Below are 143,859 nucleotides of genomic sequence, written 5' to 3'. Positions count from 1 at the left end.
AAAGGGTCTGTTCTGCCTCCCCTGGACTCAGAATTAGCCTTACGAGCTGCTTCAACCAATACCGTGTGGCAGAAGTTACCCTGTGCCAGTTCCAGATCTAGATTTTAAAGGGTTGGGCTCCTGGTTGGCTCAGTTGGTTGGGCATCTCTCTTCAGTTTGGGTTGTGATCCTGGGGTGCTGGGACCGAATTCTGCTTTGGGCTCCCTGCTCTAAAGGGAGCCTGTTTCTCCCTCTGCCTTTGCCTACCCCGGCTCATGAATAAATCAATATAATCTTTTAAAAAAAAAAAGGGTCTTGAAGTTTCTGCTTTTGCTCTTATTGCTCAGATGCCTTGCCCTAAGCCAGATTCCTGCAGGATGAGAAGCTACACAGAGAAGACCCACAGGATGAATGGCCACATGGACATCTCAGCGCAGTCAAGCTCCCAAGTGAATGTAGCCACACGCATGATCCCAGCTGACATCACTTGGAACTGCAGAGTGGAGCCCTGTCCAATCTCCTAAATGGTGGAATCCTAAGAAGGAATACATTATTACTGTTTCCAGTCATGGAATTTTGGAGTGATATGTTATTGCAGAAGTACCCAACTGCATTATTGCTCTGTTGGAGCAGATGAGAGGACCCACTGCAGGACTCTGCAGAATCAATGGATCTAGAGGAACTCCATTCTAAAGCCCTTCCGCCAGGCCTGGTCCATCCTGACATATGGGCAAAGAAGAACAGTGTAGTCAGAGGAACCCTGGTTCCTGTTGGAAAAGCCCCTCCCAGGAGAAGACCATGAGTTAAATAGTGCCCCAGGCTCTGTTCAAGCCTTCCTAAGGGTCATCACCCCCATACTTCCATGGGCTAGTCAAGTCATATAGGTGCGGTGTTTGCAAATTGATCACGTAGGAATGAGTATTCTTCAATTCCAAAAGGACCAATGTATTCTCCCATTTTTCTTGAGACAAGCAGCCTTTCCTGAGTGCTTCATGGTGACTTGTGCTGCTAGAGACAAAGGTGAAGGGAAACAATCTCAACCATGAGACAGACAACAGCAGGGGTTTAACTATGCATAACAAGGAGCATTTGGTCCAGGATCTGGAAGGAACAGAGGTGGTGGAATGGGAGATGCTGTGGTGTGCTGCCCAGATCCCCCTGCAAGGCTGACACACACTGCTCTTTGGTGTGGCTCTCAGCTGGTGGGTCTTGGCAGGGTCACTCTCTGGGGACTTCCCTCAACAAAAAGTAACTATCTTGCCTAAGGTCATGCCCCTTCCAGCCCACATCCAGTAATGTTTGATGGGGGATATAAATGTCTGGCTTCCTTCCTTAAGCAGAACAACACAGACAGATCCTCCTACCTTCTGTGGGATGGGCTGAACACTTGGTTGTGACTGATCTACCCCATTGCTATACGGCTTCTCCATCCAATCCTTCCCCCCCTCCTCCCCACTACCTCTCCATTCTCCAAAAAAAACTCCTGACTGCAAATCCCCATCTCAGAGTCAGCTCCGGGGGAACTCCATTCAAACCAGATGACAATTAAAATGACTAGCCATGGGCAATTACTGCTCAGCCTTTGTCACTTGTCATGACTGTGCTAGATCTTGCCATGTTTCAAGAGAAGTCATAAATCTAAAATTTTATGGGAAACCCTGTAATATTTAAATGTTGACTTGCTTTTTTTGCTGTCCTATTTGCCACCTCTGGATTCTGCCCACTTCACCAAAGACCCTGAGGCTTCCCCATGAAATCTATACAACTTCTTGAACTCAGTAAAGCCAAATATATACTCCTGCCTTCCACATTATCCTCTCAAATTCTCAGATGATCGATCAAATATGAAAAGAGACAGTAACAGGTTGACCTCAGTGCAGGCTAGCTATCTAGCCATGCAAGATAGCATGTCCACTGCTGAAATGAACTGAATGTTCATAATCCCTCAGAGTTCATATGTTAAAGTCCTAACCCCCAACGTGATGGTATTTGGAGATGAGGTCTTCAGGAGGAAATTAGGGTCAGATGAAGTCATGAGAAGGAGGCCCTCATGATAGTATTAGCACCTTTACAAGAAGAGGAAAAGACACCAGAGAGCTTGCTTCCAAAACACAGGTGATGCCCCTAATCCAAAGGAATTGGAGATTAAGGAAGTGGTCCTAGGGATATGACATCAAATCTGGGACCTGAAGAATGAGTAGCAGTGGCAGTGATAGTGGTAGTGGTTAAAGAAAGCTCCAACAGAGCGAGCGGGAGGTGCAAAGACCCTGGGGCAGAAAAAGGCCTGCCCCTCCCCACCTCAACAGGAATGAAGGGAGTTTTATGTGGCTGGAGCACCATGAGTGGAGGAGAGAGAAAACAGACATGAAGCTGAGGACATGAGTTGGGAACAACTTCAGTACCCCGTCACTTAATTTAAGGACAACCACAATGTGACATCAGAAATACTTACAGACAAAGTAGAATTATTTGATAAAGTCAGGGGCCTACATTTAAATCCCCAGTATTCAAATAATTATATGAGGGTATCCAAAACTGCGTGCATTGATGCCCATTCATTCATTCCACAGATATTTATTTGACGGCCTCCTACATTCCAAGGCCATCCCAGCTCATTCTGATGAAAGAACAGCTGGCCTGGCCCTGTGTGTTCTCTGTAACCTGTTGGGGGGGTGCTGCTGTCTTCTCAACCACTCTAATCACCCTGTGATCAGAAGGAGGTGTTAAACTCATGCCAGCAGGGTGGTGACAAATGCTAGATGGGCAGAGTCACAGGTGCCATCAAGCTACTCAGGCATCACCGCCTTGGCTGTAACAGGCAAACCAGCCCACGGTCTTCTTGTTGTGGAAGCCCCAAAGCATCAGCGTTTCTTCACACTGAAGGGGAACAATCAGCAAGCCTTTGGATCGACAGCTTGAAAGAGGCAGATCTATGTGAGAATTAAAGGCCTCGTGTTGACCGTAGACCTTTAGCTAGACACCCCGCCCCCCACCCCAGCATGTCTCCCAGTTTCTCCTTGACTCTGCTACTGGGAGCATGTGTAAGTCACTGCAGGCAGGACACTGCAGAGGATGGCTGAATTCTGCTTTGCCAAGATGTGTGCAGTGGTCCCAGACTATCGCTTTCAGGAACAAGTTCAGATAAAAGGCAAAAGCTCCAGAGTTTCCTTGCTCAAGCTGGGCAGGGCTAGCAACTTTGCTCTCAAACAACGAAGTACAAGGCTGGCAGGCCGGCTATTGAGAGGCTGGGAAGCCGAGCTGTCTTTGCCTCACAGGAGCTGTGCCCTGTGACCCACCGCCGGTTCTGATGTGGTCATTTCCAGTGTGTGCAAAGTGGGGCCTGATCCATGCCCTGAATGATGCGGTGTAATGATTCAGAATAATACCGGGCAGTCCTTAGCTCGGCCCGCTGTAACGCACTATCACGGACTGAGTGACTTAACCAGTGGAAATGCATTTCTCACAGTTCTGGAGGCCGGGAAGTAATGCAGACGACCTAGGCCTCTTCCCTTGACTTGTAGGTGCCTACCATCTTGCTCTCTGCCTACGTGAGCTCTTCTTTGTGCACTCAAGGAAGAAGAGAGAGCAGGCTGTCCGGGCTGGGTTTGCCTAGCCCACAGCAGGCCATGACTGTCCAGCAGCCACAGCCAGGGTCAGGTGCAGCCATGCATAGGGCCTGGCTCAGCCAACCCCAATTTCCTGGGAGAGCAAATCTGATTGGCCCTCCTGGGTCACGTGCTCCCACGCGCAGGAGGCTCCCAGCCTCCACCCGTCCGAATCAGCTCCCGGGACTGCGCAGCCTGGGGAAGAGGTGGGCGGTTGGAAGTGAGGCCGATAGCTCCAGTGTCTGCTGTAGGCAGGTGAGACCCCTTTAGGAGGGAGTGGGAAGAAGCCATTTCAGGGGGAGCAGCATGAATGGGTAATGGGACCGAAGTACAAACCGCCTGTGAGTGGGAACAATGAGGCGGTGACAAGGGGATTGATGTGGTGGAAGTGAAACCACAGTCAGGCTGGAGGCAGGTCATGGGACTTCAGGGGCAGTATTTGCATATCCTCTTAAGTGTACAGGGGCCAGAAAAGGGTTTGAAGCAAGGGTGGCCAGGATTAGAGCTTGTATCAGGAGGACTGGCTTAGAGGCCCGTGCAGGTTCGGGAACTCCAGGAGCAAAGGCAGTTAGCATTTACTGAGCACCTACTGGGGCCCAGGCCTCCAGCTCGATGCTTAAATACAGAGTCCCTGGGTAGGATCCTTATAGCAACTTGTTATTAGCCTAGTTCCCCGGTCGGTAAACTGAGACTTGGACTGGGGAACCACTGGCCCCAGAGGAACCTTACCCCTTGTCTGGTCCTCAGGTGATCCTTCCATGTTAGTGCGTGGCAGAAACTAGGAAGGCTCAAGACCGTCTAGGTGAGCTGGGACAGGACGAAAACACGTGGTAGGAGAAGGAGGGGTCAGATGGCGTTTGGGTCCAAGATGGCAGCCAGGGAGTCCAAGGGACGCGAGAGCCTGATTCCATGGGGTGGCTGACTTCCCGGGGCCCAGGAGCTTCCCAGGCACAGATAGGACCTCCAGCCTTTTGCCTGTATCTGAGGGGTGGCTGGGCCTTCCTGTGCTGCCCCCAGCCTGCCCCCCTCTGGCCAGACCCCCACCCCCTCAAAGGGGTTCTCTAGAGTCAGCCAGAGGGTGTGGGGGTGGGTATCTCATGAGTTTTCATCTCCTCATCAGAACCACATCCTTTCAAGGCCCCGGCAGCTGCCCAACGACTGGAAATTAGGAAGACCGGAGTGAGAAAGTAGGAAGCTGGGTGTCCCAATCCACAATCCTACAGGCTTGAACTAGGGCAAGGAGGATGGGGGAGAGGAAGGGTCAGATGCAGAAGTCATTTTAGTGGAAGAAGTCTGCACACCTGTGACCCACAGAGTCAAGGGCCTTTCACATCCAAGGTCCCACACTGTAGGCACCGTTGCGGCCGTGACGTGAGGAGAGGGAAGGAAGGCGACCTTGGGAGCACGAGTGCTGGCTGAGAGTGTGACCCAGAAGCCAGAACCCCTGGGCTCTGCTGTTGACTCAGCAGTGTGACGTCAGGCAAGCTCCCCAACTACTCTAGGCCTCGGCTTCTCTTCTCTAGAATGGGACCACCAGTAGCACTTAAGTCCTGGCATTATTGTGAGGATTAGGCAAATTGAAGGTAGAAATCATGACCTCAGAGTGTGCTTGGTGAGTGTTCATCATTACCCTCTGATTTAGCTCCTTCCTCATCCTATCTAGTGATACCCTTTCCTTCCCAGCTCTCATCACTGTCTGACCTTATTACATCTGTGGTTGGTTGGCTCATTTGCTGTCTGCCCTTTTTCGTCCCTGTTGCTGGAAGCTCAGTGTGGGCAAGGAACTTGTTCCATCTTCACCGAATCTCCGGGGCCTAGAAGAGTGCCCGCCTGGCACAGGTCAAGCCCTTGCTTAGCAACAAATGCAGAGGCTGCTAATATGAGAGACCTGAGAGAGCGCCTTGAACAATGTTAACACAAAACACAACACAGGAGGACTTGCAGGACCGGTTCGCAAAGCTACCGGGCTTCAAAGGAAAGAGAAATGAAATCAATGGAGAGTTCCAGGAAAGGTTTTGGAGTAGAAACACCTTGGGAGAGGGGTCTCAATGAGGAGGAGTGTCCCAAGGGATGGAGATGGGGGTGGAAGGTGTGGCTGGGTGGGGCGGAATTAGTAAGAGCAAGAGTTTAGCAGGTGTCTACTAGCATCCTTGGGCTGCTCCGTAGGGATTGGCCAAGGCTGAGATTACACAGGCTGGTGGCGACAAGCTTTCGGTGTGTGCTTCAAAGGGTAAAATGTTCTCTGGGTCCCAGGAGGATTGGCAGCAGGTCCCTCCTGCTCGGTGACATCTGGACCTGACCCTTCCCTGGAGCGTGCTTGAGCTGGGAATGATCCATGGGGCCACGCTCGTGGTTGAAAAGATCCCAGTAGCTTTACGTGTGTGTGTGTGTGTGTGTGTGTGTGTGTGTGCATGTGTTTTAAGAACATAGAAGCCAGGTTTTCACTTCTGAATTATTAGAGAATACATTCCACCTTTAGGGCAATGGGGCTCCCCAAATGTTATTCAGCATTGGGAAAGACAAGCATGATCCCAGAACACCCATGAGCATAGTGTACCCATGTCTGGATAAAACAAAACAAAACAAAACACACACACACAACCACAAAAAGTCACAAATCTGTCTCTTCTGCACATAGTCACCAAAAAAGGACTCAATGTTTTCTGTATAGTAGGCAGAACCAGTTTTTCTAGCCCAGGAGCTGCTGTCTTGTCATTCATAGGGTAGAAAGGATGCCCTTTTCATCAGTGTGTTTAGTACCAAACAAGCAGTGAAAGTTAAAATAACTACCTAGAAACAATTGTCTATGTTTCTGTCATCTAATTAGGTAATCTGCCCAGGTGTTTAGCACCAAGGCCTCTGTGCTTTAATTGGAAAAAGTCAAGGACAGAAACTAATTAGCTGCATTAATCCAAACCAGAAGTCTAATGATATTAACCACAAATCACCACTGCAATCAGGAACCTTTCTTCTAAAACATTTTCAAAGTGGGGGAGGAGGAGGCGAAAACAGACTAGTTTTGAGCTTTAGAATACTGACTTCTAACCACCAATTCCCAGCAACCTTGATCCGCTCTCTCAAACGGAAAGAGTCGTGATTGACGACAAGGCAGTGGAGAATTATAAGTGCATGAAGACCTCATCCACACCCTTATTTCAGGCAAGAAAGAAAGAAATACCATTGTAGATTCGATACGTTCAACTTCTGTTCCTACGTTGACCCCCACCTCCCTTCTGGAATCCCCCCCAAGTTAGAGAGAAGGATCCACATGCTCCTGATACTTTCGGGGGGCAGATTGATTTTTATGTTCTTGAAACTCTACTAATAGTTCCCTTTCCTTCATTACTGTTTTCATTTCAGTGTGAGAAAAATAACCAAATTCCACAAGAAAAATCCCTAATTCCAAGATGGCGAGTGGACTACTGAGTCTCTACAAAGAACCACAAGGGTTGTTTTTAGTATGGGCTTTTCCTACTTGCATCTCGGTCTCTTTTCCAGAATTTTTCACTTTCTGCGGCATTTTTTAAGGAGAATTGCTGGTTTGAAAATGCAGGGAAAAACAGAGCACACAGTCCTGATCTGTTGTGTTTTTATCAGCTAACGTAAAATGATCTTGGAATAATTTTAGATTCCTAGCACTATGACATTTTAAGTGATTAATTAGATCAAAACCCCAAATTGGATGAAAACCCCAATTTGGGAGCAGGCTGAAGACCAAAAACCCTCCTCCAAGGACTTGGAAATTCAAACACAATCTTTATTTGTCTTAACAGAGGGTGTTTTTCTGTCCCCTCTTCCCTCCGTTGATGGCTTGAGTTTTGTCAGAATTGCGAGCCAGATCCCTGAAGGTTAGTACCAGCGAATTCAAACTTGGGCACCACCAGGAGAAATAACTTCAGTTGCCGTGCTGAGGTCCATTTCTCCCCCGTCACTCTGCTTCTCATTCCCCACCTTCATTTCCACTACACCTCCTCAAAGCAACCCGCTATAGACAAAAATTCCTTCATGAAAAACTAACTTTTCCAAGAGTAAAATCTAGGAGTTTGCATAATTCAATGTCTGCCTTTTAGAAATTAAAAAGAAAGAAAGAAAGGTTTCCACCGTCTTTCCCTACAGAATGTAAACGGACTCTGTTTCGTGAAAACATCCCTGCGTCCCAAGCATTGGCCCTCTAGAGGTTGCGGCTTAGAAACCGGGGTGTAAATAAAACCTGTGTATAAGGTAATGCTCCCAGCAGCTGCTTTGGGAGATGCTCCCGGCTTGTTTATTTATTTTTTTTTTTTCAGCCTCTCTTTGTTTGACACGTGCTAGGTTTCTCCTGAGCTGTGCTCGCAAACACAGCTCACGTCGAAGGGTTAAAATAATGTGGTCATTATGGGACTATTCCCGAGGACCAGGCAGAGGACATCCACAGCCGACTCGTGGCAGCTGTTAGAGGCCCAATTGCCATCCACCAGGGAATTTGCTTATTTCTATATCACAGTCTCCCACCTTGATAAAAAAGAAAACACACACACACACACACACACACACACACACACACACACACCCATTTCATTTGGACTGTGTACTAAGAATAATTGCCACCAATATTGATTGGTCCTCGGGGACCCGGCTGAATTTAAAAACGGCAGGCTGAAATCCCAGCTGATGTGGCCTCGCGGAGATTGCTGCTTATTTGTGACATGTTCCTATGTTTAAACTTATCTGTGAAAACTGTGAAATTAACATCCTCATGTCGCCAGCAATATGGTGCCACGCCCGGCTGAAACACACACCTATTTGGGTTCTGTTGTTAACACTGGCTTCTGTGCACGGGCACCCCACTGCAGAGTTTTCTAATGATGCAGCCCAAATCCGTTTATTGCCTATGTATTTTCAGAATTTGGGCAAATGTGTGAGGTTTTTCATTTTCTTCTGCCACACAGTTTTTTTTCCCTCCAGTCTTTTAACCTAGAAAGTCTCTCGTGGTGGCCTCTGGCGTGGGTGTACATGCTCGGCTCTTGCGTTAGCTTTTCCTTCATCATGCACACCTTTAACGCAGGACGGTGGAAACGAGACGTTTCCTGACAAGTGCCTTCGTCTGGGAAAAATAGAGAAGAAAATGTGCTAGGCTCTTAACCACTAAACCCATGTGATTACCGTTGCAAGGTGCAGAACAGGATAAGCATGGAACTTTCACCTGTTTCTGCAATTAATCACAGCTAAGAAAGAACTCCTACTCATTCTTTCTTAAATCATGCAGAGATGTGCTCTTAACCCACACAAAACATATAAGTGGCTGTAAGGATGGAAATTTCAGGACACATAAAAACTGCAGAGAACAATGGCACTCTGCTGTTTGCCCAGCGGTTTTCTGTTTCCTATGTTATTATCAGTTGTTGCAAAATCTCACCTTCCTTCCTCTCTCTTTGGTGTCCGCCCTTTGCCGTATCATACACAAATTAAATAATCTGAGCAATACCACTTTTTAAAAACACATGCATACAGAGAAAAACTGGAAAGATGTACAGCGGAATTCCCAGAGGGCCTCTCTGCCTTCTAGGATTACCTGTGATTTTAATTGTTTTCTTTTTGCTTGTCTCTGTGTCCTCAATTTCCTACAATGTATATGTATCATGATTGCAATAAAGAAACAATTATTTTAAAAAAATGCAACTGGGACAAGTAGCATGACTTCTGTAGTTCATGTGCAAATTCCATGTAATTTCACTTTACCTTATTTAATGTGACAAGTATATTTATAAGCAAAATACTTAATATTGTCATCAATCTTCCTACTGACATTGTATGTTTTAAAATTTGTTTTTGTGTTACATTTTTTCAGATTCACCCTGATATAGCCCAATGAGTAATTAAAATGGAACTGTCCTTTCTTCTTTTTATGTACTTATTGGTTGGCTGCTCTATTGGTTGGTTTCATTTGATCTTTGGTGGTAGGTTTTCCTGTTTTTCACTTTTATTGAGCATTTCCCTTTATTGTGATCTTGAAATTTCTAACAAAGGGTCCCAATTGCACAAATCCAAGTCATAACTAATGAGTTGGAAAGCCTGTAGAATGTGAAAAATACAAATGCAACACACACACACACACACACACACACACACACACACACGGTAGGCATGATTTATTTCATGAGCCCAAATTTTGAAAATGCTTTTTTAAAATTACAAACTGAGCCAGCTCCTAGTGCACTAGAGAACAGCAGAGAAGTCTCGGTTCACTTATTCTCCCCTAGAGCCATGAATTAATGTGAACAGCAACTAAATTTCTTTTCACACAGGCCGTCTCACTTTTTTACCGAAAATAGAGCATAAGAAACCAAGATAAAGTGTATTCCTTTATTTTTAAGATTTATTTATTTATTTTAGAGAAAGTGTGTGGTGAGAGGAGCAGAGGGAGAAAGAGAGAAACCCCTTTTGTTTTATTAAGAAGATTTTATTTATTTATTTATTTATTTGAGAGAAAGAGAGAGAGAGAGCACGAGTCAGGGGGATGGGTGGAGGGAGAGAATCTTCAGCAGATTGCCTGGTGAGCACGGAGCCCGATGCAAGGCTCGATCCTAGGACCCTGAGATCATGACCTGAGCTGAAATCGAGTTAGACACTTAACCGACTGTGCCACCCAGATGCCCCAAAAGAGTGTATTCCTAATCACTTGGGGGAAAACCCGGCTAGCTTCAGGGGTACTTTAGAATCAACTCATTTAAAACCGTTTTGAAGTGGAGTTCGCGGTATTGCTGTTACTTGTACAAAATATTTCTGCAGAGCTTGACCTCGGGCAGTTTGGCCCATTCCAGACCCATCCAAGAAACTGTCCCATTTGCAGTTCCGCACCCACAGACTCACTGCGACAGGCTGGCTTGCGTCCCTGCTGCCTGCCACCCGCTGCCACCCTGGGAGGTCCCAAGCCAGGAGGCAACGAGGAAGCTCTGTTCCTAAACTCAGCTGCAACGGCGCCTCTCTCGCTGGTGGGGCGTGCTTTCCTGAAATGCAGCGGAAACTTGGCTTTGTTGGGTGTTATCGATTATTTTAACTCTTAACGGCAGGTGTCCGGAAGTACCGGAGGGAAGACGGCAAAGTGGCCCCTCAGGTTGTCTCAGCTCGGTCAGGTGGTCTCTTTACCGTCATCATACCCTAATTAGAAAACACAAAACCTTCAAGTTCTAGAACCTTCCCTCCCAGCCTGGGCTTTGCAAGAGGTCAATTACCAAAAAGTGATGTAACCCGGGCGTTAAGTCAGCAGCCCCATCCTTGCCAGCTGGTGTGGTTTTGTAAAAATAAATAAAGCAGAGGAGGATGAAGACAAGAAGGATTTCCCCTTATTTAAATTTGGAAGGTTAATGGCTTGACTCCGAGCACAGACCCACAGATGTTACGCCAGAGACTCTTCTGGGAAGAGGCGGGAGGAGCTGCTCATCCCACATCAAAAACAGCACTTGGAAAACTGCAAACACTGCCTTGGGTTGACGTTGCCTGAGAAATAAATGATGGGCTTCTCCCAGACAGATTAGACCGACTGAGAGACAACCCCCAGGGGTAGATGTGTGATACATTCACAGTGCAATGTACACCTAGAGATGTGAGGTTGTTTACTTGAAAATGATTTTTAAGGAGTATTTAGCTCAGGAAATTCTAACCTGACAACTTCATCCTGGCGTCATAACGCAAGGAGGCCACAGACAGCCATTGTGTCCCGGTGCCCCTGCCCAGGACCCAGGGGGCAAGGCGAAGGTCGACGGAGAAGGGAAGTGGTGATCCGGCGGAGAAAGCCACCTCCTCCAGCCACAACCTGTCTGGGGCCACTGGTCACGCAGAGACTCCCCAGACAGAATACAGAACACCCAGTTAAATTTGAACTTCAGATAAATGGTGTAACTTTTTAGTTGTAAAAATGTCCCGAATATTAAAAAAATTACACTCTACATTAGTACGTGCCATGTGTTCTAGCCTGTCTTCTAAATCAGACATATTCCAATAAGACACATAAGTCTATTCTACCAAAATCTTATTTATTATTGATCTGAAAAGCAACATCAAATTCAAATGCAAAAATAGAGGGTGTCCTGTATTTTTATTTGCTAAATCTGGAAACCGTGGCACATGGCAGTTTTGGGGGGGTTGCTTCAAGCCCTCTCTGTGGCCCCTCCCTGCTCAGAGCCCCCGACCACCATCGGAGAGGCCTTCCTAACCATCTGCAGACCACTGCCTCCTTTCCCACGCTCTGCCCCCTCACCCTGCTGCATCCCTCCTGCAGCTTATCACTAGAAGACATACCACATATTCTAGACAAGGTTTATTTTCTGCCTACCCCATAAGCTCCAAAAGGCCAAGACTTTCATCTTTACTCTCAAACCTTAGACAAGTGTCAGCCACACCACAGCCTCAGTAAACATCTGCGGCTCTGCATGACTAATGATGACCACGTGGGAAAAACAGAACTCTGACATGAGAAGAGAGGCTGAACTAGGCACCTGGGTGGCTCAGTCGGTTAAGCGTCTACCTTCTAGCTCAGGTCACGGTCCTAGGGTCCTGGGATCAAGTCCCACTTCGGGCTCTCTGCTCAACAGAGAACCTGCTTCTCCCTCTGCTGCTGCCCCTGCTCATGCTCGCTCTCAAATAAATAGATAAAATCTTCAAAAAATAAAATGTGTTAGGTGAACAGGAACTTCAACAGAAAGTGAGCACAAGCTCTTTTTTTTTTCCCCTTAGTAATTGTTTATTTTTCTTTTGGGTTTCTGGCTCAGCGGGAGGTCCAAGCAAACGTGTCCCTCTACCTCTGCCTCTCCCTCCCACTCACACTCTCTCTTGCTTTATTTCTTTCAAATAAAATCTGAAAACAAACAAAACCCCACAATTTAACTCTGGCCTGTGGTTAGGAGTAACAGGCATTCAAAATTCAATGACAGTTTAATTCTCTGGAAATATCACCAATTAAGTACCCATGATTGATTTGATTTGGTTCTAGGGGCACCTGGGTGGCTCAGTGGGTTAAAGCCTCTGCCTTCGGCTCAGGTCATGATCTCAGGGTCCTGGGATCGAGCCCCGCATCGGGCTTTCTGCTCAGTGGAGAGCCTGCTTCCTCCTCTCTCTCTCTCTCTCTCTCTGCCTGCCTCTCTGCCTACATGTGATCTCTGTCTGTCGAATAAATAAATAAAATCTTAAAAAATAAAAATAAAAAATAAATAAAAAATTAAAAATCTCTAGTTCTCCATCTCTTTGCCTAGAAAGTGAGAGAACTAAATCAAATTACTTTGAAGATTTTCTCCAAGGTTGCCACCAGTCACACTCCCTTTAAAATGGGGTGTCGGCCACCGACCCAGAGCCCTTCTTCGTTGAGAAACAGCGCCACCTTCAGGTCACAGTGACCATAACAGGGAGGTTGTGTCCTTGTTGTTCCAGCAGCCTGAGGAGGTATTCACAGAAACCGTCCCCCTGGGGTCCTCTGGGACGTGGTCACACATTTGTGAGTCTGCCAGCTGGGTTAAGATCAATGTGTATGGACACGGAGCCAAGCTGAGCTAACTGGCCCGCCGGGGACAGAAGCACGACCTTAGTCTAATTACCAGAGCCCCCCGCCAATAGGGCTCACCCACAGAACAAGTCCTAGTGGAAGGAAAGGCACCAAGGAACATAGTGGATTAACTGAAGCCTATGGAACAATGATAACCATCTAGGCAATTCCACTTGAGACAGTTTCCACCTGTTCTTATCTTAGGACGATGTCATTTAGAGAGATCTCTTACTTACCTTTATTAAGAAAAATGACATAACAGACTCTTTAAGTAAATACCTTTTTTTTTTTTTTTTTTTGCACAGCAAATATTTATTGAGCAATGGCTCAATGCCAACGCAGTGCTGAGGGCTCTTACGAAATTATTTTTATCAAATTCCCACAACAGCCCTTGCAAGATAGGCATTAAGGTCCATGTGTTTTGACACAAAGAATATGAGAGTCAGAGAGGCCCAGAGTGACAGTTCCGGCCTCCAATCAGAACACACAGACGCACGCAGACACATGCCTTCCCACGGTCCTCTGAGCGAGGACGGACCCCAGGCAACCAAGAACATGAGAGCAGCTGCCCCTTTCCAAGAGCTTATCTCTGGCACAGTGTTATTCCGCCAACTGTGGTCAGCAGTTTGGAAGCCAAGGCAGTTTAAGGACATGGTTTATTCCTTTGAAGAGTATCTGTATGCAGAATAGAGCGTCGTCTTTGCCAGCCGTGCTCAGCTGCAATGACCCAAGCCACTGATGGATGGGGCCCAGTAGAGGGCGTGTGATGGTGAATTGTTACTAAGTATCACCATGTCTAAATGAGGACACTTCCCAGAAACAGAATAGAGAAAGTTTAAGATTGTTCCTTTGATAATATCTCATCAGTCCCTAAATTCCAGAGGTTTTCTTGGTTGGGCAAAGGACAGAGAACGTGCCGCCCCAGAGAATGCATCATATACGAAAATCCATGCCTTGGGCAGCACTGAGGGAGAGAGGCAGGGAGCCACTGCACTTTGGGCTGTGTATCTCACACTTTCCTACATATTCCTATATTTCTTATGTTCCTATGATTTTAGTTGACAATATTGGTTTTCAGTCTTTGTATCCCCTGCTACACTTGTAGCACAGAATAGTACAGAATACTAGGCACAGAAATATTTGCTGATGCATTAAGGAAAGAATGTATGTTCTCCATGCAGAAGATAGAAGTACACTCTCGGGGTGACCAGATCTATCTGAGATGTCAGCTGAGTTATTTGAGGACAGAGCCCAAGGAAGGAACCCGGCTGCCAGGGGGACGGGAAGAAGTGCCTATGAACTTTGGATTCTGGGAGGAAGTCAGAGGAAATAGAAGGGAGCCAGCCTGGCCCGGGGCCGAGAGTCCCATCACAGAGGCAACCAGCGGGCATGAACCTGAGCAGAAAAGCAGAAATATCTACACAGCATGTGTCCCTGAAAGAATGGGGTGCACCAAGCCCAACAACAGTAGCAGTGGCTCAGCTGATCCTATTGGAACCTGGTTGGACCCTTCTCCAGACCCACTCGTGACAGTAGCTTCGCAATCCGTTGTCACTCGTCAGTGCCATCCATGCTTCTCATCCCACTAGCCCTCTGTTTGCCTTCTTTCCTCCCCACCCTCAGTCACCCCTGCCTCCTTTTTAAAAAATTTCTGCTCTGGGGCGCCTGGGTGGCTCAGTGGGTTAAGCCTCTGCCTTCGGCTCAGGTCATGATCTCAGGGTCCTGGGATCGAGTCCCGCATTGGGCTCTCTGCTCATCAGGGAGTCTGCTTCCCCCTCTCTCTCTCTGCCTGTCTCTCTGCCTACTTGTGATCTCTCTCTGTCAAATAAACAAATAAAATCTTTAAAAAAAAAAAATTTCTGCTCTGCAGGAGGCAAGGACAAAAGTGAAATCAGTGCATAGCTCCCTGAGGGGCAAAGTGAACCAATGGAAACTGGTGTAATCCAAGTGGAGAGACCAGTACGCGTAAATAAAGAGGTAAAGATGAGGACCGTTATCTATGAGGAGCAGCGAGTGACTGGTTAGCTCTTGGTGATTGGGGGTGCTTCCCGTCCCCTGAATGAGCCAGGCTCCGGGACCTATCCGCCCACACAGCAACGTTGGGAAGTTTGGGAAAGACATACTCTCTGGACCGCTGCAGCCCAGGCGTGGGCTTGGCAGGCAGATGATGCCTTCATGGGAATTGGGTCAAACAGCACTGCAGCTGAATTTGAGCCCCCATGCACCATCACCCTCCCCCCCGCCTTGCAATGCTCTCATGGCGCATGCTGCCTTGGGCATCTACTCCGGTTGTTCTGTCTTCAAGTCTTACCTTAGAAGTGACTTGTCAGGTTAGCCTTCCCAGCCCCTCACAGCTGACCTTGCTCATTGTCCACTCTCATGTCACCCTGTCCTCCTCCATAATTAGCCTCAACTTGATCACAGTAACTGTGGCATTGTCTGTCTCTGATGAGCGTGGAAGCTCCCAGAAAGGAGGGTCTGTGTCCCTTGTGCTCTCTGCTAGAAGCCCTGAACGGGTAGGCACATGGGATGCACTCAGCAAATGCTTCCAGAAGACGTGAATGATGGAACAAATGGGATGTTCGACTCAGGAGTCATCAGAAGCTACTTGATCCTTCTAAGGGGAATAGTTGGTCCACGCTCTGCCCTCCGTGCAGCCTGGACATGCCAGGACAGTCCCTATGTCAAATGCTGTGTTCTCTGATAGGACTGGGTCATGGAAGCTGAGGCTGAATGGGCCAGCCTCCTCTGCACATATACCCCTATCTTTCTCATTCACATCCAGAAGACATGCACTGGGTGCACATTACAAAAACGTGCTTCCCCGGACTTACAACAGAAGCAAATTCCTCACAACATCCAGGTAACCTAAAAGTCGAGAGACCCCCAAGTTTGGAACACATAGGCTGCCAGTGTTTTCATGATGCCCAATCAGCGTTTACTCCTTTGAAAAGTGTTTATTGGGTACCTACTAAGTGCACCAAGCACAATTCTAGGGGCTGATTTTTCTAATCTGTTGGGAGACAGCTGTTGGGAGCACAAGCGGCGCGGGTTGCCCTCTGTTTCATCGTGCTGACATGGGCGGAAAGTGGTGGAAAGCTTGCCATTCTGAGTGCAACTCAGCAGACTTGGTCCAGACTGGCTCTCCCGTTCACAGCTTGACCGAGGCAAGGAGAGTGCAGCTGATAGCATTAATCTGATTTACAAGAGAAGAGCCACAAACCACAGCAGGACCGTGACTTCCTGCTTTGAAAAGGGTACTCGCCTGTGGACTCTCCAGGAGCTCTAGACCAGGTTAAAGATCTGCAGCTTTATAAGGTGGCATTAGGAAGCTATTTGTATAGATTTATAAACTGACCTTCTGCCTGACGCCCAGCACACAGCTTCACCTTCCATAGAGGTCAGTGTCTCTACCCCTGCCCCCCCCACCAACCCTCCCCACACTGCCCTGGCCATGTAGCCCTTCCTCCCCCTCAAGCCCTCCTCACAGCCCCGCACCACCCCTCCCCACCTGTCCCTACCCTCTTGGCACAATAGGGAGCCACCCCAGTTGCTGGTATTTTTAATATCAACCCTGATTCCAGGTGAAGAATTCTATAAAGATCCTATAGTCTATTCCATAAAGATTCTAGAAAGGATTCTGTCAGGGAGCATCTAAGTACTTTGTATTTAATTATGTAGGCGGGGAGCAGGAAGTCGTTGTTTTCAGAGCATCTGGCCTGTAACACGAAGGCCAGCAGAGGGAACCATTTCCCAGCATAAAAGTGGCTATGAAACCCAAGATGGCCGCTGTGTTAGGGCCAGTAACCAAGTGCCACAGACACAAACAAGGGCTCAAACAATGGAAATGTGTTGTCTCGCGCTTCTGGAGGCCAGAAGTCTGAAATCAAGGGGTTAGCAGGGTTGATTCCTTTTGGGCCTGTCTCGTAGATGGCAGATTTCTCTCTTTCTGGTCCACCCTTGGTGTACCTCCTGTCCCCATCTCTTCTTCTAAGAACACTTAATTACCTCTTTTTTTTTTTTTTTTAAGACTTTATCTATTTGATGCCAGCGCAAGCAGGGGAACAGCAGGCAGAGGAAGAAGCAGGCTCCCCGCTGAAAAGGGAACCTGATGTGGGACTTAGTGCCAGGATCCTGGGCTCATGACCTGAGCCAAAGGCAGACACTTAACCAACTGAGCCACCCGACAACACTGCCCTTAATTACCTCCTTAAGGCCCTATTTCAATTACGGTCACTTTCTAAGATACTGAGGGTTAGGACTTCAACATATGGAGTTAGGGTGGATGCAATTCAGCCCATAACAGTCACCATGTTTTCTATTTTGTTAACTTTTTTAAAGATGTGTATACACACACACACACACACACACACACACACACACACACATATTTACATATATATATTTTTAACGATTTTATTCATTTATTTGACAGAGAGACACACAGAAAGGGAACATAAGCAGAGGGGTGGGAGAGGGAGAAGTAGGCTTCCCGCTGAGCAGGCAGCCTGATGTGAAGCTCCATCCCAGGACCTTGGGATCATGACCTGAGCCAAAGGCAGACGCTTAATGACTGAGCCATCCAGGTATATTTTTTAAATGTTTTCTCCACTGTGTGCTCACCTTGGAGTGATGTGGTTTGGGAATATAGGTGAGGTTTGGTGGGGTGAGGTCCGGAGCCGACAACCAAGAAAGAATTCTTGAGACATCTTTGGTGCAAAATGGTAGTTTATTGAAGCATGGGGATAGGACCCATGGGCAGAAAGAGTTGCAGCCCTGGGGTTGTGAAAGATGGCTGATTATATACTATGGGGTTGGGGGAGGTTGGGGTTGGGGGAGGTAAGGAAAAAGAGAGGTTCCGAGAAAGAAGTTTCGTATATTAAAGAAGGCTCACATGATACCAGAGGACTTGATATAGTCAGGTTGAGGTTGTTTACCCCTCTAGTAAGGCCTTAACAGTAGGATAGTTGAGAGGTTCCTGGAGGAATGTTACAGTTGTTATAGTCCTCCTATCACACGTCCTTATCAATGGCCTGCAGGTTTAAAAGAAATTCAATTTTATCTACATTTCCTTCTGCCTCAGCCTCCCTCAATTTCATGGAGGAAAGGGTGATGTTAGGGCTTCAGGAAACTGAGTGATGGGTCTCTGGAAATTAGGCTGTTGATAAGAAAGCTTCTTCCTTATAAATCACTAGGACATTTGTAAATGGAGGGAGGCTCAGGTCTTGGAGGATTGTGATCTCCACAAATTAACTATTTGTTTTTCCTTTAGGGCAGCCAGGAATGCCTGAGGAATGTCACATATAGCCCACTGGGGGGTGGACTGTGGTGTGTCAGCTTCAGCTTTGTCCTCAGCTTGCCTTCTGTCCCCTCATCAGGGGCACCTGGGTGGCTCAGTCAGTTAAGCGTCTGCCTTCCGCTCAGGTCATGATCCCAGGGTCCTGGAATGCAGCCCCCCATCAGGATCCCTGCTCAGAGGGGAGTCTACTTCCTCTTCTCTGCCCCTTTCCCCACTTGTGCACACGTGCTCTCTCTCTTTCTCAAAAATAAATAAAAGATCTTTTTTAAAAATTTGCTAACCTATGCTGTTTTTACTCCCATGGTGATAAACACATAGTTCAAAGGTCTTGTCCCACTGCCATACTGGCACACACGGATGGTTCGCTCAGATTGACAGAGAGCACAGACGCAGGCACCCCTTGGGGGAGTCATGCGAGTTCACATAACTAAAGACACAGAAGGACATGAGTGAGGTCAAGACATAAGCAGAGTGGCTGGCAGCCACCTATAGAGGCCAAGTCGGGTTCCTGAAGTGTGGAGTGGGGAGTCGCAGATGATGCCATGATAGTAAGTGTTGCCCCAGACCTCCTCATGCCCAGTCTCAAAAACTCTCTTCTCTCTCCTGGTTTCCCCTTCTCTTACTGCAGCTTTGTACCCTCAATGCTGGGGTAGCTCTGCTGCTCGGCTAGCCCAGAGTCATGCAGGGAAACCTCCCAGGTCTGGTGAGCCTCATCAATCTTTCAGCTAGACACTAGCAATCTGACTACAGGGGAACACGCTCTGCTCCCCGGGCAAATGGAGCCTTGTCTGATATACCCGACTCAGAGCCTCGGAGCTGAGACAAAGGTAGTGAGAGGTTCTTGTGGGGCCGGCTTACTGGCCCTTGACTCACCATGTATCTCACCCAGCGTTCCTAAAATGTGGTCTGCCCAGTCTAAAGAGTTGTCTTAAGGATGAATGAATGCATCTAAACAGAAACCAGTTGTCTTACCCTATAATTAATTCATTGCAAGTAAATATCATTAGAAAATTATCATACGTACTTCCTTATGCGTTCATGCATTGGAGATTTTATGCAAAATACCCCGTTACCACCAACAGTACAGTAGATGTGCTGAGGGAAGGACAAGTATTGGTTTAAAGTGGGCTTCTTTGCTTAAGGTGCACTTGTACTTACTGAGCAGGTCAGGACATTTAAGGTAAAGTTTAATTTTTTAAAGAGATTAAAAGCCAGAGACTGGATCCAGAGGCTAGCAAGCCTTTCCATACCCCTCAGGTCTCCCCCTGGGGGACAGGCGGCAGTTCTAATAAAATAAGAGTTCTGAGTCAACACTGATTCACTCAGCCATTCAATCTAGATCCCAGAAGTCAGCTGGGGCCCCTTTCTCTTTGGAGATCAAAGTGTGATTGGCTCAGGTCCATCATTATCATGACCCAGGACGTGAGCTTGCTGGACCTGTGTTCTTAGAAGCTCCCTCACTTCACCCCAGTATGATCTCAGGACTTCTTTAAGCTCTGCCAAAGGAATGCACTCACAGTCACACAAAACATTTTCCTCTGGAAAATGTACTATGCTCGGGGATTGCGTCACATAACCCACAGCAAACCACCTCACAATATGCTTTTTATTAAATAAAATAAAATTTCAAAAAAGACAATAAAATAAAATAAAATTTCATTAAAATATTTTAGTATTAATAAAATATTAAGAGTATAAATTACTATTATCAATTAAAAATTAATCTTAATAAAATATAGATCAAATATTATTAATAAAATAGGATACTATTTTATTAAAAATGAAACATATTAATGCTTAATATTCTGCAATATTCTGGCTCTTCCTGTGCCCTGAAAGGGCCGGGGGTGGGGGTGGTGTGGGGGGGAGTAGCTCTCTCATAACTGAGTGCTCTGTTTCTTCTCCCACATCATGCCCACCTCACCGGAGCGCCTCCTCAATCCTGGACCTCCCGGCTCCCAGGGCCACCTCCAGTTCACAGAGCACCATGGTGGACATATACAGAAAAATCCAGCTCTCTCCAGCCCCCATGCCACGGGTTACCTCCAACCCCGTCTAGGGGCTCCCCTTAACCTTCTTTTTAACAAGATCTGCCCTCTTTAAAGATCAGCTAAGGTTCCACAGAAGTTTTAAGTTTTCTCGTTCTCTTAACAACCCACGTGACCTGTTCTCATTGAATGCCTTCTGCATTGTGGTCACAACTAGGGCTCTGGACCCAGACTCCAAGGTTAGGGTCCTAGGTTCACCACTTCCTGTGTGACTTTGGGCAAGTTAGTTGTCCTCTCTGGGCCTCTGTTGTCTCGCCTGCAGGAGAGACAACAGACAACTTCCTCCGTGCAGGGAAGGTGTTAGTGGCTCCTGGCTCCAAGGGTTGGCATGAGCACATTACCTGGTATGTTAGAAGCTCGCAACAGCATCAGCACAGAGTAAGAGCTTTGGTGGTGTTGCGTGGTAGATGCGGGACGAGTCAGGGAAACACAGCCCAGGGGCATGTAGCCCCCCACCGAGGTGATGTCACCGTGCTGTGATGGGGGAAGTGCAGGGTACTGGGGGTTTGATGGGAGGGTCATCCTGCCCATATCTGGGGACAGGGACAGCTAAGCTGAGTCCAGGAAAGGAAGGAGGGACCAGAAGAGAGGAGGCTGAGGGTCTTCTGGAGATAAGGAAGAGCATTTGCATGCCCAGCCCATAGGGACAAGGGAAACCAGGTCAAGGTCAGACATGAATTTAGCCCCACAGGGCAGACTATGGGTTGGGTATGGCCCAAAGACTGGAGCAGGAAGTAGAGACAGGAAGAGGTGGCCTTTGGCCCAGTGGAGGAGTCCACATTTCATTTTAAGGATGATGGGAGCCCCAGAAGTCCTATGCAAAGGACCAAGGGATGGAATTTGCATTTTAGCAAGAGGGTGCTGGCTGCTGGATGGAAAGAGAGTGAAGCCTGGGAACATGAGGTTTTGTATTTTTCATGTTTGCCCGAGACCCGTAGGAAGTGAAGCTTGCTGCCCCACAACCAGAAAGAGGCCCAGGGTTTGAGGGGAATGAAGCATATTCATCTTGAAGAAAAACAGTATGAGGGGTGCCTGGATGGCTCAATTAAGTGTCTTATTTTTGACTCAAATCATGATGTCAGTGTCCTGGAATGGAGCTCCACACTGGGTTCTGTGCTCAGCGGGGAGTCTGTTTCTCCCTCTGCCCCTTGCCACATACACACACACACACACACACACACACACATACACACACCCCACATAACACACATACCACTCTCTGCACATACCACACATACACCATATGCAATACACACACTTGAAACAGTTCGACATTTAGCATTATTATGTGCAATGCGCTGTGCTATGTTCTAGTCTACTTTTTTTCTTCTTCCCATTGTATTCCTTTCCTTTCCCCCTCCCAATGATGTCTAAGCCTCACTAAATTGGTTTCATGAATTACTCATAGATCCCAAGCTTCGGTTTGGGAAACACTGACTTAGAGGGAGGCATGGGAAGCCCACAGGCCGCTGTGGATGGGGCTTCGAAGTAGAGTGGGCCATAGGCTGTGCTCTAGGCATGGTCAGGGCCCTGGCCTGGGCCCCAGCTCTGACACACAGCCACCTGCTGTAGTGGGGTATGAATAGGGGGACACAGGGCCTCATAGCCTGCTGGGGGTACTGACAGGAAAGGGCTCTTTCTGCATTTGTGTGGCTAATATGACCCCAAGGTTTGCCTTAAAAAAAAAATATATATATATATATATATATATATTCTTTATCTGGACTCTTTCCGTATCTTGACTACTGTAGACATTGCTGCTGTAAACATTGGGGTGCATGAGCCCCTTCAAATCACTATGTATCCTTCAGATAAATACCCAGTAGTGCAATTGCTGGGTCATAGGGTAGCACTATTTTTAACTTTTTGAGAAACCTCCATGCTGTTTTCCACAGTGGCTACACCAGTTTGCATTCCCATCAGCAGTGTAAGAGGGTTCCCCTTTCACCGCAGCTTCACCAACATCTGTTGCTTCCTGAGTTGTTAATTTTAGTCATTCTGACTGGTATAAGGTGGTATCTCATTCTAGTTTTCATTTGTATTTTCCTGATGCTGAGTGATGTTGAGTATTTTTTCATGTCTCTTGGCCATTTGTATGTCTTCTTTGGAGAAATGTCTGTTCATGTCTTCTGCCCATTTTTTGACTGGATTATTTGGGGGTTTTTGGTGTTGAGTTTGAAGAGAACACAGGCAGCAACTTCTTCGACCTTAGTCAAGCAACTCCTGTTAGACATGTCTTCAAAGGCAAGGGAAACAAACACAAAAATGAACTATTGGGATTTCATCAAGATAAAAAGCTTTTTCACAGCAAAGGAAACAGTCGACAGGGGCACCTGGGTGACTCAGTCAGTTAAGGGGCTGCCTTCAGCTCAGGTCATGAACCCAGGGTCCTGGGATCAAGGTCCCTGCTCACCAGAGAGCCTGCTTCTCCCTCTCCCTCTGCCTGCTGCTCTGCCTACTTTGGCTCTCTATCTCCCTGTCAAATAAACAAATAAAATATTTTTTTAAAAAGTCGACAAAACCAAAAGACAATGGGAGAAGATATTTGCAAATGTCTTACCAAATAAAGGGCTAGTATCCAAAATCTATAAAGAACTTAAGGTTTGACTTTTAATTGCACTTTGCTTACAATGGCTTATGGGTTTCCTGTGCCTCCTTCCAAATCAGTGTTTTCCAAACTGCACTTTGGAGCCTATTAATGGGTCATGAAATCACTTCAGCAAGTCTCAGACCACACTGAATAAAAAGAAGGAATGGAATGGAATGCAGTGGAGTAGAGTGGAGTGGAATGGAATGGAATGGAATGGAATGGAATGGAGTGGAGTGGAGTGGAGTGGAGTGGAGTGGAATGGAATGGAGTGGAGTGGAGTGGAGTGGAGTGGAGTGGAGTGGAGTGGAGTGGAATGGAGTGGAGTGGAGTGGAGTGGAATGGAGTGGAGTGGAATGGAGTGGAGTGGAGTGAAATGGCATAGAGTGGAATGGAGGGGAATAGAATACAATGGAATGGAGTGGAGTGTAATAGAACAAAAAGGAATAGAATGGAATGCAGTGGAGTGCAACAGAATGGAACAGTGTGGAGTGGAATGGGATAGAATTAAATTAGAATAGAATAGAATAAAATAGGGCACCTGGGTAGCTCAGTGGGTTAAGCCTCTGCCTTCGGCTCAGGTCATGATCTCAGGGTCCTGGGATCAAGTCCCACATCGGGCTCTCTGCTTGGCAGGGAGCCTGCTTCCTCCTCTCTCTCTCTCTCTCTGCCTACTTGTGATCTCTCTCTGTCAAATAAATAAATAAAATCTTAAAAAAAAAAAAAGAATAGAATAGAATAGGTGTATTTCGTGGCACATGGTATGGATAAGTACTGGCTTGTTTGGGATGTGTATCTGTGTCTGTGAGTGTGTGCATGTGTGTGTATGTAACTTTTACTTCAAACCAGCCATTAATAAGTAAAACTGTAAATACAGAGAAGAGAAAATTAATCATGTCCAGTGATTCAGACACAGAATTTACAGAATGGAGCAACACAGGAAACTACAGACTGAAAAATAAAGAAAACATCCAGCGCCCACAGCCCATGACTGAATCTGCCAGACGACGCCCCAGTGAGAGAGGAGTCGTTTCTCCACCAGGCCAACTTTCTTTCCTCATTGATGTTCAATCTGGCTGTTCTTTCCTACTGCTTCCAGTGGGCCTGAGTAGGACGGGGCCTGTAGTAATGGAGTGACTCACTGTCCTGAGAGTCCCTTAAGAAGGCCCCAGGCCAAGATCATTCTTTGCTTTCCTTCATAGATGCCTCAGCCAGCAATGGGCAAAACATGTGGGAACCTCAAAACATGTGGGGACCTGCTTTGGAGATTTCTCACAAAGTTGCAACTCAGTCCTTTCTGAGAAATGGCAACATTACTGGACTATTACTCACAATCGTTGGGTTTGTCTCTCAGAAACAAAATTAAAAAGTTAACAGTTTGTCAACTAAAAACCAGAGACTTCATTTGATCAATTCCCTGATTTGAGTTATATGAAGATTACAAAATGAAATTCTACTTAAGTATATTTTTGATTAATTGCCTTTGTGAGAAATAAATATTTTAAGTGGTGCTATCCTAGAAAAATCCAGAATGTGGAGCTATGATATCCGGACATATGTATGTGCACACACATCAGAATACAGGCAGAGCCCCCACCCCCACCCCGCCCGGTGCTGTTTTCATCCCCCTTTCTCCCCCTCTCTCCCCACTCCAGCTTGCACCCCTCCCCCACACTCCACTTACCCAGCATTGGAGATCCTCGTTGTTGAACTTGATCGGGCTCTAAAATGCAGAGGACGCACTTTAGTTCTCTGCTTGATCTCTCCCCAGCATTCAACACAATTCACTTCCCTCTCCTTCTCAAAACACTCCCTTCTCTGGGCTTCCGCCTGACACCACACACTCCTGGCATTTCTTCTGCCCCTCGGGCCACTTCTCAGCTTCCATTGCCAGCTCCTCCCACTCTACAAAATGTCAGTGTGCACATTCTGTCCTGGGTCCTTTTCTCCTTTCATATATTTTCTCTCTAGGCTATAAGCTGTCATGACGAGGCACGTAGGAAAGGCGGGACAGCAGATTGGGGCTGTCACAGGGATAGAGTGGAGGCTGCATTCCCAGCATTTGGTGGGTGGGGCCCAGAAAGTCTGTTTCTGTTCTGTCCCAGAAACGGAGGACAGTGCCACCAAAGAATTATCCCTCCCCAAGGCCACTACTCAGCCCCCATTGAGAAACACAGTAGCCACATCCATGCCCATGGGTTCCATTACCATCTGCAGCCCAACGACTCCCCAGCCAGACCTCGTCCCCAAGCTCTGGTGTTTCTTATGGCATGTGTGTGTTCATGTGTGTACGCATGTGGTGAATGGTGTGGGATGTGTGCATGTACAGTGAGTGGTATATGTGTGGAGGTATGTGTGTGCAGTGAGTGGTGGGGCGTGTGAGCATGTGTATGTGTAGTGAGTTGTGTGGGGGTGTGTGATAAGTGATACATGGGTAGGTATGTAGAGAGTGGTGTGGGGTGTGTGGGTATGTAGTGAGTGGTATGTGTAAGTATATGTGTGCTGTGTGCTGTGTATGTGCAATGAATGGTGTGTGTATGGTGAGTGGTGTGTGTGTGTGTGTGAATGTGAATATGTGTAGCAAGTGGTGTGTGTGAGTGTGTATATGTGCAATGAGTGTTGTGTGTGTGTGGTGAGTGGGGTGTGTGTGTGGTGAGTAGCGTGTGTGAGTATATGTGTAATGAGTGGTATGTGTGCAATGAGTGGTGTGTGTGGTGTGTGCATGAGTGTGAATATGCGTAGTGAGTGGTGCGTGTGTGTGTGTAAGTGTAGTGAGTTGTGCAGGGGTGTGGTAAGTGGTATGTGGGTGGGTATGTAGAGAATGGTGTGGTGAGTGGTGTGTGTGTGTGTGTGTGTGAGTGTGTGAATGTGCAGTGACCTGTGTGTGTGTGTGTGTGGTGAATAGTGTATGTGGTATGAAGCAAGCGTGTGTCTAACAGGCATGTCAAAGACAATATGACCAAAGTCAACTCCATTTTCCCCGCAAAGCTGCTTCTCCAGAATGTGCTTCCTCGCCCCTTGGCATCACCCCTTGGCCCCTGCCCCCAGTGCAATCACCATACCCTACTTCGCCCGGCTCCTAAACACCTGCCAGTCCCATCTGCGTCCCCAATCCATTGCAGGGCCAGTGGTGAGCCCAGCCCTTGTCGTCTCTGCCAGGACCACTGCAGTAGCCTCCTCATATATCTCCCTGCTCCCAAGTCCCTGTTCTCACAGCAACCAGACCCGCCTTCTAGAACAGCAGCTCTAGTCCATGCACTCTCCTGCTCTGACTCACTGATGGCTTCCCATTGCTCTCAGCATCCAGCCCCAGCTCCTTCCCACAGCCTGTAAGGAAAACCCTGCCGGCTTCTCCAGCATTGCTCACCTCTGTTGAGTCACTGGAGCCCCCAGCCACCTCCTGCCAGCTCCTCGAGCGCACTATACATGCTAGCTACTGTGATCACTCTTTTTTATCACTTAAAATAACAATTTGGGTGACAAGAAATATGCTGGAGACTTAACAGCTAAAAAATATTTACTGCCTCTGATCCTTAAATAAATAAATAAATAAACTATCATCACTTTTTTTTTAACAAAGAGCATTTTATTATGTCAGCCAAAACTTTTCTCCAGAATAACACAAGCCCAAAACAAATCACAAATACCCCCACCTTAGTGAATGCCCTTTCTCTTATCCTCTCCCCAGTAGCTAATGCTAACATTTCTCTGGTGTCCCAGGATTGGTTCAATTGTCACATCTTCCCTAACTCCCCAGGATAAGTGCCTGCCCCCATACATTCTCATGGCTCTTGGTCTGTCTCCTTTCCAGAACAAATCTTAAGTGTCGTGATTTATCTAGTGGCGTCACACTCTAGTGAATGTCTTTCTTTGTGGCTCTGGAAACAGCTGCGTGGGATGAGGAATGAGCCAGCCTCCCTCCCTGAGGGTCCTGTGGCTCCTGGAGCAATGCCTAGCAGAGTGGACACTCGGGAAATAGCTAATAAGTGGGTTCCAGTTCCAGTTCCAGTTTCAGACACTGACTCAGCAAGAGTTCTGCTTCACCCAAGATAAAGCCAGGGGAAACTTTAGGGAGAAAACTGATAAAAATATGAGAAACTCCTGGAGAATGTGGTTGTGAAAGCATGGGGGGCTTTGGCCAGAAGGCAGAAGGCATTGGTAGGCTGGCTCTGATAAGGCTCACACAGAAAAGAAACCATGGGTCTGTGCTTGTTCCTCCACAGCCAGTGTCAAGGGGCAAACAGTGACTTCCTTACACCCATCCCGACCCAGAGCTGTGGTCCAGTTATCTCCAGGAGAAAAATCGGGGCATCTCAGTAGTCCCGTGTTTATAAGGAGTTAAGAAAAACAGGTGGGGAAACACACACAGTTGATTCCCTTCTCTGACAGCTCCCTTTTTAAACCTCCATGCCAAAGAAATCACAATCCAAAACTCTTCCTAAATTGTTTCTGCCTGGGACAAAGGATGGAGAGCTAACCTGAGGAGTTCGTTTCATTGAGTGTGGAGTGTAGGGATGGATCCATTCCCACCTATCTCCCTGGGGCCCATGTACACTGGAAGCCAATCCTCACAGGTATTGCCAGAGAGAGACACCAATCCCCCACAGGCCCCCCATGGAAAATGAGCTCACAGGTCAAAATAGCACAAAACATTTGAGAAGCATAACCCTTTTCAAAACAAACAAGCAAGCAAATAACAACAAATACTAGATTACAGATTCCATCAGAAGTGGAAATGTTGTTTAAGGTAAGACGTTAAAATTAGCCTTATAAATTATTAAGAAATAAGGAGAAGTGGGGTGCCTGGGGGCTCAGTGGATTAAGCAAGTTTCCGCCTTCTGCTCAGGTCATGATCTCGGAGTCCAGGAATCAAGAAGCCTGCTCCTCCCTCTCCCTCCGCTGCTCTCCCTGCTTGTGCTCTCATGCTTGCTCTCTCTCTGTCTCAAATAAATAGAATTTAAAACAAAAGAAAGAAGTGAAACAATAATAAAGCAACATAAAAAGGGAACTGAGCATAAGAAAAAATATAAATAGTCGAAGTACAGAGCACATGGATGGAAATAAAGAGCAGACTGGATGCAAGTCAAGAGCAAGTTGGTAAGTTGGAAATCCCTACTGAGGAACTCTCTTAGAAGAAGGACAAGAAAAGATAGAAAATACTAGAGAAAAGTAAAAAATATGGGTGATGCATGTGTAAGCACTAATATCCCAATAATGAGACCTAGAAAGACAGAGGAATGAGATGAAAAGAAGGAAATGGTTGAAGGAATCATGGAGCTAGATTTCCTAATTTTTTTTTAAAAAATTGAAATATCTCAGAATTAAAGGGCCTCTTCAATGAGAAAGAGGAAAAATAGGGGGTAGCAGGAATCACACCTAGACACCTTAAATAAAACAGGGAACTATTGTTAAAAGCCATATATGAAAAACCCACACCTAACATCATCCTTAATGGGGAAGAACTGAGAGCTTTTCCTCTAAGATCATGAACAAAACAGGGATGTCCACTCTCATCATTTCTATTCAACATAGTACTAAAAGTCCTTACCACAGCACTGAGGCAAGAAAAAAAAAAAAAGACATCCTAAAGCACAAGAAAGAAGTTAAACTTTCACTAATTCCATAGAAAGCCCTAAAGATGCTGCCAAAAAACTACTAGAATTGATAAATGAATTCAGTAAAATCATGGGATACAAAATTAATATACATAAATCTGTTGCACTTATTTAAACTAATAATAGAAGTAGCAAAAAAGACAATTAAGAAAATAATCCTATTTACAGTTGCACCAAAAAGAATAAAATATCTAGGAATAAACATAATCAAGGAGGAGAAAGACCTGTACTCTGAAAACTATAAAACACCGATGAAAGAAATTGAAGATGACACAAATAAATGGAAAAATATTCCATGTTCATGGATTGGGAGAACCAACAATGTCCATGTGATCCAAAGCAATCTACAGATTTAATGAAATCCTTATCAAAATACCAACTTTTTTCATAGAACTAGAACACCCATTCTAAAATTTGTATGGAACCATAAAAGACCCCAAATAGCCAAAGCAATCTTGAGGAAGAAGAACAAACCTGGAAGTTTTCAAGATTTCAAGATTTCAGATTTCAAGATATACTACAAAGCTATAGTAATCAAAACAGTATGTCATTGGCAAACGTAGATGTTTAGATAAATGGAATAGAATAGAGACTCCAATGGATGGAACTAGAGGGTATTATGCTTAGCAAAATAAGTCAATCAGAGAAAGACAACTATCATATGATCTCCCTGATATGAGGAAGTGGAGATGCAACGTGGGGGGTTGGGGGGTAGGAAAAGAATAAATGAAACAAGATGGGATCAGGAGGGAGACAAACCATAAGAGACTCTTAATCTCACAAAACAAACTGAGGGTTGCCGGTGTGGGGGGGTGCGGTAGGGAGAGGGTGGTGAGGTTATGGACATTGGGGAGGGTATGTGCTATGGTGTGTAAACCTAGTGATTCACAGACCTGTACCCCTGGGGCTAATAATACATTATATGTTTATTAAAAAAGTTAAAAAAAATAAAATAGGCGGCGCCTGGGTGGCTCAGTGGATTAAACCCTCTCCCTTCAGCTCAGGTCACGATCCCAGGATCCTGGGATCAAGCCCCATATTGGGCTCTCTGCTCAGAGGGAAGCCTGCTTCCTCCTCTCTGTCTGCCTGCCTCTCTACCTACTTGTGATCTTTGTCAAATAAATAAAATCTAAAAAAATAAAATAATAAAATAAAATAAAAAGTGAAAATGAAACAAGATTGGATCAGGAGGGAGACAAACCATAAGAGACTCTAAATCTCACAAAACAAACAGGGTTGCTGAGAGGATGGGGGGTAGGGTTAGGGTGGTGGGGTTATGGACATTGGGGAAGGTATGTGCTATGGTGCTGTGAAGTGTGTAAACTTGGTGATTCACAGACCTATACCCCTGGGGCTAATAATACATTATATGTTAATAAAAAATTAAAAAAAAAAAGAATAAAGAGTCTAGGGGCACCTGGGTGGCTCAGTGGGTTAAGCCTCTGCCTTTGGCTCAGGTCATGATCTCAAGGTCCTGGGACCAAGCCCCATATCAAGCTCTCTGCTCAGCAGGGAGCCTGCTTCCCCCTCTCTCCCTACCTCCCTGTTTACTTGTGATCTCTGTCTGTCAATAAGTAAATAAAATCTTAAAAAAAAAAGAGTACAGAGTCTACAAATAAACCCCATATTTACATGGTCAATGAATCTACAACAAAGGAGACAAGAATATCCAATGGGAACAAGACAGTTTCTTCAACAAATGGTATTGGGAAAACTGGATAGTTATAAGCAAAAGAATGAAATAGACCACTTTCTTACACCATACACAAAAATAAACTCAAAATGGATTAAAGACCTAAATTTGAGACCTGAAACCATAACACTCCTAGAAGAAAACATCAGCAGTAATTTCTTTGATATTAGCCATAGAAATGTTTTTCTAGATAGGTATCCTGAGGCAAGAGAAATAAAGACAAAATTAAACTATTGGAACTACACCAAAATAAAAAGCTTTTCCACAGTGAAGAAAACCATCAACAAAACAACAAGACACCCTACTAAATAGGAGAATATATTTGCAAATGAAATACTAAAGAGGTTACTACCCAATGTATATAAAGAACTTCCACAACTCAACACCAAAATAATAAATAATTCAATTAAAAAATGGGCAGAGGACCTGAATAGGCATTTTTCCAAAGAAGACAAACAAATGGCCAACAGATACATGAAAAGATGCTCAACATCCCTCACCACCAGGGAGAAGCAAATCAAAACCACAATGAGATACCATCTCACACCTGTCCGAACAGCTAAAATAAAAAATACAAGAAACAACAAGTGTTGGTGAGGATGTGGAGAAAAAGGAACCTTTGTGCACTGTTGGTGGGATTGCAAACTGGTGCAGCTACTGTGGAAAACAGTATGGAGGTTCCTCAAAGATTTGAAAATAGAACTACCCTATGATCCAGTAATTTCACTACTGGGTATTTGCCCAAAGAAAACAAAAATGCTAATTCAAAAACTATATGCAGCCCGATGATTATTGCAGCATCATTTACCATAGCCAACACCTGAAAGTAACCCAAGTGTCCGCTGATAGATGAATGTATAAAGAAGATGCGCACGTGTGTGTGTACGCATGGTACTGTATACCTGATACTATAGGTACACACACACACACACACACACACACACACACACACACAGAGGACTATTACTCAACCAAAAAAAAGAACAATGTCTTGCCATTTGTGACAACACGGGTGGACCTAGGGGATATAATACTAAGTGAAATAAGCCTGACAGGGAAAGACAAACACCATGGGATTCCACTCCTATGTGGAATTTAAGAAACAAAATCAACAAACAAGAAAACAAGAGAGAAATGAAAAAACAAACTTAATACAAAACAAAACTTAAATACAGAGGAAAAAACTGGTGGTTGCCAGAGCAGAAGTGAGTGGGGGGGAATAGGTGATATAAATCAAAGGGATTAAGAACACTTTCATCATGATGAGCCCTGGATAACATAGAATTGTTGTTAAAAAGTATGCAAGAGTTGAGATTTAATTAAAATAATTTTTCAAAATATGGAACTATCAAAGATAAAATTCCAAAGCCTTCTAGAGGAAAATATATTTTACCCGAAGGAAAAAAATCTGACTCTTTGTTTCAGCTCAGGTCATGATCTCATGGTCATGTGATCAAGCCCTGTGTCGGGCTCTGTGCTCAGCAGGGAGTCTGCTTCAGATTCCCTGCCTCAGCCCCTCTCCCTGCTCTCTCCCTGTTCTCTCTCTCTCTCTAAAAATAAATAATTTTTAAAAAAAAGTTACAGCAGGAAAAGAGAAACAAATCAGGACTGTCTTAAGCAAATCATGGTCAACCATGCAGTATAAAATAAACCAGAAAGTATTATTCAGGATGAGGAATTTTTCTCAAAATCATGAACATTTTAATTCCCCAATAACATATGAAGCAAAACAATTGATAAACAGAAGAAAAAGAGACAAACAAAAAAACTCTTAAGCGCAGAGAACAAACAGGTGGTCACCAGAGGAGAGGTCGGTGGGGGGATGGGTGAAACAGATAAAGAGGATTAAGAGGTACAATCTTCCACAGACAAAACAAATAAGCCACAGAGATGAAAAGTACAGCATAGGGAATATAGTCAATAATACTGTAATAATATATAGTGACAGGTGCTGACTACACTTTCTGTGGTGAGCACTGAGTCATGCACAGAATGGTTGAATCATTATATTGTACACCCGAAACTAACTTAACACTGTATGTTAATTGTACTTCAATAAAAAAAATATTTTTGATAGAAATACAAGGAGAAATTGATCAAATCCACCTTCACAATAGGAGATTTTAACACACCATTCTCAGGGAATGGCAAGTCAAGGATAAGAACAAAAAAATAAGTAAAAATATAAAAGATTTGAATATCACCTAAAAAATATAGAAGGTTACGCATCCAAAATTTTAAAAACACAGTTTTTCCAGCAGACAAGAGACATCTACAAAACCTGCTCATACACGAGGGCCATAAAGGAGCCCCAAACAAATTTCAACGTATAGATACCGCACCAACCAGACCTTCTTGACCGAACACAACTGAGCTCAAAGCTAATATAAACAGAAATGGTTAGTAAACTCATGTCTGTGGAATGTTTGGCATGTCCTTCTAAAGTGAGGTATTAATATACCTTACAGTTCAACACTTTCACTCTCAGAAACATCCCCGAAACTCATGCCCCTGTCAAGCAGGCAAAATACACAAGGAGGTTTGGAGCAGGACTGCTCTCAACATGAAAACCGTGGCAGTGCCTGGCGGGCTCAGTCGATAGAGCACCTGACTCTGGATCTGGGGGCTGTGAGTTCGAGCCTTATGTCGGGTAGGGAGATTACCTAAATCTTGAAAAAAAAAAAAAAAAGAGAAAAGAAAAACCTGTGAACAACCCAGATACTTATCAAGGGAAAGTAGCAGATTAGATTATCATCATGTTTGTTTTGTCCTGCTGCAGAACAAATTAGCACAGATTGAGTGGCTTAAAACGACACTGATTTATTACCTCCAAGTTCTACAGGTCAAGAGTCTGGACAAGTTGGAGCTGAGTTCTCTGCTTCCTAGTCAGGCTTTAGCCCCAGATTTAAAGGGCTCGTAGGATTAGGTCAAGTCCCTTTCTTAAGATCCACTGATTTGGGACCTGAGTTATATACGCGGAATCCCACCACAGCGGCATTCATTAGTATTTGAATTAATGAAGTGTGTGGACACGGGGGCCTAGGTGGCCATGTTAGAATCCTGCCTTCCACCGTGGGCTCTCCCCACGATGAACCTTATGCTGCAGCCAAATGGAATGAATGACAGTCACCTGCCACTGTTGAGATGACCCTTAGCAATTTAATAGTACGTGGAAAAGTACAGTCCCAAAGACCCTAAATTAGAAACAACTAAAAATTGTTAAGTTCTTTTAAGGGATACATAGTCACATAACAGAGCACTGTAAGATAGAGAAAGCAGGGAGATGATAGGCCTGGGTTTGGGGGAATTAGGAGGGTTAGATGTAGGTTACTGTTGGGGGCATAGATGAGAGCAGGTAAGTGGGTTCATGGATGATATTGTATTATTTGAAATAACTAAAGCAGGACAGATACAGTTCAATGATGGGAACATGTCGTGAAAATGTCATGAAGCCTTACAGTGATTCTGATTCTGCATACCTGAGGTGTGATTAAAATTGAAGGAAAAAAAAAAGAATTGTTAAAAGAAAGGATACATTATGGAATTAAAAAGTGTGTTCCCTCGGTGGCAGGGGAAGCAGCTGGGTTCCAGAAAGCACCAAAAAGGCAGTGACTTATTTCCAGCCTGGGAAACTTCCAGCATGCAAGCAGAAATTACCATTTGTTAGAAATGCCTCGTCTGAAAATATCTGTGATGATCAGGTACTACTCTGACTTGCGCAGACCTTGAACTGTCTCAGCCCTGTTTTCTGTTTCCTCTCCTCCTGAATGCCGAACGCCGCGGTTCCTGGGCACCAGCATTTAAACAATCCCAAGGGGAAGCCTGGGTGGTTCAGTCGGTTAAGGGTCCAACTTTTGATTTCCGCTCAGGGCTCAGGTCATGATCTCAGGGTCATGAGATCGAGACCCAAGTCAGCTCTGAGCTCAGCGCCAAGTCTGCCTGAGACTCTCTCACTCTCCCTCTGCCCTTCCCCTGCTCGTGCTTTCTTTCTTTCTCTCCCTCTCTCTCTAATCTTAATTCTTAAGTTTCTTAAGAACTCGTATTTCTTAAATAAATCTTTAAAAAAAGATTTTCTCTCCCTCTCTCTCTGTCCCTTCCCCCACTCGTGCTCTCACTCTCTTTCTCCCTCAAAAAAAAAAAATTAAAAAATTAAAAATTAAACACATCCAAGGGTCTCCCCTGTGGGGGGGGCAATGAAGCAGGACCCCCCCCCCCCAAGAAGCAACACCATCTCCTCCCACACTTTCCTGGCATAAATCTGTTACAAACAAGTCTTCTGCCTTTCAGTCCTCAGGCTACCCACCGCCACCTGGCTTTCCCCCTCCCCACCGCATAAAACCTGCACACCACCAAGTCACCCACGACGGCTAGGCATTTAATTTTCCTGACATTTTTGGCACCTTTAGACTCTGTCAACCACTTCCTCCACGAACCCTTTTCCCTTGGCAGCTGTGGTTTTCCTGTCACCTCCCTGACTGGTCCTTTCCTATCTCGTCGGCCGGTTTTTTTTTTTTTTTCCTCCACTGTTCCCCAAAGGTTGAGGTTGCTGGTAGCTCTGTCCCCACATCCCCAGGTCCTGCTCTCCAGGCTCTCTGGAGTAGCTTGTCAGCACTCAATGTGGCAGTCACTGTTTGTACACTGCTGATCTCCAAGCCCTTCCCTGTGCTCGCTTTCCCTTGCTCTGGCTGCCTAGAACCAACTACCCTCTGGAAACGTCTTCAGAGCCCTTGTACCTTGAGTCCTCTATGCCTCAAACTGAGCTCACCATTTCCTCCTCCTCCCCGCACCCAGCATCTGCTCCTTCCTTGTTGTATACTATATTAGTCAGGGCTGTCCAGAGAAACAGAACCAATGGGATATGAAGAGACAGAGAGAGAGAGATTTGTTTTCAGGAACTAGTTCACATGCTTGTGGAGACCAGCAAGCCAGAGACGTAGGGAAGAGTTGACGTTACAGCTTGAGTCCAAAGTAGTCTGGAGACAGAACTCCTTCTTCCTCAAGGGACCTCAAGTCTCTTTTCTTACCACCTTCAAGTGATGGGGTGAGGCCCCACCTACGGTATGGAGGGAGATCAGCTTTACAGCAATATCTAGACTGGCATTTAGCCCAAATCCAGGTACCATGGTCTAGCCAAGTTGCCAGAGGAAATTACTCTTCCCACATAACACTTTGGAAAATGGAACCACTATCTGACTGATACCTAACCCAGGATCCTGGGAATTTGCTCTGACTGCTTCTGTAACCATAAGTCCTCGCCAAGTCCCACTTACTCATCTTCTGACATATTTCTAACCCATCCCTGCCACAGACGTCCTGGCCCAGGGCCCCAACACATCTGAGCTCCTACCAGAGCCTCGGGCCTGCGCTCTGCCCTTCCGGCCTCGCCTTCCTCCAGCCCTCGCTAGACATAGTGAGGAGTGAATTTGCTCATCTCTACATTGGGCTGTGCTGATTTCCGGTTCCAGACTTACCGGCTGCCCCAAAGGCTGATACAAACATGATCCTGTGTTGACTCAGATACCATGAGTGGTGTTATTGGCGTGTGCTTTTCCAGAATGCAGAACGGGTAGTAAAGTGCTGCACAAAACAGAGTACCATCTTTCCTCGATTTATACAATTATATTTCTAGAAAATTCAAGTATTTGAAAACCATACTATCTAAGTCTGCTTGGGCTGCTACAACAAAATACCCTAAACTGGGTGGCTTACACAATGGGTGTTTATTTTTCATGGGCGTGGAGGCCAGAAGTCCAAGATCAATGTGCCAGCCAGTCAGTTTCTGGAGAGAATCTCTTTTTCTTCTGTGAGGGCACGAATCCCATCATGAGGGCTCCATAATTCCTCACAGTGTTCATTCTGGGGGACACTGACTAAATCCTCCCCAGTGAGATCAGGAACCTTGGAGAGCTGCCATACCCAAAGACAGAGCCCAGCCAAGGTGCCCGAGGAAACTACCCATCACACACAACACCTTGGAAAATGGTACCACTACCTACTGCTCCCCAGCACTCACCAGGACCGAGGGTGAAGTCCAGGCAGTTCGATAGGCTCTTGCCAGCCTCCTATGAGCTGGCCACTCCCCTAGAAGATCAGGGTTTCCTGGGAACACCCTCAGGTCCCCATGCGCATGGTCCTCCCATGGAATGGCTGTGTGACATTGGGAGAGTCAAGGTATGTGAGAAAACAGCGAAGTTGAGGGATTTAAAAAAAAATGAATCTGCATTTGCATAGTAGCTCACTAGATGAGATCCAATAACATACATGCAAAATGACTCCTTGCCATAGTATGATCTCAACAGCCTTTAGGAAACAGGAAACGCTCTGGATAAGAAAGCTGCCTCAAATCCCCTCACTTCCTTTTGTCTTTCCTTTCAAGCCCTGGTGACACCCATTTCTCAAGCAAGCTTGGGGGATGGTCTGGGCTCCACAGGACTGCAGTTGCCCCAGGACCCTGGTACCTCACTCATAAAGAGCCTGGTAGCATGAAGAAAGGACAGAGCCAAGCCCTAGAGAATGATGCTAGCCCAAGAAGAGAGTAAAAGAGGAAGGAAATGACTCATTCTGAGAACCGGAGGTGGGGAATGAAAAGTCATGTGCATATGGCTTAGTCTCTGAGCTGAGGTTGGGTGTGAAGGAGGCAGGGCCTCTTTGTCACAGAGGGCCAGAAAATGCCAAAATGCTAAGGCTGCAACACCCTGAACCATTAGCTGAGATATTTTGCACCTGAGCCAGAAGCAGCAGTCCCTTCGTGCCCTGTTTCTTTCCACCTGCCTGGGCCGCAGGAGACAGCTGTATGCATAGAGAGAGAAACGAAGTGTGGTCAAACCATGGTTTAGGGTTTCAGTCAGAGTTTCGGGGGTGATGGGGTGGGGTGGGTTGGCCCTCACTGTCCTCACACATGCAAGTCCTCACACATGCAAGTCTGAGCAAGGGCTCGTGGCTTATAATGGGCACAGCCATCACCAACCTCAGCCTGGACCTGTCAAGAGGAAGCTAGCTAGAGCTGAACACTTGGCCTCAGAAATAACCTTGGCTAATGACACATTCCTGCCTGAGTTGAGACCAGATCCTGCTCTCTGGGCTCCCAATTTGGTCTTCTTCCCAGTGACCACCAGAAGAGTAGAAAGGTATAGGAGTATGGACCTTACGAAGGGAGGGATCGAACTCAGTAGGACTCTCTCCAGTCGAGAGAAGTGGCTTCACTGGGTCACCTCTCATCATGGAACCTTTGTTCTACGAGGGTGTTTCACCTCTAGAATGTTCTTTCTACATAAAACTCCTCCATGAACCTTTCTGCTCATCCCATTAGCGAAGTTGTCACATACTTCCTACAAAAAGCCACATACTTCCTGTCAGATAAACTCCTACCTTCTGCCTTCAAATCTGCCCACTCTTTCTGCCTTTCTTTCTCCTGTTACAAAGGGGAAAAGGTCCCTGCTCCTACCTAACAACAACCCCCTCGATGTTCTGCACTTGCCTCCCCTCTCAACAACTTCACTCTTGCCTTTATCTCCTCTTTTCCTCGTTATCAATCTATCACTCTAAAGGATCTTCTTCAATAGACTATGAACATGGCTAATAATCTCCCATCTTAAAAATACCCACCCTGGGGCACCCAGGTGGCTCAGTGGTTTAAGCATCCCACTCAGGGGTCATGATCTCATGGGTGGTGGGATGAAGCCCCCATCGGGCTCTGTGCTCAGTGGGGAATTTGCTTGAGATTCTCATCCTCTGCCTCTCCCCCCACTTGTACGCGCTCATGCACACACACTCTTTCTCCCTCTCAAATAAATAAATAAATCTTTTTTTAAAAAAATACCCACCCTGAGGGCACCTGGGTGGCTCAGTCAGTTAAGCATCTGCCTTCGGCTCTGGTCATGATCCCAGGGTTCTGGAATAGAGCCCAGGGTTGGGCTCCTTGCACAGCGGTTTATCTTTTTTCCCTCTCTCTCTTCTGCCCCACCTGCTTGTGCTCGCTCTCTCTCCTTAAATAAATAAATAAAATCTTCAAAAAATAAAAATAAATAAATAAATAAATACCCACCCTTTTACCAGAGGGAAGGTGGGTGGGGGGATGGGTGAAATAGGTGATGGGGATTAAGGAGGGCACTTATTATAATGAGGACCAGAAGTTGTATGGAAATGTTGAATCACTAAATTGTACACCTGAAACTAATATTACACTGTTTGTTAACTAACTGGAATTTAAATGAATACTTAAAAAAAAAAGTACCCACCCCCTAAAACACTGGCGAGATACACCTATCGGAATGACAAAAATTCCAAACACAGGTACCACCAAATGCTGGCAAGGATATGGAACATTCAGTCCCATGATGGGACTGCAAAATGGTATACACCCACCGTGGAAGACAGTTTGGAAGACAATATGCTTACAAAACTAAGCATATTCTTTTAAAATATGATCGAGAGATTGCACTCCTTGATATAAACCCAATTGGTTTGAAAACATGTTTATACAAAAACCTACACTCGAACGTTTATAGAGGAGTTACTCACAATTGCCAGAACTTGGAAGCAGCTAAGAAGTTCTTCAACAAGCAAATGGATGAAAAAACTGGAATGGGCAGACCATGGACTATTATTCAGCACTGAAAAGAAAGGAGCTCTTGAGTCATGAGAAGGCACGGAGAAAACTTAGAGAGAGCAATGCTAAGAGAAAGAATCCAATCTGAAAGGGCTATGGGCTGTATGATCCTAAGTATATGTCACGCTAGATAAAGCAAAACTATGGAGACAGTAAAAAGATAAATGGTTGTCAGGGGGTTGAGAGGAGAAAAAGAGGGATGAGCAAGAGGAGCACAGGGTATCATACTCTGTATGATGGTATAATGGTGAATCCCTGTCCTTATTCATTTGTCAGAACTCATGGCATTCACAACACCAAGAGTAAACCCTAGTGTGAAAGATGGACTTTAGTAAATAATCACGACTCAATATTGCTCAGTTGTAACAAATGCACCCACACTAATACAACATGTTAATATCAGAGACTTGAGGTAAGGGTAATATAGGAACACTCTACTTTCTACTCATTTTTTCTGTGAATCTAAAGCTGTTCTTTAAAAAAAATCTATTTACTTAAAAAAATAAATAAATAAAATAAAACTATTCACTTGTGTCCCAAGGCCCACCCTGGCTCCTACCTCATTTCTCTGCTCACTTTGACACCAAAACATTTTCAAAGCTGCTTTCTCTCTCCTTTCTCACCTGCTGGGATTGTTCACAACCTTGTCTCTCTTTCTCTGTATTCCTCTCTTGGTTTTCTCTTGCTACTAGAAGAAACGATCATGATCTTTGTGGCTAAAGACAATGTAAATGTATTACCCTACAGTTTTGGAGGTCAGGAGTCCTAACATCGGACAAGGTTGCATTCCTTCTGGAGACTGTAAGGGGGAATCCATTTCCTTGCTTTTTCTAACTTCTGAAGGCCCCCTGCATGCACTGGCTCATGGTTCCACACCTCCATCTTCAAAGTCAGCAGTGCAGCCTCTTCCAAAGTCTGGCCCCTCCCCTGTACTTAAATCTTCTTTCTCTGACTCTGACCCTTCTGCCTCTCTCTAATAGGGATTTTGTGATTACCTATGGCTCATGCAAATAATCCAGGACCATCTGCCCATCTCAGAACCTCAGTCACATCTGCAAAATCCTTTTTACCATCTAAGGTAATGTAGTCACAGATTCTGGAGATCAGGAAATGGATGGATTGGAGGATGGGCATTATTCAGCCTGCCACACTCTCTAACTGGACTCCACTGAGACTGCTGTTGTCAAGAGGTTCCTGACAGCCTCTGAGTTGCAAAGCCCAGTGGTCACTCCATTTGTTCCATCCATCAGCCACATTCAACAGAGTTGATTGAGAAATTCTTTTCTCTCTGCTGCCATGACATCCAATCTCTTGGTTTTCTCCCATCCAACTGACCACGCGTGACAGTTCCCTTGCCTCACTTCTCTCCTGGATGTCTAAACACTGGAGAGTCTCAGTCATCAGTCTCTTCTCCACCTATTCTCTAGGTGACCCAACACATCTGATGACTTAACATTCCAGCTCTATGCCAATGATGCGGTGTCATACTTCCAGCTCACACCTTTCCACCGAAGTCAAAAACTGTAAATCTCGCTACCTCCTGCTTTGTCTTCCATAATTTTTTAAACAATCATCAACTTACAGAAAAGTAAAGCTATGATACAAAGGACTTTTTGCTAAGCCATTTCCCGGTGTCCCATCACCCATAAATGCTTTCCTGTTTATTTCCTACGAGCAAGGAAACTTCCACAGAACTTACAATACAGACTTCACAATCAGGAAATTCACTTTGTTGAATTAATACCATCTAATCCCCCGCCCCCCTTCAAGGTCACCAGTCTTCACTGTGATCCAGTTCAGAGTCACAAGGTGTATTTAGTTGTCAAGTCTCTTTAATCTCCTGCAGCCTTTGAGCTTCATGACTTTGACCATCATGACTTTGGGAGACAACTGGCCAGTTATGTTCTAGAATATCATTGTATTTGGTTATGCTTCTTTGGCAGGAGTGTCACCAATGAGATACCACTATCTTCTTCCCATTACTCCCAGTTGAGTGGTGTGCCATTTTGCTTCATCCCAACATTGAGGATATTTGATTATATCATTTGATTAAGAAGACCTCTGCCAATATTTGCCGCTATGGAGTGACTCCCTGCACTTTTGCAATTAATAAGCATTTTTGTGGAGAGATGCTTTGAAACTTGGCAAACATCCTGCTCTTCATCAGACCTTCAGTCTTTTCGATATAAAACAAGGAAACTACCAGTGAGGGCTCGTGATTTCCCTTCTTATTCAGTGGGTCATAACCCATTACTAACATTATTTATTTCGATACTCTAATTGTCCTGATTGGACCAGTCCTTTTAAATTGCACTTATCATTCTTAGAGAACTGCCTTGCTTTCCTGAATAAGAATAAGACCTACCTTATGCTTTCCCCCTTACCACACCCTGGAATCAGTCATTTCTCCAAGGAACCCAGCTTCTTTTACAGATAATTATATTCAGAATCAAAGACTCGGGAACCAGGTCTGCCTATCACTCTTGGAATGTCACCAGGCCCCTCTGAAGGCAGACTAGGGAGGAAAATACACACCTACGTGCATGCATTTTTATCTTAGAGGGCAGAGTTAAAGGGAAAAAATATATAACTTTATTTTATAATTATACATATTTATATTATATATAAAATATATATTCACACATGTATTTATATTATATAAAAATATGTACATTCACATGTGTGCATTTATATCTATATATGCATTTTATATATTATAATATTTAATGTAGTTATACATCTAATTATTTTATATATTATATTACTATATCTCTTTATAGTCTACGTGTCTATCTATCTTTCTTTCTATGAGTCTATTTTTTTAGAGAAAACCATAAGTTTGCTTCAACACCTCCAATTCCAATCCAACACCACAAAGTTGGTTCTAGTTTCTCCCTCTCAATACTTATAACTTCTTGGGACATCTGGGTGGCTCAGTCAGTTAAGCATCTACCTTCAGCTCAGGTCATGATCCCAGGGTCCTGGGATCGAGTCCCATATCGGGCTCCCCCTGCTCTGTGGGGAGTCTGCTTCTCCCTCTCCTTCTGCCTGCAGCTCCCCCTGCTTGTACTCACTTTCTCTCTCTCTCTTTAAAATAAACTAAAAAAAGAAAAGAAAACTTGTAACTTCTTTCTCCAGCAATGAGAACCCTAGCTCCCATTAGCCTTAATAGATTTAGAGTGTGATTGGTCTCCCCCAATCTCCGATCTCCCCTGCCACCGCCTTCACACCATGGATGCCCTCCTCAACCCAACTGGGCCCCAAGACCCCACTCCAGCCTGTCCCCAGGAGAATTCCTTCTTTACCCCTTCGGTGCTTCCTACTGCCCCTGACCCCAGTGTGGATGTAACCCTCATTCTCTGGCATGCTCTGACACCTCATACAAGATTGCCCCCATATCTGTCCCCCTCACCCTGTTTAGAATCTGACACCCTTGATGGTTCTCCATGGCTCCCCTATCCCTCACCAGCATGGCCCCAGTCTTGCTTTGCCCCACCTAACACCTTTAGGACTCTATCTGCCTGAGTATCAGTAGGCCTCTCAAATGTAACACTACAAAACAGAATGTTGGGTTTCCATCCTCTACCCCTGACCATTTCTCTCTCTTCCAAATCGATTCATGATCCCACTAGCCAGCCCCTTGCCCCGGCCCTCAATGTCATCATCCATGACTCCATGCTAGACTGGCTCTTCCCTTTCCTTCTTTGGCTGATTCCTGCCCCATGGGCTTTTGGACTTAGCTCTTCATCCAGCCTGGCTCTCTAGGAACTCTTGGCCTCAGACTTCCCATTGTCTAGCTCTCAGCCATGTTCTGAGCTGAGGGAATCTCTCCCAGACCAGCTTGTGCCAGGTAGCTCTCCCAGGCACCCTCCAGCTTACCACCTGTTGCTTTCTCCTCATGTCCATCTGAAATGATCTCGTTTGCTAATGGTTCATGTCTGCACAACCGCCCCCCCCCCATCCACTAGTATAGAAGCCCCACTGGAGAGCAGAAACTTGGCCTGTGTCAGATACAGCGCTAGCTCCAAAACACACAACAGTACTTGGCATGGGTGGGTGCCCAATAAATCCTCTGAGTGAATAAACAAATGTGCATTTTTTAAAATGCAGTAGACTTTAATTACAGAAAAATAGAGCATATAGCACAGCGATGTCTATATAACCCTCTTCCTCCGCACGGTTTCCCTTATTGTTAACATCTTGCATTAACGTGATATACCTGTTACAATTGATGAACCCGTACAGATGCAGTATTATTAACTGAAGTCTGTGGTTTACATTAGGATTCCCTCTTTGGGTTCTGCAGTTCTGTGGGTTTTGACAAACGTATAAGGGTCACGTATCCACCATTACCGTATCATAGGATAGTTTGATCGCCATGAAAATCCTCTATAATCCACTTATTCATCCCAAGCCCCTTCATACACTGGAAACCACTTATCTTTTTACTCTGTCTACCCTTTTGTTTTTTCCAGAATGTCAGATCATTGGAATCACAGAGTATGTAGTCTTTTCAGGCTGACTTCTTTTTATTTTCAATTCCTCCGTGACTTTTTGTGTCTTGGTAGCGCGTTTCTTTTTATTACTGAATAATATCTCGCTGTATGGATGTGCCAGTCCGTGAATACATTCACCTGTTGAAGGAAGTCTTGGTTGCTTCCAGATTTGGGCAATTATGAATAAAGCTGCCCTAGGTTTTTGGGTGAATACAAGATTCAACTCATTGCAGCAAGTGCATGGTTGGTGGGTCCTATGGAAAGAGTTTTTCTAGCTTTGTAAGCAACAGTCAAACTGTCTTCCAAAGTGATTAGACTATTTTGCATTTCCATCAACAAGGAATGAGAGTACCACTGCTCCACATCTTCACCAGCATTTGGTGTTGTCGGTGTTTGGGATCTTAGCCATTCCAATAGGAACGCAGCAGTACTTCACTGTTTTAATTTACAACACATTGATAGCCTATGATTTTGAACATTTTTACATGCTTACTTGTCACCTGTATATCTTTTTTGGGTGAGGTGTCTGTTCAGATCTTTCATCCATTTTTTAATTCAATTGTCTTCTTATTATTGAGCTTTAAGAGTTCTTTGCTCATTCAGACACAAGTCCTTTAAGATACGTTTTGCAAATATTTTCTCCCAGTCTGTACCTGGTCTCTTCATTATCTTAATAGTGTCTTTCACAGTGCAGAAGTTTTTATTTGAATGAAGCCCAACTTAATCGATTTTTTCTTTCTCAGATTGTGTCTTTGGTCTAAAAGTCACTAAAAGTCTAAAAGTCACTAGAAGTCTAAAAGTCTAGACTAGTGCAAAGTCTAACTAGTCTAGTTTGCATTTCACATATATAGGTCTGTGATCTACTTTGAGTTAATTTTTGTGAAAGGTGCAAGGTCTGTATCTAGCTTCTATTTTCTTTTCTTTTCTTTCCTTTTCCTTTTCTTTTTTTGTTTTTTGTTTTGTTTGGTTTTGTGTACTCACTTGTGTCAACACTGTTTGTTGGAAAAACTATCCTTTCTCCACTGAACAGTCTCTGCTGCTTTGGCAAAGGTCATGAGACTATATTTGTGTGGGTCTATTTCTGGGCTCTTTATGCTGTTTCTTTGATGAACTTGTCTACTTTTTCACCAATACCACACTGTCCTGATTATAGTAATTTTATAGTAAGCCTTGAAGTCAGTTAGTTTTAGTCTTCTGACTTCGTTCTCCTTTTGTTGGCTAGCTGGGTCTTTTGCCTTTGCACATAAACTTGAAAATCACTTTATTGATATCCACAAAATAACCTGCTGAGATTTTGATTAGGATTGCTTTGAATATAAATCCAATAGGGAAGAATTAACATTTTAACAGTAATGCTTCTTCCTATCCACGAATATGGAAATCTATTTATTTATTTAGATTTTTAAAAATTACATCAAAATTTTGTGGTTTTCCTTATACAGATCCTCTACTTATTTTGTTAGATTTATACCTAAGTATTTAAGTTGGGGGTGCTAACATAAATAGTACTGTGCTTTTAATTTCAAATTCCAATTGTTCATTGTATATAGGAAAGCAATGGACTTTTGTATATTAACCCAATATCCTGTAACCTTGTTATAATCCCTTACTGCTCTCAGGAGGGTTTTTTTGTTTGTTTTGGTGGGTTTTGGGGTCAGTGCTTTGCGATTTCCTACATAATCATGCCATCTGCAAACGACATTTTATTTCTCCCTTCCCAATCTGTACATCTTCTACTCCCATATTCATAGGACTTCTAGTGCAATATTGAATAGGAGGGAGAAGAGGAGACATTCTTGTCTTGTTCCTGATCAGGGGAGAATGCATTCAGTTTTTATTATAATAGCTGTGAACTTTTTGGTAGATATTCTTTATTCTGAGTTCGATAAGAGTTTTTGTCAGGAATGAATTTTGGATTTTGTTAAATGTTTTTTCTGCATCTACTGATATACTCATGTGATTATTCTTTTTCAGCCTGTTGATCAATATTCATTGATTTTTGAAGGTTGAACAAGCTTTGCATAACTAGGATAAATCTCACGTGGTCATGGTCTATAATTCTTTTGATACACAGTGGGACTTGATTTGCTAATATTCTGTTGAGAATTTGTACTTTTATATTTATGAAAGTTATTGGTCTACAGTTTCCTTTTCTTGTATTGTTTTAATTTAGTTTTGGTATTAGGGTTGGTAATGCTGGCCTCACAGAATAAGTTAGGAAGTATTCCCTCTACTTCACTTATCTGGAAGAGATCGAAGGAAATTGTTGTCTTTTTTTCCTTAACTATTTCATAAAATGCACAGTGAAATCATGTGGGCCTGGTGCCTTCTTTCTGGAAGATTATCAAATTGTTAATTCAATTTCTTTAATAGCTATAGAATGATCTCAATTATCTATTTCTCCTTGTGTGACTTTTGGCAGCTTGTGTCTTTCAAAAAATTGGTCCATTTCATTGAAGTTACCAGATTTATGGGCACAGCAAATTATTCATAATATTCCTGTATTATCCTCTTAATATCCATTAGATTAGTAGTGATGGCGCCTCTCTCATTTCCAATAATAATAATTAGTGTCTCGTTTTTTTTTCTTGTTTAGTCCTGCTAGAAGTTTATCAGTTTCATTTATCTTTTCAAAGAGCCAGTTTTGGTTTTGTTGATTTTCTTTACTGATTTCCTATTTTCAGTTTCATTGATCTCCTCCCTGTATTTATTTATTCTTTCATTTCTACTTGCTTAAGTTTATATTGCTCCTCTTTCTCTGGCTTCCTAAGTAGAAGCTTAAATTATAGATTGGATATTATTCTTCAATACATATTTTTAATGTTATAAATTTTCCTCTAAATACCCACAAATTTTGGTAAGTTGCATTTTCACTTTCATTTAGCTAAAAATTTTTTAAATGTCTCCTAAGGCTTCTTCCTTGGCCCCTGTATTATTTAGAAGTGTGCTGTTTAATCTCCAAGTATTTGAAGGTTTCCTGCAATCTTTCTATTACTGATTTCTAGTTTAATTTCACTGTGACCTGACAGCATATTCTGTGTGATTTCCATTTTTTCAAGTTTGCTAAGGTGTGTTTTATGGCCCACAATGTGGTCTATTTTGGCAAACGTTCCATGTGAGATAAAGAAGAATGTATATTCTGCTGTTGTTGGATGAAATACTCTATCAACGGCAGTTAGATCCAGTTGATTTGTGGTGTTCCTCAGCTCAACTCTATCCCTACTGATTCTCTGAGTGCTGGGTCTGCCAATTACTGCTAAAGGGGTACTGAAGCCTCTATAATCATGAATTTTCTTGTTGCAATTCTATCAGATTTTGCCTCACATACTTTGACACTTTGTTGTTAGGCATTCACATCCTAAGGATTATTATATATTCTTAGAGAATTGATCCCTTTATCATCATGTAATGCTCTCTTTATTCCTGATAATTTTCTTTGTTCAGAAATCTACTGGTCTGAAATTGAGACAGCTACTCCTTTCAAAGGAAATCAAAGCTTTCCTTTGATTAATGTTAGCATGTCATATATTGTTATGTATGTCATATGTATGTCATATAATATGTATGTCATTTAATGTTAGCATATCATATATTCCCCCAATCCTTTATATTTAATCTAAATGTGTCTTGTATTTAAAGGAGACTTCTTGGGGCACATGGGTGGCTCAGTGGGTTAAAGCTTCTGCCTTCAGCTCAAGTCATGATCCCAGGGTCCTGGGATCGAGCCCCGCATCAGACTCTCTGCTCAGCAGGGAGCCTGCTTCCTCCTCTCTCTCTCTGCCTGCCTCTCTGCCTACTTGTGATCTCTGTCTGTCAAATAAATAAATAAATAAATAAATAAATAAATAAATAAAATCTTAAAAAAAAATAAAGGAGACTTTTTCTGGATAACATGTAGCTGGGTCTTACTTTTTAATCCACTCTGTCAGTCATAAAGATCTACCTTATTTGTAATGGCTTTCAATTCATTGCACTTGTTCTTTGTTTCTTTTTTTAATCTTCTACTCTTTTCTGGGTAGTCTTCTAGGTTTTTTGGTTTTGTTTTTGTTTTTTTTAAGATTTTATTTATTTATTTGACAGACAGAGATCACAAGTAGGCAGAGAGGCAGGCAGAGAGAGAGGGGGAAGCAGGCTCCCTGCTGAGCAAAGAACCAGATGCAGGGCTCCATCCCAGGACACTGGGATCATGACCTGAGCTGAAGACAGAGGCCCCAACCCACTGAGCCACCCAGGCGCCCCTAGTCTTCTAGCTTTAATTGAGTGTCTTATATAATTCCATTTTCTTTCCTTGGTGAGTATATCACTTACACTTCTTTTAAACATAGCTGGCGTGGTTGCCCTAGAGTTTTCAATATGCATTTACAACTAATCTAAATCCACTTTCAGATAACACTAGACCACTTCATGAGTAGTGTAGGTACCTTTTCACAATATTTCCCAATTCCTCCCTCCCACCCCTTACAACCTTACTATTATATATTTCATTTATCCATAAGCTATAATCATCTAGTACAATGCTGCTATTCTTATTTTGAACAGTAATCTATTAGATCAATTTAGAATAAGAAAAATAAATTATTTTATCTTACTTTTAGTGATTCCTTCTCTAACACTCTTCCAATTCTCATATAGGAAAAGTTTCCAAACTATATTAACTTTTTTTCTTTCTGAAGAACTTCTTTTAACATTCCTTGCAAGGCAGGTATACTGGTGACAAAATCCTTCCATTTTTGTTTGCCTGAGAAAGTCTTTATATCTTCTTTATTGTTGGAAGGATGATTTTGCTGGATATAGAATTTTAGCTTGCTGGGTTGTTGTTGTTGTTGTTGTTGTTGTTGTTGTTTTTAATTTTATATCACTGTCTTCTTGCTTGCAGTTTCTGAAGCAAAATAAGATGGAAATCTTATCCTTGCTCCTCTATAAGGTAAGATGTTTCATACTTCTGGATTCTTTCAAGGTTTTCTTTTTCTCTTTGACTTTCTCTGGTTTGAATATGAAATGCCAAGGTATAGATTTTTTGGTATTTATTTTTACTAATCTCTGAGCTTCCTGGATCTATGGTTTGGTGTCTCATTAATTTTTAAAAATTCTCAGCCATTATTATTTCAAATATTTCTTCTGCTCCTTTCTTTCTTCTCCTTCTGATAGTCCTACTATGTATATGCTATACCTTTTGTAATTGTCCCACAGTTCTTGGATACCCTGTTCCTATTTATTTATTTATGTTTACTTTATCATTTGGGAAGTTTCTAATGACATATCTTCACACTCACTGATTCTTTCCTTGGCTGTGTCCAGTCTACTGATGAGCCCATCAAAAGTATTCTTCATTTCTGTTAGTGTTTTGTTTTGTTTTAGTTAAATTTCTAGCATTTCCCTTCGATTCATTCTTAGGATTTTTGTCTCTCTCCTTACATCACTCATCTGTTCTTTCTTATTGTCCACATCTCTGTTAAAGCCTGAGGAGTTATGTCTCTTCCCAAACACCAACCCAGTCTAGCATCAGCTGGTGTCCTAGAAGTCAGTTCTATTCTGACACTGACTACGCAGAATCAGTACCAGACTTCCACAGGTTCAAAGCTCAGTCCTGCAAGACCACCCTCATTTCAGATACCAGCCACAAGAACGGGGGCCCCCAGTTTACCCACAATTCTCTCTGACTTGGCTACAGAGTCAGGGGTTTCCACGACCACCCCCTCAGGTTTGGTCATTTACTAAAATGACTCACAGAACACAACACAACACAAAGTGCTTTCCTTATTGTTACTGGTTTATTATAAAGGCCACACCTGAGGAACAGCCAAGGAGAAGAATGCATAGGGCAAGGTATGGGGGACGGGGTTGGGGGGCAGGGGGAGACACAGACCTTCCATGCCCTCAGCAAGTGGTTCACTCTTCCAATTCCTTGCCAACCCAGAAGCTCTCCAAAACCTGTCACTGATGGGCTTTTGTGGAGGTTTCATCATGTAAGAATGATGATTATTAACCCAATCTCCTGCCCTTCTCCCTTCCTCAGAGGTTGTGGGGGGTGAGTTGAAAGTTCCAGACTTCATTTGTGACAAGGCTTGGTCTTTCTGGTGACCCATCCTAAAACTACCTTGGGCCTCTTAGTGTCACTTCAGTGGAACAAACACATTCCTCTCACCCCTAACACTCAGGAAATTATAAGGGATTTAGGGTCTGGAATTAAAAATAAAGACCAAATATCTTTCTATGATAATAAAGAACCCTTACTATATTAATCACACGGCTTTTAAATTCCTAGTCTCATCATTCCCAATTCCCTGCCACATCTTAGCCTTGTTCTCAAACTTATTTTGCCTCTTCAGATTGTGTATTTTCCTGGCCTTTTAGCAAGCTTTGTACTTTTCACTGAAAGCCAGACAGGATGTATCAGATAACAGGAGCTGACCTAAATAACCCTTTAGTGTGAGATGCTATGTTTACCTGGCTAAGAGGCTGTGTTTGATGTTTTCTGTACTTGTCAGAGGTTTTGATTTAATCTAGTGTCTTCATTTTTGCCTCCCCTGTGGTTTTTGGGTTTCCCTAGAAACTCCCTCTTAAATAGAGTCATAATCTACTGTTACTATTCTAGAGTTGTGTGGATGTGGTGGTAACATACTGTGAAGGGGAAACATTCCATGATATTATGATTAAATCTCAGGGCTTGTTTTTCTTTCTGATGGGCCTGAAACTGGACTGTAACTTACAGAGGAGTTTCTTGGAATCCCCACCCCTTTATTTTCTCTCCTATGATGATAGACAGGAAGGCTCAAGGGGACTGAACTGTCTAATTCCCCTTGAGCAGGATCAGATTGGGTTCTGGTAGAATGACTAGTTCCCTTTGTAGGCAAGCTTTTTCATACAGAACATTCTGGGTGTATTCCAAAATGGTTACTCCCTCCCTCCCAAACAGGAGAGGAATTTCATGTTCACCAGGAGAAGCTGGCAGAGCACCTGGTGGAAAGATCAAGAAACCGGGAGGACCCCACTAAGACTAGGCTTCCAGGAGTTTTTAACTCTCGAATTAGTCCATGCTCAGTCTTCAGCAGTGAGTCGAAAGCAGTTTAAGTTTTCTTAAGGTTTCAGAGATTTCCACTCCCTGTACATTGATTGTCTACATCGGCCTCTCTCTCCAGTTTTCAGGCTACAATTTGCCCTGGGACCCCTATTCACTGATGGACCTAAGGAGAGATTTTCAGTTGGTTCGGAATTTCTCTTGTGGGACGTGGAGTAACAATTTCTAAGCTCCTGACATCGTGGAACATACTGTGTTTATTTTTTAAAATCTTTTCCCTCATCATGCAAGTAAAAATACTTAGAAATTTGGGGGCACCTGGGTGGCTCAGTGGGTTAAGCCTCTGCCTTTGCTCAGGTCATGATCTCAGGGTCCTGGGATCAAGCCCCACATTGGGCTCTCTGCTCAGTAGGAAGCCTGCTTCCCCCTCTTTCTCTCTGCCTGCCTCTATGCCTACTTGTGATCTCTGTCAAATAAATAAATTAAATCTTTAAAAATAAATAAATAAAATAAAATACTTAGAAATTTGGACAGTAGGGGCGCCTGGGTGGCTCAGTGGGTTAAGCCGCTGCCTTCGGCTCAGGTCATGATCTCAGGGTCCTGGGATCGAGTCCCGCATCAGGCTCTCTGCTCGGCGGGAGCCTGCTTCCCTCTCTCTCTCTCTCTGCCTTCCTCTCCGTCTACTTGTGATCTCTCTCTGTCAAATAAATTAAAAAAAAAAAAAAGTAAAGTCTTAAAACAAACAACAAAAAAAAAGCTTTAAAAAAAAAAGAAATTTGGACAGTAAAAAAGAAGAAAATAAAAATCACCTCTGATAACCCAATCTGCAATTAATCCTTGTTATCATTTTTATCTATTTCTATCTGTTGTATTTCCATTTGCATCCTTAGTTTTATTTATTTATATAAAAGGAGGCATACAACTACTGGGTATTTACCCTAAAGATACAAACGTAGTGATCCAAAGGGGCACGTGCACCCAAATGTTTATAGCAGCAATGTACACGATAGGCAAACTATGGAAAGAACCTAGATGTCCATCAACAGATGAATGAATAAAAAAGATGTGGTATATATATACAATGGAATACCATGCAGCCATCAAAAGAAACAAAATCCTGCCATTTGCGACGACGTGGACCATTTGCGACGACGTGGATGGAACTAGAGGGTATTATGCTTAGCGAAATAAGTCAATAGGAGAAAGACAACTATCATATGATCTCCCTGATATGAGGAAGTGGAGATGCAACGTAGGGGGTTTGGGGGGTAGTAAAAGAATAAATGAAGCAAGATGGGATCCGGAGGGAGACAAACCATAAGAGACTCCTAATGTCACAAAACAAACTGAGCGGTGCTGGGGGGAGGGGGGTTGGTTGAGAGGGTGGTGGGGTTATGGACATTGGGGAGGGCATGTGCTATGGTGAGTGCTATGAAGTGTGCAAACCTGGCAATTCACAGACCGGTACTCCTGGGGCTAATAATACATTATATGTTTATTTAAAATAATTAATTTTTTTTAAAAAGGACGCATACAGTGGAGTATTGGCTTTCTCCCACTGTCAAGGACTATTTCTGCAGCTTCTCCAAAACTGCTGCTGAAGATATTATCAGTGTTGAATGTCTTTTATGAGGACATGAACCCGGTGATGAATTCTCTTCAGGTCTTACAGGACTGCTGGAAATTCTGCTTCTCTGAAAGACAGGAAGCCAACAGACATCCTCTTATGATCATCTCTGTGCCTGTTGTAAAGAGGGGTCAGCAAATACTAGTTGACTGAATGTATGAAAATGTCCCCTTTTCTAGCTACAAAAAGTATGAAACATCCTCTCCCCCTCTTCCTCAGAGGCGGGAAAGCTGACGGGGAGATTGAATGCTCAATGAGAATAATTTAGGGGTTTAGTGTATTTCTTTTCCTTCTCTTTTGAAAGGATTTTTAACATTCCCATATGAGTAGCCTTAACGTTTAAAATACACATACATTTTGGAAATTGACAGGATATAAACAACAAATAAAATAATGAGGGACTATCTGTCCTCCCTCTTTACCTACCCTGAACACACGGAGGGAAAGACCCACAGATAAGGAGGGGCAAGTGAGTTGACAGCACTTGCAAAGGCCTGCAGGAACCTGGAACGGTACCAAGCCTTTACAACTCAGTGGTGGCTATATTTATCCCTGTTTTATTGATTGGAGAATTAGAATCAGAGCGTTTTATAGAACTCGTAAGTCGGGGAGCCAGGAGAGAACCCATTCGCTCAGTCATTCATTCATTCATTGTACTTTTACTGAGTGCATGAAAGGTACTCGGCGTGGTTCCAGACGCCACGCGTTGTTCCAGCCCCTGAGGACCCCGCAGTAAACAAAAAGCCCAAACCCCGGGTCCCTTCCCCTACGGAGCTCCCGAGGGGAGGGTGCGGGAGGAGTGGTAAAGAGGCGGCTCGGTCAACGTCAGTAGAGGAAGCAGTCGGGGCTCCGCCCCCGGCCCGCGCCCGGGCTTTCCACCAGCGGCGGGAGGCCCGCGCTCCGCGCGCGCACCCCCATCGCGCACTCCAGCCACCCGCCGGGGAGAAAGTCCCGCGGATCGCCCCGGTGTCGTCCCCCGGCGGAGTCTGCGGTCCGCCCCGGGGCCCACCGCCCGTTCCGCCCGCCCGCGCCCGCCGCCAAGGCCGGGGCCGCCCGCAGCGCGTATCCGGGCCGTGGGCGCCCCAGCCGGAGGCGGAACCGCGGGGGCGCAGGCGGCGGCCCGGAGGCGAGCACCCCTGCGGGCAGCGGCGAAGCGACCTTGCCGAGGTAAAGGGCTGACGGGGTCGGGGCGTGGGGACCGCTAGGGCGCCTGACCTCTCGGCAAACGCCGCCTCCCGCACCCGCTTCCCGGAATCCCCCGCAGGCTCCGTGCCTCCCGCGGACTCCGCCTCTGCCCGCGCGGCTCCCTCCCCGCTGGGCTCCCGCCCCCCCCGCCCCCCGCACTCCCTCCGCCCCCCGCCCCCCACGCCCTCCCCCGGCCGCAGGGCGGGGCGGCCCGGGTGTCCTCCGTTGTCCCCGGCTGTCCCCCGCGTTCTCCGCTCCTCGCCGCCCCGTGAGCTCTCGGTCTTTGCACCCGGTCCCGCGCCCCCTCCCCCCGTTCCCACCAACGATGCCCCGGACACCCGGGCCCCGGCGGCTGCGAGATGTGAGCCGTCACGAGTGTGAGGGCCAAATGCCTCAAGATCCTCTGGGCCTTGCAAAACCGGGCTATCGGCTCGGGGTCGGGGTCCGCGGCCCGCCCTCCGCGGGAACGCCCGGAGTTCACCAGCCTTGGCGAGCGTGTGGAGAGGGTCCCCGAGGGGCGACGGCGGCTGGGGTGTCCGGCGTCCTTCCAGACGCCTCGCTAGGAAGCAGAGGGGGGGGTTGAGGGGAGAGGGCGGGGAGACCGAAGAGCGGCCCTGCTCCCGGGCCGGGGCATGAGGGGAAACGAGTGCCAGTCGAGGCTGGAGTTTCCACCGGGAGAAATCAGCCTGTTCAAAGCTGTCACCAGTTCCATCCATCAGCAGGCTTAGGTGGTGAGCGGCGGCTTTATTGAACAACGCTAGGAATCCCAGGTCATTTTTTTCTATTTATTTATTTACTTATTTATTTATTTTCAAGATTTTATTTATCCATTTGACAGAGAGAGAAAGAGAGCACTAGCAGGGGGAGCGGCAGGCAGAGAGAGAAGGAGAAGCAGGCTCCCCAGGGAGCAGGGAGCCGCAGTCGGGGTTCGATCTCAGGAACCTGGGATCATGACCTGAGCTCAGCAGAGGCTGGGCCGCCCAGGCGCCCCTCATTTCTTTCTTTGAATATTTGTTTGACTTCCTTGCTTTTGTTTGGGAGGAGGTCTAGAAGATAGTGTAACAGCAGAGGGGCCAGAGGCCGATCTGAGCCAGCTGTGCGGGGAGGTGCAGAGCCGCGCTCTGGGAACCTGGAGTCCGGCCCCGCTCCGCCGGCGTCCTACTCACTGAGCCTGGGGGCTGCGACACCCAGGCCGTCCCGCTGCCCCACACCTTGGCACGGTTTCTAAATACCCGCCCCTCCGCTCGCTTGCTGTTCAGGTTTAGGGAACCAAATGTGTGGAGGCGGAGGTCACACCAAAATCTGCGCTAAAGAAAACGTCTTTTAAACTCTCCTTAGCTGTATGGGCTTCCTTGATAAGGTTTGACCTGTTTGTTCCAGGAAACGGCTTGAACTTTTAAGTTCTATAGTTCACAAGCCGGCTTTCCATTTTAAAACATCAAAAAATCTGCCTGGCTCTTTTATTCTTACCCATATTTCCTCTGAAGTTCCTCATGTATTTATTGAAAAGTTAAAATCTCCCTGAAATTTGTTTCCTGTGATTTGACAAATGGTAATTTGTCAAAAAAAAAAAAATTAGAGGGACGCTTGGGTGGCTCACTAGGTTAAGCATCTACCTTCAGCTCAGGTCATGATCCCGGAGTCGTGGGATGGAGTCCCACTTCCCGCGCTTGTGCTCTTCCCTCTCTCATTCTGACAAATAAATAAATAAATAAAATCTTAAAACAGAATTAGAACCACATCACCAGAGATAGTATTAGGAGTAAAACGTTTATTAAACTATATATTTCATCCTCCCACTTGCGCTCAGCACTGAACTAACTCATTTTCCTGTTACATTTATAAACCTTCAAATGATTGAAGAATCCATGGCATCGATCTTCTTTGACTACCTGTCATCATATTGTCACCAAAACTACAATGTCATGGAGTCTAAGACGCACTTTTATATTATGTAACCAAGTGAGAAAAACACACATTCTGATTTCAGAGCTGTTTGGATGTAAGAAAGAAACAGGCGGTTTATAATCTGTAAAATGTAATCTGAGCAGAAGCGGAGCCCGACAGTATTTTCCCTGAGGATTCTTCATTCCTTCCAAGAGTGAAACTGATTGGTATGCAATTCTGGGGTGCCTGGGTGGCTCAGTCCTTAAGTGTCTGCCTTCCGCTCAGATCCTGATCCCAGGGTCCTGGGATCCAGCCCCACACGGGGCTGCCTGCTCAGTGGGGAGCCTGCTTCTCTCTCTCTCCCACTCCCCTTGCTGTGTTCCTGCTCTCGCTGTCTCTCTCTCTCTCTCTCTCTGTGTGTCAAATAAATAAATTTTTAAAAATCTTAAAAAAAAAAATGCAAGAAGAATAAAGGAAAACTAGTTCTTTGAGAGAGCTGGAGAGCTGAAGTAAGAGTCCAGAAGTCGACTGAGAAGTCAAGAGAAGGGAGGAAGAAAGAGAGAAAGAGAGGGGGGGGGGAGTAGTTGAGAGCCACTAACCGTTTTCTCCAGAGCCGGCAGGAAAATGAGGACACTTCGTTTCCCCGTAAGCCTGGGTACACGGGAGAGAGAATCTTAAGCATTGTCTTTGTTCTTGCTGTTTTAATTCTGAGGGTTTTTTTCTTTAATATAGTTAAAATTTGGGGCCCCTGGTGGCTCTGTGGGTTGAACATCTAAGTCTTGGTTTCAGGTCAGGTCCTAATCTCAGGGTCGTGAGATCAAGCCTCATCTGGGGCTTCAAGCTCAGCACAGAGTCTCCTTGGGATTCTCTCCATCTTCCTCTCCCTGGGTCCCTCCCTCCCTCTCTCTCAAATAAATAAATAACATCTTTAAATATACTACAATTTGAGTTGAACCTGACCACCAGAAACTATACCAGTAAGTCAACAACGATTGTAAAAAGCCTAATAAACAGGAAAGAAGATAAGAGTGCCTTGACTGTACTTGACCTTCTCCTTCTTTGAGAGAGGGGCAGAGGTCAGAGGCCGTGAGATGGGGAAAGTCAGCTGGGCGAGTGGGAGCAGCAAAAGCCAGTGCCAGAATCAGGAGAACCAGCCAGAGGCCCAGTGGTTGACCCTCACTCACCTCTCCTCCAGAGGCAATGAACAGAATCTTCCAGAAGAAAGCAGGGCTGGGGTAGCCTGACATCTGTCTCTCCCTTGACTGAGCTCCCCTGATCCCAGAGCCAGTCCTGTGGGCTCAGGAAACAGCCCAGTCTTTACAGAACAAGCTGGAAACAGGTGTGGAAGTTAAGAAGACAAGGAGGTTAAGATTTCACTGCTGTATCACAGTAACAGATGACAAAGCCACCTAAGTGCCAGCAAGGTGACTGGAAGTGGTGGGGGAGGGGAGTGGTAAGGAAGGGGGGAAAAAAAAACAACATAGCTTGCCAGGAGTCTTACTACAAAATTACTATTACTCCTGGGTTAGGAGAAAATTTCTTCCAATAGCCTTATATTCTACAACTTGATAAAAATATGACTTCAATAGAATAAACTCAGACTATAATATTTTAAACTGGGCTGGAATGGGAGATCGCAGACTTTAGGGGATAAATTGAGCATCATGGAAACATAATCACAGAAGTCAGAAGTACGAATAGATACTGCGGAAAGTAAAAGCACTTTTAATAGAGGAAAGGCTTGATTCAAGCCCGTGAATGCTAATGAAAAGAAAGATCAAGTCAGTTAGTAAGACTCTGATGTGGAAGATAAACAAAGCATGACCAAGCGTTAGGATAACTGGGGTTCCTGATGTAGGAAACCCACAAATGGGACAGAAAAAGCACATAAAGGTAAGAGAAAAGAAATTTTCTTGAAATGATGAAAAAAATGGTCTGTAGGCCAAAAGAACACTTTCCAGGAAATTGCCACCTTCCAGGAAATTTCCATATGGGAATGCCCAGCACCAAGATACCTAAAGCGATTTAAAAAATTTTTAAAAGAAAATAATTATTTAGGAATCCAAGAAGAAGTAAACAAAAGAGGGACGAACAAAGTCAAGCTGACTCAGACTGTCTACCGAGAGTATGGGGTTGCTAAGAAGTGTTCTGAGTGGAGGACACTGTCCCCAGGAGGACATTTTATCCAGCTAAGACGTCATTCGAGGTAAAAGTCAATTGGCAGGTCTTCTCAAATATGAAAGAGCCAAAGGAATTCAAGACCCAGTGAGCCCTCTTTGGGGAAAAAACTGCTGGATTAGAAGAATTCAGCGAATTAGCAAAGTAAAAGATAAATCAAAATAAAGAATAAAAATAACAATAAATAAATAAATAAATAAAAATAATAAATAAAATAAAATAAATTGAAAAAAAGAATAAAAAAAATAAAGAACCCAAGCATAGAGAATTCATGATCGAAAGGAATGTTCATGGCTATTTATCTAAATGTGGAATTAATACCAGACAGCTTTGGAAATTGTAGGTAGAATAAAAGGTGATTGTTCTATCAATCTAGACAAGAAAAAAAAACAATAAAGCAAAAAAAAAGAAAGAAGGAGGTAGGGAGGAAAATGGGAGGAAAAGGAGAATAGTAAAGTTCTCTAGTATGAAAGCATGAATCAATAAATACGGTTTAATGCAGAAGGTGCTGTGAACATATAAAACCCCAACTTCTGAATATCTTCCATAACTTTTTTTTTTTTAAACATTAGTGGGCTATCTCTTTTCTAAAGAGAAAAATAATTCAAATTGCAGCAATTCCTTTGGTCTTTCCTTCAGAGTTTTTCCCCCAAGTACAATTAAATTTAGACAGAAGTGCTGTCTGTGTGTGTGTACGTGTGTGCGTGTGTACTCATGCATAGAAAGATCTCCGGGATTATGTTCACCTGTTAATGATGGAAATATCTGGATGCTGGAATTTGTACTTTTATACATTCTTAATTTTTCTAATGAGCATACAAAAGAAGTGCTACGGAAGCAAGACAGACATTTGAAACATCAACTGGAAACAAACATGCCATGATATTAATAATGGTTGATGCTGGGTGGTAGAAATAAGGATGCTTGTTACTTTCTTCTTTCTACTTTTTTGTACTTTTTCCCTAATTTCCGGGGGGGAAAATTACGTAATCGCATTGTGGGGTATTTCCAAATCTAGTCCATTCATTACTCATTGACGACAAATGCTATGCCAGGCATCAGGCCAGATGGAAGGAAAGACCCTTATGTGTTCCACCAGGGGATCGGGAGGCAGCAGGCTCCTTGAGGGCTGGCTGGCTGGCTGGCTATTTAGGAGGAGCTGGAATTCAGGGAAGAATCTCTTCACCCCACAATGTCCACTTGAGTGGGGCCCTGAAAACCAGCCGTGTTGAGAGGTCAGAGGCTAGGGTTGCTCCCAGAGGAATGGAGGGGAGAGCCAGAGCAGGGTGAGGGACACCCCCGAGCTGGGCACCTGTGCAGGGCAGTGGCTCCTGGGAAAACTGGGAAGGCCGAGGACAACCTTGAGTTCAACCCAAGGTGCTTGATGCCTTGTTAGGTGACAGTGAGCTACAGACTGTGGGGGGCTAGGAGCAAAACAGAAATGCAGGACCCCCATGTTTACAGAGCAAGAAGTACCACTGAAGGCCTTAAACTATCATGCTTTTTCTTTTCTTCCGTTGTCTCTGTCTCTCAACTTGTCGCTTTTGTATTTATTGTTTTAATGTCTTCTTGAGTTTAAAAAAAAATTACATTATTAGCAGGAATTTCCCCCATTCGACCTTATACTGTGCAAAGCCAGATCTAAGAGCATTTCATTCGCATGGGGAATCATTGAATTACACAATTACAGCACGTCTGGAGAGGGTACCTCGAACTAGCCAGAAGTGAACGCAGGCCAGACTCAGGAAGGAGAAGAAGGGTCCCCCCAGGCACACAGCCCCAGAAGCTTTCCCTCATGCCCGGGTATGGTCCCGGCCAGTGCAGCTCCCCGCAGGTGCCCAATACCACCCCACCCCTTGTGACTCTGGGTACACATGCACTGGGGCCTGAGGGATGCTGGGATCCCCCTCCTGCTAGCTCCCCCACACCCCCCATCCGGGATGGGCTCTGGGGAAGTCCAGCCCCAAATCCCTCCCACCCGAGGACCTTCTATCTCAACCCACCACATAGAAGCAATGTCCAAAGGTCTTTAAACCCCTGCCCCTGGACATGCTAGGTACCTGGATCAAGGCTGACCTCGAAGCTTACCCCTACCAGTTCAGCTAGCTGCACCCGCCCAGGTGGGTTACTGCCAGCCTGGAGAGGGGGGCAACTGCCACTGGGGCAATGGGACCCAGCTGCACCACCACACAAAGTGCATCAGCAGTCCCCAGGGTAGAGGGAGAGGCTGGGCATGGGCCTGGGACCACCTCCAGCGGGGGCAGGGGGACGAGAGCAAGTGTGAGCTGAGGCTACCAGCTCCCTGTGTGTCCCGCTGTCCCATCAGACTTCACTAACAAAACACAAGTTCAAAGACAAAATGACTAAGAATTTCAGGACAGCCTCGGGAGAGCAGTAAAACAAGTGTGGATCCCTTCCACCTGGGGGACCCAGGACGGGAGGTGGGGGAAGGAGCCAAGCCAGCCCTGGCTGGCTACAGAGAAGGGACTGACAATAGCTTTGCTTTAGGAAAGCTGATTGGTAGTCAGGGAGGGTTTCCAGGCGCCTCATTAAACAACTGCAGGCAGGATGCCAAGAGTCAGGAAATTAGATTTTCCAAACAACTAGGAATCTCGTTACTGGACATGAGGCTGGAACTGGGGTATGGGTCATCAGAAACAAAGAAGGGGAGGAGACATCCCCTGGCCTACAGAGCATGAGGGACTTTTAATTGTGTGATTGTGTATGTGTGTCCGCTGCGGAAGAGACCATGTGTTCTGTAGAACAAAGGTGAAGATTTTACCACCATCAAGAAAAGACAAAGCGGGGGCGCCTGGATGGCTCAGTGGGTTAAGCCTCTGCCTTCGGCTCAGGTCATGGTTTCAGGGTCCTGGGGTCGAGCCCTACATAGGGCTCTCTGCTCAGTGGGGAGCCTGCTTCCTCCTCTCTCTGTGTCTAACTCTCTGCCTGCTTGTGATCTCTGTCTGTCAAATAAATAAATAAAATCTTAAAAAAAAAAAAGAAGAAAGAAAGAAGAAAAGACAGAGGGGCAAGGAGCCACAGGGCAGATGGTCAGTGCAAGGGAGTGTCACCCGCCCCCCCCCCCCCCGGGGCATTCTATACTCTAGGTGCGCCCAGCGTCTTAGGGAATGTCCATACCCATGCAGGCCCTACGCCGCCAGGCAGTGAGGGTGGGAGATGACGTCACACATCCCAGTGCTCTCTGTAGACCTTCGAAATGGGCACGGTATGGTGGGATAGCTGGAGGCAGAGGAGCCTGGGTATGTCACGGGCGGCAGAGTCTTCAGCAGGGATGGCAGTTTTAACCTGGAATCTCTTGGATTCCTCCAGGAGAGTACCTTGGGTGGGACGTGTTACCCTGGCAGTCCAGAGGACTTTTTAAATTTGTTTTGAACTTGAACTCAAGTTTGGTGCTTTGTAGTCCTTATTCAGTTTCAGTTTGGGGCTTGATGCTGCTACAGTGTTAGGGGGGAACAGAATACCCAAAATTGGTAGAGCCCAATTGCTTGGGTAGAGACAAAAGTCCTGAGGCAGAGAAGGAACAAGATCCATTGCCGGGCAGGAGCGGCGGGGAGGTGTTTCCATAAAACTCTCTCCGTGGAACGCTTTCGGACTATGACTCAAAAGGCAGATGCCAAGGAAGAAAATAGCTTTAAATCTGAAAACATAATGATCTTTTTTTAAACCAGGATGAGGGACACCAGGCTGGTTCAGCTGTCTGCCTTCAAACCAGGTTCCTAGGATCGAGTCCCACATCAGGCTCCTTGCTCAGCTCTGCTTCTCCCTCTGCCTGCCACTCCCCCTGTTTGTGCTCTCTCTCTAGCTTCCTAACAAATAAATAAATAAAATCTTTTTTTTTTAAGATTTTATTTATTTATTTGACAGAGAGAGATCACAAGCAGGCAGAGAGGCAGGCAGAGAGAGAGGAGGAAGCAGGCTCCCTGCTGAGCAGAGAGCCCGATGCGGGGCTCAATCCCAGGACCCTGAGATCATGACCTGAGCCGAAGGCAGCGGCTTAACCCACTGAGCCACCCAGGCGCCCCAATAAAATCTTTTTTAAAAAGTTTTTTGATTCATATTTTTAAAAATTACAAATAAAATAAAAAATAAATAAGGCTGACATGAGCAAATCAAAGGGCAAGGTGACATCAGAGGGGGAAAGATGTGATTTGTATCAAAGACAAAGGGCTAGTTTCGCTCATAATTAAAAAGTTCCTAAAAACCAATAAGAGAAAAAGCTACAACTCAGTAGAAAAATGAGCAAAGATAGAGTTAACAAGAAAGAAAATGCAAATACCTCTTACACGTATAAAAAACGGATACTCAGAATAAGAGAAATGTAAATTTATATTCGTCTGAAGATCATTTTTATTTATAAATTTGATTTGAAAAAGTCCAGGAGTGGGGCATATGAGTGGCTCAGTTTTTAATAGTCTGCCTTCAGCTCAGGTCATGATCCCAGGATCCTGGGATCTAGCCCCACATCAGGGTCTCTGCTTAGCGGGGAGCCTGCTTCTCCCTCTCTCTCTGCCTGCCACTTCCCCTGATCATGCTCTGTCTGTCTCTCAAATAAATAAATAAAAAGCCTTAAAAAGAATAAAATAAGTAAAAAGTCCAAGAGCTTGATGACAGCCTCCCCGAAGAGCTTGTGGCCGAAGGAAAAATTGTCACGCATCACAGGTGGCTGTGTACGTCACATAGCCACCAGGGCAAGAGGGTGGCCGTTTCTATTTGAATCATGAGTGCAGAGCCCCTCTGGGTCAGGTGTCCTCCATCGGCCCCTCCAGACCCAGCCTCCCAACACTCACCCCTTACTTTGTTCTGCGATCCTGTCTCGTACGGGCATAGCCACCAGCACCCTGGTCCTATGACTTCTGACTGGAATCAGCCCGGGATGAGCCCCAAGTAAGAGGAGGGAGGAAAGACAGTGAGGGCTATTTACCCTCCCATCCCTTACCGCCTCCCTGCACTATCATGCTGGATTCCCGCAGGATTTTCTCCTACCAGATTCTAGCACCTTCCCTTTTCGCCCCAGCCCAGGAGGGTAACAGCCCCACTGCTGTTGGCTCCAGGTACTACCTGCTTCCTTACTGTTTGCCTACATCCTGCTCACGTCATTTGTAACTCGCCCCTTGATTAAAGTCTTTTTCCAGGTGTCCTCATTCGAATATCTTTTTCCTGCTGAGACCCTGAGTGGTATAACCTTTTGCCTGCAATCCTACTTCTGGGAAGTTTTTCTACACTTAGACTCACACACATGTGGAACGACGCATGTCCAAGAGAATCTGTTGCAGAAAAGACTGGAAGCAACTCAGACATCTCTCGTGGGGCCTGATTCCCTACATGGCAGTGTGGCCATAGACTGGACAGCTCAACTGGTTTAAAAAATAAATAAATAAATAAATAAATAAATAAATAAAAACAAGGAAATTCTCTTGGGTGCTGATGTAGAAAGATCTCCCAACTATGTATCTTTAAGTAAAAAAAGCAGGAGTAGGACAGGGATTTTATATCCCATCTCTTGTGTTTAAAAAGGGGGAGAAATCATATATATTTGTTTTGCTTGTGCATAAAGATATTTTGAAGGACTCACCAGAGAATGATTAAAGGTAGTTTTATGAAGGAAGCAAGACCCTTTGCTATTTACGTCTGTGTGTTTCTGGAAACAGATAATCCCGTCGCCTATTCCAAAGTTAACTTTAAAACCTCTCCCTGGGGGCTTCTGGGTGGCTTAGTTGGTAAAGCATCTGCCTTGGACTCAGCTCGTGATCCCTGAGTCCTGGGATCGAGCCCCACCTCCGGCTCCTTGCCCAACGGGAAGCCTGCTTTTCCCTCTCTGCCCTGCTGGCCCTCTCTCTTGCTCGCTCTCTCTCTCAAATAAATAAATAAAATCTTAAAAATAAACATAAATAGATAAAACTTCTCCCTGGTAGACCAGGAATTGGTACCAGGTCCGACTCCCAGGAGGGCAGTGGAAGCCTGGACGTGGAAACCCTTGCTGTCCTGTCTTTGTCCATCTTGATCTTTGTCATTTAATTAGATGCTTCAGCGTGGGGAATCACTTAATGCTGATTTCCTTTCAGATGTGAACGTAAAGAAAAGACTCAATAACCAAGATGCTTTGGAGCCAGAGTGCTTCCCCGCTTACATCACGGAATCTGTGTCTCGTGGGTGAGTGTTCACTTTTGTCGGAGCTCTTGTAGGAGCAAGCCAGCCAAGTCACCATCCCCCGGAGCCCTGCTGGGCAGTAGCAAACGGATGTCCCCAACCAGGGGCCCAGCATCAGCCTGTCCAATGCCAAGAGCCAGATGGAATGTAGATAGGAAGCCTGGATTCAGGGTCTTGAGTTTCCACCCTACTATTCATTTTAAGAAAACAAACAAGAATGACTCCTTAATGATGAAGAGTACCCTCCTAGGCACTTTGAAGAGGAATTCCTCTTAATTTCTTCATTCTAATCCGGGGCGGAGTTTCTCACTCTACTCCCCTACTTAGGACGAGGCCAAACCCCCTTATCTCCTATCAGTCACCAGACTGAAAAGTCAGCCCTGAACTTTGGTTTCTGGGCTTCATTTATTTCTTGACTTTTTTTCCTATAGTCCAATGCTGCTCTTTCTCTACCTTTCTTTTGATTCTATTTCAGTGTCGCTATGTCGTCTCCTAGAGCTTACCTGTAGGGGATCCATGACGGCGATACTTCTCCCCTGTGCAGAGCTGCCCTTGCCTGTAACCTCTCCCCCAAGTCACTGTGACAGCCAGAAAGCAAAGGAGAGTCCCCAGCTCCCATCACCTCCGATTTGATTTTCTTCCTACGCCACCTTTGACAAACATCTTAACCTTCAAACTGTATCAGCTAACAATATGCGCATTCGTATTCTGAGACTTCTTCCAGACACATAGCTAGCTGCGTCTCGGCGCTCTCTCCCAACCCATCAGCGCTGTTATTCGCAGCAATCCCCAGACAGATCTTATTTTGGATTCACTCAGGTTGAAACCCTTGAACCGTGTCCCACCGATAGCAACATCGATCTTCCAAGAACCATTTGCTTGAGGATATTTTTTTTAAACACAAGGAAGTCTCAATCCAGAGCTAAGACATGTGTCCAGGTGTGCCTGGGTGGCTCAGTGGTTTAAAGCCTCTGCCTTCAGCTCAGGTCATGATCCCAGAGTCCTGGGATCAAGCCCCGCATCGGGCTCTCTGCTCTGTGGGGAGCCTGCATCTCCCTCTCTCTGCCTGCCTCTCTGCCTACTTGTGATCTCTCTGTCAAATAAATAAATAAAATCTTAAAAAAAAAAAAAACTACTAAAAAAAAAAAGTGTCCAAAAGAATGCCAGACTCAGAGCTAGAATTACAAATTGAGCCTGCAGAGAGTGTTTTTGCTTGTTAATTTTTTTTTTTCTTCTTCCTAGTGTGTATCAGCCTCCTGTCTGGTGTGTTATCTTCACTGCCTGGTAAGAGATTTTCTTGGCTTGACTGAATTTTGTGGAAGAGTCAGGGTACTGGGGGGACTATTCAGAAATTTTAAATGTGGGGAATTTGATTTCTGATCCCAGATCTGTTGCCCATGTTGTTTGAATTGTTTTTCTTTGATTTTTCTCAAATACTCTTTTCTTTCCTCTGTCAAAGGGGCAAAAATTAGCCAGATTTGTACATTTGTCTCTCAAAACACTTATAAGAAATTAATACCCCCCCAAAAAAGAGAGAGAGTGAGAGAGAGAACACCAGAAGTCATTTTAAAACTCCTTAAAAGAATATGCAATTTCAAGCCCCTTAATCGAAGAATGAGGAGGTACAGACCATGTCAAACAGGAAATGATCCGAATAATTTCCCCTTCATTTCGTTCTTCCACATGCTGTCTGGTACCTGGTGCCAGATAAAGGAAAATAATTGTTTTAAACCAAACATCTTGCCTACATCTATAAATCTGTCCATATAATGTCACTCTGCATTAACTCTGTGTCCAAGCTTGTGATGAGCACAGGAGATGAAGAGTTCACAGCCAAGAAGCAAAGTCCTAAGTCTGAACCACAGGCAACTTAGAGGATCATAAAATTTGAATTTGGAAAAAAATGAAAAAAAAGACTTGAATTTATTTTTATTAATTATTTATTAATTATTTAAATAATTAATTAATAAATGATTGTTTATTTATTTATTTATTATTTTATTAACAAATAATGTATTATTTGCCCCAGGGGAACAGGTCTGTGAGTCATCAGGCTTACACATCTCACAGCACTCACCATAGCACATCCCTTCCCCAATGTCCATAACACAGCCACCCTATCCCTCCCCCCTCCACCCAGAAAAGACTTAAATTTAAACGGTATTTGACCGGTGTAGCTTTCAAGTCTCCCTTGCTACCGCCTCATCCCAGCTGCGTAACACTATATAACTCAACTGCTCAGTTTCACAATCTGTAGAATGGGTCTCTTCCTAGCACCGACTTCAGCATTTTTGCTCAGATTAAGTGCCTGAAAGTCTGAGCATGCATTGTCTGTCCCTTACTTCCATAACTGGAGAAAAGTGCGATGGGAAGTTTAGAGGAGGGAAAGCAGGCAGTGTGCTGAGCCGCTTAGGGGGACTACAGGAGGCATTTGAGTTGAGTTGAGAGAATGAGGTGGACACGGATCCTTGCCCTAGTGACATGTTGCTCATGAATTAGTTATGTTACTTCATTTCTCGTGTCCGCTAAAACCATGTCCTTCCCGTGTTCCCAAGACCATGTGGGCTCCAGATCCCAAGGGACCGATTGGACAACCCTGGGTTCCAGATTTCAGTGTTTCCTTTTTTTTTTTTCTCCTATTTCCTCTAGAATTGTCAGACAAATCTTGCACTTTCAAGGTGACACTACGCAATTTCCGGGTCATCTTATCTTGGGAAGTGAAAAACCATTCGATCGTACCAGATCACTATACATTACAGTACACAGTTATAAGGTTGGTTTGACATTTCATTTTTTTCCTTGCTAAATATATTCTCTTTATATTAACTGGGGGATGGGGATGGGGAAGGGTCATGATATTCCTTGTGTTAGAGCTCCTCTCTTCTCTCCCTCTCTCTCTCTCTCTCTCTCTTAGTTCAGAGCTTTCAAAGTCCAAGTCCGCTTTTAATTAAACTGAGTACTTTTAACAGTTTCAAACTAGTTTTGACAAAACTTGTATTTATAATCATCTCTACAGGTCAGAGCCGCAGAAGCAAAATAATCACTGTGTATCGTTTTCACGATTATTTCTCTAACTCATTGGATAGTCAATGAATAAACGAATACTCTGTTTTCTGAGGACAGGAGTCCAAAGACCTGGCGACCGTACTGATATTGGGTTCACATTTCTTTACTCAGGGAGCCGTGTGGCACATCAGAAAGCTGTCTGGCCCAGACCAGGAGAGGCCCAGGTCCACAGTCTGGCTTGATCACTGATGGGCCGTCATTTTGGGGCACAGAGCTCAGCTTCTCTGAGCCGAGTGTTCAAAGATGAATAACATAATGGAAAGAGCCCTCAATGGCTCTCTTCTTCCGACGTCTGATGTCACCCTTCTAAGTGGTTGCTTTGATCCAGTCGCGCCTCCCAATGTTCTTTTGTTTGCTCTTTATTTGGCTAACAGCTGTTACTACCACTCACTGACCCAGTAGAAGGCCTCTTGCGAGTCTCTCTGCTGCCTGCCAAAGTCTTAGTTTCTCTCTGGGTTAGGCGGTCACGTGTACCACCCACTTACCTTTCTGAAGCTCAAGAAATCAGATGTCTCTGCTGTCCCTACATAGCACAGGCTGACTTGGGACTGGACCATGTGATCCTTGGAGGGAGAGAGGGTTACAGGGAGAACTGGGGCCTCTCCCACAACAGCATAAGGGTTTGCTCATTCATTCATCAGCAAATATTTACTGAGTATCTCCTGCATGCCAGGGGTTGAACTGTGAACCCAAGTCCTTGACCTCCTGAGGCCTAGAGCAGATATTCTGAAAGTAGGCAGGGATCTCAATAAACAAATAAAGACATAATGTGGTAGGTGCTGGTAAACAGTGTGCAGAAAAATAAACACAGGCGAGAGGGATTAGGAGAGAAAGGGTGGACACTGTGGGCTAAGGTGTATTTCCATTTTAAATAAGGTGATTAAGGAAGACGACTTGATACAGTGATATTTGGGCAGAGCCATAACAAAACGAAGAAGCTGGGCATACAGTTAGTGGGTTCTTATCACATAAACACTGAAGTTCTCCTTTTGTCATTTATTTTCCTTTCAAAGTAGACCAGACGGTGTGAAGATTGTGGAGCACTGTTCAAATATCACAGCATCATTCTGTGACCTAACGGATGTGTGGGAGGTCCTGCCCGAGACATACGCCGTCACAGTTGATGGGTTCAGAGGGAACACAACGCTGGTCAAGTGTTTCGTCGATTTCTTCCTGGCAGCATACAGTGAGTAGATCTCCCTTTATCATCTCCATCATCATCAATATTTGCTTCGATCATGAAGCAGAAAGGTCGGCAAAGCGTGTCTCAGACTCAGGGCACGCCTGACCCTGGCACTTTCCTAGCTCCGGAACTGTGAAGTATTTACTTTGCCTCTCCGAGCTTCAGTTTTCTTAGCAAAAAAGTGGGATGATGGTCTGTACTTTGGAGAGGATTCCTCTGTGCCCGAGTGAGGCAGGCATCCTGGCAGCAATGGCCACTACTTTCTGGTATATTTCAGAACCTGACAGGAAGTAGAGAGTGAGGTCCAGATGGCCTGTGTCTGAGCTGTCTCAACTCTTTGGGCCAATGTTTTCCTTAACACTGCAACCCCTCCCCCAGATCATAACCCAGCTCTTACCTACACCAGTGCCCAGTCTCAGAGAAGACCAGAGCCTGAGAGTGGGTCTGCCTCTCTCTTCTTCCCCTGTGACTGGAATCAGCTCCCTATGGCCCTTGCCTTAACAGTCCCAGGGTCAGTGGTCCTCAGCCAGACTCCAGCATTTCTTCAGTGTCCTACTGTGCAACCGGTTTCCAAGAGAAAGATTCGATTTCAGCTCCCTGTTAAAGGCTGTGTGAGTGTGCACTCACGCATACGTGCTTACCAAAGTGAAAACGACCGAATCCGCACTGTCACAAACATCCTGAATGGGCAATTCACTGGAATGGTGCGTGTATGTTTATGTGTGTGTAGAAATATACATATCTGTGTGTATAAAAAAAAAAGAGAGAAAGAAAGAAAAGCACAGGGGCACCTGGGTGGCTCAGTGGGTTAAGCCTCTGCCTTCGGCTCAGGTCATGATCTCAGGGTCCTGGGATCAAGCCTCGCATCGGTCTCTCTGCTCCGCAGGGAGCCTGCTTCTCCATCTTTCTCTGCCTGCCTCTCTGCCTACCCATGATCTCTGTCAAATAAATAAATAAAATCTTAAAAAAAAAATAATTCACCCTAAAGAACAATCATGGTAAATGTCATGATTTAGCTCCAAGAATGCTCATTGACACAATGATTCTATTCAGAAAGTGTAGAGACAATCACATATTCAAAATAACAAATCAATGAAATTATGGTACAACCAACCACTTAGCAGAACAGAAACAACCACAAAAATTCACATGAGTATCGTTGTCATCCAGCTTTCCGTAAAAGGCCAGGAAAGAAATACTTCAGGCTTTACGGATCACACATCAAACACTGTATCACCAATTCTTCTTTCACTGTTTTACAACCCTTTCAGAACTAAAAACATCCTGAGCTGGCAGGCTGTACAGAAACCCAATCCACAAGCCATTTGTCCAGCCCTTGATGGAGATAAATATGCATTAATATGTTTATGAGATGAGTTAAGTGCAATATATTCCATGCAAAACTGTGGGTAAGAATGATTTAATTTTAGTTTAGATGCGTGTGTGTGTCTATACTAGTTCAGTTTATATACATATACACAATAGACACACAGTAGACAAACGATGATTAACCACATTCAGGGACAGTTGTCTACTGTGTTTTCTGCTATTTCTGCAACAGTTGGATATCATTACAATACAAAAAGAAGTCATTTTTACTTTCATGTTTAGAATACAGCCTGAAAATTGGGAAAGACTGACTTCCATCCCCAAACCTGTCCTCCATTTCTCCATTAAGCAAATTACATCACTTTTATTGTTCTCAGTTTTTCACCAATAAAACAAAGACATGGGGCACCTGGGTGGCTCAGTGGGTTAAGCCTCTGCCTTCAGCTCAGGTCATGACCCCAGGGTCCAGGGGTCCAGCCCCACATTGGGCTCTCTGCTCAGCAGGGAGGCTGCTTCTCCCTTTCTCTTTGCCTGCCTCTCTGCCTACTTGTGATCTCTTTCTCTGTCAAGTAAGTAAATAAAATCTAAAAAAATAAAAATAAAATAAAATAAAACAAAGACAACCCATGCCTCAACTAGGACCCTAGGCAGGCTAAAGAGAAGATAGCTGTCAAGAAGTCAGGTTATGTTACAGCACTGGGAACAGTACGGTTAGATATTGGGATTTGTTTCTGATTTTGTTTTCTGAACAGTATCTTTGGAACCACCAGAGTTTGATATTGTTAACTTTATCGACCACATTAACGTCAATGTGAATTTTCCACCCGTCCTTCCCAAGATACTAGAAGAACTATTACAGTTTCACCTATCACTTATCATCGAAGAACAGTCAGGGGAGATTGTCAAGAAGGTAAGTGGTCAAAACAGTTCTGAGTTGGCCATGAGTATGTTTTTCTTTAAAAAAAAAAAAGACATTTGTAATGACTAGAACAATTAAGGGTAAAGAGGCTGAGGTGATGGGGTCTGGCTTGAGGGAAGAAGTCTCCATAGTTCATTCATTGTGGAAATATGTTGACTTAGCCTAGTGGTGTGGTCTTCTTTCAAAGAATAAGTCACACACACATCAGGGGACACACAGGAAAGAGAAGGGAATGTGGTGTAGACCAAGCGAACAGACTAATTTCAGTACAAACTGGGGCAAAATTCTAAATGGTGGAATGAATGAAAGTGGCCTCTGCTTGAGCAGCTTACATGGGCATAGCCCTTTGCCAAGTGTAAACCCTTGTACGTGATACCAACCTGCAGGATACAGGGACACATGCTTTTCAGGTAGAGGGCACCAGAAGTCAAAGGTCCTGAGGCTGGAGCGGACCCAGTGGATTTGAGAAACAGCGGGGAGCTGGAATAGAGTGACCAAGACAGGAAAATAGAAGGAGGTGAGGTCATGGAGGCAATGGGGCTCAGATCTTATGGGGCTTCAGAGTGTCATGAAGATGCTGGAGGACCCGAGGCTTTTCCAGGGTTTCCTGCCTGGTGTATTGAGAATAGATCATAGGGGCCAAAGGTAGAATTTGGAAGATCAGTGAAGAGGCTATTATGATGGTTACTTCTCAGTAAGAAGTAGCAAATTATACAATTATAATTTTCCCTTTAATATCAACTTGGATTATAATCAACACCCTAATCCTTTGATTAGGAGAAGGGTACAAAAATAACAGAGGGAAGAAATAAGCTTATGTAGCTCAGAGACTGTATCAAGTTTCTTTAAAGCTCATAATCCAGTTACATCTAATTTATATTCAACCCATGAGCTATTAATTCTGTTTGAGATTATTATTTCTAAAATAAGAGTGCCATGCTTATTAGGATATTGACAACACTGTAAGGGGGAAATGGTGGTAGTTCGCATCTTCTTCATTAAAGAAAAATAGTCTTGGGCGCCTGGGTGGCTCAGTGGGTTAAAGCCTCTGCCTTCTGCTCAGGTCATGATCTCAGGGTCCTGGGATCGAGCCCCACATCGGGCTCTCCGCTCCGCGGGGAGCCTGCTTCCCCCTCTCTCTCTGCCTGCCTCTCTGCCTACTTATGATCTCTCTCTGTCAAATAAATAAATAAATAATCTTTAAAAAAAAATTAAAAAAAAAAAAAAAGAAAAAGAAAAATAGTCTTTGGCCTAAATTAGATCAAGAAAAAAAGAAGAGGCTCCTGGTGGAAGCCAGGTGACAGCTGGTGGTGGCTTGGACTTCTCGGCAGTAAAGAGAAGTGGTCAAATTCTGCATATGTATTGCAAGTGGAGCTGACAGTATTTTTGGATGGGTTGGATGTGCGGTATGGTGAAGAAAAAGACAGGAGCACCTGGATGGACCTTCCATTCATTAAAATAGGGTAGATTATGGACAGAGGAGGTAGATGGTTGGATCTCAATAGTTTGGAATTGTATATGTCCATTTTGAGGTGCCCACAAGGCATCCAGGAGGAGATATTGAGCAGGAGTTGAAGGCTCCAAGTCTGGAGTTCAGGAGAGAGCTTCTAGCTGGAGAGATGTCCACAGGAGTCTTTAGCTTCTTGGTGTGTATTAATACCTTGAGAAGAGACAAAATCATCCAGAGGCAGATATGCAGAGAGAAGATGTCCAAAGTCAGAGTCCCAGAGGACTCAAAATGTAGAGATCTAGCAAATGAGGAAACAGCAAAAGAGACTGGGAAGAAGTAACCAGCAGCGTAGGAGGAGAAGTAGGTGAGAGTGATGTCCTGGTGGCTGAGAGAAGAAAGTTCTGGAAGGAGAAAGTGATCTACTGGGTCCAATGCTGTAAATGGGACACGTTAGAGGAAGACTATGGATTGATGATTGGATTTCGCCACACTGAAGTCCTGGTGACCTTGATAAGAGTGACTTCGGTGGAATGTTGGGGTAAGGATCTGGTAGGAATAGATTCCAGAAAGAGAAGGGACCGAGAAATTGGAGATAGTGAGGTGAGCTAATTCTTCTAAGGAGTTTTTCTATCAAGAGAAGAAGAGATACTCTGTGGTGAAAAGTGGGATCAAGGGAGGAACACTTTAAAATGGAAGAAGTTACAGGACGTTCATGTGCAGACGGAATGTCTCAGGGGGACTGGCGGAGCCACGTTGTAGAGGAGATGAGGATCGATGAGCACAAGAAGGGGTTGGCCTTGGCTTGGAGCGGGACTGGGCATCTGAAGCACGGTGGGGCAAAATAGTCAGGCTCAGGGGCATGTCTGCTTGATTAGAGAAACAGGAAGCAAGCATCTAACACATCATCAAGATCACACAATGGCAACACCAGGTGTGGGACCTAGATATTCTCGGCTACCATTGGCTATTCCTCTTCCAGGAAGTTTCTACTTCTCTCCCCCTTTTCTTCATTGCTTATTGGCCATGCATGGGATTTTAGTTCTTTAGGGCTCACCTGCTCTTTCTTTCTTTCCGTCTTTCTTTGTCTCTTCCTTTCTTTCTTCCTTTCTTTCTTTTTTAAATTCTTCCTCCTTCTAAACAGAAACTTGCAGAAAAACATTATTACAGAAGGCCATATTTGAACTGCTGGAAATCCTAATTCATAGAACTGCTAGTATTTTGAAAACTATAAAACGTTACACAGAAGTTGTTTTTTCTTGGAAGAACAACCTTCGTATCATCTCTTTAATTCCAAAATGGAACAGAACTACGTGAGAAGGACGAGGCAAGGTGTTTTAAGGGAAAAGATAAGAAATTAAACAGCACCCACAGGTCTGCCAGACAAGCTCTGTGGCCTTGGAAAGTTACCTAACCACTCTGAGCGGTAGTTTCATCATCTGGAGAATGCGGATAATGCCAACTTTGCAGACCATTTTAAAAATCCCATTCATTAATACATATGAAAGCACTTCTGAAGGGTAGATACATATCATTAATGAAAAAAGACAATCTTTTTTTATTTTCTCATTTTTGCTGGGTTATCTCAATGCAAGACAAAATAATCTTGTAAAATGGCATCATGGAAACCTTTATTCCTTGTTGAAACTTTTTCTACTCACTTATAAAATGAAGTTGCTAGACTAGATTTCGTGGTTTGAAAGTGTGCATTGAACGATCAATTCCTGGTCCCTAGTAACTTAAAAAATCCTTTTTCCCATCAAGCCAATATTTTTATCCCTGTTTAAGATTTGAAGACAAATCCCCAAAGACACTGTTTAGACCTGCCTCTAAACGAAATTCTCCCTCAAAGTCTTCCTGATTTTTGGCTTCTTTTCACAGCATAACCCCGTACTAGATGAAAACGTCATTGGAAATTTCACTTACGTCATCGACAAGTTACTTCCAAACACAAACTACTGTGTATCTATTTATTTTATGCCTAGAAATCTGGAAGCAATACGCAGATCACCAGTAAAATGTACCCTCCTTCAACCTGCACGGGACACAGGTATAAGTTTTTAAAAATTCATGTGTAGCTTTTGCTCTGTGGGAAAACATATTTAATGAGAAGAATCTGAAAGTCGTGGAGTATGGAAGTTATCTCTTCCCCTGAAAGCCCATCACAGTGATGCATTCTGTTGGTCAGTCGCAGCCAAGTGATGGAGTCCCCTTGAAGGTGCCATACTAGAGGGACAGTTCCGTATCTACCTTTATAAAGTCAAGTCCTCCTGAAATGGAAATGCTTCAATTTCAGGGAGTCAGGATGAAATTCAGTTCTGGGTACCCTTAGCTTGGCCATTACTCAAGCCAAGGGCTGGAGGAGGGAGGGATGCTGGAAGCAATTATAGGCAGAGATATCAAAGGGTCCAATTATGGAGGTCGGGTGTGGCTCATCGATGTGGCCTGCCTCACAGGAAGGTGGCCTATTGCTCGCACATGGAAGGAACACTCACTAGTGTGGCTGAGATAGTCCCTGAGGAAGACGGAGAAGTCCTTCTGTTGCAAAGGCATCAGAACAGTAAATAGCATAGTTCCCAAGCCTTCCCCCAAACGGAGAAATTTGCAGTGAGACCAGGCAGGCTTAGGAAAGTTCGCTGCCGCTGATTTGCCCAGGAAGTAACAAGTTCCCTGATTGTTTTGCCAAAAGTGAACACCTCCACCAAGGAAGCCTTTCAGAATTTCCCAGCTCCCATTAGAGTTTCTTTTTTCTTTCTTTTTTTTTGAAGTCTAGGATATATTTTTTTTCCATTTTTTTTTAATTTTCAGCATAACGGTATTCATTGTTTTTGCACCACACCCAGTGCTCCATGCAGTCCGTGCCCTCTCCAATACCCACCACCTGGTTCCCCCAACCTCCTACCCCCCCACCTCTTCAAACCCTTCGGATTGTTTTTCAGAGTCCATAGTCTCTCATGGTTCACCTCCCCTTCCAATTTCCCCCAAATGCCTTCTCCTAACTCCCCACGCCCTCCATGCTATTTGTTATGCTCCACAAATAAGTGAAACCATAGGATAATTGACTCTCTCTGCTTGACTTATTTCACTCAGCATCATCTCTTCCAGTCCCATTAGAGTTTCTTTAACGTTCTCATTTACCAGAGTACAGACAGTAAGGTGAGACGAGAGGAAGGAACAGTCAAGGGTGTGGCTTATTTGTGGGTTAAGTGACCTATGGTCCACACTGCCTGACACATGACGTTCCTCCTTGTGATTTTACTCTGCTGTGCTCCTCAGGGTCAGATGACACACAGACCAATTTTAAAGGAAAAAATATCTCCTTTAATGTATCTTTAAAGGGAAAAAGTGTTAGCTTCAATCATTATTAGAGTGTCAGTCAAATACAGGCAAACCTAAACCTGTGTATAAATTCTTTATGCCTGTAGCTCTTACAAAAACGTGAACTCCAAGTGCAGTTACATACTTTTGTCCTCATACCGATTCTCTAACATCAGCTCACTGTCCACCGATTTGGTTCATTTCTGACACTCTCTGGGGTTGGTGTAGGCCACCCAAACTTCTGTCCAGCCTGGCTACAAATCTAGAGGTTCCCATGACCTCCCTTCACATTTAAATAGGGCAGGAGCTCCTGTCCCCTCGGAGTCAGGCGGCCTCAACCTCCCAATACTTCTATGCGTCCACCAACTTGAAACCTCTCCAAGCCTTGCTGACCAGAGTTTGTACTGGGTTTCATTACATAGGCGTGATTGATTAAACCATCATCTATTAGCGACTAAATGTGATCAGCAGCCCCTCTCCCTTTCCTAAGGTCAGTGAGACTAGAAGTTTCCACTTTCTAATCACCAGGTTGCTTTTTCTGGTGACCAGCCCCCATCCTGGAGCTCTCCAGCACCCTGCCTTGCCTTGCCTCATCAGCATAAACTCAGATTTGGTCCCCGAAAGACACTCCTATCACTCAGGAAACTGGTGTTTTGTGCCAAGAACTAGGAGCAAAGACCAGATGTGTTATTGTATTATTTTTTTATTTGTATTTGTATTATACCATGATCTTATAAACAAACAAAACTAATGGACTGGAGAAACTATTTTCTCCTCTCCTCATGGAATACTTGTGTATTCCATTGGTGTGAGGGTTTTCTGCACTCCAAGTCATCCTCCCAGACCAGTTCAGCGTCTTACGATTTCATTCAATCTCAACACAGTCTACCTGGAGGTAGAGATCCGATCTCACAAGACTGTCCCACTGCCACTGCAAATGCGAGTTGCGATCAAAGTTGTCACCTGGGTGTCAGACTGACCAGCTGTAAATTGGAGATAATCACAACCCCCTCCCTGGGTTTGATCATTCACTAGAATGACTCCCAGAACTCAGGAAAACAATTTCTTTACTGGGTTCCTGGTGGATTCCAAAAGGATATGACCCAGGAACAGCCTGGGTGGGAGAGCTGCATAGGGCCAGGTATGAGGGGAAGGGGCAGGGAGCTTTTCTGTCCTCTTAAAGTGAGCACACCACCCCCACCCTCCAACTTCCCAACCCAGAGGCCCTCAGAACCCTGTCTTTTTTAGGGGTTTTATGAAGACTTCATTACAAAGGTAGGACTGATTAAATCCTTTGCCACTGGCAATTAATTCAACCTCCAGTCCCTCTCTTGCCCCCAGAGGTCCAGGGGTAGGGTTGAAAGTTCCAACCTTCTAATCACCAGTTGGTTCTCCTGGCAACCAGCCTCCATCCTTAGGGGCTTTCCAAAGTCATCTCCTTAACAGTAAACTCAAGTGTGGTCAAAAGGGGCTTGGATGTGAACAACAAAAGACACTCCTTCACCTTCCTTGCTCTTATCACTTAGGAAATTCCTAGAAAATTTCAGAGCCCTATGCCAAGAAGTGGGGACAAAGACCAAATAGATATTTTTATTATTATTATTGTGAATCACAATCTCACCAGTAGACACACAAATTAGTAGTATGACATGACACACGGTGGTTTGCAGAAACTGAGTCCCCACCTGGAAGATGAATGTAAGTCTGAGACCAAAGGCACACATTCTTTGGGGGTTGACATGCTCTGTGACGACTCAGTTTCTCCCCTGACTTTTCTGTTTTACCCGCTTAGAAACAGTCATGCGATAGCACATTGTCATTTTGTCTTTACGTGGTGTGAGCACATCATTTTGCATATCAAATCAGCCCCCCTTCTTGTATCGTTACCCAAGATAGCGCAAGTACAGGTGTCCTTCACAATCCAAATATTGGATGTCTCAATTCTTATTGTCTGAAACTCAGGAACCAGATAGGTTCACATAACATGGACTCCTCACTGTGGAGACTTGTCATCTGAACTACGTACGTTCAACTGGCCCGACCTGGGAGCCAGACATGTTCAGATGGCGGGAGATTCTTGACAGACCTCCTGGGACCGGTGTTCACTTCCTCAGACTTGGGGGTGAACACTGCTGTCTTAGGGGAGTACTCATCTGGGTGGAGTTTAGACCAGAGATCTAAAAAAATGTCTCCCTTCTGGTCAAGTCCTAAATTACCTGGTTGGCTCCTTCGGAAAGGCCTTGAGGGAAAGCTGTGTCCATCCATTTGACAAATATTTATTGGGGACCTACTGTATGCTGGGTTCTCTTGTAGATGCTGGGGAGATGGCAGTGACCAAAACAAATAAAATTGAGGGGTGCCTGGGTGGCTCAGTGGGTTAAAGCCTCTGCCTTCGGCTTAGGTCATGGTCCCAGGGTCCTGGGATCGAGCCCCACATCGGGCTCTCTGCTCAGCGGGGAGCCTGCTTCCTCCTCTCTCTCTATCTACTTGCCTCTCTGCCTACTTGTGATCTCTGCCTGTCAAATAAATAAAATCTTTAAAATAAAGATTTTAAGTAAAATCTTTAAAAAAGCAAAAAAACAACAAAACACACATACACACACACACGCACATGCACACACACACAAATAAAATAGAATATCCCTGATCTCGTGGAGCTTACATTGCAGCAGAGATGGAAAAGCAAAATTTTAAAAAGCCACTTGCAGTCAGAAGGTTGAAATTTTCCAAAAGGAATTTTGATGAGAAACTTCAGGGGCACTCAGTAGGACAGAGTGGGTTTGGTAGAACCCCGTGTGGCCGAGGTCCCGCCTCAGAATGACCCAGTTGTTTCTTTCAGACAAACTCTTCTTTTCCACCTCTCCTTGCCTGTAAGGTATACTGTTAAATAACAGACATTCAAGTACATTTTAAAGACCTAATAAGCTCTGTTGAACAATTCGGAAATCAGGAATCAGGTAGCATCCCATCTAGCAAATAGAGAGGAGCTCCAGAGGGCTACAGAAAAGGAAAGGTTTTTATTTTTTTTTATTTTTTTTAAAGATTTTATTTATTTATTTGACAGAGAGAGATCACAAGTAGACGGAGAGGCAGGCAGAGAGAGAGAGAGAGGGAAGCAGGCTCCCCGCTGAGCAGAGAGCCCGATGCGGGACTCGATTCCAGGACCCTGAGATCATGACCTGAGCCGAAGGCAGCAGCTTAACCCACTGAGCCACTCAGGCGCCCCAGGAAAGGTTTTTAAAATCAGGACAAGGAAGTCACACCAAAAAAAAGGATTTTCTTTTTTTTTTTTTTTAATTTTTTATTTTTTCAGCATAACAGTATTCATTATTTTTGCACCACACCCAGTGCTCCATGCAATCCGTGCCCTCTACAATACCCACCACCTGGTGCCCCCAACCTCCCACCCCCCACCCCTTCAAAATTCTCAGATCGTTTTTCAGAGTCCATAGTCTCTCATGGTTCACCTCCCCTTCCAATTTCCCTCAACTCCCTTCTCCTCTCCATCTCCCCTTGTCCTCCATGCTATTTGTTATGCTCCACAAATAAGTGAAACCATATGATAATTGACTCTCTCTGCTTGACAAAAAAAAAGGATTTTCAAGTGAAGTCACCTCCCTTTGGGGGACAGGAAGTTATTATATCAGGTGGATTACCTCACAGTGCTGAGCAGGAAATTCTGGAATGACCAGTTAAGATTACAGTCCCGGGGGGGGGGGGGGAGGTTGAAAATGCAATTAGTTTAGGTGTTGAGACCCCGTGTGTTATGGGCCAGGCATAAGTGACTCTATTTTGGGCCCGGAGTTTTGTTTTGTTTTGTTTTTAACAATACTAACAGGTGGCGATGGAGCATTTGAGATGTGGCCAGGATGACTGAAAACTGAGTTTGGTAGGGTTTCTCTTCAGCTTTGGTAATTAATTTAATTTTTTTGAGGTTTTATCTATTTATTTGACAGAGAGAGAGAAAAAGAGAGAGGAAAGAGAGCACAAGTAGGGGGAGCGGCAGGCAGAGGGAGATGCGGGCTCCCTGCTGCGCAAGGACCACCCCCCACCATCCCCACCGATGCAGGACTCGATCCTAGAATCGAGCTACCCAGTCACCCCTCAGTTTTGGTAATTTAAATCTAAAGAGTCATGTGCAGCTCATGGCTATTGTGTTGGAGAGTGTAGTCATAGAACATCATTAAAACTGGAAGACAGGGTCACCGGGTGGCTCAGTCAGTTAAGCGTATGCCTTCAGCTCAGATCATGATCTCAGGGTCTTGGGGTGGGGGGGGCTCCCTGCTCAGCAGGGAGTCTGCTTCTCCTCTCCCTCTGCCCCTAACCCAGCTTGTATTCTCTCTCTCTCTCAAATAAATAAATAAAATCTTAAAAAAAAAAAAAAAGAAAGTAGCTGGAAGACATTTTACTTTGAAAATTTAAATCTGCCGCTTTTATCCTTGGAAACTATGTATACTTGGATTACTTTTCATTCTGTGTTTAATAATAGTGACATTTGCTTGTCTGATAACTCATTCCACCATCAGTCCAATGTGTGTTTATTCCCATCTGTGATCATTTATTGAATTTATTTCTAAATAAAGTCATTTCATTTTTCATCAACAGGGTCATCAGAATCTGCCAGAATAGGAGGAATAATTACTATGTTTTTAATAGCTGCTGTCTTCATAAGTACCATAATAATACTGAAACGGGTCGGTTATATATGCTTAAGAAATGATTTCCCCAAAGTTTTGGTATGTAGTCTCTTTTTAAGTTTCTTTATTTTTTATCTTAACTTAAGGATTTTTATTATACTCTCAAATATTTTCACAGCCGAAAAAAATCCCATTTTCTAAACACACCAAGCTGTTTTATCACTGAATGATACCCAAATATATATGTATCTGTATTTCCATTTTCTGTTCTCTGTTTATACTTTGCCCACATAATATTTTTAACGATCACCTGTTATTCCATTTTCATTAATGTATTATCTTTCCTTTAATCATTTTCCAGCTATTGGGCATTTGAAATGATTTCTTTTCCTTGCTTTTCTTTTCCTTCTTTGGCCTTTATGAATAACGCAACGTGCTTCATTAACATTTTTTGTAAAGATCATCTTTCCGTTTGGATTATGTCAGTGGAATGTGTACACAGGTGGATTTATCTTTAAAAAAGATAAAGAATTAGCTGTGCTGCCATGTGCGACCGTGTAGGTGGATACATTTCTCCAAAGCTCTGCTGACATTGATTAATCATTTTTATGTGTATAAAGGTCGCCCACAGTTGCTCTCATTTGTGTTACTTTAATTATTAGTGAAACTAGCCCGTTTGTCTTTGTTTTTCCATCTGTGCTCCCCAGGGTGCCCCCTCTCTACTCAGAACCTTCAACCCCTCAGACAAATCTGGGTATTGATCTTACAACTTTTCCAAAACCTCCTCATGTCTTTTGACACGTGTGCCCATAAATTATGGATCATTTTCTCTACGCCGTTGCTGTCTTTCCCTCTTTGTTTTAGAGTTTTTCATTCAAAATGATCTCACGTTTCTGTGTTTGAACTCGTTTCACATTTTTCTTCTCGTTTTTAAACAACCACATATTTAAATTCCTCCGCAGTGGATAAAATTGTACTCTTCTTTCTCTTGGTCTTATTTGTTCAGGGCGGGTTGGGGGAGGCATCGTTCATTTGGGGGGGGGGTGTGCTTTGGGAGATTTTTGGTTACAACTGGTGTTTGAGCCCAGCAGGCATTCGGCTACACCTTCGGAGAGGTTAGATGCCTCTGTACTGCGTTTCCCCCACACTGTGATCCCTGCCTTTCAAGAATGGACATTTTTTTTAATGTATTTATTTGAGAAAGGCGGGGGGGGGGTGCAGAGCACATACAGGTGTGCAGAGTGGGGAGGGGCAGAGGGAGAGGGAGAATCTCAAGCGGCCTCCCCAGCACAGGGCTCCATCCCAGGACCCTAGATCATGACCTGGGCTGAAACCAAGAGTCAGACACTTAACCCACTGGGCCACCCAGGGGCCCCAAGAACAGACATTTTTTACCCACTGTGTAAAATACTTTTCAGAGTCTTTTCTGCCAGCGGCCAGTTGCCTCCTTATCTCAACCTTAATCCACCTCCTCCTGTCGGAGCTGTATTTATTCCTTTGCTCTTGAGGTCTTGGGCAAATCCTACTCTAACTGCTATTTCTCATTGCAGCCTTGAGATAAAAAGGCCTTTAGCACCACACCCATTCCCTCCTTGATAAATTCTCTGCCTGGGTTACTAGTCCTCCCCCCAGGTCTCCCTGGAATTCCTCCCCTCCCTAAGATGTGTCCAAAAAAATAAATTTTAGAAAAAAGATATATATATATATATGCACATATATGCATGTATATAAAAAAATATATAAAATATCTCCATTATTTATTGTGTTGACCCAAGTACTGAGAGGAGGTGTTGGTAGCTTGTGTCTTTCTAGTATTCCTCCATTAAAAATTGTTACCCTTGGGCACCTGGGTGGCTCAGTGGGTTAAAGCCTCTGCCTTCAGCTCAGGTCATGGTCTTAGGGTCCTGGGATCGAGTCCCGTGTTGGGCTCTCTGCTCGGCAGGGAGCCTGCTTCCTCCTCTCTCTGCCTGCCTCTCTGCCTACTTGTGATCTCTGTCAAATAAATAAATAAAATCTTTAAAAAAAATTGTTACCCTCACTATGGACCCAGGGAAACAAACTGAGGGTTTCAGAGGAGGGGTGGTTTGGGAGGAAGGGGGTAGTAGGGTGATGGGTATTAAGGAAGGCCACGTGTTGTGATGAGCACTGGGTGTTACACACAACTAGTGAATCATTGAACACTACATCAAAAACTAATAATATATACTATACAGTTAAGTGAACATAATAAAAAAAATTTTTTAAAGGAAAAAAGGTAAATGATTTAAAAATTTTTACTCTGTGTTTAAGTAAAAACTCTAGGAATGGCAAAACAAAACACTAAACACCTAGTGTATTTGTGTATATGTGTTTAATCGACAATATACGTTAAAAAAAATTTTAATGACATCTTTTTACTTTTTTTTATTTTTTCCTTCTTTCGTTCTTTTGGTTTTTTTTTTTTGTTTTTGTTTGTTTTTGTTTCTGTTTTTTGTTTCTTTTGGTGTTTGCATTTAACAAATATTTACTGAGGGCCTACCATGTGTCCACATGTTCCAGGCACTGGGGATATAGAAGTGAACAAAACAGATGGAAAATCTTGCCCTCCTGGATCTTAAAGTCTGAGGAGTCAGGGCAGAGACAATGATAACTTATAAATGATAAAACTGGTGAATTTAAAAACTTCACATGAATCTAGAGATCGACTATTAAGTTTAATAAGTTTGACAGAGTTGATAGCTATGAAATAGTCATTATAAAAATAAACATGAAGCCACTTTTCAACATCCAAGAAATTCAATACACAAATCATAGTGTAAAGCTCTGTGAATTTTCACAAACTTGGTGCATCCATGTAACTCGTGCCTAAATCGAGAAAGAGACTATCATCAGCCTGCCCAAAAGTATCTCTCCTGACACCTTCTAGTAAGGACCCACCAAGAATAACCACTGTCCTGATTACTCACAGCATAGATTAGTTTTACCTGGTCTTGAACTTGGAATCCTACAGAGAAGTAGAATCACAGTTTTTTTAAAAATACCATTACAGGAGCACCTGGGTGGCTCATTCAGTTAAGCATCTGCCTTCAGCTCGCTCATGTCATGATCTCGGGGTCCTGGGATCAAGCCCCGCATCAGGCTCCCTGCTCAGTGGGGAGCCTGCTTCTCCCTCTGCCCTTCGTCCCATGCTTGTGCTCTCTTGTTCGCTTGCTCACTCTGCCTCTCTCCAATGGATAAATAAAATCTTAAAAAGAAAATTTTTTAGTAAATAACAACAAAACTACAATTACACTAGTAATACAAAATATTCCTAAAGCATTTTAAGGAGGGGCGCCTGGGTGGCTCAGTGGGTTAAAGTCTCTGCCTTCAACTCAGGTCATGATCTCAGGGTCCTGGGATCGACCCCGCATTGGGTTCTCTGCCGGGACCCTGCTTCCCCCTCTCTCTCTGCCTGCCTCTCTCCCAACTTGTGATCTCTGTCTGTCAAATTTAAAAAAAAAAAATTTAAGGAGTTAATCTAATAGAAGACAGTACAGGTCTTTTGTGGAGAAAATCATAAAACCTTATTGCAAGACATTAATTAACAAAGATTTGGTCAAGTAGAGAGCCCAAAACCAGACCCACTCATAGGGAAACACGACTAATGATGAGTAGATATTGCCATGGGGAAAGGATTGGCTGATCCATAAATGTAAATACATGGGAGAAAATGAAGTTGGATCTCTACCTCACACCATACACAAATATCAGTTCCAAGTATATTAAAGACTAACATGAAAGGCAAAACTGTTAAAGTTTTAGAAGACACGACAGGAGATTCTATATGACCTTGGGGTAAGGAAGATTCTCTCAGTCACAAAAAGCAGAGCCGTAAGGAAGAACATTGATACTCTTTTTTTTACATTAACAAAGAATTTCTTGTCATCAAATGTCATTGATGATGTAAAGCAATCAGAACTAGGAGAGAATATATGTAACAAATAATCATAATTATATAAATAATCAACAAATAATTGGCATCCAAATTATATAAAGACCTCCTATGAATCAATAAGAAAAAAGATGAACGACCCAATAAAAAAATTCAGGCCAAAGCTGGATTGCATAGAGTAGGGGAAGAGCAGGTTTGTCAAACTGGGCAGCCCAGGTGGGCACAGGAGAATAGAGGGGAGGACAATGCCAGTGACCATCACAGGTGGACCAGCTCCTCCCCATTAGCTTCCCCATAGTTAGTTTTAACCTAGAGACAGAATCCACCTTCAGGGCAAGACTCAGCCTGCCTTGTATTCTCCAGAGTTCACCCAGCTCAGCTGTATCCTGGCAGTGCTGTCTTCCAAGAGCTGGAATAGAATGTGAGTCTTGCCTTTTTGGGGGTCTTCCCCATCTTTAAGGTCCTCCAGTCCAGGGGACCCTGATGGAATCGCACCCCCCCCCCAGCATCTCCCCTCTCCCACTGTTCCCTGACATACTTTAAGAATATCTCAGCAATCCAGAATCTAAATGGATGGATCCCCTGACATGTAAGAAGCAGTGAGGGGAGTGGGATAGGAAGGAGTGAAAGCCAGAACCTGGTCCCTGGGGCGGGCAGCCTACCTAGCTTGAAATGCAGCATTCCCCACCCGCTACTCATGAACCTTGGGCAAGTTTCTTCACCTCTCTGCCTCGTTTTCTCAGCTGTAAAATGGGGAGAAGAAGCGTAAGCCTACTTCGTGGCCGGGTTGTGAGGGTAAAATGCATTATAACGCCTAAGCAGTAGGACGAGCGCCCTGGCAAATATTAAGTAAACAGTACATACCTGTTAAGCCCTTGTTCCTGATGTTGCTGGTGTCATCGTCACCCTTCTCAACCCTGTGCAGTTACTCTCATTGAGTTTTATTATGTCAGAAAGTAAAGAACAAACAGAATTGATACTTTCTCTCTCTCTCTCTCTTTTTAAGAATTTTAATAACTTGTCAGCCTGGGTATCCCCTGAGATGCCACCATTGGAAGCAGTGGCTTTCGTGGAGGTGATTCATATTAACAGGAAGAAGAAGGTGTGGAATTACAATTACGACGACGAAAGTGACAGCAACGATGAAGCCACCGCCCCTCTGACAAGCACAGGGGGCTATACCAAGCACGGGCTGCTGAGTGGGCTTCCGGGTCCCACCTCTGCCTCCTCGGCCACGGGGCAGGACTGCCTGGAGCCGGACACCGAGGAACCTAATCTGTCCGAGCCGGAGGCGGAGTCACTGATGGCACCAGAGCCCAGCCCCAGGCTAGGGAAGCTGCTACAGGACCGCTTTTCCGAGGACGGCAGCTCCACAGAAGAGGCTGGGGACAAAATTATCTTCAATGTAAATCTGAGCTCTGTATTCGTGAGCACCCTCGATGACGATTCGGACGTCCCTCCGGTGTTACCAAGTTTTCCAGAAGAGACATATGACCTAGAGGATTCCCACACACTGGAACCAAGCTTTCTGGCCTCCGGCAGGGAAGGGACACAGCCACCCTTTCCCACTCCCTCTGCAGAGTGCCCTTGTCCTGAAGATGTGCTTTCTGACAAAAATGACAATTCTCAGTTGGATGTTGACATCGGGGATGGCTATATAATGAGGTGAACCCCCAAAATATTTAATGACCGTGCACTGACCAATACCTCCAGGGTTTCCCTCCCTGCACAGTCACTTTCTCCTCTGTGGTCCGCAAAGTTCTCAGGCCAGTGTGGGAGACTGCAGTCGGCTTCTCGGAGGTGCCCGGTGATGTCATCTATGCAAATTCCATGTAAATTACCAATCTGGGAGGGGAGTCGGAACCAGACCAGCGGAACCAGACCAGCGGATCCTTCAGTGCGTTGTTTACACGTCCCAAATGGTTTTCAGGGGTGGTCCAGGGCCCTGCAAGATTTATGAGAAGTAATGAAATTAGCCAGGGTGGGAATGGGGAGAGACAAGAAAGACACTCAGCAGGAGTTGAGTCCAGCAGGCTCAAGGAAGGAGCCAGAAAGTAGACAGGAAAAGAGAAGGAAGGGAAGGCAGGAACGCAAAAGAAACAGAAGCCCATGTTGGAAGGAGGGAAGATCCAGCCCAGTCTTGAGTTCCTGCCACATGTCACATTCTGTCACCTACGCTCAGAAGCTCAGAAAATTCGACTCTAGGCCGCTAGTCCAGCCCTCCTCAGTTTGAGTGAGGAAAACAAACTCATGCATAAATAACTTCAGCGTTAGGGAGGTGACTAATAGGAAACATTTGCATGAGAGAGAGGGATAGAATCTCTGTGCCAAATTTTAAAATTAAAAAAAAAAAAAGCGAGAGAACAAATGCAAAATTGTTTCAAGGTCTTCAGAAGAAATAAGACACAAAATTCCTGGAGGTCCTATTTAACAATTTAAGAAGCGCCGTGTGCACTGATTCCAGGTGTCCTATGTGTGACCAAAGTTCCTGTGGAGGGGGGAAGGGGGAAGGGACATTCTAGAACATCATGTAGCAAACCAGACAAGAACTGGGACTCGAGTCTGACTCTGCTGCTATTTCCGTGTGTGACTCTGGGTACTTTGCTTAGCCTCTGAGCCTCAGTTTCTTCATTTAGGAAATAAGGGGATTGGGCTAGGTAATCTCCAAGATCCTGTGGTGCTAAGAGAAATATTAGAAAATACACAGGAATGAAGACTCTGGCGGAGATGTGACAACCCTGAGAGGTCCCCAAAGTGAATCAATGGTGTGGGACCTCCTATCTCCTTCCCCTCTCCCCAAGAGCAGGCTTCTCAGACCTTTCTTCTAGATCCATTCACAAGGGGGACAACAACAATTACGAGTTCTAGTTCAAGGGCTTTTAAGAGATTATTTTTACAACCATTCTTAAGTATCAAAGGAGAGAGGTGTGAGAGGAGACGGAGTTATTTAATGACCTGATGAAATTGCCCAGGAAAGGGACTTTGTCATGTGAAGAGTCGGATTCTCCGCCCTTTTGAATCATCTCTCATATTTTGAAAGCTTTCCAGAGTGATCTTTTGGAATACCCTTTTTATGGCTGCTCTTATGTGTATGTGTGTGTTTAAGTTTTGTATAATGGTCTGAAGTTGGTGAAGGATAAATACTTTTTAATACAAACTCCTAGTGTCTTCAGAGTCGTTTCTCATTAGTGTGAAAAGGCAGCCACTTTGTGGTTCTGCTGACATCTCTGGGGTTACACAAAAGTCCCTGTGTGCGCGGCGGCCAGCAGGGGCAAGGGAACATTGATCCTCTGGGCTGTGTTGCTGGTGGTCACCTCAAGCAACGCCTTACATCATCGTGTAATTACCCTGCTCTGGGATTTCCAACCTCACCACTGCCCAAGCTTCAGAAGAGGAAATTAAACCTCTCTCCAGCGGTCCTGTGAAAGTAACAAGTTTTTGCCCCATAAATGACTTGGTTTTGTGATGTTTATCCCTGGGTAAGAGGGGGCGAAGAAGATCCTTTGGAACTGTCTTTGCTAATGGAGTGTTTTAAAATCAAGCTATTTGCAGGGAGAGGGGATCGGAGAGAAAACTTGGAGAAAGTTTTCAGGGCAGAAAACTTGGGGAATACTGAATGGTGTCAAGAAAAACCACCACCGCCCGTAACCCCGGGTAGAACCTCTGGGTGGGAGTTGCAGTGTATTTCTTTAACTCGGAAAAGCGTGCATTTAGTTTTGGGGGAGGTGTCTCCCCAGTCGGGGCACTCTACGGACAATTTTCCAACCGTTTTACTACTGGCGTTTTCCACCCACCCGCTGGGGGAAGCAAGGTCCTCTCCCTCCGCATCCCCCCTCCCCCCGCATCCCCTCTCCCCATGCCAGCAAACCTACCCCCGCCGCACACACCGCCCTCTCCCCACCCGAAGCGCCGCGCCTGATCCCAGCCGGGGCGGGGCCCAGGGAGGGGCGGGGCCTCGTGCAGCCCCGCCCATCCAGTACCAGGAAGCGGCCACCGCGCGGGGCCGTGAGGACCCGCGGGTTCTTCCGGGCGCGGCCCCCCGAGCGCCCTCCAGGCTCCCGGCGCGGCTATGCCGCGGAGCCTGCGGAGCTGGCTGGGCGGCTGCCTCCTTATGTCAGGTGAGGGGTCCGCGGGGAGGGGGCGCCGGGCTGTCCCCGGGGCGCCGACCGGTCGGTGCGCCGCGCGCCTCCCGGGCTTCGCGGCCCGACGTTCGCTTGGGAACTGGAGGCCGAGCTAGGACGCCGGCAGCGGTGGCCCCAGGGTAACCCCTGAACGGACCCCAGAGGCTTACTGGAAGTGATCGGGTGCCGGGTCTGGCCACCAAGGGCCTCCCATTCAGTCCTCAGCACCCCAGCAGAGGTGCTCCGCCCCCCGACAGCACAGCTCTGTGCCTTGGGAGTTCTAAATCCGCCGAAACCTTTTCTGCCCTCCTCTAAATTTCCTGCCCGGCTTCAAGCCACCATGGACCCCTCCTTCCTTTCTGATGAACTCATCCCCGGCCTTCCAGGATACCACTCGGTCCTGGTTTTCCTCCTACCTCTCAGGCTGTTTCTACCTGGGATCCTTCACCTCTGCCAGATCTCTGTATAGCCCAGTTCTTGCCCGGGCCCTCCGCTATCCCTGTAGGGGAGACCAGCAGAACCCTGGTATTAAACACCAGCTATAGGCCGGTGACTCAAATGTGAATCTCTGTTGGCCCCCTTGGGTGATGGGCGGGCGATGGTTTGTCAAACTCTTCCGTCTGCTTTTCTGTATGTTTGATATTTTCTATTAAAAAGTTTAGAAATGGGGCGCCTGGGTGGCTCAGTGTGTTGAAGCCACTGCCTTCAGCTCAGGTCCTGATCCCAGGGTCCTGGGATCGAGCAGCGCATCGGGCTCTCTGCTCAGCGGGGAGCCTGCTTCCTCCTCTCTCTCCGCCTGCCTCTCTGCCTACTTGTGATCTCTCTCTGTGTCAAATAAATAAACAAAATCTTTAAAAAAAAAAAAGTTTAGAAATGATCTCTGTCGTTAGCCCAGATCTCTCCTTCATGCACCAGGCTCCTCTCTCCGGCTGTCTGGGACATTTTTACGTGCATATCTCTCCCCATCTCAAACCTAATGCAGCAAAAATGGGACTCTTGATGTCCTTGCCCCCAGCCGCAATCAGGGCTTCAGATGCTTAAGCCAGGAATGAATATTAAGTTCTCCACACCAAATGTACCAGAAAGTCTAGAATCTATACCTCTGGAAATATACCTGAAATCTATCTACCCGCCCCCTGACACCTTTCTCCCACCACCTAAATCCTGGTCACCCTGCTCTGTCCCCATTTCACTCTTGCTCTCTGCCCCACCCCAGCCTCCAACACCACTGCCCCCCCCACCGTGGTTCTTCAGATAAAATCCAGACTCCTCAGCACAGCTCATGTGTGTCTTTTTCCTTCCCCCACGTGCCCATTTGAAGACATGGAGCCATACAGGAGACCTGAGTGTTGGATACAGTCGTTTACTAGTGCAACTTTTTTGAGGAACAACGATGCAGACATTTCCCTTTTATTTTTACAGCGTTAGGAATGGTGCCACCTCCTGAAAACGTCAGAATGAAGTCAGTTAATTTCAAGAACATTCTACAGTGGGAGTTGCCTGCTTTTCCCAAAGGGAATCTGACTTTCACGGCTCAGTACCACAGGTGAGTCTGGGTGCTCTTGCGAGGAAGGCCCTGAGCTGGTCACTGGGCCGGACCACAGGAAAGAGTCTGACTGCCATAGCCCACATGACCATGACAACCCACAGGGAACTTCCCTGCTGCCCTTTTTCTCTCTGTCCGGAGATTCTTGTGAAAGCTCTGTTCTCTGAAAAAAGACAAGTAAAATCTTTTTTAACTTTTTCTTGTTGGAATAGCTTATCGTTTGATGATCACAAGGCCACTGGTAGGTAGATACAGACATTTGATCACGTGGCTATGGATGTCATTGGCCATAGCGGTAGCCTGTTGTCACACAAGCATATGGGATTTGTCACACTTGATTTTTTTGTTGTTGTTTAAAGATTTATTTGTTTATTTATTTGAGAGAGAGTGTGTGTGAGAGAGACCATGAGAGGGGAGAAGGTCAGAGGGAGAAGCAGACTCCCCGCAGAGCTGGGAGCCCGATGGGGGACTCGATCCTGGGACTTCAGGATCATGACCTGAGCCGAAGGCAGTGGCTTAACCAACTGAGCCACCCAGGTGCCCAACAACTGATGTTTTTTAAGAGAGAAAGCGTCACTGAGATCATCTCCACTTATGAGAGCAGGATTGCTCTAAGTCAACAATTTGCAAGTGGGAGGCATCCAGGAAAACTGAGGTATGCAAAACAGGAGGGTCCTTGCCATGCTATCACCCATCCCCTCCAGCAGATGATAACAGAACACTGACACGCTGGGGGGTGCACATAATTTGCATAATGGGTGCTCAATTACTCTGTGGTTGTGTCCTGAAATAGAAGGTAAGATAGCTAGCTACTCACTGTGAAAAACTCTAGCCTCTGAAAGCAGCAGAGGCTTACGAAGGAAGGGTAAGTGTCACCGAGACGGTTATGTCAGAGGTGCTATGATCTCCCAGTACGGCTCCGCCTGTCCGTTTTTCCCTCTGCCAGCCCTCCCTCATATTTGCCATCATACACCACGGGCTAGATGCAGGGGACACACCTTGATGCCAAGTGCAAACAGCAGCAGGAGGCCAAAGGGTGATGAGCAACGCACCTGCTTCCAGTGTGACTCAGAAACACACAAAGACAGACAGTCACTTCAATGAAGCAGGAGGAAACATAGAGTCCCAGATCCCATTAACCCCACACTCCTTCTCATCCAGATTGCTTTTACAAACACATCCCAGGCTTGTCGAAGCAGAGAAGACATAGAAAGATGAATAAGATTGTCTTTGTTGACTTTCGGGGGCACTTCTTAGTTCGAAGGAATTCCCCGCTAACAGAATTTTAAGATTTCATTTTAAGATTAAATTTCAAGATTTTAAGATTTCAAGTACGGTGCAAAAGAACTTCCAAATAGCTTATATCCAGATTCACCGATTTTTAAGGTTTGCCATGTTTCCTTTGTCCCTCTTTGTCTTACCTCATGCCCTTTGCCCCTTAATATTTCATGGAGAATTTCCTAAGAGCAAGGATGATCTCTTACGTCACCCCCTGTAGCTGTTGAGATCGACACCTTCCATGTAGGGGCTGGACTTCCATCTGACCTACAGTCCTTCATCAAATTTGTCAGTTTCCTCAAGGATTTAGGACACGTGATTCTGCCACAATTTTTCCCCGCTGTGTGTTTTCTACCACTCATTGGTTTGATAATTTCATGTCTGTTTCTGCAGTCTTGACAGCTCTACAGATTTCACTCTGTAAAATTAACCTCCTCCCTATCTCTCTCTCCCCGCACACCTATTTATTCTTTGTTATTCCGTTATGTGCCCTTGTAGTAGAGGCCTTTGGTTGGGATGTTCAGTCTTGTAGGCACAAGTTCCCAGTGGCTTCCCAGCAACCTGGTGCCACTTGTCCTTAGCACGGACATCCAGATTGAGCATGGGATATGCTGGGGCAAACAAAGCATGTGCTGCAGGTGTCCCTGGGGAAGAAATTTGATCTTGAAAAATCTGATTGCTGTTTTCCATGGCTTATGAAAGATTTGTTTGGAATTCAGCTTGAGAGGTCGGGTAGCACAGACTCTTACATGTGTGTGCAGGGTGGGGTGAGCAGAGCCGGCGCACTTCAGGAGAATGGATTGGTGATTTGAATATGGAAACATCTTTGAAAAGGAGATGTAGATGTGGGGAATGGGTTCTACGACCTACTTAACGGGGAGAAAAATATGTCTAGATGCCCTAAAAATCACCTGGTGAGAGAGAAGTTATTGCAAAACAACTTCTGGAATGTTCCATGTTCCAGCCAGTTGATACATTAGTTTAAATGAAGGAAGTGACCTCAGGAGAGAGAGCCCCCTTCATGCTATGACCTCTGGAGTCTCCAAACGGTGGGATGTTAGGCAACCCATGAAGAGTTTGGATTGACGAATGTTTGTGGGATAGTATAGAAAAGAGCAGATTGTAGAATAGTCTGAGCCCAATTATCTCTACCTACTTTTAGCCAGAAATTGTTCTGGGCATCATCAAGGACGTGATGAGGTATGGTGTGGTGCCTAAGACTATGGGCTCTGAAGTCAAGCTGATCCCAGCTCTGTTGGGCAAGTTTCTCAGGTTCTCCATCCCTGCACCCCATCTTTAAAATAGGAGTGATCCCTGTTCTGCCCTCCTGGACTTGAGGTCATACAGGTAAAAACACTTCCTGCCCCGCCTGACACCTATGTGCTTGACAAGTGGGCTGTTACTATTTTTATCATCATCAGCTTCGTTATCACCTCTAAGGACAGCCAAATCAGAGGAAGGTACACTGAGGAACCAGTTAGACAAAACCCCCCCTTTTTGCAAGACTAGAGCCTGAGTGCCCTCCTCAGGTGGTCTCGAGGTGGTCACACACACCTGTCGGGCTTCTCAGACATCGTTTTCCTTCTTCAACTTCACGTGTCTGCCACCCTCCCTTCAAGGGTGGGTGTCAGGGCTCCAGCTCTGTTCTAAACCCATTGTATAAAGCAAATCTGTGTAAGAGTGAATCGTTGCAAGATGAACGGATAAAGAAGATGTGGTATATATATATATATATATACATATATATATATATATATATATAATGGAATACTATGCAGCCATCAAAAGAAATGAAATCTTGCAGTTTGCGATGATGTGGATGGAACTAGAGGGCATCATGCTTAGTGAAATAAGTCAATTGGAGAAAGACAACTATCATATGATCTCCCTGATATGAGGAAGTGGAGATGCACGGCACGGGGGGTGGTTTGGGGGTAGTAAAAGAATAAATGAAACAAGACGGGATTGGGAGGGAGACAACCATAAGAGACTCTATATGTCACAAAACAAACTGAGGGGGGCTGATGGGAGGGGGGTGGGGGGAGGGTGGTTGGGTTATGGACATTGGGGAGCGTATGTGCTATGGTGAGTGCTGTGAAGTGTGTAAACCTGGCGATTCATAGACCTGTACCCCTGGGGCTAATGAAACATTATATGTTTATTAAAAAAAATAAATAAAAAGAGTGAATCATTGCATAGTTTTTCCAGAGTAATTGCAGAAATCATTTGTAGGACACTGTTTGAAATTCTTGTAACAGACCTATTTTGGCCAATCTGTGTTATATCAGTATTCACAGACTGTGTCCCTCTGCTTTCATAAATAGCATCATCAAGGAGGGAAGCTTTCTTGGTCGAATATATTGAAGACTCAAGCCCATTTTGGAGAGACATGTGTTCACTAGGATACAAATGTTGCTGAGGAAGTTCTGTTATGAAGATAGACACTTCTTTATGTTTAACCTAGTTTCTGCCCCAAATCGTTTGACCACAGACAGATTTTTTTTCTAAGATTTTATTTATTTATTTATTTGAGAGAGAGAGGGAGAGTGAGAGGGAGAAGCAGACTTCCCACTGAGCAGGGAGCCCAACCGGGGTTCGATCTCAGGACCCTGAGATCATGACATGAGCCAAAATCAAGAGTCAGAGGCTTAACTGATTGAGCCACTCAGGCACCCAGGGACAGATTATTTTTTAAACAACTTATGATATCTCAAGAATCACTGAAATCCCATGGAGCACAATTGGGGAAGTGCTCACATAAATAATGCATGCTCTTCCTCAGAAGTGACAATTAAGAATTCGGTTTATGTTTCTCGAGTTATCCTCCATTAACCTTTGGTAGTAGGGATTTATAAAGCACCGGTGAGCCCCAGAGGGACTGAAGTGAGAACTTTCATGGTTTTATTTTTCTGGTTTTACAGTTATAAGAAATTCCAAGCTATGTGCACGAGGACTGCCTTGACGGAATGTGATTTCTCAAGTCTTTCCAAGTATGGTGATCACACCTTGAGAGTCAGGGCTGAATTTGCCGATGAGCATTCTGACTGGGTAAACATCACATTCTGTCCATTGGATGACAGTAAGCCACTTTGTTTTCCATTTCGTCCTAATGCTGTCATCGCACCTTGGTTTTCCTTCCCCTTGGGGTAGCCTGGTCATGGAGGAATTTTTTTGAGCACCCACAGAGTGGGTGGCCTTGCTCAAGGAGCTTAGGGAATATAATGACGTCATGGCTGGAAAGACAGGAAAGGATGGCCATAAAGTTAACACAATAATTAAATGTAACTCTATTAATGTTAATGCCTTGTGGGTAAGAATGAGTTGAGGCCAATGTTGTTAATGAGAAGAACCAGAAGGATCGACGTAGCACATTTGCCAGAAGGAAATGTGACATGACAGGCAGAAGAATAAGGTTATTCAGGGCAGGGGTAGAGACAGGAAGATCAGGTGCAGACAGCCAGCCTGCCCAGAATGAAGGACAGAGCAATGGATTCAGCTAATGGTAGATGTGTTGGGTCAGGCTGGCTGGTAAGCATCCAACAGAATGTTCCCAGGTTAGATCTGGGGGGTCATGGGGACTCACCAGAGGTCATGAGGTGAACATAATTAGAACATCAGGAATTGGAGACTGGTTAAACCACCTGATGTCAATTGAGACAGTAAGAGGATAAGGGGGACAAGAACCTCATGAACAAAATTTAAGGGCAGCCTTCCGAGGAGAAGCTCCAGAGAAGGTCTGCAAGAATTGTGTCTGTGTGGGGCAGGGTCTTTGTGCCGCTTCTGGCTCTGGACCCTCATGGCTCCCACAGCTCCGCCTTTCCTGGTGGTGCCTGCAGCTAGGGCACCCTTCCATTCTTTCCCAATTCTGTCCCAGGCTTGGACAACAAAACTCTTATTTCTGGAGTCAGAAATTATCAAAGTGTATTATCTTTTCTAAAGGTATCTTTACAAAAGCTAAGAAAAATCAGCATTAAAAAAATACTAGCAGCTTCACAGTAGTCAATTTTCCAAAACGTAGCACAGGTTTCTGCTCCTGTAGTTGCTAAGTGACTTACCAGGGCCTGCCTGGTTCCAATTCCGATGTTGGGCCCATCTGCAGAAATTCCCTTTAGAAATTAATACCGTATAGATAAGCAGCTTGCCCAAAGGTCACACAGATAAGGAGTGGCCCAGTAAAGATTCAGAGCCAGGCCCCTGTGTTCATGCTGTTAGCAACAGCTACCCTACTTTGGATCCTTGCCTCTTGAAGTCTATATGACAGGAAAGTGCTACAAGAAGTCACATAGAATCTGTTTATACTTACTTTGAAAAGATATCTAATAAATATTCTTATCTGGTTTTTAGCTACCAGCAGATTAAAGACAAGGTAGAATGCTGGAAGCAGGCCCATTAGCAGCTTCAAAAAAAAGTAATAATAACAGCAGTCAGAGAAGAAAACAGGATATAACTCAAACAGCAATCACCCGGAGATGTTTATTGTTCATTGTACAACTATTATTGAGCATCTACTATAAGACAGGCAGATTCTTAGTGCAGAAGTTATAATAGCAAGATGAAATCTCAGCCCTCATGAAGCTTACACTCTAATGGAGGGGAAGACAGGGAAACCAAGAGATACATATTTTATGACATATGTGACTGTGGTTCTCGAGAAAATAAAGCAAGGTTCTGGGGTAGGATGTGTTGGGAGCTGCTCTTTACATAGGGTGGTAAAAGAGTCTTTCTGAGGAGGTGACATTTGAACTGAGACCCAAATAAAGCAGAGGGGCTAGCCACATGAATATCCGGTAAAAGAGCATTGGGCAGAAACAGCTACAGACTTTGTTGGAAAGTATATATGATTGATTATGTATGTTAGGCTCTAAAAGTAGTAGAATTACCATCTGTAGCTTCCAACCCAGCAAAAGAAATAAAGAAAATTCAACCCAATAGAAAGGGGAAAAAAGGAACAAACCATACACACACACACACACACACACACACACACACACACACACACACACACACATCTTCATAGAAAACACAAAATAATATAGTTGGAATAATTACAAATATATCAGAAATCACAATAAACATAAATGGGCTAAACTTGATTAATAAAACAAAAAGCTATCAGGGTTTGTTTGTTTTAAGAAACAAACTCCAGCTACCCTCCTTGACCACATCAATCAATATCATAGCAAAATTACATCAAAGAGCAGGGTGCTTCAGTCAACCAGTTGGTCTGCCCAATTATGAAAAATAAATGTTGATGTTTTTAAAACGTGACTTTTGACTGTCATTTTGCTTTGTTCTCTTCCTCTTAGCCATGATCGGACCACCTGAAATGCAAGTAGAAGTACTTGCTGATTCTTTACACATGCGTTTCTTAGCCCCTAAAATGGAGAATGAGCCTGAAACATGGACAATGAGGAATATTTATAACTCATGGGTTTATAACGTGCAATATTGGATAAATGGTTCTGATGAAAAGGTAAGCTCAGCAAATCATATGCATTTCAGACGTAGGCTCCCCTTCTTTGCCTAGTGTTAGTCTGAGGCCATGACGATGGAGAAAGGAGGCTAGGAGGCCATCCAGTCGGGATCTCGCAAGGTGGTAGCACCTTATGTTCCAAAGGATTTAAGGCCAGATCCTCTGGGTGCCAAAAGCTTCCCAGTCTGACGTATACCTGGTATTTGGCTCATGCTTCCCAGGCCCTATGGGAAATACATAGAGCAGACTTCCAGTGTGTTTAGCTGTGAAAACAGGCCTTTCCCTCCCTGAAGGGAAGTTGTAGGAGAAGGTGGGTAGAGCTGACTCAACATTTGGCTGGCAGAAGTTGGGGTCCACTGAATCAGGTGACAGGCTGCATGACTGCTGTTTTATGGTATGAACCGCTATGCCCCATGTACACCACAGAATAGCCAAGCCATGGTCAAGGCAGCCCCTCCCCTGGATGCTGGATGAACAGTATCACACTGACCCCACTATTCCCCACAGCTCTCCTCCTCTTCAGGGGATGTTTCCTGAGCTAGGAGTCAGACCCTGTTGGAATGTAGCTTCTGCCACTGTGACTCTGATCACATTCTTGGCCTCAGCTTCCTCATGTCTACAAGATGGGCATAATAACCCACTTGGTGGGGCACCTGGGCGGCTCAGTCAAGCGTCTGACTCTTGGTTTCAGCTCAAGTCATGATCTCAGGGTTGAGGGATCGAGCCCCACATTGGGCTCCATACTCAGCACAGAGTCTGCTTGAGATGCTCCCTCTCTCTCTCTCTACACCTCCCCCCGCATGCATGCTCTCTCTTTCTCTCTTTCTCTAAAATAAATAAATAAATAAATAAAATCTTAAAAAAAAAAAACCCACTTCATTAATAAAGTGGAAATAATAACCTACTTCCGAGGATTTGGGGGATTTAATGACATAATGAAAAAAATAAACTTGACCCTTTACCTGAACAACCTTTGTGGTTGATACAGGGGTTTTCCTTCCCCTTATGTAGACACAATAAGGCTGTTTTCATTCATCCATGGTAAGGCTTTTCCTTATACGTAGTGCTTCCGAGCTGAATGCCATCTATGGTCCTAAGCGGACTTGCATGTATGTTACATAAGTTAAGTTACATGTATGTTACCTCCTCTATATTAAATGTTGGTTCTGTCACTTCATTCTCAAGAGTTTGGGAGGAAAGTGTCACCCGTGTGTGTTGTCATAGGAATGATGTGATAAGTGTATGTGTACCTACTGCATAGGCCCCAAAAAATTTCAAGTTAATCCCCCCCCCCAAAAGCCTCCATTAAATGATGCAGGATATCAGCCTCCTTCACAAAATAGATGATTTGGCTTATAGTCAAGCCCTAGGGGGTGTGTGCCTAGAAAACAATAAAGAATGATGAGTTTTATAGTCACTTACCAAATGCAGGCCTCTCTGCTAAGCTCTGGGATGCAAATATAAGACAGGTTTGACCCACTCAAAGATTAGCTGTGTACTTTTATTAAGGCTCTGTCTCCATACCATGCCTAAGTGCCTCCCACACCAAACCTGAAAGGCAACACCCAGTTTATCTTTAGCTTCTTATCTAGAATGTGCCCACAGGATAGGCATCCAGTGACACATTGGTCCTGTCACTTGTGCCCGTCGTGTGGAAGACTTTGTTGTGGCACGCCAAGTGTTGGAAAGGCCACCTGCTTCCCAGGTCCTCCCTCTTGAGTGTCTGCAACGTCACCAGGACTGGTTTAAATTCACTCTGGACTGAATGTTTGTGTCCCCCACCAAATTCACATGTGGGAACCTAATCCCCAATGTGCAGGTGTTAGGAGTTGGGGCCTTTGGGAGGCATGGGATTAGCAGCCTTATAAAAGGGACCCCAGAGAGCTCCCTTGGCAAGTCCTTGTGCCCTGTGATGAGGACACAGTGTGTAGATGGCTGGCTCGGAATCAGGAAGCCACCCTCCCCAGACCCCAGGTGTGCTGGTGCCTTGGTGTTGGACCCTCAGCCTTGAGAGCTGTGAGAAATAACATGTTTATTTAGAAGCCGCCTGCTCTGTGGTGTTCTGTTACGGCAGCCTGCAAAGAATAAGACAATAGGGTTCCCTTCTAGAATGTAGTGTTAAAAGGCTGCTGTATCCAGTCCATAAACTCATAGCATAAAAAGCTTCAGAAAATTCTGTTTCTTCCTGATGGGAGCATGTGAGCAGATAAAATCAGAATTTCCCAGGGTGTGAAAGCTGGCTAGAAAGGCAATCAGAGGGGACTTGAATGGGGCTTTTCACGTCTGTCCTTCCTTGCCTGCCAGTGTGGATCAACTCTGAGTTTAATCTCTGCACAAAATAGCACTGCAAGGTTGTAGGGGCATTGGGTCCCTAGGAATGAAAGCCAGGATTTTTTTATTTTTAATTATTAGAAGTTATACCATACTCTTCATGCAGTCAATGGTATAATCCAATTCTTGTTGTCAACGAGCTTGACTTTCTCCTACAATAAAGGAATAGAGAGAGACAAGTTGTCAACAAACCCAACGCCAAAAGAAAAATAACCAATTACTAAAGTTAAAAAAAAAAAAAGCTTGTGCTCATTTTCCATTGAAATTCCTATTCACCTAACACATTTTATTTTATTTTTTGAAGATTTTATTTATTTATTTGTGAGCGAGCATGAGCAGGGGGAACAGCAGAGGGAGAGGGAGAAGCAGGCTCTCTGCTGAGCAGCGAGGCCAATGCGGGACTTGATCTCAGGACCCTGAGATCATGACCTGAGCCGAAGGCAGACACTTAACCAACTGAAGCCACCCAGGAGCCCCTCATGTAACACATTTTAAATAGGACCCTTCTATCAGAAAATAGAACCAAGAACCATGATGGAAATGTGGGTGCATATACTCTTCTAGTTCCCTTTACTTTGCCGGGAACTGTTTTGGTTTTCCAAATTCAGGAACAGATCATCAGTAAGGATGACTTAGGTTCCCACTAAGCTGAGTCAGGGAGTCCGTGGCGGGTGCCTTGCAGAGGAGGCCGGCTCCATTTCAGGGGCTCACGTGGAAAAGCAATTCAAAGAAGAACGCTGGGCTGCCAGGGTCAGAAACCTGCTCTTTACCTAGGAGGAAAATCACATGGAGCCCCACGCTAAGGGTCCGGAGTTACCATTCTGGGGCTGCTGTACCAGATCTCCCCAAACCCAACAAAAGCATGTTGTCTCAAGGTCGCGGAGGCTCAAAATCTGAGATCCAGGGTTCAGCAGCGAGAGTCCTTCCAAGGGCTGTGAGCAAGGCTCTGTTCATGCCTGTCTCCTAGCTCCCAGGTCCCTGGCAGTTCTTCGCTCCTTAGCTCTTGGAAGTAACAACCCCATCTCCACCTCGTCTTTATGGGGGTTTTGTGTCCGTGTCCAGATCTCCTCTTCTCACCAGGATACCAGTCATGTTGGTTTAGGGCTCATCCTAACAAGCCCATTTTCACATGATTCCCTCCAACTAAGTTCCTTTCCAAATACTAATTAGGACTTCCACATATGAATGGGAGGGGATCCAATTCAACCTAAACAACCTAATTCTTTTTCAAAAGTGAGTGGGATGGCTTGTATGGCATCTAAACTAGAGAGTTCAGGAAATGAAGTGGTTTGTCAGGACCAGAGTCATCTCAGGGTCCCTGGAGATGAACGGGGAGGAACACCTGCTTCCTTTAGCTTCCTATTTTGAGCCCAAAGTAAAGATCATAACTGGGAAGACTGGGCGGGGGGGAGAGGAGATACAGAGGCCTGTTTTTACTTTTGTCTTTGTTCCTAGTGGCCAATGACCTGTCAATATGACTTTGAGGTCCTCAGAGATCTTGAGCCATGGACAACTTACTGTGTTCGAGTTCAAGGGTTTCTTCCTGATCGGAACAAAACTGGGGAATGGAGCCAGCCTGTGTGTGAGCGAACAGCCGACGACGGTGAGTCTTGAGACGCACCACCTGTAATTCTGCCTCCTCCGAGCCTTTCAGATCGTTCTGGAGACCCCCACCCAGGGTGAGCGCTGGAAGGTCCCTTAGACAGAAACACATCTGGCTCCAACTGCAAGCCAGGTCAGCTCTCAATGATCAACTTCCTGCTAGAAGGAGACTACCCCTTCTGAGGCAGCTCGTTCCCTCTTAGACCAAAGGGATGGATGGACGTGTTTTCCATTCATTGGGCTCTACCTCCTCTCACTCATCCACGCCGTGCTCATTCTGTCCTCTCAGGCCTCCTGATGCAAGTCTCATCAGTCCTCCAAGACCACCAGCAAGGTCGAGCCCCACCACACTACCCAGAAGACTCCCTTCCCTGGGCTGCATGTCTCCAGCCCCTCAGACACATGAGGGAGAGCTTAGGGACCTTGATCACTGTCCCCACCAAGGGCCACTTGTCTTGGCTTCCAGGACCTCAACACAATTGCTCATAGTCCTCCCTATTTCTTTTTTCTTTAAGATTTTTTTATTTATTTATTTGTTTGACACAGAGAGAGAGAGAGATCACAAATAGGCTGAGAGACAGAGAGAGAGGGGGAAGCAGGCTCCCTGATGAGCAGAGAGTCTGATGTGGGCCCCTCTTTTTTTTTTTTTTAAGATTATTTATCTATTTCTTTGCCAGAGAGAGATAGAGAGAGAGAGAGAGAGCACAAGTAGGTAGAGAAGGAGGCAGAGGTAGAGGGAGAAGCAGGTGCCCCACTGAGCAGAGAGCTGGATGTGGGACTTGATCCCAGGACCCTGGGATCATGACCTGAGCCGAAGGCAGACGTTTAACAGACTGAGTCCCCTGAGGTGCCCCTGCTCCCTATTTCTTAAAAAAAGAGAGAGAGAGAGAGAGAAGGAGGAAAAGAAGGAAGAGAGAGGTGGGAAGAGTACCATCGGCCCACACCATCACAGTGTGATCATTTACATACAGACATACTGCATTTGCACACAGGACGATACAGTCTTGCCCCCTGGATGTCTGCACCCACACAACAGGCTTTTTTTTTTTTTTTTTTAAGATTTTATTTATTTGTTTGTCAGAGAGATAGAGAGCACAAGTAGGCAGAGCTGCAGACAGAGGGAGAGGGAGAAGCAAGCTCTCTGGTGAGCAGGGAGCCCGATGTGGGACTCGATCCCAGGACTCTGGGATCATGACCTGAGCTAAAGGCAGACGCTTAACCGACTGAGCCACCCAGGTGCCCCACAACAGGCTTTTTTATTATTTAAAGACATCCTCGGGAGGCTCAGCCAGCTCAGACCGTGGAAGGATGAATACACGCAGGTCCACTCCTGGCCATTTTTCATTACTGAGGCCCTCCTGGAAGCAAGACACTGACCTGGGGGCTGCAAAAAATTCCTTCCAGAGGGAACAAAAGTTTTCGTCCTCTGTATCACAGTGCATTTCGGCGAAAATTGCAACGCTCTGATCCCATTGATTCGTCATTTCCGCTTAGCAAGTTCCTGAGTTGCTTTTTGTCATTGAACGTATTTCTCGCCCAGCTTTGCTCTGTGTCGTCTCATTTGCCAGAAAGAGCTTGAGGATCTTTACCCATCTGTTGCTTTGCGCTCCAGGATACAGCTTCCATTATACTGCTCAGCTGCTTGCTTGCTGATCCCTGACCCATCAGAAGAGAGCAGACTTTTATATAAGCGGTGCTGGTTTTTTGTCCGGAAAGTCGCTATAAATGTAAATGTAAAAAAAACTGGTAAATACCAGCTAAAATGGACACAGCCAGTGCCAAGTGCAATGCTGTGTCAGCTGTGTTCGAGACGATGTCTGGATATTTCTCAAAATAAGAGCCCTGTAATCAGGTGTGCTTAGAAATGATGGGGCCTCTCAGAAAAGTCCCCCCGTATATGAGCCCCATTAGCATATCTGATGTTTCAATATCCTTTTTGAGGATCAGCATTCCAAGGAACACAGCCTGGGAAAAACCAGCCCATCATATGCCATACTCTCACAACGAATCCTCCCTGCCCAAAAAAAAAAGGGGGAAAGTAGCCATTTTGAGCTCATTTCTTCTCAACGCCCTAATGTTGTTTTCGATTATCATCCTTATCCTTTTTACGTGTTGGTAATTAGCCACTTGATTATCTGTTCCGGGATGTTTGTTATTTTTTCTGGAGATCCACTTCAAGGTCACTGGCCTGGAGTTTTCTGAATCACGTTATTATTGTTGCTTCCTTGCTTTGTAAACGCACTAAGTGTTTGCCTGAATTCGGGATTCTTTCCCATCTCACGGACACAGACACGCGAATCTTCTGTAATCGTAGTAGCACATTTTCTCAGGGCTACAGAGCCACACAGAAAATCCTGCTGTCCTCCTGGAGGGACTTCTCCGTCGTTCTCTTTTTCTGTGGCCCCCAGTTCAGTGCCTCCCATCATCTGGAAGCCCAAGGTCAGTGTCGCAATGGACCTGCCTGCGTCTGGGCTGGCCGAGCCTCTGCAATGCCTTTAAATAATGGAAAGCCCTCCCTTCGTGGGCTGCATTATTTTCCAGGCCACACGTTATTTCTACAGCGCTTCTCTCTGGTTGGGTTTTTTTTTTTTTTCTCATTTTAATCCTCTCTTGAATCATTCTTACTTGAATCAGAATTCTGTACCTTGGGAGCCCCCAAGCTGCTTGAGTCATGAGAATCCCTGGTCTTAGAATTATCCTTCTTTTGGGGCGCCTGGGTGGCTCCGTCATTATTAGTAATGACATTCTTAAAGTCACACTGTGAAGGATCCCTAAGGGTCCTGAGACCTTACTGTCACAAGACATGCTTTGAGAGTTACAATTTGGCCTATGAGAGAAATATTTCAAATATTTTGTGACTATAAATGATCACCCAGGAACTGACAAAACCCAAGCATTTTATAAAAGGAAAGCATAACCCATGGAAAACCTGCTTTTGTGAAACATTTTAGGTTTGTGTAGACATAGCTATCTCGTTTGAACCTCACAACTCATTTTTCCCTGAGAGCCTTGTAAGGATCTGCCCGTTTCACAGACTGGGAAATCAAGGCTCAGAGACGTGAAGCAACTTGGCCAGCATCACTCAGATGGTAAATGAATGGGGACAGAGCAGGTTACCTCTCCTGTAATTTACTGCCCATGGACTCATTCCCCAGGTGAGCACAGTTTCCCTACGGGTGAAACAGGGAGAGGCAGTCCTCCAGGCCATACCATCAAGTGGAACTGAAGGAAGTAAGAGAGCTTTCTGGGGAGGGTCTGACACCTAGGTCCTCCCCTAAGTCCCAGCGCGTGTGAAGCAATGACCCATTCTCTCTTGGGGTGACTCACAAAGGCATCGTCTGAATTTTGTTGCCATTGACCAGGTGTGCCTGTCAAGCATCCTTAAACGAGCGATGCCGACACATCCTGGCTGGACCACAAGGGGACCGGGCGCTGCCCTCCAGGGGCTCAGCACAGTGTCAGCGACCATGGCGGGCTCGGGGGCTTAATCGTTGTTCGCTGAGTGGGGGGCCCCTCTGTCTGGCTCGCTCACCAGGTGACCCTGCATTCACCGAGAACAGACACATTTGGGTTGGATGTGCTGAAAATATGGGCTGGCAGGCACCCCTCCTCAATTCTAGCAAATGAGGCGACTTTGCAGGGGGTCTGGGAGGAGGACCCTTGAGCTCAGGGCCCAGGCCAGAAAGTTGATGATGACCAGACCATTGCCAGCATGAATGGAAACAAAGAGGAGCAAGGGAGGAGGGCAGGCCCATCCCAACCCCTGCTTCCCACCCCCCCACCACAAACACCACATGGGTTCAGACATCGAACGCCTGTGGGCACCCACTGCTCAGTGCGGGGCTTGGGGGGCCGGCAGCCAACCCAGCCCCAGCGAACTTCGGTCTGCCCTGTGCAAGTAGGAATCGACATTTTCTCTGCAAATAAAATGACTCCCTTCTAAAAAGACGCACTCTTAAAGGGCAGGGTTCATTGGCTTGTCCTCTCTGGGCCCCAGAAGCTTTGGGTTTTAATCGGGAGGATGGTGCCGGTTGCCAGGCTCCTGGCGTTGGGAGGGTGGGTGGCCCCAGGCAGCAGGAGAAGGCACCTGGTGCTGAATGAGGGGAGCCGGGACCACAAATGCCTGGGTCAGAGACAAAGCTGGCTGGTAGAGCAGTAAAAACAGATTTTACTCAGTAAGGACTTGCAGGAGGGAAAGAGCTACCCGGGTGTTTTAAAGGACGAACAAGAGAGGGGCAGAGAAGAGAGGCTCGGGGAAGGGACACATCACAAAGCAGGTGAGAGGGGCCCAGGGCAGCGTTCACACTGCTCCATCGGCGTCGAATGCCACCTGGTGTTTATCAAGTCAGGCTTCCCCCTCCCGCCAAGGCTGGGGACAGGGGGTCTCCTTCACGAAGATTGCAATTTAGAGGAATGGCTGCAGGTCCTTGAGAAAGGTAGCCCTGGATTTTAGGAGATACAGATGCATCTTGAAGGGGCAGAGGAAGGATTCACAGGCATAAGCTTTGGATAGCAAAGGCTCTAAGAAAGGAAGGCCAGGTGTTGGCAGAAGAGGCAGTGAGTTCTTTTGTGACTTTTTCCAGACAGAAACCCGCGGTGGGTGCTAGGTCGTGCCAGCCGCAAGGCCACTAGAGGCCACACTGGAGTTCAGGCGGGTGTCTGAGTGGCCGGGGGGCTCGGATGGTGGTGTCATGCCAAGAGCTTTTGCCCTTCTCAGTACAAAGCCCCACAGCGCGTGCATTTCCTTGGGGCTCTGGGGTCCCGTTTCCTGCGTCAGGGCAGCAGAGGCTTCTCGAGAAACCTGGGGCGGCTCATTGCTCAGAGTCCCTGCTAAGTGTTCTCCTCGTGTATGTCAGCAGTCGTGCCCGAAACCAAAGCTGGAAAAAGACAGGAAGGGGGTGGGGGGTTGGGGGGGCACTTGCTGGAAACCCCTGGATCCTTGAGCAGGTGTCCGTGTTTCCTCCTCACCGGCCCCCTCCCGAGATGGGCATCTGGCCCCATTTTCAGGGATTCCCACCAGGTTGCCATGGTGACGGAGTGTGGAGGTCAGGTGACCCAGGTGTCCTTGTCTGCTGCCTAATGCAGCCCCCCCCCCCCGCTGTCCCCACAGAGACAGCCCCACCCTGGACTGTGGCCGTGGTCCTGGCAGTGTCCTTGTGCGCAGCCCTCTTGCTGCTTGGCTGCTCGGCCCTGCTGTGGTGTTTGTACAAGAAGACCAGACACGCCTTCTGCCCAGGGAACTGCCTGCCGCAGCACCTGAAAGAGGTAGGCCTGGGATGGGCCGGGGGTGGAGAGGAGGCCTTTCCTTGCCAGCCAGCTCTTGACATGAGAGGGGACGACCAGAACCTAAAGTTTACCAGGACTCCTGTGGGAAAAGCCCTCCCTCTGGGAACCCTCTAGACCGGCAGTTGGCTAACTCTCCCCTGAAGGGCCAGATAGAGCAAATATTTTAGGCCTCGTAGCCCAAGAGGCAAAATCAAGATATTGTATAAGTACTTATAAAACCGCTTAAATGTAGGCATTTAAAACTCTTAAAACCGTGCTGAATTCCCGGGTTTCACCATAGTTCGCTGACCCTGCTCTAGACTCACAGAGCCTAAAATTGCGAACGCAGGGAGCACCAGGTTCCCCGACTGGGTCTCTGGGAACGCTGGTAAGCGGGGCCACTCCTGTGTCTGCCCTGAGGAAGCTTCTGGTAGTTGCTGGCCCTCTTTGGCATCCCTGGGCTCGTGGACACATCACCCCGCTCACTGCCTTCGTGTTCACGTGACGTCCTTCCTGTGTGTGTCTGCATCACATGTCCTCTTCTTCTAAGGACACCAGCCATATTGGATTTGAGGCCAAAGGAGTTCATTTTACCTCGATTACTTCTGTAAAGACGCTATCTCCAAATAAGTCACATTCTGAGTTGGCAACACTGGGAGGGGCAGCCGAGCCCCTTGGCTGGAGCTGATGCTTGTTTGAGGAATGATATGCCGTTCCTGTTCCACAGGCCCTTGGTCAGCACCACTGAGGTCTGACTGGCCCAGGACCCCGGGGCGGTCTCAGAGTTCAGAAATGACCCAGAGACACAGAGCCGCTTCCCTGAGTCCACACACAGGCCTCTCCCACAGGCTTCCTCTTCCCTGACCCTCCCGTCTCCCTTCTTCTGGGTCCCTGACCGCACCGGCCTAGCCATTAACCTCTGCCTGTGAGTCCAGGAGGAGCCCAATCTTGGGCCACTTTTCTTCCAACACAAGAAGAGCACCAGTGGAGGGCTTCCTCCTCTCCACTGCCATTCAGGGCCCTCCGGTTCAGCCCCTGGTGCTACCACAGGCCATTTTGGGTTTGCGCGCATGTGCTGTGCCCAACTTCCCATGAACCATGTTTGACCTTTTCCCACTCCCTCAGCTGTGCCCGCCCCCCCCCCCCGCCCCTGTGGTCATGGTGTGAGCAGAGGCAGACGTGCTGGTACAGCAGGGGTGCATAGTGTGGGAGGCTGGGCCCCATGCATATGTTTCCTCAGACCTCACTGTAGGAACTGGTGGGTCCAGCAGGCCTCATGGGGGTGACTCACTTCTGGGTGGCCCAGGCTCCCAGTGTCCTGGACTGTCTCTCCCAGTTCCCTATAACATCTGGGAGCTGTTTTTCCAACAGGGTATAATTCCCTGCTGTGTGATGGCCTCACCTAGTCCCCAAACTGTAGTGACCTGCACTGTGATTCTCCTTTTAGGATTTGACGGATACTCCAGCCAGTATCTTTTCCCACCACAGACCCTTTGGGGACCTGCCACAGCACGTAGCCAGTTCACGTTCAATTGGTGTGTCATCATTGGCTGATCGTGCTGGGCCTTCATAGCCCTGCACCAACCAGCCACGAGATGTGGCTAGGGCACTCTGCTCCGTGGCCCATACCTTCCGCAGGGCCCTCTCCTGCCCGTGGCAGCTGTCCTGTGTCACTCTGTGAATTGTATTCCCAGGGCAGAACATGCTGCCCCCAGACCCATGAGGCCCACCTAGCATCATGCTAGTTCTTAGCAGTGGGAGGGGTGGGATGGGATCATTGGTCCTTTACTTTGGAGAAGATGTCCAGCTCGCCCTACTCCACGGAACCCCTAAAACTTTGCTGATACGGCAGGTCCCTGAGTCCCAGGGAGTATCCCACACTCCAGAATGCATGTGCCCATCCAAGGCCTTGCCACTTCTATCCCTTTTGGTCCTGTGGCCATATTGTCATGATAGCTGATGCCAGGCCTTGTCCCCAGACCACCCAGTTGGGGGCTATAGACTACCACCGGGAAGGACACAGTTCCGCAGTCAAGGCCCCTCTCTTCTCTACAGCACAGTTTCTGAGACTACTCTGCTGCAAGCCAGGCCAGCCCCGGGGTCCCCAGAGGCTAGGGCATAAGCACTTCCACAGTGAGGGCTGGTCTGGGCCATGCAGCAGCCACGGTGGGTGGCAAGTGAGACACGTGACCCCAGGCAAGTGTTTCTGAGTGGCTAGGGACCTTTTAACAAGAGGTGTTCACCAGGATGGCAGTGCCAGAATGAGCCAGGAGGCCTCTGTGAACTCTTGAGAAGCAGGAAGAACAAAGGGGGAAAGGCCCATTGTTCGGGTGGAAAGTGTTTTGTAAGTGGAGATGGAGCAGGAAACAAAGCTAGTCACTTGAGACGGGGCAGGAAACACAGCTCGTCACTTGCTGTTTCTGCTTCTGGCTCGCCATCACAGAGACGGGTCAGACAGGAAAGGACAGATGGGACTACGTGCTCAGAGATGGGCACAGTGAAGGGGTGGCTGGAATGAGCCCCCTTTGAGGCTAGAAGACTTTGCAGACCCCCCTGCAGAGCCAGCCACTGTGATCGATCTGAGAAATGCCAGGTGCTGGAGAAGGGGAGAGTTGGGGTAGGTGGGTGGTGAGAACGAGGGAGGTGCCAGGAAACTATGTAGACTGGGATCATTGCATCATGAAATTCACCAGCCTGATGCACGATGTAAGGGTCCCCTAACCATGGCCCAGAGAGTAATTGCGAGTTCTGGGAGACTTAGTGGGGATGGAGACTTTGCACTGAAGCCATAGGGAAGTTTATCCAATAGGATATATTGAGTGTGTGTGTGTGTGTGTGTGTGTGTGTGTGTGTGTGTGTCTCCCACCCAGAGACCAGCTTGGTCCTTGCTTTCCTGAGACTTACAACACGTCTTCCCCTGTTCTTCTTTCCTGTCCCCTTGCCCTGGAGAATCAAGAATGGCTCTAGTCCATTCTTACGAATCCACTGGACCCAAGGGTTTGGGGAGGTTCCTTCTGCCCCCAGTGTCCCCCTTTGTACAACAGAGATTGGACATAATTCCTCTTGCCACCCCGCCCCTTCCATCAGCTGCTGGAGACCCAGAGGGTGGGAGGTGGAAATCCTGACAGGTCCTCACCAGGGGCAGTGCCACTGCCAACGGCTTAAATTAAGTCCCATCAAAGGGCTGAGTGTGGAGATGACATTACGAGGGCAGGGAACTGTCAGGGGTGAAGTTACAAGTCAACAGCGGAGGGGAGAAGGAAAGCCACAGAGCCCTGAGACTGTCTCCACCTTGTCCTGAAGACACTGGTGGACCTCCAAGGAGGGAAATTGGCAAACTTGAAGTCAGCAGATGTTCGGGGAAACACAGCTGGGCATCTTTCATGGTTCAAAGAGCCAGAGAGACCCAGATGGTTAGACTCAGGTTCTGGCCCCTAACCAGCCCCCCACCCCCAGCTCCCGGTAGGGAAACCGACAAGGCCGTATCCATAAAATGCTCTAGACAGAAACATAGCACAAGCCACGTGTGTTTTAAATTGGCTAGTAGCCATGTCTGTTTTTTTTTTTTAATAAAAAAAGGAAGACGAAATTAACATTAATGATATATTTTATATAACCCAGTATATACAAAATAATCATTTCAACACATAATGAATAACCTTTTTAATACTTGAAATACTGACCTTCTCTTTTCCTACAAAGCCTTCAGAATCTGGATTCTAACTAGCCACATTTTAGGTGGTGAGTAAGCCACACGTAACTCGTGGCTCCCGACGGGGCAGGCAGTGCAGGGCTCAGGGTTACGGACCCATCGGGTGCTGGCGAACCCCAAAGAGGGCCCCTAACCCAGCCGGAGGACACGTAGGAGATTCTATTCTTTTTCCAAGACACATTCATCCCATGCCTGCAACGTGCTGCTTCCTAGAGGAGGTGACACTCGGGCCACATTTATGCCACAGCCTTGGGATCGGTCTAAAAAAAATGTCCCTCCCAGTTTACGAGAAAAATTATCAGAGGGGACCTGGTTGCACCATCAGAGAGTGGTCTGAGGTGCAGATTCATGGTCAAAATTTTAGAAATTGTGGTAAAACACACAGAACGTAAAATTTGCCATCTCGACCATTTTTAAGTGCATAGTTCCGTGGTGTTAAATGCCTTCACACTGGGTTACACTGGTGGGCAGTCAGCGCCACTGTCCATCGCCGGAACTTTTCCATCATCCCAAATAGAGTCTGTCCCCATTAAACAAGAACTCCCCCTCTCGCCCTCTGCAGCCCCTGGCACCCCCCATCCTTCCTACTTTCTGTCCGTGAATTTGACTCCTTGTGGGACCTCACATTTAGTAGAGTCATACAATATTCGTCCCTTCGTGTCTGGCTTACTCCACCTAGCATAACGCCCTGCGTAGCAGGTGTCAGAAATCCGTTCCTTTTCAAGGCTCAATAGTTTTCCACAGTAAGGATAGACCACATTTTCCTTTTCCGTGCCAGCGCTGACGGACACCTGCGTTGCTCTTACCTTCTGGTTCTTTCTTTGAGACCCAGCTTTCTGTTCTTCTGGGTATGTATTCAGAAGTGAAATTTTGCACTGTGTGGCCATTCTATTTTTAAACTTTTGAGGAACTCTGATGCTGTGATTGTCACATGCTTTAAACCAGCCTTCTCCAGCCAGGAGTTCCATATAAAATCTGTGTTAAGCCCAGAAAAAGGAATGGGGAAATTTTGATCACTGACTTTGTGGTTTTTTTTTTTTTCTTTTCTTTTTTTATCCCCCTCACAGTTTTTAGGCCACCCTCATCACAGTACGCTTCTGTTTTTCTCCTTCCCGCCTGCTGATGAAATCTTTGACAAACTGAGTGTCATTACACAAGTCTCCGAAAACAGCAGGCAGAATCCTGGCGATGGCAGCACCCCCGGGGCCCCGTCTGGGCAGGGCTCCTCCGAGCTGGTCCCCGAGGAGGGAGTGCACACCAAGGAGTACAGCACCCCCCTCCTTCTCTCGCCCACCTGTGAGGGTCAGCAGGAAACCACCTGAGCAAACCCCGCATCTAAAACTCTCAGATTCCAGGACAACAACTGAACAACCAAAGAGCTAGATCTTAAAGGCTCACTTGGCAAAAAAAAAAAAAAAAAAAAAAAAAAAAAAAAAAAACACTCCACAGTGGGAATGTGTTGCTTTATAAAGGCCTCAATGATTAAAAAAAAAAATTCTTGATCACTAAGGAGTATAATTTCCAGCCTCTTCTGCTCACTCCTATGAGGAACAATTTTTAATTAGAAGAAACAAAAATACTTAAAATGAGGGATAAAAAACGAGATGTTGCAAAATCCAGCCAGATGGCCAAGAGACGGATCCGGAAAACAGCCTCAAGTCACGGTGGCCAGCGAACTTTTGGGATTCTCAGGGATACTTGGACTGGATTTATTTTGCTATCTGTACGTGTTCTATATAGTGCTGGTGCTCTAATACAGTTTTATTCTCTAGTTCATCTGTATGCGTGAACGGTACCCCGTTTGGGTACTTGGCAGATAGCACGTGAGGCTGTCGTTTGCCATTTCCCCTGTCCGTTCCACAGGTATTCCTCGGTCCTTTCCTCCGTCACCTGGGAACAGTGCGGGGTGGGGGGAGGGCCTAATGGTATCTGGGAGCGATCAGTCCAGGAAGCCTTGGGTTCCACTCAGGCACCTGCTAGCCTGTGATCCTTCAGCTTCCTCATCTGTACGTGGAAATCAAAAGACCTAAGGATTAGTCATATTCCATGAAAAGCACCACCCCCAGGGGCGCCTGGGTGGCTCAGTCGGTTGGGGTCATGATCTCAGGGCCGTGTGATCGAGCCCTGTGCTGGGCTCCACGCTCAGGGCAGAGTCCGCCTGAGGATTCGCTCTCTCGATCTCCCTCTGCCCCTCCCCCTTCATGCTCTCTCTGTCTCTTTCTAAAATAAATAAATCTTAAAAAAAAAAAAATTGGCTTCTGGGTGGCTGTCATTAAGCGTCTGCCTTCAGCTCAGATCTTGATCCCAAGGTCCCGGGATCAAGCCCTGCATTGGGCTCCCTGCTCAGCAGGAAGCCTGCTTCTCCCTCTCCAAACCCCCTGCTTGTGCTCCCTCTCTGTGTCTCTCTCTGTCAAGTAAATAAATAAAATATTTTTTAAAAAAAAGTGCTGTCTCCAGTAGGCACTCAGTAGGCACTCAACAAATGGTAGCTCTTCATATCAGCGATACAATCTCATGGGTATGAACTTAACCCCACACACTGAGGTCAGCAACCAGTGTCCCTTCCTCTGTGTCAGATTGCCCAATAAAGTAGATTCCTCAAAGGCCACAAAAATGGGGAAAAACACTTCTTGGAATGACTTGACATTCTTAAAATGAAGTGTCATGGGCTCGGGAGGTGGGGGAAAGGCAGGGTGGGGGTAGGGCTGGAGACGAGAAGATCGTTGACCTTCCTTGCACTCATTTTACATTTCAGTATTTTTAAATTATTTTCAGTAACACTGTGAGGGAGGGATCACCATATTTGCAGTTCTTTGTGCCCCCAGACATCTTAACTGGGGTCTGGGTCTCATCTTGAGACAGGGGAGAGAAATTGATTCTCTTCCCCAGTTAAGCTCTTACTTCCTAAACACACATCGATGGGGGAGGGGCACTCAACTTGGGGAGGCATCTAGCTCAGGAGAGAAGAAAAGAGACACCCCATCACTCACCCTCTCCCCGCTGTGGACTCTCAGCATTCTTTTGCCTCCCCTCGCACCTGACTCTCCTGCATGTGTCTGAGGAATCTCCCCCCTTGCAGATGTAAAACTCTCCCTCTCTCTGGGGGCTCCAAATGCTGCATGCTCATTCCCCAGCCCCCTCACTGCTGGCCTAGAGGCTCCAGCCCAGCTTTGACTTAGAAGGTGGGCACCAGCAGCAGAAGCAGGAGCTTGGGGAGAAGTAGCCAATGGCCAACGGGGGCTCACACCAGCACAGTGACATCCCCACCAGAAGGGGTCTGATTTGAACGTTGTTCCTGCTTGGGTCCCCGCTGAAGCTATTTCCCTCCAACTCTTTAAGAGAATCTGTGAGATCCTCTCTATGTCCATCTCCAAACTCCTTTTCTGCTTGTATCAGCCCCGATCAGTTTCTCATCTTCGCATCTAAAACCCTGAGCAAGGGGACGCCTGGGTGGCTCAGTTGGTTGGGCAGCTGCCTTCGGCTCGGGTCATGATCCCAGCGTCCTGGGATCGAGTCCCACATCGGGCTCCTTGCTTGGCGGGGAGCCTGCTTCTCCCTCTGCCTCTGCCTGCCATTCTGTCTGCCTGTGCTTGCTCGCTCTCCCTCTCTCTCTGACAAATAAATAAAATCTTTAAAAAAAAAAAAAACAAACCCTGAGCAGGGGCCCCTGGGTGGCTCAATCAGTTAAGTGTCTGCCTGTGGGTCAGTTCTTGATCTTGGGGTCCTGGGATCAAGTCCCGCATTCGGCCCCCTGCTCAGCAGGGGGTCTGCTTCTCCTGCCTGGGCCTCTCTTTCCCCTCTCCCCACTCTTGTGTCCGTGCGCACACACTCTCCCTCTCCCTCCCTCCCTCCCTCTTTCTCTCTCTCAAATAAATAAAATCTTTAAATACTAAAAATAAAACTCAGAGCAGGCCTCCAACAGTGGAGCGGCATGGATGTGGATTTCCCAGGCCTAAAAAAGCATGTGTAGGAGGAAGGTGGGCATGAGACATCTCTCTGCTTGGTTTCCTAGCTGAGGGAGTTGACAGAAACACCTTCCCTCCAGAGGTGGGAGGTCCTGAAGGGTTTAGGGAAAAGGAGTTGAAGCCCAAGATTGGCTAGCTGGAGCCTGAGGGGCTAACAGCCTCCTACCGAGGATTGGAGACACGAGGTGCAAAGACAAGGGGAGAGAAAACTATGGGTCCTCCCCGGCCAAGAGCTGACAACTGATATCCTGCCCTACTGGGAAAGACCCCAGGTATTTTGTGTGGTAAGGGTGGAACCAGGATCACCTCAGGGACCAATTCGAAGCACACTGAGAAATGCACTGTTGTCTGCTTCCCTCACACTGCCCACACTCCCCAACTCCCACTGCTGACAGACATTTGCTTAGTGCTGAGAAGCAGCCCCCACCATGTATTCCCCATCCCCCTAAGCACTCCTTTTATCTCTTGACCACCTCTTTAATGACACGATCTGCTCTTGCCTTCAGCACAGTAAATAATGGACACGTCTATCCTTTGGCAATCTTGATGATAAGGAATGCCAATTTGACTTCCGTTTCCCACAACATGGCTGACTAGACAACCTTCCTGACCCTTAGATGAAATCAACTGAAATGTTGGAGTAATGTTTAAAAAAAAAAAACATTGTAGTTATTTCCTAAAAAGGAAGGAAGGAATATCCAGAGGCCAAAATCTATAAAAGCTGACCAAGTGTCACGTTTCACCTTGAGGGCATTTGACAAACCCTGTGGATATCAGTCCCTCACAAGTTGTGAGGGGACAGAGGACAAAGACCAGGGCTCACCTAAGATGGGGTCTCAAGGAGCCCTCTTCATAAATCTGAAATCCCAAAAAGCCATCCCCTCTGTGTAAGGACTACTAGGAATAAATGAATCCCACCCTGTGACCATATTTGTTTCCTAGGGCTGCTCTCACAAAGTACCACACACGTGGTGATTTAACAGAAACATATTCTCTCACAGTTCCAGAGGCCAAAAATCCAAATCAGTATCACTCAGCTGAATTCAAGGTGTTCGAAAAGTCTTCAGAGTTTTTAGGAGACAATGTGTTCCTTCTTCTTCCCAAACACTGACTGTCCCTTGGCAGGTGGCAACCTCACTCCAGTCTCTGCTTCTGTGTTCACATGACCTTCTCGACCTTCTGTGTGTGTCTCCCTCTGCCTCGCTCTTCTGAGGACATTTGTGGTTGCATGTAAGCCCCACCAAGATAATCCAGGAAATTTTCGCCATCTTGAGACCCTCAGTTTAAGCACATCTGCAAAGACCCTATTTCCAAATAAACATGTTCATAGGTGTCGGGGATTAGGACCTGGAATCTTGGAGGGTTATTATTCAGCCTACCACACATCCCTAGCTGGGACTACAAGGGCACCTTTTTGGTTTTGGTTGTGTTTTCAGAGTGAAATGGCAAAATATATCCTCCCTGAGAAGTTATCATCTCAAATGAAAGGTGTGCAGCCCAAAATCACACTGTCTCAGTGGTCAACGAAAACTTCAGAGTTCACTGTTAGAAATCACAAAACCCAAAGGGAAATCCTCATTAGCAAGAGCCAGCAGAAACAACAAGCAATTAAGTCAGACCCACAAAGACTTCGGACCCTGCTGTGCACAGAATACAAAGCCTGCTTAACAGAGTTAAATGCATGTAAGGGGCACTGATAATGTCAGGAAGGCACAAGAGGCTGGATCATTCCACTTTATTGTGGCAGCACATGAATCCTAAATCTCAATGACTAAGAGCAAAGATTTGTTTCTCACTCATTTTGTTTGTGGCTGAAGGTCAACTGTCAGTCTGTTCTAATCCCAGTGACCTCTTCATTCTAGGATCAAGGCTGAAGGGCATGCTAAATGGTGAGAGAAATGTCAGCCCCCACAATAGTTTTTAGAGCTTCTGCTTAGGCATAGAGCCTGTCATTTCTGGCCACATTCCTTTGGTCAAAGATATGGTCAAGGCCAATGTCAATGAGTGAGGAAGTACTCCTCCCCTGGGGAGGAACTGCAAGTCATGTAGTGACAAATGGAGGAATGTATAATTCTCTTACAAAGAAGGGAGAGAATCACTGGGAGCAATCATTACAATCTGCTACAGACTGAGAAATTGCCAAATAGATTTGGGGGGTTGGGTGCAAATAGACCTGTAGAAATGAAAACTCTAATCACTGAAATGTACAAGTCAGAGAATGGGTTGAACCACCAATTAGACACAGCTGAAGAGAGAATAAGAAAATTGGGCAGGAAGGGGAGTGTATCTGTCAGGGTTCAGAGAAACAAAACCAATAGGATGTGTGGACTTATATGTAGAGAGAGATTGGTTTTAAGGAATCGACTCATAAGATCATGGAGGTTTGTGAGTCCAAAATACATAAGGCAGACTGATAGGCTAGAGACCCAGGGAAGAGTTGACATTTAGTTGAGTCCAAAAGCAGCCTTGAGAAAGAATTACCTCTTCCATCAATACCTCTGTCTTTTTGCTCTTAAGGCCTTCAACTGATTGGATAAGGCCCATCCACATTATGGAGGATAATCTACTTTACTCAAAGTCTGCTGATTGAAATGTAAATTTCATCTGAAAAGTATTTCCACAGCAATATTCAGATGCATCTGATCAAATACCTGAGTACTATGGCCCAGCCAAGTTAACATATAAAATTAACCACTGGAAGGGTAGATCTGAAGTGAACATCAAGGAGGCAATATAGAGAAACATAGGATAAGAAAATGTGAGAGGTTAATATATAAGACATATGATGTATAGAGTGAGATGATCTATTACATGTCTGATCACAATCTCAGAGGACAGGTGAGAAATGAGGAAGCCAATTTGAATATTTGAAAAGACAACAGCTGTTTAAGACACCAGTCTACCAAATCAGGAATCCCAGCAAATCCCAAGCTGGACAAATAAGGAGAAACCACATCATGATAAAACTACCAGACATCAAAAACAGAGAAGGTAGATTACCTTTGAAGGAAGAACAATTAAATTTATGGATGATTTCTCAGCAGTAACAGAAACCCAAAGTGGATAAAATAAGTTCTAAGTGCATCAAAAATCTCAGTCAGGGGCACCTGGGTGGCTCAGTTGGTTAAGCATCTGCCTTTGGCTCAACTCATGATCCTGGGGTCCTGGGATTGAGTCCTGTGTCAGGCTCCCTCCTCAGTGGGGAGCCTGTTTCTTCCTCTTCCTCTGCCTGCCATTCCTCCTGCTTGTGCTCTCTCTCTCTCCCTCTCTCTCTCTCTCTGTCAAATAAATAAATAAAATCTTTTAAAAATTCTCGGTCAACCTAGACCTGTATATCCTACAAAATGTGTATCCCTTCAGGAAAAGGAACAAAAAGACTCAGACAAACAAAAGTTGAGAGCATTTGACATCAAAAGGTCTTGATCAGATAAAGATCTAAAGGGTATGTTGTAGGCTGAAGGATACCCTTCCCACGTGGAAGTTACGTGGGAATACCTAAGAAGAAAAGAGGAGAGAATCTGGTAAATACGTGAGTAAATCTAAACAAATATTGACTACATATGACAGTAATACTCTATTCTGGGTTGTCAATGCAACAACTGAAACACAGAGGGGAAGAACTGTAGGGAAAATGACTTCATGTTCCTGCTGTGTTTCAGAGAAGAATAAAGACACTGATTGTTTTGAGACATGGATAAGTTAAGCATGTATAGATTCCTAGAGTCACCTCATCACTAGAGAAGTGGTTTCCATCTGGCTCAAGGAAGGGATTCAGTTTTGACCGCAGGGGACATGAGACAATGTCTGGAAACATTTGTGGTTGTCAGAACTGGAGGGGTGTTACTGGTCTCTGGGGAAAAGAAGCTGAGAGGCTGCAAAGCAGCCAATCAATGATGCACAAGATAGCCAACATGCAACAGAGAATTATAAAGCCCAAAATATCAATAGAGGAGAGGTTGGGAAACTCTGTACCAAAAGGAAAAAGCAGAATAAGGAAAATGACTCACTCAAGAGATTACTCTGACCAAAAAGAAGGGACCTTAAAAAAAAAGGCAGAACAAATGGGAAACATAAGTAATATAATAGAAATAGATCAACAAGTCAATGGACTAAGCAATCCAGTAAAAGATAAAATTGTCAGAGTATATTTTTTAAATGATAGTAAAATTCTAGCTGTTTCTAAGAGACCCATAGAAAACATACAGATCTAGAAAAATTGGAAATTTTTAAAAAGAGGGCAAAGTACATGCCAGGCAAATTCTCATGAAGAAAGCTGATTTCATTACATTAACATCAAAGAAAGAAGACGTTAAGGCACAGAGCATCTGTGTAGAAGTTTCGATTCATCAGGAAGGTAAAACAGTTCTAACCAAGCACACACTTTGTGGCATAGCTTCAAAATAGATCAAAATAGGTAGAACCACAAGGAGAGCCTGCCAAATTCCCTGTTCTATTAAGATAGTAATAATGGCCACCACTTGTATGGCACCGACAATGAGCCAGACGCTGTGCTGGGCACATCACCAATTCTGTTGTCTTGCTGACTCTAAAATGCCATCAGTTGTAAGAGGAACCATTAGTATTTGAACAGAGAAAAGAGAAAGAGGGAAAGAGGGTCTCCTGGGGGGGCTCAGTTGGTTAAGCTTCTGTCTCTTGATCTCCGCTCCAGTCTTGATCTCAGGTGGAGAGTTCAAGCCCCACCCAGTGTAGAGCCTACTTTAAAAAAAGTTAGCAAAGAACGAGAGAGAGAGAAAGGAAGAAAGAAAGAGAGAGAGGAATAAAGAAAGAGAGAGGGGGGAAGGAGGGAGGGAGGGAGGGAGAAAAGGAAGGAAGGAAGGAAGGAAGGAAGGAAGGAAGGAAGGAAGGACGGAAGGAAGGAAGGAAGGAAATATTAGGATGGAAGTTGCCTCGGTATTGATTGTCAGACAAAATCTATATGTCAGGGATGTTAAAAATGTGTGTGTGTCTGTGTGTGTGTGTGTGTGTGTGTGTGTGTAGAGAGAGAGAGACAGAGAGGAAGTACCCATGACAAAGTGTTAATAATGATTCTAAATGCCCGGTATCTAGACATTCAACTTCTCTATAGCTTAAAAAGTTTTCCAGATAGGGGCGCCTGGATACCTCAGTCGGTTGAGCATCCAACTCTTGACTTTCAGCTCAGGTGGTGGAATCGAGCCCTGCTTTGGGCTCTGCACTCAGAACTCCTGGGGAGCTCCAGGAATCTCTCTCTCTCTCTCTTTCAAATAAATAAATCTTTGAAAAAATTTCCCACAATAACTAGTTGGGGAAAATTGTAATAAATATACAAATGCTTACAAATAGTCATCATTCCAACACTTTTCAATTCCCATATGTGTTCAAAATACATAGGATTTTTCTCAAAATGAGCTGGTAATGGATTTTTGTCTCAGGAAAAAAAAAATCTGTGCAGGCGTTTTCACATTTGTTCTGTTGCTCTAACGTTATAAATGGCTCTGTCCTGGTATCTTCCTATTAGGTGACATTTCCACTGCCCCTTGGCAGGGGGATGCTGTTGGGGGACTTCTTTGAGGGGATGCTGCCTGGGCTGAGAGGTAGCCCCTAAACAGGAGAGAGATCGAGAACACCACACCCTGGTGTGTAGTGTCCACACTGGTGGTGAGTGGGACAGGCTGAGCCTATGTCCCTGCGGAGGCTTCGGGGCTAAGTCACAGAGCCACACGAAAACAGGAGGGCTAATGGCACCCACACCACACACAGGGACACTGGCAAGGACGTGAGGCCACCAACCCTTGTCCCAGCTAACTGTCCAGTTGATTCCTTCTCATTTGCCTTCTTGCTTTGTCTGCTTCGGCAGTCAGAGGCTTTTCTCCCCAGAGCCGTCTAAAGCCCTTTCTCCACATGATGGAACCGTTTGAGGTGCTGGAAACTTCTCTTTTTTTTTTTTTTAGGATTTTATTTATTTATTTGAGAAAGAAAGAGAGAACACGAGCGGTAGGAAGGGACAGAGGGAGAGGGAGAAGCAGACTCCCTGCTGAGCAGGGACACCCTCCACCCCGCCCCACTTGGGACTTGATCCCAAGACCCTGAGATCACGACCAGAGTCGAAGGCAGACACTTCACGACCGAGGCCCCCCGGGGGTGGGTCTCCTTTTTTTTTTTTTTCTTTTTCATTAAGTAACAACATTGACACTATTATCATATATTAACTTTGTGCTGGGTACCGAGCTTTGTGATTCATTATCTCACTTACTCTTTGTGGTCTAACCTTCAGCAGGAACCTCTGAAACCTTGTAACAAAAGGAGCTCATCCCGGATCTGTGACGAGAGATAGGGTGGATCCTGCTGCCTCATCGAATGTCTGGAGGCCTGCCATACTGAGGAGGATGTGGGCAACTGACTGCTGAGCCTACAAACTTGGCAGCTATGAAGGAAGGCAGGGACCCCACTTATGTGGAAAATGTCCAAGACTTCTGGGACAAGAGTGGATTCAGCAGATCATCTTGTGGGTCACCACTAAGACTCTGTGGCAGAAACATGAAGGGTCCCTCTGAGGGCAGCCAGCTGAGCCAACTTCCCCTCTTCTAGGTCCTTCCTCTTGGAGACTCTTCGTGGGAGTCTAGCCTGATGGGAGAGGAACTCACCACACATCCTCATGGGGCCCCTGCCCGGTTGCCCTTAGCTGCCAAGGCATTCTGGTTCCCTTCTCACATCTGTGGGTGCCCATCGTAGCCATCTGGGGAGCATTAGAAAAGCCAGTGCCCTGGCCTTGCCCTGACCCATTAATTCCGGCTCTCCGGGGGAGGGATTCAGGCATCACTCTTTTGTAAAGCTCCCCCACGTGATTCTAGTGGGCAACCAAAATGGAGAACCACGGCTCTCTTTGAGCATTTATGCTGCCATTCAGAAGACAACCATGGGCGGGCCCAAACTGGCGTCTCTGAGACCAAGTCGCCAAACTGGCACTTGATACATAATCTAATTGCAGTTTCGACTGCCCCTAGAAATGCAGTCTTAACTGGTCAGTCAAGGGTGTTTCCCTCAGTGCCAAGGAGTCTGCCACAGGGCTCCCCTTCCATCCCCCAAAGGAAGATGCGGTCATCTGCTTTATAAGAACCCTTGCTCTTCCCTCAAGGGAAAGCTTTGCCTGGAACAGTTCTTTGCTCCTGCTAATAATTTTTGTGCCCTATCCTCTTTCCACAAAATCCTTCCATTTGGTACATCTCCTCAGAGCACCCTTCTACCTTCTAGATGGGATGCTGCAACATTTACGAATCAAGGAATAAAGCTAGTGAGATCTTCAAATTTACTTGGTTGGGTTTTTGTTACTTAACAGTAGCTTGTGAGTACCTGCTAACGGCACTCCCTGGGTCTTCCTGTTCTCCAGTCTTCAAAGGAGGCACTCTTGCTTTTAATACCCAGCTAACACGGTCCACCCACCATCCTGTGTTTTTCTAGGAAAGTCAGAGGTCACCCAGGGTTATAAGCATCTCTGGGAAATATTTTCATGGCCGACACCTTCCCCTTCCCCTTCCCCCAGCACTGCTTCAGGCTTCTGACATGCTCACCGCAGGCCATCTGGGAAGCAGTTCTGGGTGCTGCCACCCCTTTCCGAAATGCCTATTGAATCAATAGCTAATACAAAATGGTAGACTGCAGCCTTCTAGAACATGCAACAATGGCACATGTGGATGGTATCAAGAGTCATAAACATGTGTAGATTAAACAGGGCAGATTCTGCTCAGATCCAGTAAGTTCACAAAACACCACTAAAACACATGAAAGAGAGCAACAAATCCAGTGAAAAATTCCCAGCTAAAAGAAAAAAGGGTTCTATTCTGTAAAGCTATCCTGACTACTTCATAATTGAGTTGAAGTTGCTTTTCAGATCCAACCATACATCAGGAATCACTCAGAATGTTACCGCATCTCCATCCATTCCCCATTCTTAATATTTTGGTTTCTCATCACTAAAATGTAGCCTCTACTTTAGCTGGCAGTGGAAGAGCCCATTGGGAATCAGCCCCTCAATGGCAAACTCCGTTTTCATGTTAAAAGCCATCTTAGAGCCTAAGGACCAATCATGGAGTATTTTTTGGAATGAGTTTTGAAACAGCTGGCTGGCTGTTTAGAGAAGCCCAGCATCAAGGTGTTTCTAGATCCAGAGTTTGGTCCAATATTCTCGGTCCTCATTGAATTCTCTGATCATCCTTAGAGGCAAATGTGAGAGTTAAAGGGTTCCTGTGCCCCCCCCACCCGGGTTTGTTTTTTCCCTCAAAGACTGGCTTTGCCTGTTCCTGTCAAGATGGGCTCCTGAGGCTACCTCCATCACTAGGTGTCTGCTTGCAGCTTCCGTCATAGGAAATCACATCTAATTTCTCAGACTCTCTTTCTCACCAAAAGGTGAGGAAGAAACAAATGCAGAGCTAGAATAAGGGTAGATCAAATAACTGTGGAAGAAAACTTAAGTTAAACAAAAATTGCTGTTTTGCCTTTCTTTTTCTAGCCTTCCAGAAATTTCATATAGAGCTCATGGTAAAAAATGACAACAGATTGCATTTGCCAAATAAAATCAGGGAATGCTCATATTTGGATGCTTCCAATCTGAAACTGGAAGATGCTTTTGTGGCTGATCAGAGCCCAGGAGGGCCTCCAGGAAGCCACAGAGACATGCAGTACTAATATCAGAGCAAAAAACACAGGAAGTGCTCCGTTTACCCTCAAGGGAGCTCATGGCCCTCTTCGGTCCTGCCCAGCATCCTGTGTAAAGTGCAACTTCAGTACTTTAAAAATTAATAATAATAACATCTTTCCTGAGATGTAATTCAGCTACCACACAATGGGCCCATTTGAAGCAGACGAGGCAAACGTTCTCAAGTCAGGCAGCTGTCACCACTATCCACTTGAGGAACATTTTCATCTCCCCAAAAAGAGGTTCTCTACCCATTTAGCAGTCCCTCCCATTCCTCCCTCCCCTTTCAGCCCTTGAGAACTACTAATCTGCTTTAGATGTCAGTGGATTTGCCTGTTCTGGACATTTAACATATGTGGAATCCACATAGTCTGTGAGCCTTCGTGACTGGCTTTTAAAAAAAAAAAAAGATTTTATTTATTTATTTGAGACAGAGACAGAGACAGCATGAGTCGGGCAAAGGACAGAGGGAGAGGGACTAGCAGACTTCACACTGAGCACAGAGCCTTTATGTGGGGCTCAATCCCAGGACCCCAAGATCATGACCTGGGCAGAAGTTAGGCGCTTAACTGACTGAACCGTGCAGGCACCCCATGACTGGCTCCTTTCACTTAACAGAATGTTCCCAAGAGTCACTCATGCCATACAGTGTGTAGCCAAGCTTCATTTGTCTTTATTGCCATTTATTGCTTGGTCACCATTTATTATATGGATAGACCACATGGTGCTTATCCATTCACCAGCTGGTGAACATGGGAGTCACTTCCACTTTTTGACCCCCATGAATAAAGCCACTGTGAACCTTTGTGTATAGATTTTTGTGTGAACATGTGTTTTCTGTGCTCTCAGGCAGATACAGAAGAGCAGAATTGCTGGGTCATATGATAATTTTCTGTTTGGCTATTTGATGAACTGCCAGATTGTTTTCTAAAGCAGTTTCATACTTTCTAAGTCTCTCTGAAACTGTGCCTCATAGGGTTAATGAGGTTAAACCTATTACCAGCAAGACCCCCACTGACCACCCTCCCCTTCTTCACGGGAATGGTAACTTCATCTTTGAGAGGCAAACAAGAAGAGCTCAAATAGCCCACCATGTTGAGCTCAACCACTGTCTCACACCTGCACAGATGGACCAGGGAGAGGAAAGGCAGAGGATAAACACTGAAAGACAAGTGTGGCTGGCTGGCCAGCTGGCTCAATGTACCAGTATTGGATAAATCTCATGAGTGCTTTCTCAACTCAAAGTCTCCATCTCCAGCAAGTCTCTCTAAACTCAAACTTATTCTCTGGGCCATGGTTAATGGATTCTCTGCATTATCCATCAAACCAGAGAATTTAATGACATGAGGACCCTGATCTCCAGTTTCCTTTGTCCTCACCACCCCAGCCTCTACACCAGCCCTTCTCCAGGAGCCCCACACCCCCACATTTCTCAGATGAATCACAGGAGCTGGCTCTGCAGGTGGGTTTGCAAAGTCTTCTAGTCTCAGAGGGGGGCTCATTCCAACGGCCCCTTCGCTACAACCATCTCTGGCTTTGGACTTGCTTGGAAGCACGTAGTCCCATCTGTCCTTTCCTGTCTCACCCGCTCTCTGTGATGGTGAGCCAGAAATAGAAATAGCAGGTGAATAGTTCTGCTTCCTGTTGGGTCTCCACTTACAATACACCTTCTACCCAGAACAATGGGCTTGCCCCTCTTTGTTCTTCTTGTTTCTCAAGAGCTCATAGAAGACTCTTGGCTCAACTGGTGCTGCAGTCTCCCTCAACACTCTTGTTAGAAGGTTCTAGTCACTCTAAAACAATTGCCTTTGGCTGTGTGCCCACTTAGAATCTTTAGAATGGGTCCTCTTTGAGTCTGGGCTCAAAAAACCTTAGTGGGTAAACATTTATTTATGACATTCTTCCTTCTCCTTTATATGTTATTATATAGTCAGAATTTCAATTCTTAGCACCTCTTCCTGACCACCGTGCCTCAGTGGCAGCCTTAATTTAGACTAAAACATTACAACTGGCTTTCTTACAGTCTATGATTTCTGTACCTCTCAGCCTTTCCATGACTGGACCATCATGGAGGCTATGTTTCTCCTCCTAGTCCACAAAAGCATCATGTATTAATTGCATCATGGAATTAATCAGGCAGTAGGATGGAAATAATGTGGTAGGCTGAAAAATGCTTCCTCCGCCTCCCCCCTATCTCCCCACTCCCCACCCCTCCATCAAAGATATCCAGGTTCTAATCCCTGGAACTTGTGAAAGTGGCTTTATTTGGGGTGGGGTGGGGGAGGTCTTTGAAGATGGGATTACGTTTAGGGTCTTGAGATAAAGACATTATCCTGGAGTACTGTCCTGGGCCCTAAATGCCCTTATAGTGAATTAGTGAAATCTTACAGACTAGCTTCTCCTTCACGGTGTTTCCCATAACAGTAGGGTTCCTCAAAATGGTGACCATAAAAAGAAGATTGATGATCGAGGAACTGGGAAAGCAGTCAGTTAAACAAAAATAGTTTGACCACATATTGTTACTGCAGGACTTTTCAAAGCATATTATGTCTATATATTCCCAGAGGGGGAATATAGCACAGACCATTTTTCAACATTTGATGATAAGATCCTTGTTTGGAAAAAGACCCATGAATACAGATGCCAGTCAAGGAATGTAATAGTGATTTAGTGATAGCCATGTGGAAAAGAAGAGGAACTAGCCTAGGCAATAATATAGTTAGAAGCAACTGTGGCCGGGGCACCTGGGTGGCTCAGTCAGTTAAGCATCTGACTCTTGATTTCAGCTCAGGTCATGACCTCAGTGTAATGGGATAGAGCCCTCCCACCACCACAACCCAACCCCCCCAAATCAGGCTCCATGCTCAGCAGGTAGTCTGTTTGTCCCTCTCCCTCCCCTCACGTGCACTCTCTCTCTCTCTCTCTCTCTCTCTCTCAGATAAATAAAAATATATTTTTTTAAGATTTTATTTATTTGACAGACAGAGATCACAAGTAGACAGGGAAGCAGGCAGAGAGAAAGAGGGAAGCAGGCTCCCCGCCAAGCAGAGAGCCGGATGCGGGGCTCGATCCCAGGACCCCGAGATCATGACCTGAGCCGAAGGCAGAGGCCCTAACCCACTGAGCCACCCAGGCTCTCCAAAAAACCTTTTTTTCTTTTTTTTTTTTTAAAGAATAGCAAATAGTTAATGATGTCACAAAGCATAAGGAATTAACAAATACAATTAAGTTCTGAAAGCCATTCCTTTCAAATCTGTAGATAAGACAAAGCTGAGATAAGTGATGAGCATATTAAATGAGGCATTCAATAAGACTTCTGGCAAGCCGTGGTGGGCTAACACTAACAAGAGATCCTCAGCAGGGGCTATTCATTGAATCGGGGTTTCTCGTGGCTGAGTGCCACAGAGAAGAAGGCAGGAATTGAAAATGAGCTGGAGAGTGTATTTGACGTCAGACTGGGCCTGTGGTGATGGTGTGCCGAGCTGTGTCCTAGAAAGCTAGGTAACTTCCGCCTGCATTCTCCAAATCCCAGCACACAGGCCACAAGAACCATCTCCAGAGCCCTCCAAGGGCTTGCCATCGACCCACCCTGTTTTCTAGAGAAACATCAAGTGCCAAGTGGAGCACCCGGGTTAAAGACATAAAGGAGTTCTTTGTATGATTCTCACAACTTCTCTATAGGCTTTAAATTACTTCAAAATAAAAATTTAGGGAAAAAAAAAGAAGAGGAAAACTTAAGGGTCCAGGACCTGTGTCAGATCATACATAGAAAACTACATTTCGGTCCTGGTACCACCATGAAAACCTGCCACACACTGTGGAAAAGGTAGCAGGATAGGGATGTTTTTAAAGGAAGTCAAGATATGATGGGGCCAACCTTCTGTGGCTGTCTCCTGGAGGGCTAGTGAGAAGGCAGAACAGTGAGGCTGGGCTTGAGGAGAAAGAGCTCGCTCATAGAAGGCAGGCATTTCCACCCATCCCTTTGGTCTAAGAAGGAAGAAGCTGTCTCAAGAGGTGATGGTTTTCTTCCAGCATGAAAGTGATCAGTCAGGGTTGAATTAGATTGCCGTCTGAGCTGGATCAATGGTATTAAGGAGACTTCCCACCCTAACTTGGTGGGTGTCTATAAGGCTATTTTAAGAACGTCTGGGTAGCTCAGTCAGTTAAGCATTGGACTTTTGATTTTGGCTCATGCCATGATCTCAGGGTCAGTCATGAGTTCAAGACCTGCATTGGGCTCCACTCTGGGTGTGGAGCCTGCTTGAGATTCTTTCTCCCTCTTCCTTTGCCCCTTCCTCCCTGCTCATGCTATAAATACATAAATAAATAAAATAATTTTTTAAAAAGCTACTTTAGATGCCCGGGGAGGCAGAATTATATAGATGGTACATCTCAAGACTCACTGTGATTGGTTGTTTGCTCAAGACAGGCTCACTTTATCTCATAGTTTTGTCCTATTCAAGAATAAATCTTAGATAGCTAATATCCAAAATATCTGAATAATTTACACAACTCAAGAATGGCAGAACAAATAATCCGATTAAGATTGGGCAGGGGACCTCAACAGGCGTATTTCCGGGAAAGACATACAGATCGCCAACAGACACACAAAATGATGCTCAACATCACTCACCATCAGGGAGAAGCAGATCAAAACCATGATGAGATACCACCTCACCTGTCAGAATGGCTACTATCCAAAAGGCAAGAAATAACAAGTGTTGGTGAGAATACAGAGAAAAGGAACCTTTGTGTGCTGTTAATGGGAAAGTAAATTGGTGCAGCCACTGTGGGAAACAGTGAGGAGGTTCCTCAAAAAATTAAAAATAGAGCTACCCTATGATCCAGCAACTACTGGATATTTACCCAAAGAACATGAAAACCCTAATTCTCAAAGATATATGTATGCCAATGCTTATTGAAAGACCTTTTACAATAACCAAGTTATGGAATCAACCAAAGTGTCCATCAACAGCTGAATGGATAAAGAAGTTGTAAGGTACACACACGCATGCATACACACACACACACACACACACACACACACACACACACACACACAGTGGAATATTACTCAGCCATAAAAAAGGAATGAGATCTTGTCATTTGGGACTACATGGATGGACCTAGATGATACTCTGTTAAGTGAAATAAGTCAGATAGAGAAAGACAAATACAATATAATTTCACTCATATGTGGAATCTGAAAAGTAAAACAAATGAACAAACAAAATACAGAATCAGAATCATAAATACGAGAACAAACCAGTGGTTGCCAGAGGGGAGGGAATTGGGCACATGTGAAGGGGATTAAGAGGTACAAGCTTCCAGTTATAAAATACTGTAGTTATAATACAGTTATATACAGTTATAAAATCATGGGGATGAAAAGTACAGGACCGGGAATATAGTCAAGAACATTGTAATAACATTGCATGTTGACAGATGGTAACCACAGTTGTCGTGGTGAGCATAGAGTAATGTACAGAACTGTTGAACACCTGAAACTAATATCATATGGTGTGTCAACCACACTTCAGTTTAAAAACACTGATAATAATTAGGGAGAAAAACAATAAATCCTAGAATTAGAATACAATAAATTGTCCATAGCTCTAGATTTCCAGAGGACCTCAGAGCCATGATGTGAAATACTTTGCAATTAGTGAAGGTGAATATATACAAACGATGGGAAGTTGTACTGGGTTGAATAAAGTCCCTCCAAAATTCACATCCACCCAAAACCTGAAAATGTGGCCTTATTGGAAAATAGTGTCTTGGCAGACACAATTAATTAATTTAAGATGAGGTCGTACTAGATGGGCATAGACCCTCGTACACTGCCTGGTGTCTTGTAAGACAAGACACACAGACACACACAGGGAGAAGGTCACGTGACTCTGGAAGCAGAGATTAGAGCAACACGTCTATGAGCCAAGAAATGCCAAGAATTGCGAGCCACCATTGGAAACTTGGAAGAGAGGGGGCATGCCCGTCTGGCTCAGCCGGTAGAGCATGTGAATCTTGAGTTCAAGCCGTACGTTGGGTGTGGAGCCTACTTAATATCAGAAAAAAAGAAAAAAGAAACTAGGAGGAAGCAAGGAAGAACCTTCTCCAGAACCTTTGGAAGGAGTATGACCCTGCCACTTCCTGACTTCAGACTTCTAGTCTCTAGGACAGTGAGAAAATAAATGTCATCATTTTAAAGCACACAATGTGCTGTAATTTCCTAAGGCAGCCACAGGAAAATGACGCTTCAGTGAAAGCCTCCATCCCTTTTTTGTCTGTATGGTTTTTTTATGATTCTATGTATTTATTTGAGAGAGAGAGAGAATGAGCAGAAGGGACAGAGGGAGAGGGAGAGAACCCCAAGCCAACTCCACCCTGAGCAGGGAGCCCAATGCGGGACTCAATCACAGGATCCCAGGATCACCATCTGAGCAAAAGGCAGACGCTGGATTGACTGAGCCACCCAAGCATCCCATGCCTCCATTGCTTTATCCTGACCAGATATAACCTCCTTTTAGTGCTTAAAATGGGGAGGGAGAGCAGGATGTCCGGAACTCTTGCTGCCCTCTCCTTTGCAATGGACTTCTGTGAGCTGTCTTATATCCTGGACACAGTGGTTCAGACAAAGCTTGAGCCAAGCCACTTCCCTGAAAAAGAAAAGGAAGAAAGAAAAAAAAAAAGAACAGTCCATCTCAAGCGATGGAGACTCCATGGGATTTTCTTCCTGAGTCAAGTTCACACGTCTCCTGGCTGCTTTCTCCTGGCTCCTGTCTAGACCAAGCAGACCCCCAACAATGCCTTTGTGGCCACACACATTAGAACTCTTCATGAAACAGTCACCGACTAGTGGGCTGGCACTTTCTGAGCCCAGATTAATTGCCTTGGTTCAGGACTAAAAATATACCCAGAAGACTTACCAATGGGAGTAAAGCCTCTGAGCAGGAAAAATCATGGCAAGGACAGACTCAAGGCTGGATTGAACAATTCCACAAGAATAGGAAACCCAGCATAGCTGTGACTCCCCTTCCTTTGGGGGCCGCACTGCACACCTGCCCCAACGGGGCAGGAGAATAGCCAATCCCTGTGAAGCAATAGCTATGTACAGGCCCTGTTTTATGCATTTGCCCATTTTTATTTAATTCCCACAACAATCCTATGAAGCAGGTACTATTATTTGACTCATTTTTCAAAAGTTGAAACTGAAGTACAGAGAGAGTAAGTAACTCATCTAAGATTACACACGGAAGAAGTGACAGAGTCAAGTCACGGTTGGAACCTAAGTGGGCTGGCTTCAGAGTCTGTGCTCCTATCCACCTGTGACAGGCACACTAAGAAGAGCACCCATGCCCCCATCTCCTGATAGTCACACCTTTGAGTAACCCCCTCCTCTTGAGTAAAGATAGTTCCTGTCACTCATCAGAATATGAGAAAGCTGATGGGATGCCACTTCCATATTTAAATTCTGGGGGATGGTAATTTCCATTTTACTAGTAGACTCTTTTTATTGTCTTCCTGGCAGTGATAAAAACTTAAGCAATTAAGCTCTTTGAAATGAAAGCTTGATGAAAATGATGAGCCAAATCATGAGATCCTTTTAAATCCTTTCAATATCTTAAAAATCTGATACACATGAATACAATAATTACCAAATTTTCAGGAAGAACCCTAAAAAATGTTTTTGCAAAAATGCCAGTCTCCCGGATCTAAATTTACTTCTTCATTGTCTTTGCTTTTCCTCTTATTCTCTCTTTTTCATATTGCTTCTCTGGGGGACTGGAGACCTTCCCTCTGCCTCCCTGGGTCCATTCTCCCTTCATCTGCCCTGCTCCATGCTCTGGGAGACTCACTGTAGAAAATGCATCAACAGAATCCTTTACCCCAGTCTTTGCTTGGGTTTTATCAGTGGGAGGCATCAGCTCGAGATTTGAGGGTGGAGGAACAATGAGGTGGGCTCCTTTCCAGAGGAGTCTGTATGAGTTGGCTGTGTCTCTCAACAGAACGTCATATACTCTGTCACTGACCCCAGCTCCCTGTGGCGTTAAGAGTGCCTCCCTTCCTCCTCCAGGCATGGAACTGATAAGCTCCCCATACTAACCTCTTGCTCCTGTATTTTTCCTTTTCAGTTTCCCTTAACCCTGCCCATCCCTCTACGGGAGAGTACCTTCACGCCACCCTCCCCAGTCACTCCACCGAAGCGTGCCATCTCTTTCCTTTTAGGTCTGTGACTTACAGACTGGATTACAATTTTATTTGCTTGACTTGGAGAGTCAGAGTGACCTTTGCTGACCAGTTAGGTGACCAATACAGATTAAGATTGAAGATTAAGAACCAGGGACAGAAGACTTGGATCTGCCACCTAGAGGATTCTGTCCAAGTGGAATAGACTCTTTATCTTTTTTATAAAAGTTTTCATTTATTCATTTAATAGAGATCACAAGTACACAGAGAGGCAGGCAGAGAGGGGGGTGGTGGCAGGCTCCCTGCTGAGCAGAGAGCCTGATGTGGGGCTCGATCCCAGGACCCTGAGATCATAACCTGAGCCAAAGGCAGAGGCTTAACCCACTGAGCCACCCAGGCGCCCCAACTCTTTATCTTTTTGAGGACAACTTTTGTCCATTACCTGAGGACCTCCCAAGTGATTGGCTCTAACCAATCAATTTTGCTTTGATTTTTTTTGTGCCCTTTCTCTTATAATCCTTTGAAAAATAATGCTGTTTGAAGGTCTTATCTTGAAAGTAGAGCCTGTTTGTGATGCAACCAACATAAGACATTTGGCAATGACTTTTTCAAAACCCCAGAGACTTACCGCTATCTATCATGTGACATATTTACTCATGCTCATGTCTACTGTATTAGTCAGAGTTCTCTGAGAAACAGAACCAATCAGATTTGTTGTAGGAATTACTTCACATGATTGTGGAGGCTGAGAAGCCCCATGGTCTGCTCTCTGTAAGCTGGAGGCCCAGGAAAGCTGGTGGTGTAGGTTTCAGACCAAGTGCAGAGGAAGACCTATGTTGCCTTTCACAATAATTTCTCTTCTTTTGTTCTATTTGGGCCTCCAACAGATGAGATGAGTGCCCCCCCACCATGGCATGTGTCTTGTTTACTGCTGGATCCCCAGTCCTTAGAACAGTGCCTAGCACTTAATAAGTGCTTAAGATCTACTCATTGAACACATGAATGAATGAAGTAAATCCGTGGCAAATTCAGATCCAAAGATAAAGTCTTCTGTGTTCCTTTTCCCGGTCGGTATATTACATCCTAGGACTCCCCATTTTCAGATTCTTAGACACTGTATGTACCTGATTTGGAATCAGCACACATATAACCTTTCTCACATTGTTCAATTTGTGGTTAAATTATATCTGTACCCATAGCTAGGACTTTGACAGCATTGGTTTCTTCTGAGTGGAAATGCAAGCACTTTCCTATTGATTCTCTTCCATTCCTTCTAAAATGTAGAATTTGTGGCTGAGATCCTACCCCACTCATTTCTTTCTCTCTTCTGCCCTTGTCCCTTTGCTTCTGTCTTTATCACAGGAGGCTTCATGGATTAGGGTTCTTTCTTTCTTTCTTTCTTTCTTTCTTTCTTTCTTTCTTTCTTTCTTTCTTAAGGGCGATAAGGTGGCTGAGAGTCAGCCAGCATCAGGAAAGTGTCCCAATCAGGTCTCTAAGGTATGCAGATTCACTGCCCAGCTGCGGTGCACACTGGGAACAGACCTGGGGGATGGAGTGAGAAAGAAGAGGGAAAGGGGTCTTCTGTCCTCACAGGTGCAGACAGTCCAACCTGTTCACCCTCAGACCTTCAGACCTAACTGGACAGAGATCTTCAGTTGTCTCAGAGGTACTAGGGTTAGACTGCTGAAGGGCCACAGAGAGAAAGGAGAGGGAGAAAAGTGTCCCTCCTGAGGGCTAAATTGGATATCCCTCTCGCTTTCTAGCAGGGGCAGTCCCGCTAGTTCCTCTGGGGCTTTGGATCCTCACCAAGGAGTCACCTTAGCTGGAGGTCATCATTTCCCCCAGCAGCCCTAGAGTTGGTCCTCCAAGGAAAAGTCAGGAGAAATTGCCAGAGAATACAGGAGGAGCCCAGGGCCAGCAAAGGCTCTCCTTGCACGGTCCACCAAATGTGGGATCCCCCAATTGGATAGAGACCACCAAATGTGGGGCAACCCAGTTGGGTGGAAGCCCACAGATGCGGGCAAAGAATGCACACGAGGCAGAACAAAGGAGAGAGTTTTTGAACACACCACAAGGGAGCAGCAGGCGGGACAGCAAACCAGAGACTCTCTGCCCTATTAGGGCTCTAATTACATGAGTCAGGCTTCCCTCCTCTGCTCTGAGGTTGGAGGTGCTGGAAGCAGCATCTGGGAAATTCATCCTTAAGTGTTCTGAGAGAGGGAGGTTGATGGGCCGCAGGCAATAGTCTCTCTCTCTCTTTTTTTTTTTTTAACTGAGGCAAAATTCACATGACATAAAATTAACCGTTTTAAAGTGTACAATTCAGTGGCATTTAGTACATTCACCATGTTGTACAACCTATTTCAAATACCACCATTTTCATCACCCCAAAAGAAAACCAGAGTGCATTACGTAATCATTCCCATTCCCCACCCCAGTCCCTAGAGACCACCGTCTCCCTTCTGTCTCTGCGGATTGACTTATTCTGTGTAGTTCATATGAATGGAATCATATGTGTGACCTTTTACGCCTGGCTTCTTTGACTTCCCCTAAAGTTTCAAGAGGTTCATCTACATTGTAGCGTATTTCAGAATTTCATGCCTTTTTGTGGCTGAATAATACACACAACACACACACACACACACACACACACACACCACATTCATTCATACACCATTCATCCATTCATACACCAAGGGACATTTGGGTGATTCCAGGCAATGTCCTTTTGAGCAAGTTTGTAAAGATAAAGCTGAGGCTAGAAGCTAGTGCTTTCTGACTCGCAAAAGAACCCCATAGTAATAGCGATTTGAAATACACACTGGCGTGGTTGTGGCATGGATTGCCTAGATTGGGGAGGTATCACAAGTGTGTTCATTTACAATGTCTTGAGCAATTCCAAGGACAAACATAACTTGTTGTGTATTTCTCATCAAATAAATTATACCTCTGGGCACCTGGGTGGCTCAGTCAGTTAAGCATCTGGTTCTTGATTGTGGCTCAGGTCATGATCTCAGGGTCATGGGACCGAGCCCCATCAGGCTCCCCACTCAGCAGAGAATCTGCTTCTCCCTTTCCCCATGCTGAGTGTGGAGCTTGCTTAGGATTCTTGCTCTCCCTCTGCCTCTGCCCCACACACCCCCTGCCCCGCTCACGCACGTTCTCTTGAGTGTGCTCTCTCTCTCTAAAATAAATATGTAAATATATAAATAAATAACATTTTTCTCCACAAAGCCTTATGTTTCTCCTCCTTCTCCTTTTCCCTCTTCTTCTTCTCCTTCTTCCTCCTCCTCCTCCTCCTTCTTCTTCCCTATGATGAACCTAAGGAGATTGATAACAGGAGATACATGGAAAATGGCCCCTGTGGTACAAGCTATAATGAACTTACCCCACCTGCCTAACAATGTTTTATATAAATTAGGCTCTAAACTTTTTTATAACTCACTCTTCAACACAACAACTGGATGCCACAGTGTTTCTTATTTCATAAAACTGGGACATATTTCATGATTAGGAGACAACTTTTGCTTTGTTCCTTCCAACTTAGGGTGTGCTTTTTGCCTCCCTTTGCCCCTTTTTTCTCCAGCCCTCTGCCCCCCAAGCTGCCTTGCTCCTGCTTCCCTGCTCCTCCTCTCTGATGTGCCCAGGTTCTGGACCCTCCAGCTCTCTACCGTGTAGTTGGGCTTTGCTGGTGGCCCTCCTTGCTCTCCACAGCTGGTCCTCCAGCTGACATCTTTCCCTTTTCTTCTCTCCACCCCTGCGTGGCATCAGTACCCACAGAACTTCCCAGAAACTCCTCAGGGGACCTCCTTCCTTGTTCTGGGAAATACAATGCAAATGTAATTAAGGAAGAGAGCAGAACTTTTCCTTCAAAGCCTGTCACTTTATGTATGTAAAACGTGTCCCAAAAGACTAGAAACCTTATAACTTTCCACAGAATCTGCACTGTATTTGCAATACATTTGGGTATGCTAATTAAGTGTTACAACTAAAAAGAATGAGATTGCTCGTGCACGTTTAAAATTAAATGGGAGAGGGAAGCAATACAAAACTTTAAATTAAATTAAATTAAATTAAGGGGCACTTGTCTCGCTCAGTCGGTAGAGCACACGACTCTTAATCTTGGGGTTGTAAGTTCGAGCCCCACATTGGGTGTAGAGATTACTTAAAAATAAAATCTTTCAAAATGTTTAAATTAAATTAAGTGACGTAGACACCTTCCGCCACATCTGCCTGCAGGGCAATGCCCTAATCCAAGCGTGACAGGAATGTTTCCTTAACCAGAACTCCCAAGAAAGGCTTAGAACTGAAACAGAACCTGACAGAAGCACTTGGAGGATGTGTGGACACATCCAGGTACCTTTTCATCTTCTCAATGGCTCCCATGCGGAAAGACATCTGGACTGCCTAGAAGCACAGCTGGGTGTTCTTTGGTGAACACAGCTCGATGACAGTGGCCTCGGGTGGAAGCCCATCTGATGAGTACAAAGACAACCTGTGTCAGGTCCGCAAGAAGTGGAGGGGGGAGGTCCAGTCTCCTCTCCACAGAACGCACCAAAGAGGAAGTGAACGGGCAGTTCACCAAACACATGGAAATGGACTTCACTGGTGCAGGAAACCAAGCAACTTTCACCATGAGCCTGGCCCCCAGGGCTCCTGAAGCAGCACACCTGCCCCCACCAGGGAGTCAGAGACAGCTGGGGCTGCCCAATGTCCTCAAGAGAGGCCTGGTGACCCTGCTGTATGACCAGGAGATATGCAAGGAGGGCGATGTGCTGTGCCCAGAGCAGTCCCACGTGCTGTAGCTTTTTGGGTGTGAGATGGCTGAATTCAAGGTAACCATCAAATACACGTGGGATGCACAATCCAGAAGGTTCCAGCAGATAGATGGGAGAAGACCTGCCTGAGAGCACGATGGAGGGGCAGAAGAATGAGAGCGGGAAGACAACGGCTGACAGGCACCTGGGGCCAGGACGCATGGGACCACCAACCCCGCTGTGGGGGAAGCTGTCTAGCTGTTTACATCGCCGTGAATACAGACAAACAAGGGAGGGCGAGAAGAACAGATTGTTCTTCTATAAGGAATAAAACCAAAGGGTTTTATTGCTCCCTGTGAACAGCAAAGAAGACTTTTCATTTAAAAAAAGGTCTTGGCTTTGGGGTTTTGTCTGGATTCCCAGGATTCCTCTGTTTACCTGGAGCCAGCTTCCAGCACTGGCTCCTTCATGGGGACTGGGGATGTGGGCTAGGGATGTGGAGAGCTAGGGCTCCTCCTCTCCCCCAGCCCTCCATGCCTCTCTGCTGGAAACAGGGGTGTGCATTTGTCCAGGAATATGGGAAACCTGGCTGCCCTCCCTACCCCTTTCTTTCTCTTCCTCCTCGCCTCAGCCCACCTCCTACCTTACCCCTTCCCTCCCTCCCAAACCAGGGCCAGGAGTCTTACAGATGACAAGGGGATGGGATCCTTTCGCTAAGACAAGAGTAAAGCCACTGCTGAAACCCAGAGCAGATATGAAAACGGTTCCACAGCAAAAATAAAAATTAAAAATTAGATGAAGGAGGCTAAAGTTTTACAAGGTTAAAAGAACTGCTAATGTAGAATATGCCAGCCCAAGGATGCCTGTATAAGTAGAAAACTCTAAATATCCCATCATCACTAATAAAAGACTTTGACTCTACTAGGGGCAATACAATTACATGGAAAACTACCTAGATCATATTAGAAGATTCTACAAAAGGAACAGACTGTAAGATATAATCATCTAAGCTAGGAGGGAGAAGAACATCAGCCCCTTGAAGCAGGTGTTCTTAAAGTGTGCTCCCTGGACAATAGCAGTTGCCCGGAAACTTACTCGAAGTGCAAACTCTGGTCCCACCTAGACCAAGTGGATCAGGGACGCTACGGTTGAGGACCTGGGTTTAATCTAACAAGCCCTCAGGTGATCTTGATGCACACCAAGGTCAGAATCACTGCCTGAAAATATACCCAAGTTGTTAATTGAGTATAAAATCTGCAGATTTCTGGGTTATTGTGCTTTTGATTTTTGCAGGAGCAAAAAAAAAAAATAATAATACCTTATTTTGGTAGAGATAAACAGATATGAAACCCCAGCATCAGCAGAAGAGATGTGACAGCTGGAGCCTACATTTCAACTAGTCTTGCAGATTTGCGTTCACTGTGGTTTAACAGTCTAAGTAAGAGACAACTCTGCCACATTCTGGGGGTCTGAATTTTTCCTGCCATAACAGGGTCGAACACATTCTGAGAAGCACAGAAGTGGGAATTTGCTCCTCTTTATCAATCTCTCTATTGAACTTTTAGAGAGAAAAGATTTGGGCTTTTGGTGTAAGGAGATATGGGAAGGGTATCGACCTTTGGCCCATACTATCACTGATCTTCATTGGATCTCGCCCCATGAAGATCCTGAGATGACAACTGCGGGCGTGTAGTTTTTCTGGAAGGTGTAGGACAGCGCCAAAACAGGGAAGTGATACATGGAAGGGAAAACTTCCAACAAACCAGTATCAAAGTGGGAGAGTAAACCTTAATCCCATGGAAAAGCTCAAGGACATGGGGTAGAGCACATTCCCCAGAAATATACAGGCCAGGGGCACCTGGGTGGCTCAGTCAGTTAAGTGTCTGGCTCTTCATTTTGGCTCAGGTCATGATCTCAGAGTCCTGAGATCGAGACTGGCATTGGGCTTCACGCTCAGCACGGAGTCTGCTTGAGATCTTCGCTCCCTCTCCCTCTACCTCCTCCCCCCATTTGCATACACACATGCTAAATAAATAAACAAATAAATAAATAAAATATTTTTAAAAATAAAAAAAGGAATATACTGGCCAAGGGTCAGTGAGCTAGGATATTTATACACCCACTTCTAAGAACTTCTGGCCCAAAAAGAGGTGCAGGTGCTTGCCACTGAAAATGCAGGCTGCTGGACTCAGACAAGTAAAGAGGATACCAGGTGTCATGGACTGGCCACCCAAGCATTAGTATATGCAAGTCTGCTCCAGGTCTGAAAAGTGGACAATGAGGACTTGGTCCCTGCTTAGGATGGAGTTTTATTTGGGTTCATTCCCAAAGCAACAAATAACCCTTGAAAGTGATCAAAATGAGGTAAGAAACAGATGGGTGCCTGTGGCTCACCACTGTTTCCCTTTGCCTCAAGCTCACAGTTCTGTGGTCTCAGCCTTTGTACTGAGAAGAACCCACTATCATGGGTTCACAAACTTGTATTGCCTCTAGCGCACAACAACTTGTCCTACTAATAAGACATTAAGACTAATGTCCTACTAATAAGACATTAGTTATGGTGCCCAAGAATCATTTTTTGTGCCTCTTGAAGGGAAAGAAAAATAGCTTTGACCTTTTAAATATAAATGGGCACCTAAAGATTATCAGACAATGAGAGAAACAAGCAACATAAGGGAGAAAGACAAAAACAAGCAAACAGAACAAATTGCCTCTTGAAGAAATAGAATGTTGGAAAGATGAGAATGTCACAAAAACCCAAATACTTAAAGATTTGACATATTAGAGCATCCATAAAACAAAACAGGGTGCTATCTTTTTTTTTAAGATTTTTATTTATTTATGACACAGAGAGAGAGAGAGAGAGATCACAAGTAGGCAGAGAGAGAGGGGAAGCAGGCTCCCTGCCAGGCAGAGAGCCCAATGCGGGACTCGATCCCAGGACCCCGAGATCATGACCTGACCCGAAGGCAGAGGCCCAACCCACTGAGCCACCCAGTACCTTGACAGGGTAAGAATAAGAAAGTGCTTTTGAAAATTAAGCATGTAATTGCAGAAATAAAAATTTCACTAGAGGTCAAGTAAATCCCTCAGAACCAAGAGTAAAAAATACTAAGAGATAAAAACTAGAGAGAACAGATTAAGAGACATCAAGGGTAAATCCTGGAAGTACAACTTTTTACTAAAAAGGAAAAAGCACAAAAAATGGGGAGGAGAAAGTTTCTTAAAAAAGCACGATATTGGGACTTCCGTTTCTGGCTGGGATGGAATAACACAGACCAGATTGACTTTCCTGCCTTAAACAACTAATAAACAAAAAGACAAAATATATTTTAGATAGATAGATGTTAGACAATAGATAGTTCAGGACAGTACTTCCTGAGAGAAGAAAAATAAACAAGTAAGCCCTGTAAATACCCAAGCTGACTTCCTGGAGATAATTTCCAGCCCTCAGCACAGAGAGGAGGAACCCAGAGCCCTGTGAATTGAGGATATGGGATCAGGAGCCCAAGACAACTGAGGCAGTTGGATCTGACAGGGAGAGGAGAATGCTGTTCCAGAGAAAACTCTGGAAGGGTCTACAAAGTCTACGAAGGGTCTCTCTGAAGTCTATGAAGTCTACGAAGGGTCTCTCTGAAGTATTTCGCTAAGTACTGATTAGAGCATATGTTGTGAAGAAACTTGAAGCTAGAGAAAGAGCTACTCCCCAAAAAACAAAGGAACCAACCCCTAGGGCTCATACAAAGCAGGGAATAGTTTACCAGCCAGAGTGGAAAACCTCATCATTCATGAGGCATCAGGAGGAGTGATCAGGAGTATATCAGTGGGACAAATTTAGCCCCATGTTAAGCCCTTCTCTGGGATCACCTAACAGAACCAAGCCTCCAAAGGACAAAACTCTTTCTAAGTGACCTAACTACATCCCAGAACAAAACTCAAGCATATCTATAGGAATACAGAAATTTCTAGCATCCAATAACGTAAAATTTACAGTGTCTGTCATCCAATCAAAAACCACCAGGCACTCAGAGAGGCAGGAAAATAGAACCTGTAAAGAGAAGGAAAATAGATCAATCCAAACAGTAAATAGAATTAGCAAACCAGAACATTAAAACAGTTATTAAAACCATATTTTGTATGTTCCAGAAGGTAGAGGAAAGCGTTAGTATGTTAAGGAGAGACACAAAAAGTATATTAAAACAAAAACAAAGACAACCCAAATCAAACATGAAAAACACAATGTCTGAGATGGAAAATATACTGAATTAGGGTTAACAGAGATTAGACATGGCAGAGGAAAATGTCAGTGGACTTGACAACATAACAATAGAAATTGTGCAAAATGAAGGTTCGAGAGAAAAAAGACTGAAAAGAAACAAAAAAGATACCAGTGAGCCACACCAGAGTATCAACATAACCTATGTGTTATGTGGGAAAGAGAACAAAGAGAGGGCACAGAAGAAAAAATATTTGAAGAAGTCATGGTAAAAAATGTTTTGAATTTGATGAAAACCATAAACCCACAGATCCAAAATGCTCACAAACTCCATTTCCTTCAGCCAAAGAGAGACCACAGGCTTTCCAATGGGAAGGGCCCTCTGAGTGTCCAGGTAGCCCACTAGGACACGAGCCCAACTGAAAAGAAAATGCAAAGCCTTCATTCATTTATGGCCCCCAGGGCCAAGCAAGAGAGGCACAGGCTCCCCAGGGTCCCCCCCACCTGCACCGGAACTGCTCAGAGAAGTCCAATAGGTGAAGCAGATGGGGAGAACTGTCTCACCGACAGGGATCCCCAAACAAAGGCAGGGTGTGGCGAGGGAGAAGGACTAGGAGTGGAAAGGCAGGGAGTCAAGGTAGAGAAAAGGGTGTCAGCCCGGAGGTTTGGGGAACACAGAGATGCCTATGAGCGTGGCTGGCCTGGGGCAGCCTAAGCTTTTTGTCTACAGCTCCCTGTAGAAAACTGCCCTCAGAGCTGCCCCTGGGCACTCAGAGGCTCCTTACCCCTCCCCTGTCCTTGGAATGTGGGTTTTGCTTGCCTTTCCCACGCCCAGAGGCTGCTCCAAGGACACAGCCTTGAGATGGGGATGTGGTGTTGAGAACACCTGCATGGTGTACGTGGCTGGACCCGATTAGGACCTCTTTATCCGCTTTTAAGATTTTATGTTAGGGTGGGTGCGGGTATCCATTCGTCCTGCTTCCTCCTGAGACAAGCCTCATGTATAAATTCCCTTTGGTTATTAAAAGTACCACCTACCAATCAGGGGTGGTCTGTCTCTTTCGTGGATCTCTCCCCACCTTCCATGTACCGGGAGCCAATTTCCCATTAGACCTGGAAAGCTCCAGGGAGGGCTATGAATCAGCAGCTGTGCACCAAGTCTGGGGTGGGGAGGGCAGTTTCCCCTGTGACACCTGCCAGGCAAAGCTTTGGAACTGGTGGTGGTCGGGGCTGACAGATCACACAGAGTATTTTGCCGTGGAACTGGACTCCTCACGTGGGGAGCAAAATAATTGGGGAATATTTCCAGCACATTGGTGGATGTAAAATCTGGATGTCAGATGCCAGATCTAGGTCAAAGACAATTTGGGGAACCACCAGCAAAAATGATAGCTAATGAACTCATACAGGGGAGGAGACCATGAGGGGATATCACTTAAAGTGAGAAGAAAGGGGGTAGGACAAAGTGGGAAGTGACACCAATATTTCAGTGGCAAGCAGTGGCATGGGTTTGTAATGGAGGTTGAGAAGAACGGCCAGAGGGGTAGAAGAAAAGGAAAATGACAGAAATCATGAGACCCCAAGAAGAAGAGAATGGGGGTGGGCAGTGCCTGGGTGGCTTGGTTGGTTAAGTGGCTGACTCTTTGTTTTGCCCCAGGTGGTGATCTTGCAGTCATGGGATCTAACCCCCATGTCCCACTCTGCCCTCACCAAGGAGTCTGCTTCATATTCTCATTCCCTCTCTATATCCAGGTCATGCTCTCACTCTCTCTCCTCTCTAAAATAAATAAATAAAACCTTTTTTTAAAGGGGGTAGGAGGGCGCCTGGGTGGCTCAGTTGGTTGGGCGACTGCCTTCGGCTCAGGTCGTGATCCTGGAGTCCCGGGGTCGAGTCCCGCATCGGGCTCCTAGCTCCATGGGGAGTCTGCTTCTCCCTCTGACCTTCTCCTCGCTCATGCTCTCTCTCACTGTCTCTCTCTCAAATAAATAAATAAAATGTTAAAAAAAAATTGAAAAAAAAATAAAGGGGGTAGGAACAGGGAATGAAATATACTAAATGATTCTGAGAAGTCAAGTATGACAAAGGCTACAGAATCTAATGGGTTTGAATCCTAGAAATTAGCTGGTGATCTTGGTGAGAATGGGGTAAGGCCAATCAACGGGAAGGACTGACAGCCAGACTCAGTGGGCTGAGAAAAACACGGGCAGTGAAGAAATACAGATAGGTATGGATGAATGTAGTTAAATCTGGTTGTGAGTGGTAGGACAAAGGACCGCTTCTGGACAGAGTAATGGCTATGCCTTTTTAAGACGGGAGAGACTTGACGGTGTTTCATTGTTGATGAAAAGGAACCAAAGAGAGATGAAGTCATGGGGGAAGGGAAAGATAATCAGTGGAAAGCCATCCCTAGAGAGAAGTTGCTTACAGAAGCAGGAGGGGTTGTGACGCCGCATGTCGTAGGGAAATATTTGTTCTGCTTGCCCCTGTGTGATGATAAACTAAGCATATTCCTTTGTCAGCAAATGCTATTAGGTGTATAGAAAATGTGGCTGTAGATTTGAAGAAATGAATTAACCTTCACGATAGGGGAAGTTTGCCATAAAACTCCAAGGCAACGAGATACAAAGGCAGCTGTTCCTAACAAGCGCTTTTCTAATGTGAAATACGCAAGGAATGACTTTGTTAGCCAACCAAGAGAGAGACAAAGATACACATGCAACACTAACTTACTGCTTTAATTAAAACAAAAAGTTTTAGTGCCCAGATGTTTGTTTCTAAATGCTATTTCCCACTAAAAGAAACAAAGGCCCCTTGGAGAAATGGCTGATTTCAAGGCTGAGGCAAGAAAAGTCTAAGATGACCCTAGAACATCTTATGCTAGAAATGCTTAAAAGAAAAAAAAAAAAAAAAGATAGGATATATCAGAAGAAACAAGAACCAGCTTGAAATAACTCTCACTGGCCAAAACTAGAATGATTTGTGCATTAAGGGGGATTTTGAAAGCAGTAAAACTGTATGATATTGTAGTGGTGAATAAGTGACATCTTCATTTAGAAAAAGCCATAGACCCAGACTACCAAAAAAGTGAACCCTAATGTAACCTGTGGACTTTAGGTAATAATAATGTATCAGTATGGAATCATTAATTGTAACAAGCATACCATACAAATACAAGATGTTAACAACAGGGAAATTGGAGAGACTGTGGGGGTAGGACCGAAAGGGAGTATCTGAGAACTATCTGTACTTTCTGTTCAGTCTAGCTGTAAATGTAAAACTGCCCTAAAAAGTAAAATCCATTAATTAAAAAAAATTTTAATAAGGATAGCAATGAACTATAACCAACTGAACAGAGTAAAAATCTATGAGTCCTCACTAATAATAATGGAAAGAAGAGAAAGCTCTTCCATATCCTATGTCGACCAATGGTTGTATTTGGAGAAGCAGGATTGTAAAATTACCATTTCACAGCCACCAAAGTAGACTGTCTCAGACAGGGATCACTAACGGATACTAATTCTAGATGTGAAAGTTTGATAAAGAGCAGGGATTACCCTAGATTGCAAGATCTAGGGTATCTCTCCACAGATTAGCTGCAAGGGGAAAAAATAGCAGCTATACAATGGAGAAATTGGATAATACCTTGACCATCCGATCAAAATTAGCATTACCAACGAGGGGCTAAGGAACATAGGGTGACTACGGGTGCGATATCTGGGAACACCACATAATTTATGCAGTATTCTAGCCAGGAATATGTAATGTAATCTGAATCTAATCACGACCAGCATCAGACAAACCCAAATTAAGTAGGATTCCATAAAATAATTGGACTGTATTTTAAAAATGTGGGGGGGGCAGCGTTGTGAAAGACCAAAGGCAGGTGCTCCAAATCAAAAAAAGCTAAAGAAGTTCGGGGAAACTGTATAAATGTGGACAGAAATATTTCATTTGAACTGGAGAGTACACATGTGGCAAAATATTAACAGTTTGGGGAATCTGAACAAAGGGTATGGAGTTCTATTATTTTTGCAACTTTTTGGTAAATTTGAAAGTATTTCAAAATGAAAAGTTAAAAAGAACATATTTTATGGAAAACTCCAAGTATAACCTCTGATTAATCATTTTGACATGAATAAAGGGAGTGGGGGGCAGGTTCTGAGTTAAGATTACAAAGGCAGTACCACAGGGGAAATTAACTCATGTTTTATCCACAAACCATTACAGCAAATAAATTGAAACTTTTACTTACAATGTATTTTATTAAGATGGGGAAAGACCATGAAACTCTTCTGTGCCGTACAAATGCTATCAACTTAAAGATGAATTTTTTTTTTACAAGATATTTACGAACCTCTGTAGCAACTGGGTAACACTAGCATGTTATGTGGCAGCATTGAAAAAAAAATGTAACATAAAATCCTTTAAAGCTGCTTTAATGAACAAATGAAGATAATAATATATACATAGGCGTATACTATACATAACTCTTGCATTTTAAAATACATTTGGATTATTTCCATATGGATGTGATTTTTGTTGCCAAAAATGCTGTGTGCATCTGTAAAAAAAAACAAAAACAAAAACAAAAACAAAAAAAAAACTCTTGCTTCCCTTGGAGCGGGGGAACTGCCAACATATTTTTAAATATTTCAAATGGAAAGTTTCAGTCCATGAAATATTTTGGGCCCATTGCTCTAAATGCAAAACTACAACCTATTTCAACTAGTTTGCAAGAACAACTTTGGACAGCAGGAAATGGAAATTTTAATTAAAACCTTAAGTCAAGGGGGGCCTGGGTGGTTCAGTGGGTTAAAGCCTCTGGCTTTGGCTCAGGTCACTATCCCAGGATCCTGGGATCGCGCCCTGTATCCAGCCCCCAATCGAGCTCTCTGCTCAGTGGGGAGCCTGCTTCCTCCTCTCTCTCTGCCTCCCTCTCTGCCTACTTGTGATCTCTCTCTCTGTGTCAAATAAATAAAATCTTAACAAAAAACAAACAAACCTTAAGTCAAAAAGTTGTTGGAAAGTCTTTTAAAAATAAGTATGATTTAGTAAGTGCAACAAGGAATTTCCTTTTTCCATTTGGACCCACATATTCTCATAGGATATTTTTCCATCTATGACATTGTTAAAACACTGGCAAACCCAAAATCAAACCTAAAATTCTTGACTGACAAAGTAATAAGCCAAGGCTTAAGAAAATACGAGGCCTGGAGCACCTTGGTGGCCCAGTCCGGTAAGAGTTTACTCCCGATTTTGGCTCAGGTCATGATGTCAGAGTCCTGAGATGGAGCCCGTCCATTAGGCTCTGCGCTGTTGAGCCTGCTTTAGATGCTCTCTTCCTGTCTGTCTGCCCCTTCCTCCACACCCCCCCCACCCCAACCCTTAACACCTGCTCTGGCTTTCTAAAAATAAAAA

At 45.2% G+C, this 143,859-nt stretch overlaps 2 protein-coding genes and 1 pseudogene across 8 annotated transcripts; all 3 read left to right on the top strand.

The window, feature by feature from the left end:
* The first annotated feature begins 53,116 nt into the window (after window positions 1-53,116).
* Window positions 53,117-86,474, top strand: IFNAR2 (interferon alpha and beta receptor subunit 2). Of its 5 annotated transcripts, XM_047720860.1 has the most exons (10): window positions 53,119-53,256; window positions 55,265-55,388; window positions 63,423-63,510; window positions 64,750-64,791; window positions 66,157-66,280; window positions 67,587-67,759; window positions 69,838-69,995; window positions 73,333-73,501; window positions 79,375-79,505; window positions 84,323-86,474. In XM_047720860.1, exons 3-10 carry the CDS (start codon window positions 63,456-63,458, stop codon window positions 84,983-84,985), a joined length of 1,515 nt encoding a protein of 504 aa, XP_047576816.1. In that variant the 5' UTR covers window positions 53,119-53,256; window positions 55,265-55,388; window positions 63,423-63,455; the 3' UTR covers window positions 84,986-86,474. The 5 variants fall into 5 exon arrangements, with proteins under 5 accessions (XP_047576835.1, XP_047576806.1, XP_047576845.1 ...); XM_047720879.1 differs by lacking the exon at window positions 55,265-55,388 and having other exon boundaries at window positions 53,117-53,256; window positions 67,590-67,759; XM_047720850.1 differs by lacking the exon at window positions 55,265-55,388 and having other exon boundaries at window positions 53,117-53,256.
* An 803-nt stretch (window positions 86,475-87,277) lies between these two features.
* Window positions 87,278-119,429, top strand: IL10RB (interleukin 10 receptor subunit beta). 3 transcript variants are annotated; one of them, XM_047720836.1, is made up of 7 exons: window positions 87,278-87,434; window positions 88,860-88,983; window positions 93,183-93,340; window positions 95,568-95,734; window positions 99,521-99,668; window positions 104,778-104,932; window positions 118,863-119,429. In XM_047720836.1, exons 1-7 carry the CDS (start codon window positions 87,386-87,388, stop codon window positions 118,920-118,922), a joined length of 861 nt encoding a protein of 286 aa, XP_047576792.1. In that variant the 5' UTR covers window positions 87,278-87,385; the 3' UTR covers window positions 118,923-119,429. The 3 variants fall into 3 exon arrangements, with proteins under 3 accessions (XP_047576792.1, XP_047576785.1, XP_047576776.1); XM_047720829.1 differs by lacking the exon at window positions 118,863-119,429 and adding an exon at window positions 118,107-118,208; XM_047720820.1 differs by lacking the exon at window positions 118,863-119,429 and adding an exon at window positions 109,712-110,015.
* A 14,281-nt stretch (window positions 119,430-133,710) lies between these two features.
* On the top strand, window positions 133,711-134,555 carry LOC125084361 (mRNA turnover protein 4 homolog; annotated as a pseudogene).
* Window positions 134,556-143,859: the final 9,304 nt, after the last annotated feature.

Source organism: Lutra lutra, chromosome 1, assembly GCF_902655055.1.
Source record: "Lutra lutra chromosome 1, mLutLut1.2, whole genome shotgun sequence".
NCBI classification, from domain to species: Eukaryota; Metazoa; Chordata; class Mammalia; order Carnivora; family Mustelidae; genus Lutra; species Lutra lutra.
This window is presented reverse-complemented; position numbering and strand designations above follow the sequence as displayed.

What these genes read in the sequence shown, in the direction of transcription:
- IFNAR2 (XM_047720850.1), top strand. Translation starts at nt 63,456, where the DNA reads ATGCTTTGGAGCCAGAGTGCTTCCCCGCTTACATCACGGAATCTGTGT. An exon ending in TTACAGTACACAGTTATAAG is followed by an intron (nt 66,281 to 67,586) that starts GTTGGTTTGACA and finishes TTCCTTTCAAAG; the next exon opens with TAGACCAGACGGTGTGAAGA. An exon ending in TTTCTTCCTGGCAGCATACA is followed by an intron (nt 67,760 to 69,837) that starts GTGAGTAGATCT and finishes TTTTCTGAACAG; the next exon opens with TATCTTTGGAACCACCAGAG.
- IL10RB (XM_047720820.1), top strand. Translation starts at nt 87,386, where the DNA reads ATGCCGCGGAGCCTGCGGAGCTGGCTGGGCGGCTGCCTCCTTATGTCA. An exon ending in CGGCTGCCTCCTTATGTCAG is followed by an intron (nt 87,435 to 88,859) that starts GTGAGGGGTCCG and finishes TTATTTTTACAG; the next exon opens with CGTTAGGAATGGTGCCACCT. An exon ending in ATTCTGTCCATTGGATGACA is followed by an intron (nt 93,341 to 95,567) that starts GTAAGCCACTTT and finishes TCTTCCTCTTAG; the next exon opens with CCATGATCGGACCACCTGAA.